Genomic DNA, 121,896 nt, shown 5'->3' with positions numbered 1-121,896 from the left:
ACCAAATGCCATATATATTCATAATTAGTACCCTTTAAACCCAAATGTTTCAAGCTGCATAAATGTCACAATAAGAGAAAACAATTTTCTATTGTCCAATGCTAATTTTATGGAACTTAGAAACATCTCTTCAAGCATATGCAAAAGCATTGAATAATATTAAATATCAACACATTATGGAATTATCCCAAAATTCCATGCCTGACATGCAATAAAAACTTACATTTCTGCATGCAAAGCTTTGTGTTTTCCACAATAACTCATAACAAAAGTCAGCATTGTAGTTGAAAGTCAAAATTTTCAAAAATTTACCATATACATATCTATATACAATGTCCAGTCTTATGATAAAAAGATGTTATAACATCAGACCGCAAATTTTCATGTCATTTCTTAAGGAAGATATTAAATGGACGGACACTCAGATACATTAACATCGCCTCCCCCCGCCTGCCCCCCCCCCCCCCACAAAAAAAACAAAAAAAAAACTATGCCCAATGACGATGAAACAATTTACAAGTGCCAAGAGGCAATTACATACATGTACATTTTTATTTTGGGCTCAGAGTAATGGTACACAATCATAAAAGGTCTATAATTCACAAATAAGACACAAAAAGTTGACACCTGTTTCTTCTAAGTGACCTCCACCATTCCAACAATTCCAACCCCACACCACAAACCTATTGTTCTTATCAGAAACATAACAAAATACGCAGGCAGTTACCAGAAAGAATACCATGATGATATCCGTGCTAGTAGGCATTATGATACCCCAATTGGTAGGCGTTATCATATCCCATTTTGTAGGCGTTATCATATATATATATATATATCAGTTGGTAGGGGCTATGATATCCCAGGCTTCCTGTCGATAGCCCTGCTTCTATCCTTACTTTCTCTGGTAATTAAGAACGCCATAAACGCCAGATGCGAACGACAATTTAACAATTTATACTGCCACCATTTTAATTACATTGAAATACTTTGTTCTATGCTCAATAGTCAATCATTCTATCACATCAGTAATGCGGCACCTCATAATCTTCAGCGAAGCAAAAAAAAATAACTCCTGTATGGTTTTCTTTGGTCAAAAACACTATCGTATAATCTATAAACTTCAGTGAAAAGGAAAATAAAAACTTCTTCTCTCCCCACAATTTTTTTTCTTCGAAAAAGAAGTCTCAGAAACAATCAACTTTGTGTAGCCTTATCTATGATATCGTGATGAAGTGATCTGCTCGACCCCATGAAGGTGGAATGGCCTTATGTGTATAAAGATTGAGTTAACAGTGAGTTTGAGATATTTCACTTGTGTACAATACAAGAAACATTTTGAAGATACAATAAACAAAATAGTGCAATGCATGCATGGAATAAAGCAAAAGAAACGGTAAAGGTGCCCTACAGTCTGTACTCAAAACCATCACCCACACCTTATCATTCATGGAAGATCTCAGAACAAATAACAAATACAGGTATCTAATAATGTTCAAAATATTCTTTAGCAGCTGTAAGCACTTTTAAATATTGTGATCAGAGAGAAGGGAATTCCACAGAAATGTTCAAACTCAGAATTAATTCTGTCTACTGTATTTCTTCAACATTTTTGCACGTATGCAAGATTTAAGCATTTGATTATTCTGAGTAAGCTGATAAAATTATACTTTCTGTAGCCCTGAAATTGATTAACCCAACCAATGTAATTTTGTATCCAAAATCACATCAAAAGAATGCATAAATTGTAAAAAGGTTGAGGAATAAGGGTAAATCTTGTGCGCTAAGCAGCTCTTATTGGGATAGACACACTATCCTAGAATGTTTTCACCATGCTAGTATAGTTCCAAAAATAACTTAAAAGAACAACAATGGCAGGCAACTAATAATGTTAAAAAATACTCCTAAGCAGCTGTAAGCAATTTTAACTATTATTATCACAGAGAAAGGATTTCCACAGATATTTTTATACTCAAAATGAATTTTGTCTGTCTCTTATAAAGGTGTTAAGCAGTTGTTGGTATAGACACAGGTTTTCCCTACACTAGTGTAGTTCCAAAAAATAATGAATGCCATACTGAGGTATGGTAATGTGCATATAGCATGTAACTCAATAATATCCTGGTCAAGAAATGGTCAAATGGAAACGATGCATAACATGAGAAACCCCAATCCAAGCGATTCCCCTAGGTGATCATACCTACATGTACCTTGACTCCTCAACCTTTTGCATGTGAAAGAGCAACTTTCAGTGCAATTTTTGCAGATTTACAATTTGATTTTTTAGACAAAACTACAATGTTTGGATTTCAAGGTTTTACAAAAAGTATAATTTTAAAACTCAATAGTACAATTACAGCAACTAACAACAATCAAAACCATGGCTTAATGATCAAAACACAATCAAACAAGTATCATGCACATGCACTTTCATTACACATAGATAATGTAAGAATATATAACCTGGAAAGCCAATCATAAAGCATGCTTGGCGGTCACATGGAGCTCTGTATGTCGCTGATTATATAGGACCTACACATACACTTCACATGTCCAGGATGCTGACAGTTGTAGCACATCCGAAACTTGGTGTTGGTACATGTAAATGTAACTTGGAAAAACAAACAAAAAACATCCTTGGAAGTCACATGCAGCTCTGTATGTTGCTGATCATGCACGACAGAAAATATACACTTCATATGTCCGGGATGCTGATAATTATAGCAAATCCGTAACTGAATTCCACTTCCTCTAGATCAATGAGTTTTGGAAGAGCTGATGTTGACAGTCCATAGTTTAGGCAGTGGGTATATTCAGATCATATAAAACATCCAGTATAAAATCACTGACTGAGGTTGTGAATCTGGTTTTTATAGTGTTTTATGAAACCAATAATTATAGAAAATGGTTTTTATAGTGTTTAATGAAACTATAAAGAAGGTAAATAATTAGAGACAATTGTCAGACAACAACTGAATGGTGTGGTCACGATATACATGTATGGTATACAATTTTAACTATGCAAATATTACGAACATCCCAGAGTTTTGTTCAAATAGGTGTTATTCATGTTTTTCTGTTCATAAATTAATGGCTGTTGATGACTGACGTTCGTATTACTGATCAAGATGTTCGTTCACGACTGACTGACTGACTTGATGTTTAGCTGACAGATCGCAAATCAGTTTTCCCAACAAACATCTATACCCTCACTACCTCAAGCATTTTCTCCCAAAAACTGTCACTTTCAGCTATTAGAGACATAAAGACCTCAAAAAAGACACACAAGGGAAATTCCTGTGAGCAGAGGAGGTTTTATTATCCACAGAGTAGTCTCCCTTCCACTCTGGTGTCTAGCAAACTGGCCAAGAAGGAAGAATGTCCTGTCTAAAATCTGAAAATACCCTAATTCTTCTAATTTTGGGGAGAAATATTAGTAGTGTTGAAAGTAGAATATTATACTTCCTTACCACCCTTTTGGAAAAGTAAAGACATGAGTATGTTTATTAGATGATCTAACCATGTGAGAAAAAAGAAATTCAATATTTAATAATTACATGTATATTGGCCAAAATGAGCAGATCAGGTATCCCAAAAATTAAAAGAAATAGGGTAGTCAGCTTACTTCAAGATTCTTATTAACGACGACCTTGACCTAGAAAAGAGTGCATCAGGCACGTTTCATTCTGAGTCTACGAACACAAAGTTTATAGCACCATCAGAAGTAATGAAGATACTCCCTAAAATTCCAATACAATTTTAAAGAGAAACAATATTGCAACAAAAATTACAACATTTCGCTATTCCAAAAGTTTCCTGCCGGCAAATTCTCACTTCAAAGTGTAAAACATATGTATGTTACTTTTTGTACATACAGGAACTTCAACAATACCACTCTCTCAGTATTAGAGCACATCCTCCGGAAGGAATGTATCCCCAACAGTGTACATGTACACTCACTGTCAATAAGGATGCAGTGTCCTTGTCATTATAACCTCTAAAATGAACCACGTGCTGCATAACAAGCATCCTTGTCCCAAACTGCACAATCTCAGTTAAGGGTATATCATCCTTGCCACTGTACCCCTCCATCAGCAGAATCTGCGCAATACACCTTTTTTTGCGTGAACGTGTCATATGCATAACTTGTCCCTTGAACGGCCCATTCAAACCTCTTGCGGCCTACGTCATGACATCTCTCAAGTGTGAAAGCTGCCATTATCTGTACACTTTGAACACAGTGGAGATCCAGTGGACTGAGTCTATCACCGCTTGAGGGCAGTCAAGCAGTATCTACAGTCATAAGACTACACTGTTTATGCCCCGCTCAAATCATCTGAAGCCATGTATTAATAGCTGGCTGCACTTGTTGGTGTTTCATAGAGTACACATACCACAGAATGAATTAGATTCCTGTTAGCTAACTGTCACTGTCAAATTCCAGGCAAATGACTACTTGCCAGCAAGCTACCATCAATTCATTCCAGTGAAATGAATACATTCCAACAAGACTGTTACATACATGTAGTGCAATCAGATACTGAACTGAATTCATGTTACTATTTGTACATGTACATGGTTTCCAAAGTAAACTGAATACATGCCAACAAGAACAGGTGCACTGTTACATAATACTAACACTGAACTCAATCCATGTTACTACTGGTACATGTACATGGTGTTCACAGTAAAATGAATCCATGCCAGTCAGCTGCCATTATTCTGTTCTGGTTAAATGAATCCATGCTGATAATATGGCTGCTTTCATTACATGGTGTCCATGCTTAACTAAACCCATGCCTTTATGTTAAGTTGCCACCAGGTCAACAGATCAAATTACCTGAATCCACGTCCTCAAGCTGCCAATGTTCTGGCAGAATGAACTTAATCCATGCTAGCACGTTGCCATTATTCAATTAGATTGAACTGAATCCAAACCCTTAAGCTGCCACTGTTAAGGTAGAATTCACTGAATCCATGCCGACATGCTATTATCCCATGTTTTAGGGGTTTCTTCAGAACCATAGCCATAGTCATGGAGTAGAACCAGGATTTAGACTGTGTATCATGAAATCATACTACTATCCAGAATGTCTTGTGCGTTTTTCAGGGAGGTTATAAGAAGTTCCAGCTGTCTCTCAACTTCTGACCAATCTTTCACAGTCTGACCTCGTAAAAGAGGCCATGAGATTCCAGGGAACACAATATGTCCATTCAAATTCTCAGGATGTGGTGAAATAAGGCTGTGTCTGAAAAGGAATCAAAAGCCTTCCGAACTTCAACAAGGAAATAATGTGTCTTAACAGTATCACTTACCTCAATGCCCAATTCTTTCAGAGATAAAAACAGCATTTACATACTTTCAGAAGAGTCACTATTTGTTTATTTCTCTCTTTGTCATATACTTCAACTTCTTGCTCGTTTTGGTTGATCCAAAAACACTGTATTAGATTTCTACACCCCACATCAGACAAATGTATGCAGCTTAGTATTTGTAATAAAGCTGAAGCTGGACATTAGGTACATGTATAAATTTCTAGACCTTTCAAACTAACAGCATAAATGGCCAATTGAATAGAATCTGCAATAATTGGCTAGAGCTGGCTTTGAACTTGCACTACTTTTGGATGTCAAGCCAGATTAATTCCTATTAATTCTATTGTGAACTCTCACCTGTACTGAGGGGCCCCTGGTAATCCACGGTTGGTTAAGAATGCCCGTGACACTCTCAACAGCTGGTCATTTATTGTCCGAATATCAGACTCTCTAAAAAAGCAAAAAAAAAAAAAGGGCATCAAATATTTACAACATCGTTACATAAGATGACAGTGGGAAAGGCAGGAATAAAACCCCTGGGAGTTGTTTCATCCCTGTTAAAATTCTAATAAAATTTGTTTTAACGAAACTGAGACAATGGTGAACAGAATTCATGTTACAATCCACGTCACAATGGATTAATTTGATTGATCTGATTGGTGTCTTTTATGTCACCCTCTAGAACATTTCACTTCTGTAATGGTAGTCAGGTTTATGTGTGGAGAAAGCTGAGCAGCACTCTGAGGGAAGCATTGCACTAGGCTATTCTTTTATGCCACAGCTCTTGGTACGGACATTTATATTTATTTATTTATCCGATTGAAATATTATGCCGTACTCAAGAATATTTCACTTATATGACCATGGTTAGCATTATGGTCAGAAGAAACCGTACTCTGGAAATGCATGACCATCTGCAGGTTGGTGCCAGACCTTTACATGTACGACCAGAGAGGACGCAAGCATGAGCTGGATTTGCTTACATTGATTACATTGATGATACTTACCTAGCTTTGGTAACATTAATGGCCGACACAACTGCGGTGAAATTCTCTGCTGAATTCTTAAAATCATTAATGGCATAGCGCAATGGCACTACAAACAGGAAAAACAGACATTTACTTTGTTGTCTTATATATAAGAAAAGCAACAAATATGGCCATTGTTGCATTTCTGGGCCAGGGTAATTTTATTTATACTTTATTTATATAAACATGACACAGGTTAGTTGCAAATCTTTCTACATGTATTTGATCTGAAGCTTGAAGTCCAACTTCATTCAACTTATTCCTGTAACTTATTGAAATCTTAGCATTCTTCAACCACTTACAATGTATGTATGTATGTATGTATGTATGTATGTACAGTCTGTATGCTTGGGTTTTTGTTTTTCTGTCATATTCAGTGTGTGTATATTGTATATCCGTTTTATTTTCTTACACCTTTTATCAGCTTCACCACTGTGATCTCAGTCACCTTGGAGTTCGTGTTTTCTGCACTAAACTCACTAGGCGCGGCCGTGTTGTGAAGTGAGCAAGGAGAGTGACGCATGCCCTGTGAGATGTATGTGCGACTTCCTGATAGCTCTCACCTAAGCTGAGCTCCACATTTTCCATGTCACTGCTGTAGGCTTGCAGGTAATCCCACCCCTCCTCCAGCAAATCCTCTAATCTGGACACACGCAGAGGCAAGATGGCAGAGTCAGCCAGCCTCATCGTCACCTCGGCAATGACCTTTGACATGGTTGCATGGAGACGTAGGTCAGGGTCGATATAGCGCAGTAGGTAATCGTAGGTGTCGTCTAGGGTTCCATAGGCTGGGTAATTAGGTAAAGTATCAAAGGCCTACAAACACAAAAACCAGGATCAGTGAGGTTGAACATACAATCTTCATGGCATTGATTTGTCAGAAACAAACCATTCCACAGTTGTTTGCATGGGTTTGTTTACTTTGTTTATTGTCTATGACAAAAAATTGTGCTGTAATTTTAAACGTCATCTACATAAAGTTAAGACTTTCAGATGTCTGCTGACATGTATCTGACTTTGAATTGACAAAATCAAATGTTAAGTTTTATCCAGGCTTTCTCTTCAACCATCCACTCACTTAAGTCGCTATATTTCGAAACAACGCCGAAAATTGACTTTTCTCACTGGGTTACTACCCCTTGAAGTGTACACGACAGGAAATGTGAATTTTAAATGTCAGACACGGTACTGTGTTCTAATTATGCAGCCTACCATGTAACTTCAGTTCTGCTGAGCAGATCATTGGGAATTACAAATACTTTATAATACATTATCAATAGGAAGGAAGACCTTGTTTGTTTTACTAGACTTATAATTCACTTTCAATCTGTCATGCTGTTCACATGTGCGATCCAGGAGTGAATGCTGCACTGTGGGAATCCCTGTGCTGCCTCATTTGCTTGTTATCTCGCCACAGCTGGAGAGGTACTCAAATTCAAGGATTCGAACAGTACCTCTGTATTCACTAAAAAGAAGTTCTCTGTGAGGTACTCATATTTAGATTGGGTGAAGTAGTTAGGCATACTGTATCAAGTGAAAAGGCATAGTTAACTCAATGCCTTACTCACACATAGGTTGAATGTAGGAGGGTATACTGTATTCACTAAAATGCAGAGTTAACTCAATGCCTTTACTCAAATAAAGGCTGAATGCAGGAGGGTGCACTGTATTAACTGAACTAGAGCCCAAGGACTGTGAAATGGGTCTATTGCTCTTCTTCTATTTTCATTTTTCTTGCAAATTATGACCAATTGTCTTCTAGTACAATTCATTGGTCTTCTCCACCCACAAAGGGCCTGTCAGTTATTCTGTCTGTAATGGAGGACCCGGCCCCCACCTCATTATGACAGGACTTTAAAGAGAATGCCTCGCACCAGAACATCGTATTATGATATACTGCAAGATTGTAGACATTTTCCCCGAAATTTTTTTTTCAACTAAGTCATTAACATTTCTATTTGTTCAGTTAGTGTGAGCATGAAAATCTTCATCATTTGTACCACTGCCATATGTGGCAACAGATCAAGGCAACATATCATAATACAATACATGTTTTGGTCCCAACATTGTATAGTTGTATCTGAAAAGTACAAATATGACTAGGTCACATAAAATACATATACAATCTGTCAACTTTTTTTTCAGCCTTTTCAGGATTATATCCAAATGTTCATCACATATTGCAAACAACTACTAACAGCTCATTCCACAATTTAACACATAACTTCTTCAATGGACCATGAAAAATAATAAGTTTGTTGGCATTTACCCAATTAGGAAGATCAACTATGGGGTAGTAACCCAAGGTTTCAAGCATTGCTACAGAGAATTTTCGGAGGGAGTACAATACTCAATACTTTTCCAAGAGACGGAATACTGGGTAAGCCTACTGCAGTACACATTTTTTGAAAACACTTAACACTTCACTTGCCCAAATTATCTTTTTTTTTTAGCCCTTGCTACATCTTCTTCATGGGAAACACTAGAGAATGTCACAAATATAAATATCACAGTAGTCATTCTCCACGATTGTGGGTAGTGGTACAAGAGCCTTTGCTGTAACCTTCGAATTCTGAAAACTAACACGTCATGGAGAGCGTTGCGCACATAAACTACTTTGGAGATCTACTTTATCTTAGGCGGGACTGTTTGCTTTAAATCTTGCATGTACGTTACAGTTTTCAGGAATGTAGGTGTACACACAAATCGTCATGCGTATTCAGTATGCTCTGTTTCCATTTTAGAAGCATATTCTCTAATCTTTAAGCGCACTTATACCTGCATGCCCCTTATCTGTACCACTGGGATCAAGGTTAAATGGCATATTCGCCGTCTAATAGCTTCCACATTCTTTATTTTCACCATTTTGGTGACTAACAATGTGCTCGATTGCTGTAAGGTAGGCCTAAATATTATTAGTAGCTGTTAAATACATGAACCTAGGCTACCTTACATGGTGTAAATCTTTGCCCTGCATATGCCATCACAGGCAATCAAGGTACGCACTGGTATGTTGCATTTACTGTCACCATCCTCAAAAAAGCACAAGTGCATTCGATAACCTTTCATGACATGAAACTAAATGAATAACAAATAAAAGCAAAGAAATGAAAATTTTTATTCAATGCATAATCATAACAAATAAATCCATCATGAAGAAAACGTCACAAAAAAAGCTAATATTTGACCATAACACACAGTCTACATCGTTAAGCGCACTGACACGTACTTGGGTGAAACTACTTCCGGCAATTTCTTTACAATTTTTTATGCCACTATAATGGGCCTCCGGTGATTCTCACCAATAGACCCATAAATAAGGTAGACTTGAGTCAATGCTTTACTCGTGCTGAATGTAAGAGGGCAGATTATATTCACTAAAACGTTAACTCTATACCTTACTCACACAAGCTGAATCAATTCCACAAAGTACTTACATTAAGGTTGTAAGTGTAGACTGGTGAGAGGGAGGGAACACCCAGAAGGTAGAGGAAGGGGGCATAATCACTGTCTCCTCCCAATAAAGGCACACTGAAATAACAAGTTTAAACAACAATAAAGGCCTGGTCTAGGATATAAATCTTTTCAACCATATGAGACGTTCTAGAATTCTGTTGGTTTGACAAGAGAGTTGCATATGTCTGTTGAAGGCACTGTAAACAGAGCTGTATATAAACACCCTGATGTAGCTATTCACAACAAATTTTACAAGACAGGCCAATTATTTTTTCTTGTGGTTTTTATTATCAATCCTTGTTTGGGCAGAGGCTTCAAAATCCTCCTAGAGCATGCCTAAACAATATGATTTTGATGTGAATTTGGCTTTGAAATACATGAAGATGAGTAATACAAGAATGGCAGCAACTTTGTACAGGTAACAAAGAAGCCTGTAATAAAGGCGACATACTTTGGTTGTGGGTAGGCAGGGTCAGTGCCGGGCCTTGGGAAGTTTCCAGCCCACATGTCATACACACTCATCCCTGGGCCATGCTGAGGGTCAGCGCAGGGAACAGACTGGGCAGCCTGGAGGATCACATCAGCCAGCATGGGGCTGGACTCAGCATAGAAACTGTGGTTACCTGTGCAGACAATCAGGTAGTGTACAACCTTCACTAAAGACACAATCACTCATATAGACACATAAGACTGGACTTTATATAGACACCGTACATCCTTCATTAAATCATGTACAACAGCCCAGGCACTAGTACCTAAAACAATGAAATGTGTTTCTTCTTTGCAAATGTGATAAAAACATTAACAACAACACTTCTTATGTATTTCTCACCCACCTCTTATTAAGGAGTCCAGGTTGATATATGCGACAGCTCCTGCTTCCAACTGCTTGGCGTTTTCCTGAAAAGGGACATAACCATTTGATGCTAAACTATTTTCCAATGAAAACCATGAACATATTTGCATGAAATTACTGAGCTTATCTGAGAATAATTATTTGCAATTAAAGTTTTAAAAACAATGACACAGCACAATGATGGGTTGGTTTGATTGGCTGATTCATTAAAAGGTGCTAAATGGGTTGGTTTGATTGGTTGATTCATTAAGAGGTGCTAAATGGGTTGGTTTGATTGGTTGATTCATTAAGAGGTGTTAAATGGGTTGGTTTGATTGGTTGATTCATTTAAGAGGTGTTAAATGGGCTGGTCTGATTGGTTGATTCATTAAGAGTTGTTAAATGCCATGCTCGAAAATTTTTTACTTAATTTTCACTTATATGTCTACAGACTTTGAAGTGCCCAGAGTAAACCACTGTCTTTTGCCAGCAAACCTGACTTGACTTGAAGCCCGAGCCAAATCAGTGTGATAGAGACAGATTGTCTTTCTAAAATATGGCCAATATCTGGTGAATTACGGTCCTTTATGCAAGATCTAATATCTCCAAGCTTTCTACATTTGGTGTCTGGATAAAACGCACCACCTGATATATTTATTCACCACAGACCTATTATAAGTTTTATTTATTTATTTATTTCATTGGTGTTTTACGCCGTACTCAAGAATATTACTCGGAGAAACTTTCCAACATCTGACATAAAGATACATGACCATATTGGTGGAAGACAGGTGGTTCTCCAATAAATGTTAGACTGAGCAAACCCTTACTTGATGTAAAGGTTGCACACAATTCCAAAATTTGTTTAAAAAACACTATGGATAGAGTAAAAACTACAGACATGTTTTATCTGAGAGACATATCTTATTGATGTCCCATCAGACACATGACTGACAATCCAGTCAGATTCTTTCCATCACCTTTGTGCATCCCATAAATTATAAATATATTGTTGTGAACCATGCTGTTAGAATTGTGGGATATTATACAACAAGTATCACATTTTACCATTGCCCATTTGTAGGCCCCAATCTGTCCATATTTGGAAGCATCCCAGAATGCAAATATTATTGTCCTCCTTGGCCTCCATCCTGATTAACAGAAAAGCAGAACTCACACAATTGCAAATGGATCACTGTAATTCTTCCATCTTTTCCCAAGTTTGTCAGGTGTTTATTCAAGCATATTCTGAAGGCATTATTCTGCGTAGACTCATAAAATTACGCTTTTGATGAAGCCCTGGAATTGGCCAATCCGACCAATATACTTTTGTTTCCAACTTTAACATGAGTTGTCGTCACATGACTGAAAAATTGTTAAGTACAACGTTAAACCCCAAGCACTCACTTACTCACTCAAAATGTGCATAAATTGCATGGGAAGTTCCTCTTTCATATGCGAAAAGTTTGAGGAATTAGGGTGCTAAGTACTAACAGTCTTCAAGTAATTGTACAAGTATATTCCCATGCTGGTCTTCTCCTGCTTTCCCAGATTCTCATTTCTCAATGCAATTAAAACTAAAAACTTACAAACTAAAATAAGCGTGACATGAATATTACACATTTTCCACACACTCTTTAATATTACAAAAGTTGATATTCAAGATTTTTTTAAAGAAATTTGCGCACACTTATAAGTACAAAAAATACAGCCTCTGGAAACATCTGTGGTCTTATGCTATAGGCAGACACGTTCACAATACTTCCCTTCAAATGATCTTCACAGACATATTAAGTTTCCCAATCCCAAGAAATAGGTGACAGTTTTTGGTCTACTTAAGTTTTTCATGCCATAAGACATTCAGTCATTAAATGCCATTGAAATTTGAAGAAACGTGCACAATTCATGCTTGATTTTGTCCTCCAGCTCACCAGTTTTCGTCTTCTGGGCGAAGGTCTTAGCCAGTTCTATAAGAACAGCGTTACCCGAGCCGGCATCAATGGCTCCCCACGTCCAGGAGTCATGGTGCGCTCCTACGATCACATACTGGTCTGCAACAATGACACCAACACTCAAGTCATGCACTCAAGAGAAATTCAACAACACTACATACACATAATAAACAAACATGCCCTGTTAGTACTAAGTACCTAGCGTGCACTGTTCGGTAGGATTATTTTCTACAGAAATCAACCAGAAATCTTCAGAACTTTTATCTCTTTCCTGCTCCCATCAGTCACGTTTGTGTTTATCTAGTTGATTGAGGTTTTACGCTGTACTCAAGAATGTTTAACCCATAAAGCCTCTGTCTGCATTATGGTGGGAAGAAACCTGGTCATTTCCAGAGGAACACATTCCCACTCCTTGACGAGAGACAAAGCCAGCATGACCTGTATTTGAACTCACAACGAACGCATTGGTGAGAGGCTCCTGAGTCATTGGGATACACTAGCATGTTAACCACAAGGCCACGGACACCCAATTGAGTCTTTCAGGTGTAATTCTAGGCCTACTGTATCTTTCTCTCCCCTTTTCTTACATCACGATATTTAGTATTGTGAGAAAAGAAGCCAGTCCAAGTTGGCAGCATGGTAAGCAAATATATCTTACATACAGACACACTACCCTTACCTTTTTCATGTTGGCCACGAATGACTGCTATCAAGTTGTATATTGTACGTTTCACACTTTTGTTTGCAACCTCCAATTTCACCGTCCTAAAAGAAAACAAACATAAAATTACCATCCTAAATGGAGGTACTTTTTTTAGCAAAACTGAAAACTTCATGACTATTATTATTATTATTGGAATAGAGCAGAGTTCAGCATTGGGTCGTGACATTTCTTTTCACTTTGGAATGAATATTATAGTATGAACTTTGCAACGCTGACAATGTACTGATATTAAATTTCATTTTAAACAGACAATGGTGGTCAGGGTTGATTTATTTATTTATTTATTTGCCTGATGTTTCACGCTGTACTCAAGAATTGGTGGGAGGCTCCTAGGTCATTCTGCCACGCTGGCATGCAAACCCCCTCTGCCATCAGAAGAGGCCCCCTGGTCAGGGTTGAGGTAAAGGAAACTAACAAAACCCTGGTGAAAAAAAAACACCTCACAAAAAGCAGGACCTAAACGACCCACCAGTCCAGTCCTGGTGAGTGAGGTTCAGGTAAGTACCTACCAAAATTACCTCTCAACACCCAAGAAGTAACCTTTTTACATGCACCTCTCAACACCCCATAATTACAGCCCCCCATCCACCTACACACAGTGTAATGTGCGGTACCTGTTCTCTGCCTCTCCCCTAAAGCCTGGCCCAGATCTGTACTCCACAGGTAGACTCCCCTTCCACTTTTGCGACACTAGCTCTCCCCCAAGGTCTCTGCCGTAAAAAAAGCATCACCACTGTTAAATAGTGGACAGTCAGACAGGCAATTCGCACAGGCCAGTGGTAACATTCTTCAAATCAACTGTGACCCAGCAAATGGCCAGGAGAAGGATTATTTACACCTTTATAAACACTCCTTTCCCAACTCGTTATAATGATGTCACATTAAATATAATACAATAAAACCTAACGCATTATAAAATCGTAATTTCTGATAATAAAAATGGCACAACGTTCTACTTCAAAGTAGTGTCCCCTGAAGAGATTAAAAAATATGTCACCTCCATACTGGGAATAGAAATTTCCCTCTCTTGACTTGGTATCTGCTTCATAAGAAGAATGATGTTTTATGTTAATATGTGGAAATTATTTGAGGAAGTTAAGTCGACCTGTTCCCTGCATTATTAGGTCTTACTTCAGAAGTTCCTTGGCATCACTGTAGGATATTGGGTGGACAGGAATTTTGGCAAAGCTTGAATTCTTTTCAACGATCTCCAGTGACCCATCTGTAAATGGGGAAATAACAAAATATTACATAATAAATCTCCCACATACATGGGAAAATCAAGACAATCTTGGATTCAGGGCCATTAAGTTTGTGTGCAAGTATAATGCTATGCAGCAAGCCCAGTTATTGATGGAGGAAACCAGAGTCTGTGTTGTAAACTAGCACTTTTAGTGGGTACATGACAAACCTCCACATTTAAAGCTGCAGCCAAAGCAGCATGAGCTGGATTGAACATGTGTCCTCATCAGTCAAGGGCCTGAGATACTGAGTCCATGCTTTAATCGTCTGAGCAAGTGAGGGCCATCCAATGAACACAATCTAAGAATGTTGTAGTTAAACCGCAAAAACAATACTTGCTTTGGCAAGACATCATCATTAAACTTACCATTCACAGATGACAACTACTACTCAAGTTAAGAATTTTACCCTTGATGTATAACTGTTAGTGAAATATGGTATTTTATTACAAATATGACATAACTGACCAATGTATAGCTTCAGCAAATCCCACAGCTAATTAAATCAGTATTCAGTTTTCTGACCAAAATACAGGACTTACTCCATTTCAAAGTTTCAGAATTAAAATTTCAAACATTACAAAATAAACCTAAGATGATATAATGTGTGATAAAAACAAGTGTGGTGACTGACCCAGATACTGGTGATGTGTTGTGGAAGGGTCACCGCTCAGCTCAGGACGCACATGGCATGACTTGATGGCCCAGCTCGGCAACCACCAGGTACCAGGAGAGGCCGAAGCCTGCTTGTTGGCAAAGTCATAGGGATCAGAGTAGAGGATAACTCCCAGAGCTCCGCGGTCTTGGGCATGTTTCACCTGGGGCGCACCAAGATCAAACACATAATGTAAACAAACAAACAATGATCAACGGTAAAATAATGAAACAATGAAATGTGCACATGACTATGTATTATTTTCATGTTATCAGAATAAACTCATTCATTCAGAATTCCCGTTCAGGTAATTCATTTCAACCTCAAATATATTTATTACTTATTGTCATTTAATGCCATACCTAAGGGCTTTTTCACTAAACGGTGGCAGTCAGATTTATGGCAGAGGAAACCAATGGTCAGGGTAATCCGGTGACCTTTGATATGTTAGCAATAAACTTTCCTACATCTGACATACAGATATGCATAGTCGGGTGGGAGACAAGTGGTTGCCTTAAACTTACATGACAAAGACGCAAGTTATGTGTCTAAGTTCAGATCAAATCTAACATGAAGCTGCCTAGCAATCCTGGGACCAGGTACGAAAGCAAATATGCTTGTTCTGTGGACCAGCCTAACCCAGATAACAGCTACACAATACTGAATGTGCCAAGTCTCCCTTGGTCATTTAGTTACCTTGCTGCCTGGGTGAATCTTCCCATATCTCAAGATAACAATGCTATTGTTCACTAAGACACCTTTGGATTCCAGTAATCCGAAGTCTTCAACTGACCCGTAGTTCACATAGACCAGTTTACCCTGAAACAAGAACAGGTAAATGTCTGTAAATTGTGTGAAAATGACGAGAGGTGTCATTTTTACAGTATTCGCTAGACTGCATTATACATCTCCTATAGTCGGGTCTGGCAGCTCAGTGGCTTTATATTCGGCCTTCTTTTTCAGGTGTTCCATAGACTTTAAAAACTTTAATAATTCTTCAGAAAACATCAGAAAATTTCACTACTATTATCTTTTGAAAAATGCAGCATGCAATCTTTGATATATACTTTATTCATTATTTCCTGTCTGTTTACTTTATTCCTCTCTGGCCACAAGTGGGAAGGTCTACCAGCAATCTGCAGATGGTCATGGGTTTCCCCTGGGCTCTGCCTGGTTTCCTCCCACCATAATGTTGTTCGCCGTCGTATAAGTGAAATATTCTTGAGTATGGCTTAAAACACCAATCAAAGAAATAAAATAAAATCTTTTTACTTTAAGGTCTATGGTAACCATTAACACATAAACATCTCATTAAATATTCTATGAGGCAGCACTGCACACATGGTAACTCACCGTCACAGCTTTGGAGGCGGAATAGGCACTGAAGGCTAAATATTCTCTGTGGTCCGCAGTAATGTTGGAGTGTGAGTGAAAAACCTCTGTTCCATTCTCCTCCATCACTACGTAGTTTGGCGTTGCTGCAGCACTGTAATTTGGGACAATATCCATTTCATAGCAGCATGTACATTGCATATACATGTAGAAATAAATTACATACAAATAAAGGAAAGGCCAACAATTAAGACTAATTGTGTAACAATGTTTACAATCACCTAACAAATGCATATCAAGAACAACAGAAATATGATCAAATATCAAATGTTCTAACACCCCAGGAGCAGCCACTGTGTTAGTGCGTTATTTTGCCAAAGAGTCAGAACTCTATGTAAATCATACATATACAGATTTGGTTCATATACTGAAAACAGGAAATGGCTAACTTGAGCTAAAAGATTAAATTGGAGCAGTAGACTGATCAAAGTGATCACAGCCATACCAACAAGTGTTACAATACACAGATAGCGAATGCAGAGTGATGGGATATCAGGGATTGTCAGTTCTACAGAAGTGATGTCCAAGTTGAATATACACTTGTCGAGATCAAACTCTTTTGTCATCAAAAATGAAAAAAAGTGCTACTGTATCATGTGACTTGTGAAAAATCTTTATAGGGAACATTTGTTGACATTATTTACTTATCACCAGTCTCAGCATATTATGCAGGCACAAGTGAGTTTCCTTCAAGAACTTACCAAATGCACAAACACTCAGCTCCTTGATTTTTTTCATAGTTCCTCTACTTTAAATGACTTTTAGTAAAACTTTTTTCAGATGCCCATGTTATAGTATATGTAATTGTAAATAGCCGAGTAGCATTTATGCCAGGTCACATGGTACGTTGGTACTTTTTTACCTTAAACAATGAAAGAGTCCGAACAACTAACATGACTGATGAACTATATCTCCAGACGTCAATGACACACAAATTTCCAACCATAGAGCTAGCTCAGTGTGTACCCTAAAAAGTGGTTGGCAAGGTATCACTATAAGGAACACAAAGAACAGTGCACAGCCCAGCAATCTGGCCATGTTTATGATTCATGTAACTGTGTGGAGACCCCTCATTCTCACAGAACCTACCACCATTAAAACTGCGGGAGCATAAGTTTACCATAGGGAAATATTCAAGGCCTGCTGTCACTGTACTAAACCCACATGTCAGACAGAGACCTGATAAATCCACAGCTTCATCTCTCCACAAAGTCATTTAAGATTCTCACCAAGGCACAAACGGCCTCAGTCCTGACAAATCAATCTGCTACACTTCATAGAAAGACGTTTAATACCAAAGCACACAAACATAGTACTAGATGTACATGTGTGTAGTTGAATGCTCCGTCTGTACATGGGAAGGTCTGCAAGCAGCCCTGTTTCCTCCCACCATAATGCTGACTGCCATCTTATAAGTGAAATATTCCTAAGCATGGCTTAAAACACCAACGAAATAAATAAATAAATAAATGAATGTAGCTGTATGCTACTAAATGCACTAAAATTCTTGACATTTTTCAAATTTACATTACTTCAAGTCGGAATGAAGACAAATAAAACTATTTCACAAAGAAAAGAAGACAATAACTTTAGTTGTAATGACATCTTGTTGAAATGAAGGCTTGCTGTTTTGTCTGTCAAAATTAAGAATAAACTAGGGATAATTGTTCTGTATTTAATAATCTCTAGTTGGCATTAACATTTTTTTTTTAGGAAACGATAGATGAGTTCTTCATAATTCATCATCTATATATTGTAAAGGACCCTAAAATTTTACCCTAAAATAGTGCATTTTTAGAGGAAAATAAATGTCATAAAACATCACTTTTGTTGCTGAAAGTTCAATTTTCCCATTCATATATAACTTTACTTTCAAAACAAACCTTGAAACACCTTTTTAAGATCAACTCTCAAAATCAGGAAAAATGAATTACTATGTCATGGACAAGATTTTAGGACATTTACAGTGATTATTTTTGGAAAAACGAAACCAGCATGATACAGCAATATCAAATACAAGCAGCCCCACCATTTCATAGCAGTCTTACCAACCTTCTTCCCATCACATTTAAACATCATGTAATGTAGATTACCTCAAAAATGATCAAATAAAAATCAAGCAATCTGCACAGGCATGATAGGGAACTTCAGTCACTGTCAAATAGGGTACATGTACACTGCATACTTGGGGTTTTACATCATACTTATCAATTTTTCAGTCATATGACACGGTGGAATCACTGTCAAATGTATGTATTTTACATCCCAGCGTACTTACAAGTCTGCATACTCTAGCATGACTTCATAGCTTTTCATCCTGACTGAGTCAAAATTGAACATTTCCAGCCAGCGTTTAGTGGCCACTAACTCTTCGTTTGTCAGAGGCATACCAGCAAGGTTTATACTCGAGGGAAAAGCTCTGGAAAAAAGAATAGGAAACAAGAGGTAATTCAAGGAGAGACACATTACTATAAAGTGTGGTCTCTACTGTTTTAGCTCAAAAGATAGATGGTTAACAGCAAGTTTTTTTCTCACTTTCAAGGTTGTTTATGGACAGCGATGGATAACACTCCTCACCTCTCGCTCATGTTTGAAGGCAATCTGCTGAAGCATTCTCCAAATTATTCTCAGTATTTGTGCAACTAAATGACAAAATCATAGACCAACAGAGAGTGCTAATCCCAAAGCCCCTCTGATTTCAGCTAATTTCTACCCATTAACGGGAGACATATTTAGTAATGCGCTAAAAATACATTAATATGCTTCCCCAGTGTAAAACTCAAACTCTCATCTATAATTTATCATGTTATTTCATAAACCCATGGCCAAATCTCATTCATAAAATGGTTATGATGAAACGTATTAAGTACAGAAAATGTTAAATTCCAATGGACTCTTGGCAGACAGAATGTAAATCTGTGGCAATGTCTGTATGACAGATCCAGTACGCAGACAGACGGCAGCAAATGCTGAAGTACGCGTTAACAACCCATGCTAACGTTGTTCCAATATGCCATTTTTCTGGTCAACTATATTCGGACTTCTTAACATGCCAACAATAAGTAGGTCTTAATAACAGCAGTACTCACTTTAATGACTGGTTATAGTTTGGTATATGTTCTAACTTCTTTTTTATCATCTCTGTTAAAGTTTTGTTGTAATCCTGAAACGACAAAAAAAAAAACAAAAAATGTTCAATACGATAACAATGGAAAACAGGTAACAATGTCCACTATGTGCTTTTACATGATAAAATTCAGCTTCCATGCTATTAATAGTGATCAAATATACATGTATAACTTGTCCAACAGTATGCATATCACCCTTGTGAGTGAGTGAGTGCTTGGGGTTTAACATCGTACTCAACAATTTTTCAGTCATATGACGATGAAGGAATCCTTAGGGTGTATGTAATGTGCCTCCTTGTTGCAGGACGGATTTCCACCGCTCTTTTATCTAGTGCTGCTTCATTGACACGACTTACCAAAGGCAAGTAAGCCGCCCCGCCAGAGCCATTATACTGATACGGGTCAACCATTCGTTGCACTATCCCCTTCATGCTGAACGCCAAGCGAGGAAGTTACAACTTCCTCTTTTACAGTCTTAGGTGTGACTAAACCCAGGATTGATCATGGATCTACCACTCCCGAAGCAGACGCACACCCTTATGATATACTGTATATGTAACTATTTGTCTGATTGATTGTTTACTAGTTTACACAAGTTTGCAAGTCGAGAACAATTGGAAAACACTGTTAATGAAGTTACAAGTGATAAAGTGGAATCAGTAATTACTTCATGTATCTTTAGTGTCTGATTAAAAAAGATTGGGGCCACCAACCAGATGTGTCTGTAGCATTTGTTACTGGCTGAGAACACCTATTGATTACATCTATACCCACACGTCTTACCTGTATTGATGGTGCTACTGGTGCCAATGCTGGACAGTAAGATTCCTGTTTTGTCAGAGGCTGAATGTTACGCCCAATGACGTAACCAATAAAAATACCAACAAAAACTATGACGATACAAACAAGTATTTTTAATGCACATCCTTTTTTCCCTGTTTGACATTCTTCAATACATCCACAAGGCCCGAGTCCATGTCCATCAAGATTACGATAGTCAATGTCAATGTTATCTGTCTCCGCTTCCCAGCGCGACACAGGGCGCCCAGCAATGTACCCTTTGATCGGCATTCTGAAACACAGAATAAGGGTAAGAGGTAATTAGCCAGGCAACATACCCATAGATCAGTCTTCATTAATGATAAATCCCCACTCAAGAAGAAGGGTGTAAATTACTTAATAAATATAAGCGAGTTCCAGTCCAGCTCATGCTGGCTTCCTCTACGACCGTAAGTGGGAGGGTCTGCCAGCAACCTGCGGATGGTCGTGGGTTTCCCCCAGGCTCTGCCCGGTTTCCTCCCACCATAATGCTGGCTGTTGCCGTAAAAGTGAAATATTTTTAAGTACGGTGTAAGACACTAATCAAATAAATAAATAAATAAATATATGTATGCTGAATGCTACAAGGATTATGAAAAAAAAACTGCTTCTCTATAGTGAGCAATGAGTTTGGAAAGTATTCTCAAATATAAAACCAAATTAATGTACAACTCCCAAATGTACAAACATGTCAGCTTATTTATAAAGTGGTATTTTTTTATAGAGTAGTATTGGACCATTCAGGTTCAGAATACAGTACTAATACTGCAATTACGTATAAACATCAATCAAAGAAATACACTGTATATGCATGTTGCAACAAATTTCAGACAAATGTGTACTTTCAGTTCAACTAGTGAACACCTACAATGTATCAAACAGACAGATCATTAATGAATCGTTTACTTCAAGGATACAAGAAAAAATACTAAAAAAATGAGTACGGTTTTAAGGAAAGTGAAGATGTAGCCACAAAAATAATAACCTTTTTTTGCATTTTTGAGGCGTATATTTTATCTCTCTTAAAAACCCCTCTATTTTATGCATATTTTCTATCAGAAATGATGTCATGGACGAACATATTTGGGATGCAAAGACCAGCTTTGCACCTCCAATTCAGCTTATTCCCCGTCACAACAGCAGGCTAATTAAATTCCAGACTAACCACTGAGATTTAGGGTATCTGTTGTTTGGAGCCATACTTATGCACTGACAAGAAAGTTGACATGCTTTTTTGTAGATTTATACACTGGCCCACACCATACACTCATATGCATTAAGAAAAAAAAAACAAGCATTGCACATATCCTTAACATTTATAGATAAATGATAAAGGAGAGCTTCTTCAATAGAGTACATGGACCTCAGCAATACTACCTCTCATTACATGTATTTATTTGATCCACGTTTTACATCACACTCAAGAATATTTCACTTATACCACAGCAGCCAGCATAAGGGTGGGAGGGAAAAGGACACTGCCCAGGGTCTCCGACTAAAGATAGCTACACATGTACTACTTTATTCCTTCTTAACTTTGGGACACTTGATCTGTTCATTTTAGCCTACATATATGTAATTGTTGCAGGAATACTGAGTTTCTTTTTTCTCAGATGGTTAGACCGTTTAATGAACAACTTACTCATATCATTACTTTTCCAAAAGGGTGATAAAGGAATGTAATATTCTACTTTCAACACCACTACTATCTGCCCCACACATTAGAAGAATTAGGGTACGTGTACATCTGCCTGGTATACTTGTGTACATGTGTATATCTATGAGAGATCAATGGGTTAATTAGGTGCCTAATTACATGTACATTGCCATAGAAATCCCAGATAACCTGTGGGGCAGGCTGGTAAACAGAGTCTGTGAGGACAGGAATAAACGGACAATATCTTAGCAATGGTAATATCCAGGTACAATCATCATAGCTACAGTATAATCACTCACTGTAATTCAACCTTTACGCACGTTTGAAAGGTGTTTACTCAAGCATATTCTAAAGGCATTATTCTGTGCAGACTGATAAATTTATACTTTTTTGAAGCCCTGAAACTGGACAATCTAACCATTCAGTTTCACCTTGAAGATCCAATTATAAGTATGTATAAATTGCACCGAAAGTTGCTCTTTCATATGCAAAAACGTTGTGGAATTAGAGTAGTATCCGCTGCATTTGCTACAGCCTTTTATAAGCAGACATACATGTAAAAAGTTTTTGAAAAGCTACATGTACATGTTTTAGCATATGTATCAATGGTTTTATCTTTGGAATGGATTAGATCCATAACACAGAATGCTTGGACAAACTGTTCTCCATAAAGAACAGGCATGATCAAAAAGATTCCCCTGAATAAAAATGAAAATAGAATGAAGCTCAAAAGCTTTTCATTGCAGCTAACCATAGAAATCCTTTCTGCCTTTAAACAAAGATATACAAAACCATGTAATCTATGGTTCCTTCTAGAAGTACTTGTATATTTCAAATTATTTATTTGATTGGTGTTTTACGCCATACTCAAGAATATTTCACTTATACAATGGCGGCCAGCATTATGGTGGGAGTAAACCCACGACCGTCCGCAGGTTGCTGCCAGACCTTCCCACTTACAGACTTGTATATTTCAAGCTGGTTCATAAGACACTTCACAGACAGTACGCTATCACTGATGCAGAAAAAAAAGGTGTATGCAAGCTACCATGATTTGAACTTCTTTCTGTATAGCATGTCAGAGTAGCCCATTTACCACAACTAAAAACATTAAAGGGTATCCCATTTAACACACCTAAAAACATTAAAGAGTATCCCATTTAACACACCCAAAAAACATTAAAGGGTATCCCATTTAACACACCTAAAAACATTAAAGAGTATCCCATTTAACACACCTAAGAACATTAAAGAGTATCCCATTTAACACACCTAAAAAACATTAAAGGGTATCCCATTTAACACACCTAAAAACATTAAAGAGTATCCCATTTAACACACCCAAAAAACATTAAAGGGTATCCCATTTAACACACCTAAAAACATTAAAGAGTATCCCATTTAACACACCTAAGAACATTAAAGAGTATCCCATTTAACACACCCAAAAAACATTAAAGAGTATCCCATTTAATACACCTTACATAGCGACAAGATGTTACTGATGTGGTCAGTCTTAACATGACAAATATAACACCTCTTAGGGCAAGGTGTTGACCAATGAGACATAGTCCACGTGGACCACAGGGACTCCTTTGCATGTCTTAAATGAATGAAGATCACAGGAACTAATATCACGTCTCAGACGTCGTCTCGGATGTCCTCTTGCACACAGATATCGTAGGCTAAGTTGACAGTACAGTAGCTAACATGGTAATGTATGTTTTATACATGTGTTGCCATGGTAGTTACAATCAAGCCTACAATTGCGTTACGCAAGCAGTATGAGGGGATTTTAAAGGTTGGTACACATATAATAAGGACTAACTTAACAATGTCTTACATATGGAACTAGGTGACCATTATGACACTTTATTGACCACTACTCTTTATTCTTTTTTTATTTTCTGCTGTCAAGGAGAGGCAGAGGAGAGTAGAATAGGGAGAGAGCAGCTTCAACTAATACTGTCCTCCATACATGGGGACAACCAGTTATCTATGATGTTCCTAGAGAAGTCAGTTGCAATCCTTGAATACACACTGAGGGCTGGCATCATTGAGTATGTGAACACAGAACTGAGATGCTAGGTCCAAAGTGCCCTCCATGTCAACTGATCCTAGTCCCCCTTGGTGCACTAGGGTTGGTGGTGGTAGGGCCAGGAGGGTGACTGGAGAAAACCTAATACTTGCAGTCATTTGCCCGGCTTGTTTACAAGGCAATAAGCATTGATATAGATACTTCTGGGGCAATTACTGGTCAGTCACTAGATAAACCATCGAAACGGAGTGTGGAAAAGGACACCCTGTGGGTTTGGTTTTCTTGACTGCGGACCTTCCGAGGTCAAATAATTAACAGCATGAGGATACTTGTTCATCCTAGTCTGTCATAAAAATCAATACACCCAAAGACCCAAAAGCGTCCAACTTTTGGAAGAATTAAGTTGCGCCGATTGCTAATTACTGAGCCAAGGCCACCACAAAGCGTAGACATCAGGCCTAGCATGTTCCCTCGTTGCCCTAGAGACCTCATTTTGATTGGTGCCCCAACCCCACCATACTGAGCACTCCAGCAGCAAACGGTACTGAATTCTCCCATTGAGTGTCCATGCTGTTGCCCAGAAGCTATGCTTCATCTAATACAGAGATGATAAAATAAACCCTGGGAAAATCGATGACATTAGGAATTTGATGGAATAGCTGTAAGGTTCGTGAATTTTTTTTTTTTGCTGTTTCTCATTCCAGTATATTTAATAGTGCTTTCAGAATGGTTAATCCTGTTGGGGACGAGGGGAGAAATTATCTTACCATTTTTACGCTGGCTGCATCAGAACATGATTGATGGGGAGAATAAAAAACACTGGATTTTTCCAAGGGTTATGAAGGGTATAAAAATTTTCATACAACTTTTAATACATGTAGAGGTTTACAAAATATACGTACAAAGTCAATTTACATGTGTGTCTGTATATCTTTTCAAAAGTTATCCTTGATGAGGAAAAAAATTCCATGAATGTGACTGTACTTGGACGACATGAACAGGTAGAACATTGTACAAAATTTTTTTTTTTTCTTCTTTGTTTTTTTTGTCTGTCCTGATTCGGATACTATAAGGGAAATATGGCATAAATGTACAGTGTACATGGGTCTTTAACAGATAGAGGACCGTCCTGTCAAAGGCCATCCTCCTTTTGAGAGAACAGTATTTCATTTTGTTAGTCATGGTCCTGCATGTAGCTTTTTTGTCATGATTGAGCACGTGTATATTTCAAGACTGATTTATTTATTTAATTAATAGGTGTTTTACACCGTCTCAAGAATATTTCACTCATGTGTCGGCGGCCAGCATTATGACTGGATCGAAGGGGAAACCCACGTCAATCAGGACATTACCTGCAGGTCCTCCCACGCATGGCCAGAAAGAAAGCCAGCATGTGCTGGACTTGAACTCACAATGACCACATTGTATACAGTAGTTGGTAAAAAGTGGAACATGTCCAACCTACTGAATTTGCATGTAAAGCTGTGGACGAGCCAGCAAGAGCCGCATTTAGTTCAGCCAGAGCAGTTCAGTGACAAGACAACGCCAACCTCCATCACTTTAATACAAAACAAGCTGTAGTAACAACCCATCAGCACAACTAAATCTAAAGGTGTGAACAAGCACACGGGTTAAGTTGAATGCTGCTAATCAAATGGAATATACATAGCAGTTGCATCACAAGGGCAAATCTCAATGAAGGGGGTGTGTCATCACTAACAAATACCATTTGGTTTCAAATCCTAATTAAAGCTGCATGAATGCATCTTGAGACACATGGGGCAAATTCGAATTTGATTCTGACTTTTAACATACATACAGAGACTTGTATTAATGTACGTCAGAAATTCCCGTAAAATATATATTGGCTGATATTATGTTGCCATGGTAATTGTACACTCAAAGCTACAGAAACTGCACATTACACCGTTCTTTGCACAGCAAGCCACAGGATCACAAAGCTGTCTAAGTCTTTAGATTTACGTTGTTGTCTTAACTTGTAGTATTATTCCTGAACTTAGATTTGATCGTAAACTCTAATTTAACTTCTTGTTATGAAGGTCTAAGACAATTTTTAGTTGAATTTTAAGTACTGAAATAGAAATCCTTACAGTGACTCACCATTTTAGTGCAGTAAAATGTTTCAAACCTAAGACTAAGTCTGATTTAGTTTAGTCATGATGACGGCTTCATGATCATGAAACCAGAACTTGAAACTACCGACATGATTCATTATGATAGATGGCTATTTGTTAAGAAGATATACAAGCATGTCGGGATCCTCTACAGCCATAGATATCAATGTTAAAGACCAACACCTGAACTGATGGAATACTTCCCCCTAGGCTGGCGGTGAGTGTACATTTAATCTGGTCTAAAGAATAGGTGATATATTTTGTCCGGCCTTCGGCTGGCGTAAGACAATATAACAGGTTGATTGATGCAGGTCTATAATGGCAAGGTTTCACTAATGCTCTGCAATAGACACTGTGATTCCTTGGAGAGCTTCTAAATTATCAGAGGAAATGACAATTGTGAGTACAAATGTCACTGAGGCTTCGGAGAATGACTGATTTTAGGGCTTTGTAACACTGGCATGTAGGTGGTATTTCAGACACGCAACGATGGCAGACGTGGAAATCACAATCATAAAAATCCAACGCCTTCTCTAAGAAAATACATGTATATGACAGATCCTCACAATCAGGCATTATAAACGATCAACGCTGCCATGGCTTTATGCAACGGAATGGAGAATTGTCTTCATTTTCTAAAGGACATATCAAAATGAACAAAGCCAAAATGGTTTTCTTCACATATATTTTACTGTGTCAAAATCAGCCTCCTTATTCTGCTACCACAAAAAGAATTAAACGTTTAAAGCGTACACACATTTTATTATCTTTAATACATGCACATTAAAACATGTTAATTCACAAAATCTGTGAATAACTGAAATCCTAAAAGAGCCACTGTCATAGTACGCTACACATTTTTAAGCCATGTACCATGATGGAAACATTTTAAAGTCATCAAATCAATTTGGGAGGGGGGGGGGAGGCGTCTTATTAAATTGGGTTTGGGCCGTCAGAATAAGATTTGCAGCTACTTGTATGATAAAAGTCAACAACAAAAAAAAAGAATGCTTCTGTCCAAAATGGATGTAAACCCAAGCAACTGAACTTGATCTGTAACGTGTTATGGTGCATTTTACGATGTCCACAAAACTGTTTTGTGACAGAATGATGGACATACAAACAGGTGCATCTACTAAAACAAGTTTCATTTTTACTACGCAAAACCATTTTGGAATATAGCTCAGAAGAGAAAAAAGGAGTATGGAAATGCGTACACACAGACGAACATACAGTACAGACAGATTACGTGAAACATGACAAAAAGAAGACTACAAGTATTAACATACATTTATTTACTCATTTATTTCATTGGTGTTTTTCTCCGTACTCAAGAACATTCACTTATACAACAGCAACTGGAATTATGGTGGGAGGAAACCAGACAGAGGCTGGGGGAAACCCACAACCTTCCGCAGGTCGTTGCCAGACCTTTCCAAGTATGTCCAGAGGGGAAGACAACTGGACTTTACCTGAGAGTGACCACACTGGTGAGAGGCGCGGACGTGTGTTAACCACCTCGGTCCCTACTGTACATGTACATGACAGGTGAATAAATGAACAATACAGATATACACATGTGAGTTAGGACAAACATACATGTACATGTACAATGTACAGGCAGACTGTGTGAAACATGGCATGTGTTATGTACAGGCCAGACATCCACACCTGGCTAACATCCACACCTGGCTGACATCCACACCTGGCTAACATCCACCTATCTACATGATGATCATCACAAGAACTGGCTGAACTTCAAGACCCATAATTTGATCCACATCAGCTGACCAGACTGTAAAAGGCAGGGGCAGGAAGCGTCCAGACAGAATTATGCCTTTTCCAGGGACAGCCAATCACTTGGTCATAAAACAAGCATCGATTAAGTCCTGTAGACAGAGGTAAGTCAATTATGGCAGGGACGCGAGTCCAAATTAGGGCCGTCTAACATGAAGATATTCCCCTCACTTGAAATTTCCCAGCACAAAGTCTTCCTTTGACAATCTGGCTAAATCTAAACTATCAGCCGTGGACAGATGAGTTCACCGACCGGATAACAATGCTAATCAGATCATTTGCCATTTCTACTGGCCAATTTCACCTTGATCGCGTTTATCATTCATCCCTCAGCAAAGGCAAGTACCATCTTCACCTTAATAATTCACATGTCGGTCTGTCTTTACCCGGACAGAGTAGAAGAGTACACCACACTACACCAGACATAACCAGCTTGACAAATGACCATTCCTGATTACAGGTGATGCACAGGATTTTAAAGCCTGTGTCTGTACTCCTGGAAAATCCTCCTTTGACTGACCACCATGTTCTCACTCTCCCCCAGCACACACAGAACAAAATTTAAAAGAAAAGACAATAAATAATTTAACCTTAGGTATTTTGGAAGAGTTATGAAAACAGACCTAGAATTGGTAACCTTATAAATTAACTTTTAGCAATTCTTACAACAGCCTGACGAGCAGCGCCATGTTAGAGCAACTGGAAAGACCATGTTGTGCCACTCGTACCCCACACACATTAAAACAGGGTTGGGGGTGACAACAGCAGAAACGGTGCATTTTCTTCTTTTTCAATACGTGCGATTTTTCTTACTTTCACCCGCGACATCTTAGTCTTTCAACATGACAAATTCCAGATTTACTTTTACAATACAAACACCCTAAATTCAGGACGATTTCCTTTTCTGCCACATTAAATCGGATGAAACTATTACAGACAATATGCTCCCAAATACCTCTTGGACAACAACCACTAGCATTCGTTCTAATTTTTTTTTCTCTGGAAAATGATGAACAGCTTATGGGTATATTTTTTTCTGTCAAGTTCCAAATGAGGTCAAACCTAACGACCTACCCTACCCCTCACCCCACTACACGCAGTTAGACATTTAAGACGGGCTTAAGTGCCAAAGGCTATGCGAGTCATCAACGTTATTTCCAGCACCAGAACTAGAACACAAGCCAAATGTTCTCTCTCCATTACATGACTGGGAGAATGTGCAAAAAATCTTTTTCCTGCTACCTTTTACGCATACAAATAGAGCAGAATATAAATGGAATGTTAATGGTTACTGATACAAACGTATAAATATTGATACTGACATGGCTGCAACTTTAACAAATCCCCATAGACAAAGATACACTGTATAATTTATACCAACTACAAACTAGCATTAAGATAATAATACAGAGAAAAATATGGCACATGGGTTGAAATGAAGTCGCCAACACACAATTACTGAAACCCAAAAGAAATAAATCACTTCCTGATCCTCTGGAAATTGACGCTGGATTCCATAAAAAAATGAAAAGCAAATTACCAGAGATAATGTCTGGCTAGTTCACACTGTGCCTGTGTCAACTTTGGCCATCACCGATTTCTCTTCCTCCATCAAGTTGCTTTGTGCCTCGTCCATTTAACAATTTCCTACGAAACATCGCCTGGGTTACATGTGCTGTTTTTTTGTTAACAAAACCCAACAGTTGGGATCAATTGCTGCTGAGTTTTACGTGCTGACTTGTGTATTAATGAGGAAATTATTCTTGATATGGATTGCCTAGATTAAGTTCAGGATGATCTGACTTCCAAATGGGAAATATTTCTACCCATAATCCTTTCCTGACGCCACCAAAACTCTGAACAAAACAGCTGCCAAATGGCGAGAAGACCTTGCGTTTTAACGCCAAGCTCACTTGCAAATAAAGAACATGATCTGGCCATTATGTGAGCCACCTGCGGCAGGGATAGGACCACAGTTCTGAGAATATCCGCTGCCAGCGAGCTGACTTTTTCCGCTCAGAAGAGCAACGGGCCAGCTTCACGCAAATCACTTTACAGTCTGTCTACGTAACCAGAGGGCTATATCTCATGGAGTCCTGAACCCTATCATCTCTTTTGTCTTCCTTCATTGACTAGTGACGAACTAGCCGCCAAACACAATGGGTCCTTGGCAGTTTTTTTTCTCTGCGCAATATATACATGCCAGAGAACCTGTCAATTATTTGTGGACAAGATGATTTCTGGCTTAGCCAGCGGCTACAGAGGGTTCTGGGCAGTCAGGAAGTGATGTCCTAGCTATAACAATGGTCCATACTTTTCAATGATGACCCTTCGGCAAATTTATCAATGTCTTGATCTATCTATCTTGATCTAATAAATCACACTACAAATGACGTTGATAAACAGGAGCAAAAACTCTGATAATGCATCATGATATATCATGAGTGAAATGCCATACTTGAAATTTGCCTGCGATGGCAATCTGATCGTAATATGTAAAAGTTAAAAGTTCGCAAAATACTGGACCACTAATATGTGTACCAATAAACACGGGTAAACTGAGAATTACACAAAAAGTGTCAAATGTTAAACAAACCGTACTATAAAGTGCCAATAAAGACTACAATTTGCTCAGTCCATCCATCACTGCAATGTTTACCGATTTACATACATTAATAATATACGTATGACTTCAATGGCGACCAAAGTTGGACCTTTAACATGAAATAGACACAATCAATATCTATCAAATCTTCAGATTTTACAAGATTCAGCTCGTGTGTTGGCGACATGCTCATATACATAATGATTGACAATGACCAGGCCAATATACTGTTATATTAAAAAAAAAACAAAAAAACACAAAAACATTAACAAATGTTAAAAATAATTTCGCTTCCAACATCTATGTCGACTATTTTGGGAAATGAACCCATTTTTATCCATGCCTCAACACTTGGACACAATACTCAAATACTTCATGAAAACTTTGATGGTGGCAATACTGAGACAAACACAATATACATGTAAACATGACTGGTATCAAACATTTTCATAATTCTGCCGACACACAATGTAGTCAAACATGTGTACATATCTGAACAGGAATCTTTTAAGAAAGTACACACGGCTTAAACAGGAATTCAGAACATCATGCAGTTCTCTTTATAACTTCAGATTCCATCCGATTCCCCTCTCACAAAATAATGTTTAAACTGACTGAAATAAAATGTTCTTATAATTCCAAACTACCTCAGATCCTACATCATTAAAGTTACATTTACATTATTAATATGGAATCCACAAAATCTGTTTCCTTTTACACGCTTTAAACCTTTCAACTAAACCAACAACTCTGTGGTACCAGTTTTGGCTTTAATTCTGGTTGATTTCCAAAAAGCAGATCTACCGCAATCCATTTACATGCAGATTCTGTTAAAACATGACAAAAATGAACGCCTGGTACAGAAACCAACGCAATATAGATTTATACCTGTAAAGAAGCCAAGACTGCTCAGAACAAGCCAGTGCATTTATGTCACCCAGTTCAGGATTACAGAACTAACCTTTCCATGAATAAAGAGATGCCAGAGCAGTCTTAATACTTGCTGCAATATGTTGGCCAGCAAATGTTACAAGTCAGTCCGTTTTCCTGGTTGCTTGGCAATTAAACAACCTTGCTGACCCTGAAACAGCAAACATCCGTAGCCGTGTCCCTTCGGACCACAGTGACGATGAGTGCGGCAGCTCTGTCGTGATGCACTGCGACAGCTTCGTCCAGCTCCTCCTGCTGGATTGCCATCACGGCTGCATTGACGGCTGATTAATTCATCCGCCAAACGCCTCACATGCTGTTTGTCCTTCCAATTCATCAGAGGCAGGGTAAAGTGTATATGAATTTGCGTGGAAGGAGAACTTCACGCAGCTATCCCATAAATCATCCAGTAAGATCTGCCAGCTTGGCAATAGGCATGCACACGAGCCAAAAAAATTCAAAAAAAGATCACATTTTAGTCTATTGTAATTGTTGTTTTTGATCTGTAGATAAATAGCCCAATAATACACGATTCATCTTATTTTCTATCGATAGCTTTCCAGAAGATTTAATAGTAACAATAACATGGAATTTAATAACAAGCAAGAGCTACATGTACCATGTTGGTGTTTGAGGCAGTCAAAGAAATACTTGGCACATCCAACTGAAGAAGTGTGAATTTATTAATTAATTTGATTGGTGTTTTAAGCCTACTCAAGTATAGTTGACTAATAGGACGCGGCTAGCATTATGGTAGGAAACCAAGTGGGGTTTGGCCGGAATCCATGACCATTTGCAGACTGCTGGCAGAGCTTCTCATGTATGACCACAGTACACAGAGTATACATGTACACATATGTATGTATGTACATGTATGTGTGTATGTGTATGTGTGTATGTTTATGTATGTATGTGTGTATGTTTATGTATGTATGTATGTATGTATGTCCATGTGTATCTTACATTTGGTTTTCTCCACAATTGTAATCCAATCAACTTCACCTTCACTCGGCGTATTCTAACTGCTGGGATTTCAAGGAAAGGCACCAAAGAGTATTTGAAAAAAAAAAAGTGTTGTATTACATATGCAAAACGGGCAACGAAGAGGTGACAGAGGACTGCGCTAGACAGGGCCAAATTTCTACTCTATTCTACTCTGAATGAAAAATTTAGACAACACTTCAGGTAAGAATGCTTCTTTATGTTAGATATTTACGTGGTTTTGACTTGGGGATAGAGCTCAATGCAACAATTGGGTGATTTTCTTGGTTGTTAAAGTTAATTTTTCATCCCCAATAACCTGTAACTCGGCCAAACACCTATGTGTACATGTACCACTTGATATCCTCCAATACACTTCCTCGCCAAGACAATTATAAAGCATATGCCAGTTGAATGGAAGATCTGGCTCAGAATGGGGTAGAAGGCAAAGTTATACAGGCTATAAAGCTGGAGAGCTTTTAACACCCAGCAGCTGAGCAATCCTGGACTCCTGAGAGCCATTCTGTAGCCATGGCCAATTGATTTTTATCTCGTTCCCTCCAAAAAGTAACACCGCAAGCAGGCTTGAACAGATCTTCTTTTAAGTGGGACAAGAATGATGCTCTAGTTTATACCCTATTTTAGGTGGGTGAGGGTGTAAAAATTAAGGCAGATGTAATTGTTCAGCTGTTTACGACATCTCATCAGACCCATGCAAACCCGTAACGGTGGGATGGCACGTTCTCCTGGTGCAGGAGACAGACTGACTATACCAGAGCACAATTTGACTCAGATGCTGGTCTGCACCTTATTACCACTTCAATCCTCTAAATCTTTACCATTTTTAATACCACAGAGACACTAGTAAATGGACACTCCACTTCGTTGCCATGGTAAAATAGTAAGAGATGTAATTCGTTTATTCTCACCTCCACTCAATTTCAACCTCCTTGAGCTAAACGATTTTGGTCGGGTCGGCTTTTAACGTTTCTTCACCGTGTCATGTCCTTAGGGAATTGGAGATACAGAGTAGTGTATGTCTTGCCAAGACTAGTTACATGTAACCCCACAGGTACCTGCATGCTATACCACACAATTGCAGCCACAGTAATTCTTCTGTTTTATTCCTGCTTGTATAAAAATCCATGGATATTGTTAAGGCTTGGATACCAAGTTTGCTTACTGCATATATGCTCTGTGTTCTAAGAGTTTATTCTTGAAAGACACCATGGTAACATTACAAACTGGAACCCATGGGGTTTTGCGGTGTCTGGATTACAAGTACATACCAGTTACATTGACATTACTCACCAACCTGCTCTGAAAGAGATAAAGCCAGGACCAGATATACGTATTTGCAGAGCATCACAGGCCATTATACCCATTCCTTACTCAAAATTTCCTGATTAGTTGTAGTAATAATACCTGATATTTCTTCATTTGAAACAAAGCTGGGTTAGGCTTTTTCTCAGCTTTCAACTGCCTTTTTAAAAGGTATTACCCTAGAGAAAAGTCCAAATTTTTCTATACATTACAATAAAAGTTAACTTTCCCAATTAATTTCTTACTTTTTTGGCCAAATTTGTCCAAAAAGTTAGAAAAATCATGTGAAAAAAACCAAAACACCCAAAATCAAGCAGTTACAAGCAATATCAAAAGACATGACGGTAAATTTCACTTCTTTCACAGTTCTTTGCATTAATATAAGTGAACTGAAGAGATATAAATGGAATAAAATTTAAGAACTTTCACAGCTTTCAAGCTCAAATCCTGAATGCATTAATATTTTAACTGAAAGCTTGGAAATACTGAACTCCTAAGGCCTGAATACATATTTATACCTGGAAGACACACCTGAGACCTGACTACATGTTCATGTCTGATTGATCGTCCATGCCTGTTATCACAGAAATACAGGAAATACACACGCACATAATTCCCATGTGTCACAAAAGGTTTATGACCAAGGCTAAATTATACAATCTCTTTGACAACAAAACTGAATCAAAAGTACCTTTGATCTCCACAAAAGACTCATCATATTTCAGAAATGGAAGATAAAATGAATTTCAGCCTTGTCCTTTTCTCAGGAAATTGAATCAATCCGTTAAATGGTTGACAACAGATGTGCACTGCACGTTGGTATACTTTAGGGAACTTGGAGAATGCCATCAGCCAAGATGTTTTCTACCTCACTTTGGTGACTTTTTTTTTCTTTTTTTGGGGGGGGGGGGGGAGGGGGTATTTTTCGACAAGTCTTTTTTATAAGCACTGTGGGTTTTTTCTTAGACTGATCAAGAAAATTCATGCAAAAATGAATTTATAACAATTTTATGATTGCAGGGAGACAGCTGTCTCAACTAATTTTTTAAAAGAAAAAACAAACTACAAAAACCCAGCATGTCTGGCAAAGGAATGCTCCACTTTTCCTCTGGACCTTAGCTACAGCGTGATCTGAGAGTCAGATTACATCATGAATCTGCTGTATTGAAACTATTTTTGCGTATTTCCCACCCAAGCAATATTTCCTGCCTTCATTTTTTTTTCTTTATTTCAAATTACAAGCCTGATTTATCTTCACACTATGGTTGAGGGAATACACTGAGTACACTTGTAACACTTGTCAGAGAGCTTCAGTACACAAAGCATTAAGTTGTGAGAGGCGCATGAATGTTTCTACTCATCAAGTTGCGATTAATAGTGAATGCAACCTCATGAAAAAAAAAAAAATAGTTCAATATTTCCACGGTTAATACAATCTCTCACAAAAATAAAATATCCTTTCTGAGTCAAAACATGTCAGGGATCATTTCTGGTATCAAAAATTTGCAATTTCGACCAGCTAAAGGAATGTCACGGCACTTGGTTTCACACACCATCTCCTTCCAGCTCACAATACAATGCCATTTACCCAATTCTAACGCCAATGGCCAGACTCGAGCTCAACAAAAAAGTATCCCATAATGACATGCAATCAGATTCCGTCAATAATGTGCCAGAATGTCTCGAAAAAAGCAGTGAAATATGACACTGTTGCCACGGAAACATGGTCTAAATGCACGGAGTCATCCACTTTCCAGAGGTTAGGGAAATGCAGCACACTGTGTGGTAAGTGTGACATGAATATGTACTGTCTTATTTTGAAATTCCCACCTGTACCCGTGGAAAACGAAAGGTTGACAAATGTGCCACTCAGCATGAACTAGACTAGCTTGTAAACATGTGGATATGGCTACTGGAATTGCATGTGCCACTCAGCATGAACTAGACTAGCTTGTAAACATGTGGATATGGCTACTGGAATTGCATGTGCCACTCAGCATGAACTAGACTAGCTTGTAAACATGTGGATATGGCTACTGGAATTGCATGTGCCACTCAGCATGAACTAGACTAGCTTGTAAACATGTGGATATGGCTACTGGAATTGCATGTGCCACTCAGCATGAACTAGACTAGCTTGTAAACATGTGGATATGGCTACTGGAATTGCATGTGCCACTCAGCATGAACTAGACTAGCTTGTAAACATGTGGATATGGCTACTGGAATTGCATGTGCCACTCAGCATGAACTAGACTAGCTTGTAAACATGTGGATATGGCTATTGGAATTGTATGTGCCACTCAGCATGAACTAGACTAGCTTGTAAACATGTGAATATGGCTATTGGAACAAAAAGCCATCATGCCTTACAATAATGCGTGGGTTTAAATATGGGCAAGCACTTGGACAAATCAACGAAGTAAAACAAATGACATGTTGGTGGTGCTGCTGCCTTATAGAACATGCACCTTATCTGCACGTGACTGGGAGTTTGAACAACCCAAAACTTTAGCACTACAAGGGTCCAAATAGTTGATGCAGATACCAAATTGTTCTGTGTCAAAGTGGACACAAAGCTACCTGTTCTGTGTGAATGTTTACACAAAACTGCTTGTTCTGTGTCTATTAATGTGGACACGACATGAGTGAACTCAAATGTTAACATATATTTGTCATACAATGCACTTGATTAAATTAAATACACAACATTAAAGGTTTTAACACAAGCCGTTCCTGTATGCACACTTCTCACCTAAACATATATCTTTCTGCTTCAAACGTTATTATGTCACACAAATCTGAATTGCCTTGTTATGGAAAAGGGTATAAGAAACAACATTCAGGATTACTTCATAGAAACTTCACTATCCACTATCCTCTTTTCACGGTCTGCAGATAGACAACCATACACAGCATGTTCCTTTTCCCATGGAAGCCCTACAGACTGAAGCCTTAAACCATGGTAATAAAGTTCTCAGTCCAAATTACAATTTACTGGTACAGGTTTATTCATCAGTACAAACATATTAATGCACCTACATGCACTTGAGTGCAATAATATATATAAAAGAAGTTTTTGGGTTATGCAGACACACTTTCCTCAGTTTGTTATCAGCATGACTGATACAGGACCACATATATGGAAATGAAACTTGACTCTGATTGCAGGATAAAAACTGTACATGATTGTACACGTACATAATTACAAATGAGATCTTGTTCACAATTCAATCACTACAGATGATGTTGGGCTGCTGTCACTACACATTTTGGCTGGCTACGATTATGTATCTTCTCAAAAACAATTAATTAGATTCAAGTTTCAAACCTTTTATTGTTTGATCATCTTCAAATATTGGAAACATGTATTTACAATACATTTACCTCCTATCACATTTATTTCTTTTATTTATTTATTTCATTTTTTTTTTTTTTTTTTTTGTTGCTGTACTCAAGAATATTTTACTTATACAATGGCGGCCAGCATTATGGTGGGAGAAAACCGGACAGAGCCTGGGGAAAATCCACACCCATCCGCAGGTTGCTGGCAGACCTTCCCACATAAGGCTGGAGAAGAAGCCAGAATGAGCTGGACTTGAACTCACAGCGACCGCACTGGTGAGAGGCTCCTGGGTCATTACGATGTGCTAGTGCACTTACCAAATGAGTCACGGCAGACCCTCCTATCACACTGTTCTACATTTAGATGTGCTAGTGCACTTACCAAATGAGTCACGGCAGACCCTCCTATCACACTGTTCTACATTTAGATGTGCTAGTGCACTTACCAAATGAGTCACGGCAGACCCTCCTATCACACTGTTCTACATTTAGATGTGCTAGTGCACTTACCAAATGAGTCACGGCAGACCCTCCTATCACACTGTTCTACATTTAGAACACATGCATTTCTTCTGGCATAGTTGCCAGCAGATACTTGAGCACGCCTGACTGTAAACCATGAATTCAGTGAAATTCCCCATAGAATGTAATATTGTACCTGAGGTTTGGTTGAATTAAAATGACTACAAGGCAACCTTGGCAAATCCATACCAACATGACTGAGTGACATGTGCAGCTGTAAGCTGCAGGAGCGATCCAGCTAAACATGAGCACTACAACGTCCCAGTACCAGTACAAGAAACTTTACTCTAACAGTATTTCAACTGAAGTTCAGATTTATTCAAGTGACACATTTTGCCTGATTATGATTGATTCATCGAGATTACTCTGATTAACTCTTTACCTGAGAGAAGTTTGGGCCTTCATGTGCTTCCGAAAATGTCAAACTTTCAAAAATGAAATACAGCAGTTTCACACAGTACACATTTGATTTTTCAGATCATCAGACTGCCTATGAAATATACTAAAATACCAAAATGTATACAACAACATAGCGCACAAATATTAACAAATGGGTCAAAGGTCAAATCTTACCTTGCAATTCTTTAATTCTGTACAGGGAAGTGAATGGACACAGAAGAATGGCAGGACATCAGCGATGCTGGTTCTGTGAAAACAATTGAAAAACTGAAAACACATCGTTCTATATAAACACCATAAATTTATCACATACAGGCAAAAACGTTCACCGCTTAACCTGGGGAAAAAGTCATGCAAAGAACCCAGACAAAAGTAGGCAGCATGAAGAGAGACAAACCACAAAGAGACAACCAAATTTCAAAATGTACATGTAGCCAATGCTACAGAAAATCTAATCTAAATATCAACCTTTAGACAGATTAACGGGATTCGAATGGTAAAAGTAAATATTGGTGTATTTTAACCTTCGACAGTGTATTCCTAATTTAACTACAGATATGCACATAACCTACTAGAATAAAATCCCTGCTAACCTCAAGATTGACTTTCTGGGCCCACTTGTTCAACAGTGTATTAGCAGTTTATAAGACTGTTTATACTAGACCATGATCCACCAGATGGCAGGTATATGTAATGTGCAGGTACCCTAATTCATAACTCTTTTTGCATGTGAAAGGGCAAATTTCAGGGCACTTTATATATATTTTTAATTTGATTTTTTACACAAACTACACTGCTTGAATTGGCAAATTCCAAAGCTTCACAAAAAGTATAAATTTATCAGTCTACCCAGAAAAATGCCTTCAGGATATACTTGAACAAACACCTTGCAAAAATTAGAGAAAGTTGAAGAATTACAGTACAAGTAGCCAGTACAGGGTTTCTCACCACAAGCTTGGCAGACCACTGACAGATGGCAACTCAATAATTCAGTCCAAGCAGACAGCCTGTTATTACAGACATCATTACAAGATAGCCAGTCAGTGCACTCCACTTCCTAGCAGTTACTCCAGGGCAAAGACTTGGTTATGTATACTGCATAAATTGTATTAATTCCTAGCAATTACATAAGCACTGCATATGGAAATCAATATGAACATAACTTGGTGTTGAGAACAAAGCATGGACTCAGTCACTAGGCCATACATGTACATATACCTTACATATGAATGCATAATAAATCATGGCAGTACGGGTGTACTTGTATACAGGCTTGAGAAAGATGTACATGTGTGACCTGAAGTTAATAGAAGACCTGACATGTGACCCCAAGAAGACCTTGATCGGAAATGCATATCAAACTGACAATGACGAAGAGCATTTTTTTTTTTTTTTTTTTTTTTTGGATTGGTGTTTTATGCCGTACTCAAGAATATTTCACTTATACGACGGCGGCCAGCATTATGGTGGGTGGAAACCGGGCAGAGCCCGGGGGAAACCCACGACCATCCGCACGTTGCTGACAGACCTTCCACGTACGGCCGGAGAGGAAGCCAGCATGAGCTGGACTTGAACTCACAGCGACCGCATTAGTGAGAGACTCCTGGGTCATTACGCTGCCCTGGCGCTTTAACCGACTGAGCCACGGAGGCCCCGACGAAGAGTAATCAAAAGGGCATGAAATATTTATGTCCTATTTAACTGGTGTTAATTCCACCATATACACACGATGAGAATTAAGTGGGTGACATAATCAGATTCCCAAGAAACTACCACACCTTAACACATACCTATACACAAATACTATGCAAACCACACGTTAATATGAGTTTTTTTATTTATTTACAATAACACCAGGGACATCCATGGCCAAGTCGTTAGCCTGCTACTGCAGTACAATGATTCGGGAACCTGTCACCAACAGAGTCACTGTGTGTTTAGGTTTAGTTCATGCTGGATTCCTCTCAGGTCAAACATGGGAAAGTCTGACAGCAACCTGCGGATGGTCGTGGGTTTTTCACAGGCTCTACCACTTTCCTCTCACTATAACGCTAGCCACTCTTGTATATGTGGAAAGATTCTTAAGTACAGCATCATACAGCCATAAAATAATATAAAAAAAACCATAAATAACCACCGCTTGTTATAATACTAATAGTATCTAAATGACAGTGAACATACTTGGCACTTGTATGTTTAAACTATGACTCTGAAAGCACCTGTGGAATGTATGAGCATGTAAAAATAAGAAAACAAGGGAACAGCATTGGCCTTAATGTAGCTATAACCACATGATCAATGCCTACCAGTACCTACCTTCTAATGGCTCACGCCGTCATAAACCACTGCATGCGACAGACTGTTTTGGTGATACTCAGGTCAGGTGATACATGATATTGTATGATAATCATTTCTCTGATTCCTCCAGTATGAATAAGGTCAGGTGCTGAAATATCATGGCAGCTAGTACACCTTGATGGGAAGACCTGGATGCATGATTACTTAATGGCTATTACAGGATGCCACAGAGCCCCTCTGGTCAGTGTACAGAAATGCCATCAAGCCGTGGGTAAAGGTCACCAGTAGTGCCCGCTGGTCCTGTCAGTCTGATGACCAATCAGACACATGAACATCCATCTCACAAACACCATCAGCTTGACAGGTACAATGTATTACTTTTCACTTGTTGTCCTGAAATACATTTACAACCTTTTACTCAGCTGAAGATTTGGAGGCAAATTTTGTGTTAACCTATACATCAAGCCCTGCTGATATTTACCGTTCAATTAGAGCAATAGGTGCTCGCATCTGCCGCGCTTGTAGACAGCTGTGGCTTGCTCTGAGCACAGACGTAACAGGCTGACCTCTCACGGGAAATAACAGCTCCATGTATTACACAGACCACTATGCCCTACTCCCTTCACCACACCACAGCGATAGCCACTGTTTACATGACAGTAACACGTCTAAATTTTCCCAGCGGCTCTCGCTGGCACCCTTTACATAGCTAGCCCCTTCCACTAATCTAATCTGCAGGAATTGCCCCTTCAGCAGGAGGGGGGAAAAAATGCTACAGGCTGCCTATAATTTGTAGTCATTAACCTTAAATGTAGTGGACAGTAACTGAGAGGGACGCAGAACAAATCTATTGTCAATCAATCCTGTGATCGTAACGTGGCAGAGTGGCGAAGTGTGTTAAGTAAGGCAAGTACACATACAGTGCTTACACCACAGCGATCACTGAAGAGGGCACCTGCCAATCTGGGCATCAAAGGGCACCGAACTCCCATTGCCATAGCATGTGCCCTTCTCCAAACTTTGTTTCCTTACTACTTTCATTAACCCAAAGCCAATTCCATTCCATCCTAAAATCCAAGGCTTTAGCCTTGGATCTGCCTCTGCTCAAAACATATCAGGGCAATTTATTGATTGCTAGCATACTAGGAAAAAATATGCTCATATATTGGCATAAAGCAATCTGTAGATTAAATTTTCACAGATAAAATGCAAATTTCCGCGTCCAAATGGCCCCAATGTTCCTTTGGGATAATGCTGACCAGGCAATATTATGCGTACATGTCAATGTCCCCTAGGGTCAACAATTTTCAAAACACATTTATCATCTTAATTGCCAAGGGTGTTCTTTCACTGAGTGTCCTTTGCTGATACTAAACCTTGTATCACTGTGCTAAACTAGTGAAATACATGTATTCACTTATGTTTCTTTTCTTAAGTGTATATGTAGTATTTCAGTTTTGAGATTTTCATAATCCTCTGCTTCCCAACATTGTTGAATAATTCAAACACAATGTCAAATAAGATTCCAGATCATTAATATTTGAAACTCTACACAACGAGAAACACTCCTTTTAGCCAAATATGAAAAGGACAGCAATAACTGAACTATGGCTTGGTTACTCTTCAATGGATTTTAATACAAGCAATACGTTGATAAGAACAACAGGTGCTTCACACCACATCAAAAATATCATCAACAATATCATCACTGGGACATAGAAAACAAGACACCTGTGACACATCTTTGCTTGGTGAACGTTTAGTCATGTCAAATGTTGGGGATGGTTCATTTCAGAAAAGATAAATAATCACTTCATAAGTCCTTAAAAATGGTATGCAGTAAAAGTGCACTTTTTGGAAATTTACAAATCTTGTTTTTAAATTAGAAGACATTTTTTCATCATAAAAGCAAATTAACAGTGCTGTACAAAGGATTCCAGTAAGCAGACAGCTAGGGTGTGATAACACATCACTAGCGAACAGACAGCCTGTTATTACAGGCACTGAAGAGAATTTTACATTCAAAAACGAAGAATCAGAACTCTAAATGCATTTGTTCAGATCCTTAATACAGCTCTAAAATTCTTTGTGAAAATGGCATTTTAAAAATGCTAAATTATTCTTTTTTTCAGCTGATACAACAAGATACCATCAGGTGTATATCTGGAATTTCTTTGCAAGACTAAGTGACCATGAAATTCTGTACATTTATGATACCTGAAAATAAACGACACATGCAATATGCTAAAAAACACACACACAAAAAAAACAACAGCGCTCCAACAAGTAACAAAGAAAATGGCAGTTAAAGGTTAGAATACAACTACACATTTAAATGTTGTTGCTGAGGCAAAGTCTGCTAACATTTGCTGCAGAAATATGGCACATGAAGTCACTTCCGGACGGGTCAGAAAGGCTACTGAGAAGCCATGGCACCAGGAGCTGGATTCAATGCACAAAACAGACATAATACCACACAGCTAAAGTAATACATTGCATCACGAAAAATGGGTGCCAGTCTGGCTGCTATGGGTTTACTAAATCAACATCCACACTGTATTTTCCCCTGAAACTTTGCTTGGGTATTAACAAAGGGGCAATCCTATAATCTAAAGTCAACCCAATATCAGGCATCAGTTCACAGCCCACCTCAACTGTTGCATTGATTCTGCATGTGCCTCTACACATAAATGTAGTAGTACAAAGAAAAGGATGGGATGTTGCGTGTGTGTGTGAGGAGGATGGGGTAAGGAAATAATTTAATTTATTTATTTGATTGGTGTTTAACGCAATACCCAAGAACGTTTCGCACATCCAACACACTGAGTTTTATGGTTGTAGGATCGAAAGAGGAGTATCTAGAATGAATCATTTTAAGTCTTTGGCAAGTATCTGACAAATTTTCTCCCAGAGTATAAAAATTTTCACCTGTATTTCATCTCAAATGAACTTCCTGCAGAACCACCTACAGCCTATATGATACAACGTAAATGTACTATATTAAAACTTCGATCAAAATAAAACCAAATGTAAATTTTCTGTATACTGTCTTAGTTCTGGTGGTTTGTGTTGAACGTCTTTTGGGAATTGGCCTTGCGATTATTTACCTGGGACATCCAGTTTGGTATGTAAATGTTTGTTGGACACATACATCTTTACACCACTTACCTACATATGCACAGTAGTACAAGAGTAGTGTCTCCATAGCTGTGTGTCAATGTACTATAAGATGACCCATTTAAAGGAAAGAAAACTGAAAACAATGACACAATAGGCTGAAAACTTTTTTTCTATCTGATAGTGCTTGTTGCATAACTTTGCGATTTTTTCTTGCCATACATGTAAAGCCTAAAAAGGCAAAAGCTGGCATAAATCCCTGAGTCCATCGCGTCCTCCATCTTTAACACCTCGCAATTTATGCTAGAGGTGTGTTGCCAAACAGCCAATGAGAGTCGTTAAAACTGTTGGCTTGTTCATGTAAACCCAGAACCTACGTCCAACATTCCAGTTTCCTGATCGAAAAATGAACTGTACTGTTCGCTACCTTCTGGGAAGAAGAGTTCTACCTGAAATGTACGAACTGCACATCGGCGGTTTCCGACGGCAATTCTCCTCCTAACACAGAAGACTTCAGGACTAGTTCTTAGGCAAAATGAAGTCGCCCACAGCGGATTTTGGCACTGACTTTCATTTATAATTTATCAACTTGAGGTACATATTAGAATTGTTTTTATGGCATGCACCTGCGAGGAAATGCATACTCTTTTCAATGGCATCTGTTTGATATTTAAAGTTTCTTCTCCTTTAACATAAATCTTACAGTGAGAGTCATGTGTTCAAACATTTACAGTTGTGTACATACATACACATGTACACTATGGTGACACTGGAAGAACGGGACTAGCCATAACTGATCTTCCAAAGCCCAATGGGGTGTAAATAAAGGTATTACAGGCTCGATCGAGACCAGTTAATGCAAGCGTTTGATAGGTCTGCAAAGCCTAGTTAGATCTGTAATTGAATGGTTGATAGCCATTTCCTTCAGCTTGACGACCGTTTTACTGGCAGAGCAGTTCACAGCAATACACCCGCAGGCATTATGTCTGAATTTGAAGCATTTGTGTGCCCGGTAAACAAAAACGCAACAACTGTTCCTTCTCATTTCAAATGTTCCGGTTCTAAATAATGAAGACCAACATGGAACAAAACTCAATATTACACCCACATTAACATCACGTTCTTCAAAAAACAAATTATATACAGTTCTGAACTTCTTTGAAGATAGTTAATGAACAAGTAAATTTCTAGCAGAAAATTAGTTTGATGTCATATCCATGTTTATGAAAATCAATAACCTGGTAAATACTTCCTTCAAATGGGATTTTCACGTTCTCTTAAAAGCATAAAATAAAGACATAAGCTGAACTGTACTAAAATATGAACATGTTAATCCGTCTAACCTTTACTGGCCTGGTACAAAATGGAAAGTTTCCGAACAAGAACTGCCTTGAAGATGGATTGACAATATTAGCTGCAACTCAAAGTGACAGGTTGCCTAATTCACTTGGAATTAGGCAAGTTTACGCCCACTTAATTTTTCTGCCCGAGTCGAGGAAACAGCCAAACAAAATAGGATTACAGCTCTGAGTGTCAGCCTTACTGAGATCACAATGGCAAATTAAATTGCCACCTGTTTTCGCGTTAAAGGTCCTCCAATCAGAGCACTTGCATGTCTTGCACAACGAGGTAATCGCGTTACCCTTCTCAATTACTTGTCAAGGAGGCGAAACCATAATTAGTTTTCTCAAACCAGATGCATCATTCCAATCAAACTGCTCAGCATTTTTATTCTATACGTGATAACCATCTTAGGCATTACAGGTAAAAACAGAAAATGAGTCTTCTGTTTTTTGTTTTTCTAAAGCCAACATTTACACGAACAAAGAAAAAAAAAAGGTGCTTGATCTGGAGTTCGACCTAGGGAAATCTTCAATATCTGAAAGCCATCTCTTCATTTAGGACCTGCCTTCTGAGTCTAGGAATCCCTCTCAAGGTCTCCCACCAGTAACCTTGTATATGGATGTAACTTTCATACTGACATAGATGTGTATTAAATACGAGGTTTTACATCGTACTTAACAATTTTTATATGTCGACATGACAAGGAGTCATTAGGTACATAGATCTAGGAGTCCACTTTACACTGTGAAAGCAGAAATATAAAACAGGAGTGAATATTTCTTAATGATTATAGACATATATATGTTTGCTACTGACATACAAATTTGTAGTTTCGGAAGTACTATTAAAAAACAATAGCATTAATTTTCTCTCGGCATCCTGTACAAAAAAAACTAGAATTCATGGAACTGAACATAGAATTTTAGAGAATCCAGACTTTTGGTCAACACTTATGGGCATCACCCAATCCTATATCAAATGTATCCAGTTGTTGACTGTCTACATCAAAATCCACTACATGGTACATGTAGTCACCTTTCAACACATTATACTCTCCATTATACTGTATGTCTTATAACCACAGGCAGTATAGAGTCCCCAATTGTAATTTCCCACTAACACATTTATCAGGATAATGGAGCTTTCAAACATCTTTATCGGCTAGCCTGACCACCCATTTGCCTGCCTACTCACCTGATCTGATAACTTAATACGGCCCATTCTTCAAGTAAGACGATTCTGAATTAGAAGCTTTTCCACACCAGCCCCCTCTATTTCTACATGTATATTCTGTAGGACGGATCGGAAACTAGAGACCACGTGATCTGCTTAGTAACAAATGGAGCGGGTGAATAAAACATGGTCCTCCTGTTATTGCATAGGAAAATGCCTACTTCTGAATCGATGTCAGCCATCTTGAATCTGCTGGATTTGTATAATTTTCAGCTTTCCAGATAGTCTGAGTCTTTCTGCAAAGGTTTCGTGAAGTTATTTTGCACAACTAGGCCTTACTGGTCGCTAGCGAAGTGGCAAAAAGTTACCTTTTCCTCAATGCTTTAACAGTGGGCGGCCACTGTTTCTGGCACAAAAGGGTGGTCACGTGACCTTTAACTTCCAACCTGTTTTACAGAATGTACATGTCCAATGTCTACATCTGATGCTTGAGGACCAAGGTAGCTAGCATGCCAGTGCGGCACAATGATCCAAGAGCATCTCACCAATGCGGTTCAATACTGTGTAAGTCCAGTTCTTGCTAGCTTCCTCTCCGGCTGTATGAAGGAAGGTCTACCAGCAACCTGTGAATGGTCATGGGTTTCCACTGAGCCCTGCCCAGTTTCCTCTCAGCATTGCGCTGGCCATCGTCGTATAAGTGAAATATTCCTCAGAATGGCATAAAACCCAATCAAACAGATAAAAAACTGGATAGATTGATACATCTGGAACATGTATATTGCACATACATGTACATAGACATGTTGGGATATCATACAGTAATACGTACATGAACCCGATTGTTGCCCTACTGTTTTATGTCATCATGCTGTTCATTTTCACCAATTTAAGCCACATGAGCTTAAATTTATAGCCAGTTTGATAAGTGCACTACTAAACTGGACAATCCAGAAAGTCTACTTTCCTAGCAAAAACATGACATACAATGTACCTTGAGATGCCTTCATCAAACATTTCTTTCTTTATTTATTTATTTATTTGATTGGTGTTTTATGCCGCACACAAGAATATTTCACTTATTGCATGGCGGCCAGCATTATGGCTGGAGGAAACCAGGCAGAGCCCAGAGGAAACCCATGACCAACCGCAGGTTGCTGTCAGACATTCCCATGTACGGCCAGAGTGGAAGTCATCATGAGTTTGACTTGAACTCAAAGCGATCACATTGGTGGGAGGCTCTTGGGTCATTGCGCCGTGCCGGTGTGCTCACCCCCTCAGCCACTGAGGCCCCCTCACCACAAAATAAGACATGCTCAGGGCCTCACCTACCTATGATCCACCTGGGGCTATTTGGGGGCTAATTTCCCAAAATACAGACTTTTCATGTATGCACTTTTTATTGTTTGTACAGTTGGTAAATAAATAGGAGAAATGAAGGTGTGATTTTAATTAACTTCAATATGCAATTTGGCCTTACGTCGGAAGGTCTGTCAGAAACCTGCAGATAGTCATGGGTTTCCCCTAGGCTCTGCCTGGTTTTCTCCCCCTAAATTTCTGGTTGCTGTCATATATTAAGCGAAATATATTTGAATACTGCACTGAGCACCAATAAATAAATAAATATGCATGCTATAATTTGTGAGCCCACAGGCCCATTCCCAAAATCTGCAGATTATGCTCTGATGGTTAACCTTGTTGACACATTATGGGATAGGCAGCGTCCTAGGGCTAAGTGCACATCACTGTATAAATCCATGAGCTACACAATCATAGCAGGAAAGCAGTGCCTAAGTAAATACAGTCTTCTCTACAAAAAGGGATGACTCAGTTCAGAAAACTTTAGGGCTTTCTGCCTGTATGCCTTTACGCTGTACATATCGTATTCAAAGAAAGGTAGAGAACACTCTATAAATGAACCACAGCTGTCAAAAACTGGATTTAATTTGATAATTAAACAGCTTATGAATAACACTAGGACTTCTTGAAAAGGAAACAACACACAAACAAGTATTGAGCTGTAATATTTCAAAGGTATAGAAACTGACAAGGTCGCATGCAAAGAGAACTTGAAGCAACAGGAGACAACCGAATCCATCTGGCAGCAGAAAACATTTTCAACTTCCAGCAACAGTTTGTGATTGAAAGCCTGTGTAGACTGAGTAAAACTATTGCCCAATCAGATGCTCCCACTTGCTTCCGATCAGCAAAAACCCACTTGTTCCCAGTAGAAAGGTCGATCTACACCTGGCTTAAGGCATACAGCTGTACATGGATAATTGTGTACACACTTGACAAACTGTACAGAAAAAATGTAGGCCCATCCCACTCATGGTATAAACGATACTTTCAGTTTTACTGCTGTTTATTACGCTAAACATACATATATTGTACATGAACAATTTTGGCCTTAAACACTCAGAGCTGCACTAATGTATATCACTATTTTACAAATGTGTATCAAGGTATATCTACTGTACATGTAAATGAACAATCCATGCTTAACATTCTAAACTTAATGAAAACATTCACTGAATCGGATTACCTCTTTGTGACATGTCAATAAAGTATAAAATTTTCTTTGACACTGCAGTGTTCTACCTTGTGAGCATCTCATTCATATGGATAGACTGACAATAGATATGATGCCAACAGCTCAGAATTCAATGCCCTGATATGGATAGTGCAACAATTAAAATGTATGTCATATGATCACAAATTAATAGTACCTTAAATAGAGAATTCTTAAATCTCTGGTATCCTGATAGTGTTATGAATTATTTTACGCCTGAATTGACCCTCATTGCCTAGGGATCTACATGTACATGAATAATTTTAAAATTATGTGAACTTCATGCATATTCCTGTGTACTACTGCATGCAAAGTGTTCTGTGACTTGTATACACAGCATATGCATTACTAAACCCTCCCCCCCGGTTGGTTATTTCGATAATGTTTCAATTTTCATGCACTGCTAATACCCAGTTTTCACTAGACGAAACAAATGCCATATCATGTAAGCTTAGAATGTTCCTTTTAGTTTTCACTATGTTCATTTTCACTATTCACAGTGCTGTTTTGTGTGCACTTGATCAAAGAGCAGTGTTTAGAGAAAATTGCAGCTGAAAAAATCCATTGTAGTTGCAGTTATTGTCTCCTGGGCTTTAGACAGCTAGCTAACAACCTCCCATTCTGAGCACTAGCCAGTGTGTAATTGCCAGTTCCATTTTCTGCCCACATGTTAATAATATCATTTACGGTACAAATCAATGACAAATAAACAAAAATAACACAATAAAGCATGGAATATAAAAAACATTTTCCACTGTCAGCTCAATGTAGATTCTGCTTGTTGTTATTGGAAAAAATTCAGCTGGATCCTGTTCTTTAAGGACAAGACAGCACCTGTCTTTAAAGATATTTCAACTGAAAGCAGGATACCTAGGCTTTCTGGAAGTATTGTATATTATTATTTTAATGAAATTTCACTGAATAACACGTAAACAAAATGACAATACTGCAAAACTGGCTGGCGTGAGTCGAAGCAGTCATCTTGAGAATTTTATCCAATCAAACACGTTTGTATCAGATTGCACTGCCTAAGCTGTGACATGACCTTTACCCATTCACTCCATGAGGTGACGTAGATGTATGGTAACATGAAACTTCTGCATGAAATCATTTACAATGATTTAGTTATGTGTAGGTGAAACGCCATTCACTACCTGTAGTGTTGAAGGTCTGCATCATTTACAGACCACAACAGACGTAAAATCAGTTGATTTACATCCCTTGTAATATTCAACGTATCACAAATTATGTCACACAGTAGCATATCGTCACATGCCAAACTGCAAACATCTCCCCAAAATACATTTTCTGTCATTCATTTTAGTGTTTAGTCAGTTTATTTCTTAATAACAAATATCCAGGTCAGTGCAAAATTCATTAGGGATGCCGAAGGTTTATGGGAATAAGAAGACGGCATCTCACCGGACAATGCTTAAAATTAATAAAAAATCTTATGACATAATTTTTTTAACATTTATTACAACTGAAGAATACAAATTTTGCTCCGACTTTCTCACATACAAGGGATATCTTTTTTTTTAGTTCTGTTTCTGTTTTCTTTTATAAAATACAGTAAAAATAATGAAACACATGTTCGAGCCGAGGTGCTTTCTCTGATGTCCACAATAACTAGATCAGCACTGTTTTCATCATAGAAGGCACCGCTACGAAACTGAAGCATAAAATACAATGACAGTTGAATGTTATATTTTATTTCTTATCATCTGTTATCTTGACACATAAATATGTGATGACATCGTATGCCCAATTTCTTTTTATGAATTTGACAAAACTCCTTTTTGAATTATTGTTATTGTTACACATTAGAAGACTGATTTACTAACAGACAGATTGATCACTAATTAGTGTTTAAGAATATTTCACTCACACAATAGGTCTCTTTCGCATTTTCGCATGCAATACACGCCGTGGTTGCATGATTATTACATTAAATGCCTGTTTCATTGAAATTCTACAACAGAAATCTTATCTAAATTCGCAGTAACTTATAGTTAAAACAATGGGAAAACTGAAAATGTCAAGTAGAAAGTGTTACTTTGCAATGTTGCCATTTTACTGTTGCAGGACAGTGACGTCATTTCATTGACGTCAGATATTCCCTTCTCTCTCTCGCCATGATGACGTCACATTAAAACCTGCATGACCTTACAATATAAACTGATACATTGTAATGCTGTAGATATTACGCTACAATTCATGTTTGACATAACAATGACTTAAGGTCCTGTTCCCCACTAGTGCCACGAGGTGGAAGTAAAAAATATGCCGCCTCCCCATTTGACAACGGCTGCTCTGTTGTGGCGAATGTAGTGGCGTGCATCCTGAACTGCGAATGTGACTTACTGCGGTCAGTGTCATGAATGATGGGAATAGGAGTGCCCAATTTTATAAAACAAAAGCCTTTCCCATGCATGTGACACATACATTTTCACCAAAAGAGCAAACAACCTATAAATGTCTACCTGTTTGTCCATTTGTGGAAGAAAACTTACATGGTGTCCCAAACAAACTTCAGGTAATCACCCAAATCAAAGCCTAATATTGCTACTGAAAAATGAGAAAAGTATGTGCCACAATTTACAGACAAGCATCTCCACTGTGCGTCGAACACTCCCTCCCACCTAACATCATAGTCACCAATCCAACATTAAAGAATAATCTGACATGTCGAATATGTCTTAATCTGATTTTCCAGTTGAAACAAAACAATAATATCTTACGACCTAACCATCATCTGACAATGATTCAACTTGCAGTTTTACTCTCAACTGTATAAAAAAAATATTTAAAAAACAAGCACTGCGCTGTTATACTTCTGGTGTCAGACGCACATAACCTACGGTACATGCTGTGCTGAAATAGCTGCAACATGTGTACCGGGTACTTAATTAATAGCATGACCTTACCTCAGTTGTCTGCAATATATCCTGAACAAGATAACCCTTCATAATCTGGCAGGCAAACTTTGTGCCAAAACTGCAACTGTTAGCGCAACTTTACCCTGATCTATCATTACACACGATACTGACAGATCTGTCGTACCCTTGTCTGCCTTCGTCTGCTTTAATCTACACACTGAATTTTCAGTGTTCCCAACATGTGCTGTCTGGCACATTTGGAGAAACAAACTTACCTCTTAACAGCAACACAATGGGAAACAGTCGGCTTTCAAATTTACACCAACGCTTCTTATCTCAAACTGGGCTCACTCTGACGGAAATATGATTCGACAAGTGAAAAAATACTTGCGCTGACCGTGAAAATCGAATCTGCCTGCCTCTGTTCCCACATTGACGACTCTCCACGAGCCGACTCTACCACGTAGACAATCGTGGAGAATGAACAGTCACGTGATAACAACTTCCGCTCGTTCAACAACATGCGGGAGCCAATTTTCCCCCGGTAAGAAATCAGTATTTCCACAGATTTTCAAGTCACCAGACGTACTTCCCTGATCGGAGCTTGTTCACTATTTCATAGACCACCATTGTGTGGACTTACCCTTCTATTTGTTTCCTTTTCAGGACTTTGTCCGTCTAGTATGTTCAGAGCCGTTCCCGAAGGAATAAAAATGGCCGACTTCGGACCAGACTCCGGCGGGAGAATGAAAGTAAAGACCGATTTTACGTCATCCTGCTGTATTTGCATACATATGAAGTAGTGAAGTAACTGGAAATTTTAAAGTTGCGGTTGCTGTAACGTGTTAGAGGATCGTCAATTCATTGAAGAGCCAGCTTTTGGCAGTTGTAAACACTACATGTAGGTTGATGCTTTTGGCTAGTCAGTGAGCCTTCCCACTATTCATTCAGAAATGCTGTTCCCTCAATGAGTTGACGTCATTCTGCCTCATGTCAGCATCCTGAGCTTAAAATCTCCCGCAGATTGTTCGGCTGTCTAACATAGTATAATTTCCAGTTATTATCAGCCATAGTCCGAGTACGCTGACTTTTGGTTGAGAAATATTCGGATATGCCATATTCATGATTGCTCAACCACCATCAGAGCTGGCGACAGTATGGCCTGCAGAAATTTTAGGCGTGAAGCCATACTTTATTGGATTTTCATTGCAAGATTTCGTGTGGCAGTTGGAAGGAGATATGTTACCATGTGGATCTGACCAGCTAGAGATAGGTGAAGTGGTAATTTGGGCCAATACCTGTTTCAGACCTTTGAGACAAACTTGCTTGACCCTGATTATCGTTGAGCAACCATGAATATGACGTATTTGAATATTTCTCAACCAACAGTCAGTCTACTTGAACTGTGTCATTCGTAGTTCTCAAAATATCATCCAAAGTTGTTCATTTTCCTCAAAGAGCTATACCATGTTATCTTTCATCTCATGAATGATTTTCCCGGATGTGCAAATTTGCTTAGGAGCCAATTGGCCCCTAGTCTGAAACTGTCTAGCGGCCATAATTTTTTTTTTCAGACAATTTGCGGTTGAATTGTATAAACAGTGAGGATGGTTACAATAGTTCACTACACAGCAGACAATATAGATGGCAATAATTTGAACTTCATATTTGTTTGCATAGTAGAATATATTCTTACACTAAAATGACACACTATGTGTGTTATTTTACTTCACACAGAAGGATGGGATTCAGTACAAGGTACTCCACCACTTAAAGTCTATCAGGCGATGCTTTAGGGGAGGGAAAATTGTGCAGATATTTGAATTGTTCACTGAAAAGAGTGAATATTTTGTGAAGCCATTCTCGATCATGAGACTTGGCAACAAATCGGTTTTGTCTTGACAGGTGATTGACAACCTGCTGAATTCAGTTTTCAAAGCTCCAGTAAACAACAAATACCAAAAGGCAATTCTGTCACCACCCTGCTAGTTTTTGTTTTTATTGTAATGAATATGAAGGAAAATGAAGTCAATTTTCAACGCAATAAGAAAGTTGAAAGCCACGTGCCAAAACTGTCTTTGACACTCTTCTGTTTCGGAGGCTCATATGGTATTAGTTAAGCAGGATTGATTGGTACCACATGGATTCTTCTGCTCACAAAATGTCACTTGTGATGTCCGGGATTCAAATGCGCATGTCATATCAGCATGTCTTTTACTACAGAGTATCAGAGAAATTTGACAAAGGTGAATGTTTATGTACGGTTCATGCTGGGCTGCGTAGCTGTTGTAACTTTAAGTCCACACTTGGTCAAGTTTTATACCCTTGCTTGAATTTCATGAAAATATCAATATTTCGTCCAAGTAGCTCCATTTTATTTATCACCTCCTGCTTCTTGCGAGGAACACTTGTTCGAAACTGTGAATTTAACCTTGACAGTCATATGCATGATTGTCAAGAACAAAATATCTAGCACATGGAACGTTCACTGAATGGTGATGATCCACTGCAATTGGGGATGTTAATATTCGTGGCTTTGTAATATTGCTACGTAAGTATCCGGTAGAAATTGATTTTAGTCTTTAGGCATCGTCTTTTTACAGTTCGGGCAATATATACAGACTATATATATATATATATATATATATATATATATATATATATATATAGCCTTCAATTACACTAGGCCTCAATTGCTCAATTGCTGGAACAGGCTGATCCTTATATACACTGTACGTTATTCATAAGACATCAGTTAACGGTTATGAGATTTCATGAATAAGCCCAACCTGCATTTCCAGGGTCTCAGGCGTTCATGCAGATATCGGTGAGAAAGGTGAGGGTTCTGGCAAACTACTGCAGCTAAAAGGCGTGATTTTACGTTAGGTGCCAACAACACTCGAGTTGACAGACGAAAATGTAATCAATCTAGCAACTGCCATAAAATAATGTCTGTTATCTATATTAGTGAGCGATAGTCCTCACCTGTCTCGCCAATACCTGCATGAAGTCGCGAAGCCCCTGAAACGCCGATCAGGCTTCTAGCATTAGTATTGTGTTGGTCGCTTCAAATTGTAGGTTGGGCCATCATTAAAAATATCTTTATTGGTTGTAACTTAACCGACTCTCGAAAGAAGGGCCTCTCAGTAAAGTTCATGTATTTAGTGCGTTGTTTTTTTTTTGCCTGCGGTAATTTCTTAAAAATCCCTATTCTTTTCATTAGCTAGAATGATAAAAGAAAAGAAAAATCTCTGCTGACTGACTATTTTTATCTGAAATGGTGGGGTTACCCTACTTACCCCAACAAAGCATGTTTTAATGATGGCCTTTATCTGATGTATAACATGATAATAACCTCTTTTCAGTCTGGAACTTCATAAAAGCTCCTGGCAATCTTTGATTTTAAAATTTAATTTTTGTTTGTTTGTTTTTTGTGTGTGTGTGTTTGATTCTTTCACATAAGGTCAGTATACAGAAAAGTGGTTGTGTGTTTTACATTTGTAGGGATTGACTATTATCAAGCCTATTGTGTTTGGAAACATAGCTCGGTACTTTGGCAAGAAACGTGAGGAAGATGGTCACACCCACCAGTGGACAGTTTATGTCAAGCCCTTCAGAAACGAGGTAACTCTACTGTACTCTTTCGTTTTAATATGGAATTCCATGCGGCACATGGCTCAATGGTAAGGTCCTCAATTCCCAACCACTGGCATACATGTTTGTTTGCCTATGACAAGGGCCCTGAGCAATCGTTGCATGTCAGATCTTAATGGCAAAAAGCATTTGTAAGTCTGTAAGTCTGTAAATCAGTGCTGAAACAGTGAGTCAAAATGGGGGCCTTTGTGGGTCAGTCGGTTAGCGCGCTAGCGCAGCGTATTTACCCAGAAGCCTCTCACCAATGCGGTCGCTGTGAGTTCAAGACCAGCTCATGCTGTCTTCCTCTCCAGCCGTATGTGGGAAGGTCTGAGAGCAACCTGCGGATGGTCATGGGTTCCCCCGGGCTCTGCCCGGTTCCACCCACCATAATGCTGACCGCCGTCGTATAAGTGAAATATTCTTGAGTACGGCGTAAGACACCAGTCAAAAAAAAAAAAACAAAAATTGAGTCAAAATGAGCCTTTTGTTTGTCGAAGTCACACTACTTATAAGTTACATTAAACTAGTCAGTGGAATCTGTATGTCATGTGGCATAATTTTTTAAGTTAATTTCCAAAGACCAATGGGTTACACTGTCACTACGTTTTTTTTACGTTCTGCTCATTAAACTCACTTCTACAGTTTGGGAAAAGTTATTTTTTTATCAATATAGTGATAAACATCGATCATGCAGGATACTAGACCTGTCTTTCAACAAACTGTCTGAATTTTCCTGCTTAATCTAACATAATGTACATCCATAATTGAACTAACATCATTTTGTTTGGATTTCTGCAGGACATGTCCGCTTATGTCAAGAAAGTGAACTTCAAACTTCATGAAAGTTATGCCAACCCAAATCGAGGTTTGTTCTAGTTTTCTAGTGGTTTGAAGATGTAAACTTACAAAAGAATGAGTAGATTACAGCTGGTTTGTGTCTTAATGTTGTTCATCCTGGAATCCCTCTTGTCAAACAACATTTAAGCAGAAGAAAATTTAAATATCAATCAAGTACCAATGAAAAGAGTATGTATTTCCTCACAGGTGCATGCCATAAAAAAAAATTCTAAAATGTACCTCAAGCTGATAAATTATAAATAAAGTCAAAATCCGCTGTGGGCGACTCCATTTTGCAGAACTAGTCCTGAAGTCTTCTGTGTTATGAGGAGAATTGCCGTCGGAAACTGCAGAAGTGCAGTTCGTACATTTCCAGTAGAAATTTTCTTCCCGGAAGGTAACGATCGGGAAGCCGGAATGTTGGTTCCAAGTTTACACGAACAAGCCGGCAGTTTTAACGACTCTCATTGGCTGAGAGTATAAACGCCTCCAGCATAAATTACAGAGTGTTGAAGATGGAGGACCCCATGGAGCTGGCGATTTATGCCAGCTTTGCCGTTTTCAGGCTTTACGTGTATGGCGAGGAAAAATCGCAAAATTAAACAGCAGGCACCACTGGAGGGGGGAAAAAATGTGCTCTTTTCAGCCTATAGTGTCATGTTTTTAAGTTTTCTTCTCCTTTAATGTTGTTTATCCCGGAATCTCTCTTGTCAAACAACATTAATGCATCAATATCCAACAACATTAATATCCATCCTCATATCCATGAATGTAATCATCTGATCTGACAACTTGAGCAGGTGTGTCACACCCTTGCAAATGACATGGACAGTGATTTGTACATCTAAATTCACTCTCCCTAAACTTTTACTTTTGTTAAATGTGTCTAACTAGCGCACCCAGACTTAGGAGTCTCAGGGGCGTTATTTTTGGGAGTATGATGGATTGACTAAAATTAGAAGGCGTGCATAATTATTAATTTGTGGGTTTTCTTCAGGTGTCGAAGTGCATGTTTCTAATAGTATGAAAATTTAACCTGTACATTATTTGTGCTTATTACTTCTGCAATATTGGGATATTCGGCAGAAGTCCGAATTGAGACGTATTACATCATTTCATTGATACTGGACAGTGGGTAAACCTTTTGTGAGAGCAAAATCTGCCGGTACCCCATTCATGTCTGTATAAAGGCAACAGTTTGATATGATAAAGAAATTTTGTAAAATAAAGAGGCCAGCAGGTCTCTTCCTTGCTCCATCACTAGACTTGTTTGCTAGTATACAAACAGGGGGACAGCCTTTGTCAGATGTGTATAATGGTCCAGATTGGACTGGCTGCACATTTATACATGTAGGTAGCTGGTACAGTCATATTGTTTGTATCACTACCTTTGCAAATGTCTAGGCTAAAACCCAGCGCATACGGACAACATTTGTTCTTGAAAACAAGATTTCTTGATCCAAACATCAAAAATCCACGAAATTTATTTGTGCACGGGTAACCACAATAATAATTCCTGAATCTGGAACACTTGATACAGAGATTCAGTTTGTTTAACTTTGGGCAACAAAAAGTCCAGAAACAAATGAGCCAGGCACAAGATTTTGCTCATTGGTGGGCAATCTGGATCTTATGAGATTGTTGTCATCTACATCAACCAATCAGTGTCTATGGAAATGTCATGTGAGTACATACAAAATGGAAGCTGTGACACAACTTTTTGGGGTCACATGACCTTGAACGTTTCATGTGACCATCTTTCACCGCTGTAATCTTCAAAAATGGACCACAAATGTTGCTTCGTCTTGACAGTTGTTGTTCGCCCTCCCTATGAAGTTACAGAAACAGGATGGGGAGAATTCGAGATTATCATCAAAATCTACTTTAATGATCCAAATGAAAGACCAGTGAGTAAATTAAATTTGAATGCCACTTTTTCTAACTTCATTAATTACATGCAGCTTTCAATAAAATTCATGTAGACTTCCTGAAGTGGGAAAATAAGATTTGAGCCATAATCTGATGTTTTAATATGGCAGAGCTGATTTCTCTATGCTCCATCTATTTTATAAAACTTTGCTAAAGACGTATCACGTATTTTTGTGTGTACTGGAGTTAATCCTGGCAGCCATGTTAAATTTGACTATTTGACATGATCTCTTTGCAGGTGACGCTGTATCATCTGCTGAAGCTGTTCCAGAGTGAGACTGACATAATGCTGGGGAAAAAATCCCTGGTATCAGAGGTGTATGAAGAATTGGTGAGTTTTATCTTGCTTCTTATCAATGACGTGTGATGTTTTTGAGTGTTAACGAAGAGTGCTGTGTATATATCAGATAAGATTTTAACCTTTTCATTTGGTTGATGAGGGGTGAGAAGGAGGGAGTTATGCATTGTCATGGTTTTTGAGTCCGATGTATTCTCTACAGAGGTTAATACAGCCTAATTAATGTGCATTTGTAATGGGATAGGTCTAAGTGCATGTGTGTTTAGCATTTAAGAGTTGTGTTGAATATATGTAACCAAGTGGAATAGTGCACAGCGTATTAAAAAACATTCTCTGTCAATCACAAAACAGACAGTTGATATTTGTACATGGTATAACACCAGTTTTCAAATACTTAGTGATCTAGTCTGGTATAAATAGATTGAAATTAGATAACTTGTTTGCAGTTTAGAAACACGAACATGAAGTGCTCTAAAATGGTAGCATGTTGTCTTCTGCCAGTAAGAGTTCTTGCCCTTGATCCACCCAGATTTTCCAGGACCCAACAGCCATGATTCACCAGCTATTGTCCAATCCACGACCTTTGACCTTGGGAGCTCACAAACATGACACAGACTGTAAGTACTGTTTATATGGAAGTCAGATTTACAGCCCTTGACGCTGAATTATCAGCTGACCTGTACAAAGTAGTTTATGTCTTAACCTGAGCGTTGGCATCCAACAACGGGGAAAGCTACGTTAAACAAATGTTAGGGGTGGTATCTCAAAAAGTACAGCATGTATTGACCTGAAGTTTTACATGCGTATAAAGCACAATGACACAAGAGGATGTTCCATCACTGATGCTCTCTTTGCAATTTAATTACTTTAAGTTACCAAATTCACGATTTCAGTACGTTGTATATTGAGCTGAAGTTTTGCATTCATGTGTCTCCAACAGGTGAGTTCTGTGATAACCTTGTTACCAAATTACCAAAGTTGTGCATTAAAAGTGAGAAATGTCTTATATATAGAAGTTAATAGTAAAGTACTACTGAAAATCTAGTTAGATAACCTGTGGATACCAGTGGTGTGGACTAATACAAAATGATACCTGAAACCAGACTGTACCAACATGAACTCTTGGTTTAGATCCTATGTTTTGTCTACAAACCTGGAAATCATGTTCACTTTGGATGAGGATTCAACAAGTGCCCATTGTTTTAGTTCGGACATTTGTATTTTAAAAAATCTCGTTTCTCCTGCTCATGTATAATGATATGTACACTCACTTTTATTGCAGTTGAAGAAAAGCGTGAAAAAACCCTGAACTCCATTTTGTCTGCAAAAAGTAAGATACGATATGAGATCTCAGAACTGAATGAGCGACTGAAGCAGTGTAAGGAAAATATTAACCAGCTGAAGATAGACATTGCAACCATGGAGAAGGAGGGTGGGCAAGAGAACTCATGACCAATCAAAACAGTTGTTGTTTTCTGATTATGATGTCAAAGGGATTGTGATTGGTCAGAAAGATGACCATTGGCAGCTGATTAGTGACAAGGTGTTGCCTTCATTGTTTGACAGCGTGGTTTGCCAGGAATGACTGAATCCTCCATAAAATAATATAACTCCCTGTTGAATACCAGAAACATGGTACTGCTTTAAAAGTGTTTAAGATCCATAAGGAAATGGAGTTAGGGGGACACTTATTGGTCATCCCGCCCCACAGCTGTGTGGTCAAATTTTACCCACAAAGTATCAATGACAGAGTTACTTGGTGCAGGATGATGTAAAGAGGGCCCTCTATTAAACTGTGCGCTGTGGTTTCGGCAGAGTTTACAGACATTTCTGTATATCCAGGATTTGCAATGAACATCAACATAAAATGTTTGATGTCTCAAACTAGACAGCAAAACGGCATCAGTACCTCTCAAACTCATGGAGAATGGTAGTAGTTTAACAGATAGCTTGTATCTGTTGTCATTTTAAATTGTCATAAAGTGATGCTTTATTCCTGATGGTTTTATTTGAACAATTTAACCATGTTTGGTACTTTTACCCAATTTGTAGAAATACAATGTCAAGCTCTATAGGGCAGGAGAACCTCTGTTTTATAACAATTAATGTAAGACATTACGCTAATTAAATGGTTGATTGCATTAGATTATGATTCTCATATCATATCAAACTGTTTATACTTTTTTTTTCTTCATGCTGAAAAAATTGATTTTCATGTATTAAATTATATCTGCTTTTACGTACATTGTCTTTCTTTTTTGATAATTTGACTGGGATTTTTAAATGTCCTATTCAATTTCACTGCGTAATGTGTGACAGTGGCCGTGTTTTTGAGATGAAAACACTTACTTCGTCAGCTCGCCTGATGAAGTGAGGAGAGGTATTGAGAGATTGGAATCCGATGCTGTCGGTGTCCAGTTTGGTTAAAGTTTTTGGCCAATCATAGGGTGGCAGTGGTCATCCATAGTACAGGGCTAGCCAATCATCAGTGGCAGTTTGCATATCAAAGACCAAGGAAGTCTTTTTAACTCATAGCTCAACAGTTTGTTCAGCTGTTCACAGGGTTGCAGTAGCTTTCCATATTACATGGATTGCCAGATGCAGTTCACGATTTGAATATCAAAGACCTCTGTGGTTAAGTTGTGGATTGTGGACTGATGCTCCCCACAGTTTCTTTTTCGAGCTAAATGATTTACAAACTCGAGAACATATGAAGTCACTGCTCTGCAATCCTTACGCATACGATAAACAGTGATAGTTGTGGCAGTAAAGTAATTTTGGCCTTTCTTATTGATTTAATGGCAAGATCTTAGCACTATATAATTAGAGCATAATGTCTGTGTATGACAGTGTCTGTCATTTCTACTTTGGTTTAGAGGTCAACATTTGGATGGATCATATCACTTGAAAATGATGCAGTTTTACAAATCAGACGAGCTACCAGAATTCTCTGAATGCCTTGCTATTTTGTATTACACAATCATAATGCTTCAGAGAGGCAAAATACGAAGGTTTCAGTTTGTGTCAAAAGTAAATCCACCTGACTCGCTTCCTGGGGTCAAGCCTCAGAACATTACCATGATTAAGTTAAATGGCATTAAATGATTCCAGTGATTTGAACAACTCTGTTGACCACTTTGCCAGGGAGTCCTGGTGTACAATGGAAATGACCCCTGCAGACACATCAAAAGAAATAACATTGTTATTTTTAATAGCGTTCGGAGTCCGGCTCATCTATGGTCCTACTTGGGAAGGTCTGGCAACAACCTGCAGATAGTTGTTGGTTTCCCCAAGCCAGTTTCCTCTCACCATAATGGTGTCTACTGTCGCACGAGTGAAATATTCTTGAGAACAGCATAAAACAGCAAACAAACAACCAAATAAAATTAAGAGTAGTGTCCAGTGAAATGGGATAGGTTAAGTATTGGTCAGAATTTTGAACTGGGTGGGGTCTCAGCACAAGCATGGCCAAAATATTAATGAAAGCAGCATTAAATGAGGAGATTACCAACCGTTGACGTTCTATCTGCAAAATGTGATGTGTATCAGAAGTATCTGTAGTGTGTCTCGCGTTTTCAATGGCTTGCACTGTTTGACGGTCAAGTTAATTTCACAGACTTTTTACTCTGGCTGCGTGCCAATGGTGATGGGATTCATCAAGTATTGAGCCCTTAGTCGGTGACATTTTACGTAGTAAGCTGTTACTTTGTAGGTAGATTGCATACTTATATAGTGACCTGTCAAAGTTACTAAATTTTTAGCTCACCTGTACAAAGTATTCACGGTGATGTATTGTGAGAGGGATCAGTTGCCATCGGTGGTGGTGTTGATTATGGGATTGCAGAGGCCACCCATGGTAAGCAGGTAGCCAATCAGGCACCACCTACAATGCAAACATACACAGAACCTGTATATAATAGCAGAGTGACATCAAAAACAGTTAAGAATCGGTGGCTGTCACATTACGAAAGAAATACAACCTATTTTCTCATTACTTCTGGCAGTTCGCCAACTAAAGGTGTTTCAGTTAACTGCTTTGCTATGAAGAATTGACTGGCAGTCCTGGAGGGTGTATGTATACAAAGTAAGAGTATAAATTCTAATGTCATGTGATAAACGGCTTTTGTAGAATGATGACCCATAAAAAATCCACTGACAAACAACAGACAAGTTGTGCTTTATTGTGTTAAGAATACTGATTCCTTGTCAGGGCCACTGTCCATTATCTTACACACCCAGTGTACAACTGAATGGACTCCAACCGGCTAAAAGCTCTCATGCTGTTGCACTGAAACTTCATGTAACACCGTCACTAAAAGATCAATCATGTGATATACTATTTTCAACTCTTCGAATAAATGTGGCACAAAAGAGCATTCATTGACGCTAATTGTAATGTAACGGGTCTTAACGGTTATTTGTTCGAAATGACACTGCAGGATTCTTGAAAAATAATAGTTGTTACATTACTACAAACACGTTTGTGTAAGAGAAACAACTCGGAACAGTACATTCTGGAAAAAAAATCAACACGTCACTCGGCGCCTTGTCAACTCTTTATTTTAAGATGCAGTTGTTGCTCGTTTCATATCTGCATAACATACAAAGTCACTGCTCTGCAATTCTTGCACATACAATAAACAGTCATAGTTGTGGTAGAATAATAATAATAATTAATGGCCTTTCTTGTTGATTTAATGGCAAGATCTTGACACTATCTAATTAGAGAGTAATATCTGTGTACGACAGCGTCAATCATTCTACTTTATTTAGGTTCAGAGGTCAATATTTGAAGGTATCACATGACTTGAATATCATGCAGTTTTTCTAACTGTTCAATCAGGTGAGCTACCGGTGTTCTACGAATACCTTGTTTCTTTTGGGAGAGATTACCTGTTGTAGAGTAATCATCTTCTGGAAAAATTTTATTTTTTGATCTGTGTTACATAGAAAATAGTTTTAAAATAGCAGTCCCAGAAAAATAATATAATGACTATGTGATATTAGATAGAGCAAGATTTTACGTCTTAGCAAATCTACAGTTTATTTTAAGAGACATTTTAAAAACCATAACAGTTTTTCCGTCAAAAGATTAGAATATATTGGTACGCAGGTATGGTATGGCTGCACTTGAATGCATGTCTTCTCCAGTGTTCTGTTTGCACATCCAACTCCTCAATCCAGGTAAAACCAATAGGTTAATCAATGATCGTTTGAGACTGACAGGTGACTATAACATCTCTTCCTCTTCAGTAAGAGACAATATTGACTTGGTATACATGTACCTCAGGCTCAAGTCCACAAAACAGCTGCGATGTTTGTACAGATATGTCTGCAAATACAATTTTGCAGTTACACCTTGTACACAACTACTGGAGTTTATTCATCCTTATATATCACTGTTTTGGGGCTGTCAGCATGCAGCCAAGATTATCTTATCAACATTTTTAACACAAAAAAAACACCTGGTAAATCCGTATTACATAAACTAGTAGTCTCCAAACTGAATGTTACAGGATACTGCAGTAATTAACATACATCATCACCGGTAATTAGGACATGTCAATTGAAGGTCCCTTTTTTGTGTGTTTTTTGATGTTTCCATTCTTTGGTGCAGGCAATTTAAGAACTGGCTTATTGCAAGCCCTTGACCAAAGATGTTGTGTCAAGTAATCATGTCCACGCATCAAAAAGGGTTCTTCTTTCAGATTCTGTATCAAAGGTGATAATCTTTGTAGAAGGTCTAAAGTCATGTGAACAGACTAGGGTAAAAAAAAAGCAGAACTCAAAACTTCAATTCTTTATTGAAAAATTTTATTGCGACTTTTGGCAAGCAATTAACAAAATACGTTCTGTCCTCGCATACAATGAACAAGACACAAAACAAACCCCCAACACAATCACTTATGCCACATTCAATATTAACACCATGCGTCCAGTTTCACGTTCACATACGGGCTAACCTTGGGGGGCGATAATACAAAAATCACATTCCAGTAACAATAAAATCACCACATGCTTGACAACTCATAACTGTAAATACAGATTTATTTTGGACATCTGGATTAAATAGGATGGTATAATTTATACAGTATGTTCCATTGATACCTGGTAGACTATCAATGATCTGTTTATATAGGTAATGGAGGTATGTATGTGTACAGTGTATGTATTGGAGAGCATATCCAAATGAATTGTGTCGTACGGAATGAATGATTATGGCGTTATAACAAAAACATCGGCACTATTTCAGCCACATCATGGCTCATGATGTTGTATATATGCATTTACGGTACATGTTGAATAGATCATACAACTCCTGTCAAATGTGACAATCTTAAATTCATCACATTTTTGCAAACAGCATTTTAGCTCAAGGTGTCAAAATTATCATAATCTAATAATGTACAAAAGAAACACGGTAGGGGTGTAATGAATAACATGACATTACAAAAATTACACTCATAGGGGTAAAATGTGAAGACAGAAATTAAACGCCTGTTCACTTGTCATGAAATAACTGAGCTTAAATGTGATCTTGGATTTAAATCTTCCAGCAATGGGGAACTTGTAAAAACTCTTTCCCGCCTTTGTATCAAGGTGGTCCAAAGCTAGAAACTCATTTGTCCTTTCCCTTATTATGTCACAATTATCAGTGTGTACACATGTGCTCATAAAACATATATGAAGTACACACGCACTGCAATGTCACAGAAGAAAACGATGCCTTTTACTCTTCATTTGGACTATTTGGGTATATACCTTGGCTTCAAGTCTGTCATTGTATTATGCAATACAAAAGTAACAGCGAGTAACAGTTATATTATATGTAAGCTACATGTCCATTTAATTATGCATTTGTTATTTTAAAACATATTGCAAAAAAAGCTAATCGAAATATTTATAGAAATTAATCAAAAATGTGTTCTTCATATCAGTTTATTGTCAGAAAAAAATAAGAAAATAGATCATCGAAAAAATGAGTTATTCTTATAAACAATTACTATATACAAAATATATTTTGGGTTTATAGGCATTTACTGAAGAATATTTCCTTTTCACAGCAAAAGCCATGTTAATTGATGTAACAAAGCCAGCAGAATCTGAAAACATCAATATCTTTGTCAACAAAGTAAACAATGGGTATGCTAAACGGCAGAAATTTTATTTTCTTATTAACTTATCCTACAACATGCATACAAGTAACGTTCTTTCTGGTTGATATGGTTGTCATGTAAGATACTGTTCAATTTTCAACATGTGACTCAATATCCTTGTAGAAACTGTGTCCTGTGTTGTCATCATGCCCTGTCAGTTCTGATCTGGGTTGTATGACAAACATTAAAACCATACCGGTACAAGATTGGTGAACTCTGTGTCACTTAAGACAGCTGACTTGAAACACAAATTTTGAAATAAAAATTGTCATGAGATAACGGCCACTATTATTCAGAGCAAATAATAGTGAATAAAAACTTCAGGTCAGGCCTTCACATGCGTTAAATTTGCCCTTCCATTACATACACGTACATTCATTTTCAATTCAACCATACTACACATAAGAAACACATATATTTTCATTTTACTTCTAATACTCCTGATTTCATGATAATCTGCTCAATTATATAAACCACTGCCTGACTGAAAAATATCAAAGCTAAATTTGACAGCAAGGCAACCAAACAGCTCTGCTGTACGAGACACATGAATGTATAACATCAGCTCAGTACATACTTATTTAATTATTTGACTGGTGTTTTACGCTGTATGCAAGAATATTTCACTGATACGACTACTTCCTGCATCAATACATGCCATACTCCTTACATTTACCTTAACAATTAACATTAGGTGTAAATATTGTAATTTACAGTCGGTGAACAAACAAATCATAACAAATGGGATTTCATTCATGATGTTCAAAGTAGAGGTAAAGTAAATGACCTCTGAAATATGTCTTGAGGTTTCAGTTGTGCGCCAGCGCCACCTGGTGTACAAAATCGGCATCAGTCATTTCCCTTCACATAAAAAAAGTTGAATATATTCTAATCATGAGCATATTCACATCAAACTGTACATGTGCATTTAAACTCAGGCAATACACTTATTTACAAAGAATAATGATAAAAGTTGTCAAAATTAACAATTCCTCCCGAGAACAAGTAACTTTGTGCAAATAAAAGCTCTTGGGACTCATGGGAGATACTTACAGCTACTGATTGGAAAAAGAGGCACACAGACAAGGAGTCCAAGGTAACAAAACTGTCCCAGTAACTACATTCTCTAAAGGATGTGGGCATGTATAAAGCAGTATACCCGTATGTGGTTATACATGTTCTACGGGTCAGAATATGAATGATGGCACATCCAGTTATCCCCTCCTTCGTAACAGCCCTGCAGTGGTTAGATACTGAGACATCAATTGTCTGATGGTTTGTTACAAATATCAATGGAGAGGAAAAATACTCAAATGAGGTAATATATGGAACAAAACTATAAAATGTCTTTAAAAAATGTAATAATTCTTAATTACAGTACTATCATTTAACTAATTTTCTTGAACTTGCTTTTTGTACACAAGGGTACATAATATCATTAACTAATTTTTTCAACATATACTTAACAATAGAACGGCAAAAGACTAATGCACTCTACAAACTTCAATGTACATTTCATAACATACAATATGTGGAAAACATATCCATCTTTGGCGGAAGTGTATAAAAATAAAGCAGAGTTTAAGAACAGCTTTATGTTGAAAAACACTTTGATTTATAAATTCAGCAGCTTGATCTTTTCAAAAGCCATGTTAGCTTGATCTTTTCAAAAGCCATATTAGCTTGATCTTTTCAAAAGCCATATTAGCTCGATATTTTTAAAAGCCATATTAGCTTGATCTTTTCAAAAGCCATATTAGCTTATTTACAGTACTATTTCTCAAAGATAAAATCATTCAAGCAATTACTGTAATTAACATAAAGCTTCTTCCTTGACTTTAAGGGATACAGAATCGATTCTGATTGGCTGGTGTAAGAGATAGGCATATTCAGGCTATGCTAGCCTTAGCTGAATTTTAGATATGGTACATTTACCCTAATTCTTCTAAAAATTTGGGACAGATACTGGTAGTGTTCAAAGCAGAATATTATATTTCTTTACCAGCCTTTTGGAAAAGTGAAGATGTGAGTATATTGTTCATTAGATGATCTAGCCATGTGAGAAAAAAGAAACACAATGTTCCTGCTAGAATTACATATATATTGGCTAAAATGAGCAGACCAGGTGTCCCAAATTTTAGAAGAAATAGGGTAATCAAGTGTGACCAAGGCTGGAGAATTTAACCCAGGATATCCCTTTAAGTTACTCATTTTGCCTGATTCTGAGAGCCCTTGATCTTAAAAAGGCATTTTGAGATTTGTTTGGAAGGTATCTAGAATCATACTAGTTGGAAAATGTTTTTTTCAGCACCAAAAGTAATATTTTCTGACCTCTACAGACCTGGCAAAAACATTCTTTTTCGGGGTGAACTTTTAGGGCTAACTGGGTCCCAGTATTTGAGTCAGGCTTAAGATCGGCTGTAACCAGAGAGACAGCATTTAGTCATAACACAACTAACCCGATTGGCTCAATAACTCCTTTGCTGTGGATTTGCTGATACAGCCAAACACTGCACATGAATTCTGCCAAAATATTCTTTGGCTGGCCTGCTTTTGGCAACCATGTCAGGCTTGCTGCTATTCTGGGGCATTTGTTACACTTTTTCCTAGCCAGTTTTGTAGGCTAGATATTCCTATATATAACTTTGTTGAACCTTTTTTTTTTTTTTGTTTTAAAAATTGTCCATTTCATTGGTTAAGCTGTCATTGTGTAATGATCTGGCCAATCAAACACAAGATTGTGCAATTTAAATTTGAAATTACTAAGCATATGGGATTACTCTTTCTGAGAACTTCCAACATGGGTATACAACATGACCGTGGAAATACAAGTTTGGGTCTCCATCTGAACAAGGGCAACAAAGTTGTTCCTATTGTGGAATTATTCCAGCCCACATGAAGAATGTTTTTACACTGCTGATCACAAGCTATTGTTATTCTGGGTTGATGATGTCACAAGCAATCTCTGTATGAAAGTTGCCCCTCCAGCCCACTTGAAGGATACTCTTAGCTATTATTATTCTGGCATGATGATCTCAAAAACAAACTCTGTAGGAAAGCTGCCCCTCGAGCCTCGTGAAAAATGCTCTTACACTGCTGATCACAAGCTACTGTTATTCTAGTGTGATGATGTCACAAGCAAACTGTATGAAAGCTGTTCATCCAGTCCACATGAAAAATGCTCTTACATTGCTGATCACAAGTTACTGTTATTCTAGTGTGATGATGTCACAAGTAAACTGTATGAAAGTTGTTCATCCAGTCCACATGAAAAATGCGCTTACATTGCTGATCACAAGTTACTGTTATTCTAGTGTGATGATGTCACAAGTAAACTGTATGAAAGCTACTCATCCAGTCCACATGAAAAATGCGCTTACATTGCTGATCACAAGTTACTGTTATTCTAGTGTGATGATGTCACAAGTAAACTGTATGAAAGCTACTCATCCAGTCCACATGAAAAATGCTCTTACATTGCTGATCATAAGCTAATGTTATTCTGGTGTGATGATGTCACAAGTAAACTGTATGAAAGCTGTTCATCCAGCCCACATGAAAAATGCTCTTACATTGCTGATCACAAGTTACTGTTATTCTGGTGTGATGATGTCACAAGCAAACTGTATGAAAGCTACTCATCCAGTCCACATGAAAAATGCTCTTACATTGCTGATCACAAGTTACTGTTATTCTAGTGTGATGATGTCACAAGCAAACTGTATGAAAGCTACTCATCCAGTCCACATGAAAAATGCTCTTACATTGCTGATCATAAGCTAATGTTATTCTGGTGTGATGATGTCACAAGTAAACTGTATGAAAGCTACTCATCCAGTCCACATGAAAAATGCTCTTACATTGCTGATCATAAGCTAATGTTATTCTGGTGTGATGATGTCACAAGTAAACTGTATGAAAGCTACTCATCCAGTCCACATGAAAAATGCTCTTACATTGCTGATCACAAGTTACTGTTATTCTAGTGTGATGATGTCACAAGTAAACTGTATGAAAGCTACTCATCCAGTCCACATGAAAAATGCTCTTACATTGCTGATCATAAGCTAATGTTATTCTGGTGTGATGATGTCACAAGTAAACTGTATGAAAGCTGTTCATCCAGCCCACATGAAAAATGCTCTTACATTGCTGATCATAAGCTAATGTTATTCTGGTGTGATGATGTCACAAGTAAACTGTATGAAAGCTACTCATCCAGTCCACATGAAAAATGCTCTTACATTGCTGATCACAAGTTACTGTTATTCTAGTGTGATGATGTCACAAGTAAACTGTATGAAAGCTACTCATCCAGTCCACATGAAAAATGCTCTTACATTGCTGATCATAAGCTAATGTTATTCTGGTGTGATGATGTCACAAGCAAACTGTATGAAAGCTACTCATCCAGTCCACATGAAAAATGCGCTTACATTGCTGATCACAAGTTACTGTTATTCTAGTGTGATGATGTCACAAGTAAACTGTATGAAAGCTGTTCATCCAGTCCACATGAAAAATGCGCTTACATTGCTGATCACAAGCTAATGTTATTCTGGTGTGATGATGTCACAAGTAAACTGTATGAAAGCTGTTCATCCAGCCCACATGAAAAATGCGCTTACATTGCTGATCACAAGCTAATGTTATTCTGGTGTGATGATGTCACAAGTAAACTGTATGAAAGCTACTCATCCAGTCCACATGAAAAATGCGCTTACATCGCTGATGTCACCAGCAATCTCTGATTGACAGCTGTTCATCCAGCCCACATGAAAAATGCTCTTGCATTGCTGATGTCACCAGCAATCTCTGACTGACAGCTGTTCATCCAGCCCACATGAAAAATGCTCTTGCATTGCTGATGTCACCAGCAATCTCTGCACAAAAGCTGGTCCTCCAGCCCACCTTGATTGCTCCGACGTGAACACTGCTAACAAGCTATTGTTATTGTGGGAGGGAATGGCATCACAAACTCTCTGTAATGCTGCTAAGGCCCAGTGTTCAGACCAGCTGAGTGACAGGTGTTGAACTTCTACTGGTCTGTGTGTGTGACATACCATGTTTCTCTAAATGCCTCGCCTGCGACATGGCTTCCTTTAATGCTGACACAACCTATTAAAAAAACACGAAAAATATCCTGTAAATCACGATTAACACTTTTCTGTTACACGACCAAGGAGAACTAAATACCTAAAAGAAAGAAATAAATGTAATATACACTGCATAGTTAATACACCCTATATATTTGCCCACATGTTGTATTATGACATCACCGTCTCTTGAATCAATGATTATGGCTTAATGTCACAATGGCTACCTTCTTTTACATGAACTCTTTCCTACGATGTCATGTAATGTTAACACAAGATGCTATGCTCCATCTGATCAAGTTAATTTCAAAAATCCTTTAGATTAGAACTACCGGCAGCTATATATAAACCTATAAAAGAGAGAATGACTTTCAAGATAATCTTAATAGTGAAAACAACTCATATGTTTCAGAAACAAACCGCATTCCAGAAAAACAAATTGTGCAAACCAGTGTTTATGTCAGAAACATAAATCATGTACTTCAAGGCCGCTTTGTTAGCACTTGAACCCGGTATTAACTTTAGTTTGTGCAAAAGAACAAAGGCTGGTATTAAAATGAAAACCTGGCTTAAATTTTAATAAACTTTTTGATACAGCTGGTTCTAGAAACACAAAATGTGCACGTGCAGAACCAAATCCTGTACTGATAAGTAATGGATCTGTTGGATTATGCCAAAGCTAACCTGCTTGAAGGTGGGCCTCCTGAGTGGATCCCCTTCCCACAACTCCTTCATCAGATCTTTGTACTTGGAAGGAATACTGATGTCTTGGGGAATTACAGGTCTACCTCCAGCCTTGACGATCTCCATGATCTGTAACCAAGCCATTCGTTAAAAAAGAAGCAGTTCATAAATTAGGCCATACCAATTTCATTTCATGTCTTACAGCCAAGTCGATCCTAACAAATCCAAAAATGCAACAAAAACAATACTAAAAATATGCCATTTTATTTCGTCCGTTCTAAATGTTTTTACGATTTTCCTGTTTTTCAATGTTTTCCAGTCGTGTAAAATCTCCTTCAGCATGAAAAATTTCCACGGTGGTCTAGATTTTATACAAATTACCATGGTAATCTAGATTTCATTTAAATTTCCACGGTAGTCTAGATTTTTTTAGGTTTTTAGATTTTTTAAAATTACATGATTTCCAGGTTTTATTTTTATACCCTCCTCTGACACTGAACAGTGATTTTCGTAAAACAATTAAAATTGGATTAACCATGTCTAATAACAGATGTTTTCGCTATTTTTCACAGTGGTTTATTGCTGTACTACAGAATACATATGTTCGGAAGAAACTGGGCATAAGTAGCTGACAAACCTTGACCCAAAGCATCTAAGGAAATAGCGAGAGCTACAGCATTAAAACAAGCAATCTCACTGGTCAAGATCAGATCTGCATTGTAGCAAGACACTTAACTGAATAAACCACCAAAGTCACAAGGTTCAGCTGGGAACTCGACACCTTGACAGCTATCTATTTACAGATCGGCAAAGTATTTAGATGGAACTGATACCTGAACATCAAATGTCTGAACGATTGATTAACTGCATGGTGTTTAACATACATGCAGTTCTCGAGAATATTTTACCTCTACATGATAATCAGGGGAAATCAAATTGCCCAATGCAAACTATTATCATTTGGCAAATAAACAGAAGTAATCTATCCTTATGGCACAATGCATAGCCATAGTGAGCTCAGTTTATGTCCAGCAAATTGTTTAGCAGATGGTCAGTGGTACAGCAATGTCATTATAAAAGAAAGGCCAAGACCAGAGTTTTATGAGAGTTTTATGATTACAGTCAGGCTATGGCTGCTTGGAGATGATATTTTTCCTGTATCGCAGCAAATGACGTCATAACTGTGCAGTAACCTGGTGTGAACCCATGAGTTAATTGATGTCTGGTCAAAATTTAAAGAAAAAGCCTTTAAAAATCGAAGTAGGCATCACCAAATACACCACTTAAAACTATGCATAAATGTACTCTCATTTATTTTTTTGTTGATTTTTTTCAAAAATAGTTCAAGGCGCTCAAACAGTTGACTTTTAAGGTGGGCTTTATGGACCATACTATCAGAAGTTAGGAACTCTGACGTCACAGAAAGTTTATCCCACTCTAATCATGACACTGAATGTTGGAATAAATCTTTTTACTTATGAGTAAAAGATTACTGAAATAATATTCCCAAAATTCCTTCTGTCTGGCGAACATCACGAAGCCAGATGATGTGATGTCATTGTTCCTCAATACCGTCAGTGTGGTTCATAAAGCCTACCATAGTGTTCAAATATTTCCATGACTTTCCACACTCTTAAAAAAATCTGAAAAAATAAATGAAAGTTTTTTTACGCATAGTTTTCAGTTGCCTGTGTGCTGAATCTTACTTTTTTACTTATAACCTAAGAAAATCAAGAAGCTGTTTAAAGTCTGGTTAAAATTTGAACACACAACCAATGCGAACACACAAGCTGATCACTGTCTAGTTGAAGTTTCACTGCTGCTAGGGTTTTAATATCAGTCGTCTTGACTGCAGGTAAATTATTTAAGAGCGACTGAGTTATTCAGGTTCAATGTCGTACTTAAAAATTTTTCAGCCATACGACAACGAAGGAGTCCTTAGAATCTATGTAAGTATAAGGTGTCTCCTTGTTGCAGGGTGGATTTCCACTTCTCTAGAGCTGCTTCAATGAGACAACTTACCAAAGGCAAGTAAGGCGCCCTGCCCAAGTCATTATACTGATACGGGTTAACCAGTCACTGCACTATCCCCTTAATGCTGAACGCCAAGCCAGGAAGCTACAGCTGCCTCTTTTTAAGGTCATAGGTGTGACCCGACCCAGGATTGACTCTGGATCTACCGCCCCCGAAGCAGACGCTCCACCAACTGAGCTATCGGGGCCGTTAATTATTTTAAAAAGATGTCACCTTGTAGGAAGCAGTTACTATAGTGAACATATTTATGATGTGCCAAACTGTAATGCCCTGCAGAGGACACCAGGCATGAAGTTGACATAAACTATGCCCTCTTGCCTAAAGGTATACAGCTGCCTAGGACTTAACCATGTACAAACACTGAAGTCAATTTGATTTCCCCAATTTTAGCACTCTGCAAATTTACACATATAAATGTACATGTTGAGACCTTGCCACTCTTACCTCCAGCTCAGCCTGGATTTCGCAGAATGGATTCTCGCCCTTTAACATTTCCCACAAGATCATTCCAAAGGAGTAGACGTCACAGCTGGTCGTAAAGGTCGTCTGGTTTTTCTCTGAATCGGTCTGGTGGAGAATTTCGGGGGCCGTCCATCGTATAGAGGCGGGGCATGCGCTTAGTTCCTTCTGACCTGCAGAACATATGATCAGTGGAGAATCCACGATACCTGCTTTTGCCATCGACACCACTAACCTCAGTAAATCTGCACTTAATGTAACGTGCATTTAGCTTCCATTTCAACCAGTACTGTAGATATTACATGGCCATGGTAATTACGTGAATGTATCGCTACATGCACTTGTGAAATGGGCCCCAGTTCCCAAAGGTCATCGCCTTGGTGCCAACAAGCACCCCATGATCATTGTGTTGTTTCATGTAGCTTTACATGAAGTTTGCTCAAGACAACTTGCCTTCCAGTAATATTACAAAAGTTACACATGAAAGTTTGCCAGTATATCTTGACAAATGTTAATGTGTACCGGTATCCTGTTTCCCTACACCAATTATTTATACTGGTCACCATCGTAGAATAAGTGAAAATTTTACAGTGTGGCATTAGTTTAAAAAAAAACACAAAAACATCCAAGGTGTTTTTCAGGTAGGCAAGGTGTAGTGTTTTTTGGGGTACCTTGGGCACCTGATTTCCTCCATACATAAAGATGACTGTTGGAGATAAAATATTCTTGAGCTCGCATGGTGCAAATAATACCAATCTATTAAATAAACTAGAATTCAGAGGAAAAAAACTGATCCAGTAAGCCACACCCAAAGTTTAACTGGGGTAGACTCAGACTCGACACTGTCCATTACAGCATGCTGTGTAAATAGTACAAGACTAAAAGGGACAGCTCTGCATATAAGTGAATGTTTGTCATAGCATTGGATTTGGTTCAACCTGTACATGACTATGTTTGCAGTGTTTTAGGTATGTCTGGCTTTTAATGCTCCGGTCCACCCTCATCAGGAGTCCACAACAACGATAAAGTTAGCATATGCTATCAGTTGGATTCACGCAGGATTTCACGTAGGTTCTTGCCTCTATGGTAGCTGATTAGAGGACACAGAGGAAATATTTCCTTAGAGTATTTATTTCCCTCAGGAAATATCTGAGAGATATTCATTTAGAGACACCGTTTATCAGTTTGCTTTGTGCTGAATAGTTCACATACAACCTGATATACTTTGGCTTTCGTGATATTCAGGTCAATCGTTCCGATTTCCTGGCAGTGAATACCATCATAGAGCTGCCTATTTGCCTCCTTAATGTAATCAGAGACATTCTGTATTACAGTGGTATTGTTCTTATCAGCTTTCGTAATGATAATAACACGGTCGAGCGTGCATAGTTTATTAAGAGACTTCTTTGCTCCCTTCGAAAGGTTGTTCACGCCACTGAATGCACGGCTCACATTGGATATGAGTAATTTGGTTACATCCAGATAGTTCTCCACGGAGTCATTAGCAAGAGGCTGGGCAATTGGATATTTGCGTTTAAGAGGAGTGTCCCTTTGCTTAATATCTCTCTTAGCACTGTGTAAGTGGAACCTAGTTCTCATGTGTTTTTCGAAAGTCCTAAAATCTGACATAAGATCTAGAGGACCAATTTATTGAGTTGGGACAAAGTTAAGACCTTTAGATAGGAAAAGAATATTGTCCTCCATAAGAGATACAAGAGAGAGGTTTCTGATAAACTGCTTAGCAGTGTCCAACGCTTTCACTTTTATTTTAATTTTCTCTGTCGTAGTACGTTCTGTACATTTTGCCTTGTGGCGTTTAGCCTTAGAAGAGAATCTTCTTGAAGGCATTTCATACTGAGCTAGTGCGCTTCAGTGGCACAGATTAACTCGAGCAACTTCGAGTGAGGGGTATGCTTATGCTGAGATAAGTAGTAGACAGTAATAAGCTTAACAGGCGAGGCTTGAGTACAACTGGGAGGGCGAGTCATTGAATATATGAGGGCAGAGCGCGGACCTCAACGAGAACAGCAGCTCATTTCGCAGAGAAAGACAAAACTATGAGCGGATTTGTGTTTCTTCATGCACGGTCTTTCTGGAATAGCCTGGTCATTACCAGGCTAAACATACATTAGCTAGCATGAGACATAAGCTCAAGGAAATCCACATAGAGTGTACACCAGCAAAGGTGGGTGGATAACGTAAATTCTGAGGAGATCATTGGCAAACCCGCAATTTCACGGGGAGCTGCCTGAAAAGAAATTGAAAAAGTTTGAGGCGTCTGTAAAGTGTTTCCAGAGAAATGACTTATGAAATTACATTCATATTACCAAAGGCTTTCAAGTTTGCTGACCAGATGCCGGTACCACTATATCCTCACACCCGGCTGTGTATGTACACGTACCCTATGATGTTCCAGATAAGCTTTTTTTAAATCTTTTAATGTTTAGACCATAATGCCACAAAACATTTTATAACAAGGGAATCACATTGCAAATAGGAGAGTTGAGAGTTGGAACTTTTCTGTGGTCAAAGGTAAAAACAGTTCTATTGTGTCATGTCACTTGTGAAAAATGCTAGGCAAACTTTGTTGCCATTAACTTATTGATCACTTGTGTCAATGTTTTCCAATGGCACAAATGACACCTATTTCCTTTCTGAACTTTTCAAATTGACAAATGTTCATATTCTCAGTTTTCTATTATTTGTCTCCTCTGAATTACTTTTTATGACATTTTTTTCAGATGCCCATGTCATAGTGAATATGATAAAAAAAATGTTGCCTAACATTTTTGACTGGTCACATGACACAGTTGGACTATACCTTTATCAATAAAATAGTTCAAACTCGAAACTCCCCTATTCAATAAACACTGAACTTTGCAAGTGACCATGCACTGTGCTTGGTGAGTCCAACACACAGTAAAAGAGAGGGGATCCACAAGTTCTCTGTCCAAGACCAGGATTGAACTCCCAACTGAGTAAGTGAGTGAGTGAGTGCTTTGGGTTTAATGTCGTTCTTAACAATTTTTCATATGACGACGAAGGAAGCCTTAGAGTGCATGTACTGTTCCTCCATGTTGCATGACGGATTTCCACCACTCTCTGATCTAGTGCTGCTTCACTGAGACAGCTCACCGAAGGCAAGTAAGACACCCTGCCCTAGCCATTATATTGATACAGGTCAACCAGTCGTTGCACTCTCCCCTTCATGCTGAACACCAGAACTCACAATAGATATGCTATAGCATCTGAAAGACAACAAACTTAAATGTGATATTCATAAATAAATTTTCACATGACACATGCATGTACTAGATATAGACTTACAGAAACATTTGGCTCTTTGGCACTCTTCTCGTACTGGTTGTAAAATGGCTGTCACTCCGAAATCAACAACCTTAAAGTCAAAAAAAAAAAAAATGAAGTGGGTAATAATAAACAGCAATAATATGTATTTCGTCATGGCTTGTTTGAAAATAATTCACCATCATTAAGGAGAAATAATTTGACAAAAATAACATTAGAAGTACATGTACCATTTTTCCTGAAGAGGAATGATTTGTTCCAAACCTTGACCTTTGGATCCAGGTTTAATATTTTATATTACAATATAATATTTATATGTTTAATATTTAAAATTTTTTGTACCTTGATGAGTGTGCTGGATTATGCTGGTGAAAAGTACAACTTGACAAAAATAAAATTTTCCAGCAGTTAAGATGTATACTTACAATGACGATCTCTTCTGGTGTGATCATCAAGTTAGCACAGCGCAAATCTCGGTGGAGTATTGGGTTGGGTTTGACAGAATGTAGGAAGGTCATTCCGTCTGCAGCCTGGATACACTGGAGTCACAACAGCAACAACAACAAACATCACAACAAACTCTTTCCACTTGTTTTCCCCAAAATACAACTTTTACATTCCATTTCAAGCCTTCCCTTACAAGTACCAATTGCCATCAGTTCTTTCTGAATGCAGAAAGCTTCACATTCATTGACATTAACATCACCCACTCATATAAGGCAAGTAAAATCGGTTAGCTTTGATGAACACCACTGCATACAGAATGCATTAAAGAAATGCTAAAACAATTTATGTTTTGAATGAAGCCCTACTGTCTGGCAAAGACCGTGAATACTATTCCATGTTTTTGGTCACAATATATTTATTTATTAATTTATAAAGGTTTTTGTAACACTTACCGGTGATGGTGGCCAGCATTATGGTGGGAGGAAACTGGGTAGAGCCCAGCAGAAACCTACAACCATCCGCAGGTTGCTGCAAGACCTTCCCATGTACAACCGGAGAAGAAGCCAGAATGAGATGGACTAACAATGACTGGGTGAGAGGCTCTTGGGTCATGCTGTGTTAGCTATGCTAACTACCAGGCCAGAGTCACAATATCAACATTTAGTTGAAAGGGAAAACTTAAACTAAACCTACATGTATATCGCCATTCCAATCTTCTATTTTACTTACCATTCTGATCTTCTGTGACCATGATACATAGTCTTCAGCCAGTATGTACTCTTTGACAGACCTTCCATTGATCATCTCATTGACTATGTATGGAAATTTGGCCTCAAAGCACATTCCAATCATGGCAGCTATGTTTTTATGACGGGCTTTGCTGAAAGACAACAGGAACTGGTCAAAAAAAAGCTCAAGGACATAAAGAGCTTGCAATACGAGTCTCAAAAAGAGAGGAATAAAAGCTTCAGAATGTGCCCCTTTTTTGCTCTAAACGCAAAAACACTTCCACAAACACGGGCACTGTAAGTGACATCACAATAAACAAAATTAACATAATTACAGGTATGTGAAATTTATTTTGACAAAAAAATCTGAGAGTTCGGAAGATGTGTAATGTGGACATTTTCTTAAAATCAACACAACCTAACACTATATTATTCTAATAAATGCGACATCCTTTTCTCCAATCTTCCAATCTTACCAAACACCCAAAACAGAGGTAGAGTAAATCCTCCATACATCTAATGCCAGGAGATTCTCACCCAATCCCAACTGATCCTGGAGGATCCTATCCTACATCACACCCAATCCTGAGGTCTAGTGAGATCTTCTACATCTAATGCCAGGAGGTCCTCACCCAATCCCACCTGATCCTGGAGGATCCTATCCTACATCACACCCAATCCTGAGGTCTAGTGAGATCTTCTATATCTAATGCCAGGAGGTCCTCACCCAATCCCAACTGATCCTGGAGGATCCTATCCTACATCACAACCAATCCTGAGGTCTAGTGAGATCTTCTACATCTAATGCCAGGAGGTCCTCACCCAATCCCAACTGATCCTGGAGGATCCTATCCTACATCACACCCAATCCTGAGGTCTAGTGAGATCTTCTACATCTAATGCCAGGAGGTCCTCACCCAATCCCAACTGATCCTGGAGGATCCTATTCTGCTTCACACACAACTTTGAGGTATAGTGCTATCCTCTACATCTAATGCCAGGAGGTTCTCACCCAATTCTAGCTGATCCTGGAGGATCCCATCCTACCTCACACACAACCCTGAGGTATAGTGATATCCTCTACATCTAATGCCAAAAGGTTCTTACTCGATCCCAACTGATCCTGGAGAATCCTATCCTACCTCACACACAGGCCTCAGGTATAATGATCTCCTCTACATCTACTGCTAGGAGGTTCTCACCCAATTCTAACTGATCCTGGAGTATCCAATCCTACCTCACAATGAGGTATAGTGAGATACTCCACATCTACTGCTAGGAATAAATCAAACTGATCAATTCTCACCTGAGTATGGACACCTCTGTCTTGATCTTCTTAACAATGTCTGAGTTGTTCTGGCTGAGCTGAATGCCATGAGTGATACATTTGATGGCCACTGATCTGTCCTTCCACCGTCCTTTGTAGGTATCACCAAACACATTACCACCGAGTCTACAACGTAAATAAAATACCAGACAACTGCATTTTTGTAACTATATGTTGACTCAAATTGAAAGCACATTCCAATGAAAAATTAAATGTGATCATCATCAGAAAAGCATCTTCTTCTGGATTTTGAAAGGTGAAAAATTTGATAAACACTATTTTCAAGAGATGGCACCACTTTTCACAAGCAGACCCCTGAACCCACACTTAATCTGATACCATGTACTTAGCCCTCCCAGAGCTGCATCCACCATGGAAATGGTTCTGCTGATCCTGTGCTTTCATGAGATCCACCCTACCTCTGTTTGACTTCCAGATGACCAATTGGAATTTCACACTCCTCCAAGACAGGTAGAAACTGTGGCTTATCTTCATGTGGCTCGTAATCGCGGTAAGCTTTCCTCGACATTGAAAGAAGGTCCCCTTTGTTAGCACCTGCCCAGGTGGCATGGAGACCTTTAAATACAGAACACCAATTACATGGACTTATTGCTGACAGGAACAAAAGAGATTCAGTTCCAATTTTTTACGGCTTCTACTCATAGTTAAGACTTCCAGACTATTAGTTACAAATATTTGACCTTCAGTGGACAATTGAATGTTCAGTTCTATCTGGGGTTTCCCTTCGACTCACCTGCTCGCTCAAGTCGCCAGAGGAACATGGTTGAGTATTGACTTTTTTCGACTGACTTGGCATTCAGTGAGCTTCGAATGTCACACACGGTATTCTGTCGTCATTATGCAGCCTACCATGTCACATGCTCTGTCATCGACATGTAACTTCACATGCTGTACAGATGACTGGGAATTGGTCAACAGAAAGCTAGATCGTATTTCAACCTATCATAGTGTTTTGCTAGAACATGTGCGATCCACACACGAACGTTGCATTGTGGGAATAACTGTGCTGCCTCATTTGCATTTTATCTCATAGGGCAGACAGTTCACATCATTGACACATTTCCTCAAATGACAGACTTCCCCTTGTAATACTCAGTTTTCGAGTTACGTCATTACGACAACAGAGTGACGTCCTATTGCAAAATGACGTCGCCACTTTACGGCATGGTAGGGCTAACTGCCTATCTTATAACATGGCACCGATCGTGTTCTACGGTAACGAATCAGTGTACAAATTTTAAACTTCCAAGAGAAGAACATTTTAATTGTAACGGTGTTTGAATTTTTGTGTTAAGTCTTAAGACACTTGATAAATAAGGCCCGAGCACTATGCGTACGGCAGCATGGATGATTGATTGACTTAATTAACGCCATATCTTGGCAATTGTACAGTAGATATGAGTCACTCAAAGCACACAAATCACATAATGTATGACCCACCAGACTCATGCTGGTGAGGAATATTGATCATCGAAATGATATTTTACCGCTTCAAAATTCATACACCTGTGTGTAGCATTCGCTGCAAGCTTTACACAATAAGTGAGCAAACTTCACAGGTAAATATATCAATGTTTTACCTGTGGTTTCAAACTCAGTCTAACAACATGTATTCACAACGCAAACATCTTCCATCCTAATAAAGCGTCAACAACCTTAAGGTGCAATCCGGTCACTGGCCCTTCCGTATCTCTTTTTACTCTGTACTGTCATCTATTAAATCTCATCTTCTCTGCATTCTGTGATCTTATCAGTATAACAATGTTTGTCTGCTTGGAGGCTTAAGATAGCTTTCATCAGAGGAGCTAAAGACAAAATTCTGTGTTTATCAGGCTGTGTGTCTACTCTCATGGCGATATATATGGAAAAGAGTACACAGATTAGCACCGGCGATTAGAGTCTTATGGTGAACAATAACCACGGGCACAGGATTAGCCCTGAGGTATGTCTAGATGTGAACAATGACTGCAGATGATAACATTGACAACAGACGATAACAATGATCAGCTTAACAACTGACCCTGCCACTTTCAATAAGGGAACACAGGAACATAACAGGAAATGTTGGAATTTTAACACAAAAAATCTTATTTATGTTCTACCAGTTGAATCATGATACCGTTTGTCACCTGAAGTTTGGTATGCAAAAATACACTTTCAGATGACCTTTTTGATGCCATCATTTAAGTTTTTCTGACAAGAAATTAATCTTAGGCTGTGTTTGTGTCGTGGCGATCCAAAAAACATGACCAAGATCCTCAAAAACTTTCAGGTTTTTGGTTCTACACATTCATCTTTTTAAGCAAAGATGGTCATACCATCACACACTGACCCAGCAAATGTTCAATGTAAAAGATTGAAATTATTTGGAATTGCCATCAATATATGTTATCTTACCTGGAAGCTTATTGTATGATCGCAAAGCACTCCGCTTGCTGTAACATAATCCACCAATGAAAACAGCCAGGATCAAGAGCCCAATGTTAATACCAAACACAATGAGAAGTGACCGAGCATTACTGCTGACTGGAAAAGATTTCTCCTTGGCCGCATTGTCTTCAGCCATCCCCTGGACAATCTTGTACGTACCTGTAATGACAAACAGGACCAGTAGTATTTATTTAGTTATTTATTTGATTAGTGTTTTATGCCGTAGTCAAGAACATTTCACTTATAAGATGGTAGCCAGCAATACGGTTGGAGGAAACCAGGCAAAACAGATCACCAGAACTTGGTTTCTCACATGCCATCAACTAGGGCATCAGTAATAAGATATCAGTACCTGGTCACCATAGTAACATACATAACTTGCAGACAAAAGATAAATCCCGACAGTTTAGAATGACCCAGCCACACAACTTAAAATTGTCCGAATATAAAATACACCTGATAAAAACATGTTGTAAAGAACTTGTTCAAATCAATGGTAAAATATTTATAATTTCTGTCTGAATATAATATGTTCATTGAAATAACTTTTCACCTTTGAGAATCAAAAAAATACTTTTTCACAGCAAATAGTTAAGTGTGTACCACTATACATGAGAGTGGCATGAAATTCTGTTTGATCTCCTGAATGGGTTCCAAGACTTCTGGCACATCAATTATCAGTAACTAAACTACATACAAGGTAGTCCAAGTACTACTGGATGGGGAACATTTGGATACACCATTGGATTACTATTGCAAAATTGTGTGTGAAGATTGGAAAGGGAGATGCTACGATGTGGATTTGAACAGCTTGAGGTAAGCGAAGCACTGTTTTAGGGTGTCACCAGCTCATCACTACTTAATTAACGAACGTTGGCGTTAATGAATATGGTGTACCCAAATATTCCTCAACCCATTTCATTTGGCTGTATCTGAAAGGCAAAAAGTAAACTTACTCTTGCCATGGTTTTCTGTAACATCTGGAGGAGACAGTTTTCCTTCACATGCACCTGGACACGCACAAACATGTGCAAGTTCTGCATACTGCGGAAAAGGAGGAACGACAACAAATATTTATTTATTTGATTGGTGTTTTATGCTGTTCACAAGAAAAGTTCACTTATACAATGACATCAAGCATTATGGTGGGTGGAAGCCAGGCAGAGCCCCGGGGGAAGCCTATGACAATCTGCAGCTTGCTGACAGGAACAACATTACGTCATCATCACCTACATAAACACTGCGTCTAAATCCTCCAATACTGCATTTCACTGATAAGATTATCACGGCTTGGCCAGAAATGCAACTGCAATCAGACACAAGGACTTATGCTGACCTACAACAATCTGATCCAACATCAGGTATGTACATCTGAGGTGTTTTATATCATGAAATCGCTTCACACTAAACGGTGGTAGAATAATCCCTAAAAATAATGTGAAAACATTTGCAGATTACCAAAAGACAAACTTACATGTAATTGCACAAATGTCCAGTATTGTTTAATTATTATATATGTCCAAAATGCCAATCAACTACAGGCCTCTACTGCTAGGATATATCTCTCTTAATATCCTCTCTTGCAACAGTAATTGTCTGCTAGGGTTATCACTCTCTTAATGAGAATTGTGAAAGGTCAATGCCGACTATAACAGCATATCCTTGTATTCTTGCAGGCAATTACAGTGGCAGAATCAGAAAAACACGAAAGCATGACCTTGTTCACAAAGTGTAAGGGCAGTTTCCCTATAGACATTTCTGACTTAAGTCAAAATTTATAATGTAACAATGCTTAGTTTTTGTTAACTGAATTTGAAGTTTTGACACATTTATCTTAAGACAACATAGATGAGGTGGTCAAATTTCAATATACAGGGCTCCAAAATAAACTGCAAATTCATATTTCAATTTTTCAGTTCAAGTCAAAACTGACTTTGTGGGATCGGCCCCCGGAAGGTTAATAACAGACAATGGGCGTATCATGGTTTTATATGTGCATGTATGTCAGAAATGTGAGAAAGACATCTGTAGTACACATGTGCAAAGATTCTAACACAACATTGTGTTTCAAAGTCAACATGTTCATAAATAGATTTTGTCAGTTGAAACTACATCCTACACACATATTTTGGTATCCTCAGAAATTAATAATAATAATAATATTAAACATAATATATTCTGTATCCCCAGAAAATAATAGTAATAATGAACATAATATGTTTGTAAAGATGATAACATATACTGAGCTGAGGCTCTGAGCTCGACGCCTGACCAAAATGGTTGTGCACAAAGCATACGTACGATATCTCCGCGTATCTTGTCAGCCGTGATCCGGAACTCTGCATCTTCTGGTTTTATACGGAAGAGATCACAAACCAGGGTGATGTGGGTCTTCACATGGCTTAGCGATCTGTCAAAATCAACCAATCAATCAGAATCCAAGCAGACTTCTCCGTTCGTATGTCTCCTGTCTGAATTTAATTCAATATTTTGATTTAACCTGACCATAGACAATAATCCTCAAGAAAGTAGCATCAACAATTTTTATTAAGAATATAAACCCAATGGAATATTAAGCACAAAAATGGATTCCAAAGAGGGACAGCCTTCAATCTGCTTTTCAATATTTTCAAAACTGCTGTAATTGACATAAAGTTTAGCATCATCAAGTGACAACATTTTGCTTGGTTCTGATTGATTCATATAGATTTATAGGGCCACTCAGACTTAATTAAGAAAAATTAAGAAAAACTTTTGGAGTTAGCATCAAACGTAATAATTTTAAGGCCTTTCTTTCTTTACTAAAGTGCATTTTTTTAACATGTACATACCCAATTTTCGTTGAAACACATTATATTTTATAATAACGTACAAACAATGATTATGTAAACATTACTCTGCAATTTCTGCACAAATAAAAATAAATCTTCATGAAAATACATGAAAGACACTCAAATGCAGAAATGGGTATTCTTTAGAATCCCACAACAAATAAGATTCAAAAAGAACATGTCTACATGTATATTAATACAGCATGTGATGTTGCTTACCTGATGCCTCTAAATGTCAGTTCCACAGAAGTGGAGTTTTTCACCACATTTCTCCGAGCTGTGAACTCCGCTGATGACTGGGACCCAATTCTATAGTAAAAGTACCGCTCATCCACCTTGATGAATTTGCACATCTGTTGATAGAGGAGAGAAAGTACTGTCCAAATAAGACAATGAACATATGGCCAGGACTGGTGGAATTCTTATCAGCATGAATTCTAGTATTCATGGCAGATATCTAAACGGAGGAGGTCAAAGCCAAATCCTGAATGAGGGCTTAAACTATAGTGGGTTTGAACCTGGACTAAAACACTGCCCTTCAATCACCCCTTTACCTAACACAAACCTTCTAACTTAAAGCTGAACTAGAAAGAGCAGGATTTGAACCTGTGAACTTATTAACTGGGAGACAGTAAGAAATTTAAAGAGATCAACTATTTAGAGCTCTAAGCCAGTCAAAGGGCCTTTGTCGTGAAATAATTAAGTTTTGTTTGTGGAACATATTTTGTGAGCATTAAACATATTAAAGATTGACATATACATCAAACAAAGAGAAACTGTGTTGGTACACAGGAAAATAAAACCAGTGATCTACTGAATTATTTGGACCATCTGACGAGGAGAACGTATACTTGTAGATACATACCGAAACATGGATGCACATGTCCCCAAACATATTAGATCCTCCATACGGGTCCCTGGGCTCATTGTAGGCCATACAGGGGTTGAAGCTGTAGTTATAGGACTTGTAGACCACACTGAATCTGAAGCAGATGCATTTACATTGTAATTCACTGATTTGTTTTATCATGGTTTAATGTGTTCAAATGAAACAGATCTTAAAATTTAATTTTTGTGCGGGGCCTCCGTGGCTCAGTTGGTTAGCGCGCTAGCGCAGCGTAATGACCCAGGAGCCTCTCACCAATACAGTCGCTGTGAGTTCAAGTCCAGCTCATGCTGGCTTCCTCTCCGGCTGTAAGTGGGAAGGTCTATGGTCGTGGGTTTCCCCCAGGGCTGTGCCCGGTTTCCACCCACCATAATGTTGGCCGCCGTCGTATAAGTGAAATATTCTTGAGTACGGCATAAAACATCAATCAAATAAATCAAATAAAATAATTTTTGTGTGTGTGTGTGTGGTGGGGGTGGATGTGGGGGGTGGGGGCAGTGGGGGTGGTGTAAGCAGGTGGGAGAATAGCAGTTTTTTTTTCTTCTCTTTTTACCCTTATAAGGTTTCATGTTTTAACATTATAACTGTATTTTGTATGTAGATCTACATTGCATTACTACACCACCGTACATATATGATACCACACCAAGAGGGTACAGCACTGCTACAGCTTATTACACGCTCTGCGACAATCCACCATGACACAAAAATCTGTCCTCGGCAGATTGTGACAAAGCAATAAATTTATTTCCAAATGTCTTGAGTTATTGCTCAATTGCTAGATCTTATTTATTATCATGTTTTACTGTCCACTGATTTTATCCAAAGTCAAATCTGATAAATATCCCCAACCACGTATCCAGATTGCGACACCGGCACGCTAAAGCTATTTACACAGATTTGATGTATTTATTACTTAATCAATTAGGGTTTATCTCCATACTCAAGAGTTCTTCACATATGACGGCAGTTAGATTTCTGGCTACACTGTACATGTACATGTAGATACATGGCAAACCTCCTGACATACAGGTACCATAGTCACCAGTGGGAGCCGATTCATGTACATTCAACCTACATATCACTGGTCAAGGACTGACCAAGGGCAAGAGTGATGCAGGTTTCTGAGCACATTTAAAAAATGAGTACATTTCTGTGCACTTTTTGCACTGGAAGTTATGTCCGTGCCCAGGCACCACTCAGAGACATGTTCAGAGACACCACTCTGTAACATTACTCAGAGACATGTTCAGAGACACCACTCAGTAACATTACTCAGAGACATGTTCAGAGACACCACTCTGTAACATTACTCAGAGACACCACTCTGTAACATTGCTCGGAGACATTACTCAGAGACGTGTTCAGAGACACCGCTCTATAACATTACTCAGAGACATTTTCAGAGACACCACTCTGTAACATTACTCAGAGATGTGTTCAGAGACACCGCTCTGTAACATTACTCAGAGACATATTCAGATACAACACTCAGAGACATGCAGAGACATTGCTAACCCTGATCAGCAACCCCCACCACAGGTATCAGCCCACAGGATCCCCTACATTACCCCAACCCATGCCAGAAACTCACAAAACCACAACTAGAAATTAATTGTCAATTTTACTTTCTAGAAGTTTACGAGTACATGTATGTGCCGCCTCAAAGACTTTATGTCTTTACCCCACCTCCATACATTACATCTTTAACACAGCACATCTTGATGCACTATTAGCCACACAAAATAAAGTCTTGCCAAATATCCTCCCCCACCCTCCATGACCATGATGACAAACAGCTGGTGCACCCACAAGTCTCAATGGATCAGTTATCACTGGATGAACATCAGACAACCAGCACGTTCCCCCTAGATAACATGGCAGTCCACACTGCGAACGCTAGGACCCTCTGTCCAATACAGTCACCACCAGGTGTATGCCCCCGTAACCTTATGACCAGGCATTGTTCTAACTACTGGGAGATGTACACCCGTACTGAACAAATCGCTAAAGGACTCTTTAGGACATCTTTATCTGATATATTTACACAGTATGAACCTAGGTACCTAGTGCTATTGCTCCTATTGTAAAATATATGGATTACGTATCACTTCAATGTTGTTTGTTCTATCTTCTATTGTGATTGTTGTTCCTGCATGACGTTGGGTGCATGCCTCACTTTGTGTGTAAAGTATACAAACGTTTGCTGCGCTGTTTGTTGTCAGTTCTGTTAATACCACTCGCTCTCGAGCTGCATGCCTAAAGTCAAACAATGATTTATACATGGGCAATTAGTTTATGGCAAGAGTCGTACTGTTTTAGCTAGGTGGCTCAGATGACAAGGGATTGGTATTACATGTATCGGAAACATTGTGTAATTTGTTTTAATCTCTAGAAGGTAAGATTGGCCGCACCGGGAACATTCAAAAATTCTGTCACGGCGGACGGGATAGATATAAGTCACATTGTGAAAGAGTCTGGGGAGAGAGCTGGACTGCTGTCTATCCTCGGCGAGGGCTTGCATGTACCTTGAGTGTTCCCGGTGCAAACCAACTGCCAGCTATCAATAAAGGAGCTATTGGTGGAAATATCAGCGTCTGTTCATTCTTCTCACTGTCGCGAGTGACAGGGATAAACCCTGGCTAATAACGCCGGGGTCGAACCTGTACACGAGTTCTGTAGATGTAACAACCTGTTCTCAGTTGGAGCCACAACGCCAACAAGACCAGCGCACAAGACCAGTGCAAAAGATAGAAAGTTTCCACTATGTTTTGCCTCTTTCATCCCTCTTTAATTGATTTGAGTGAGTGAGTGAGTTAGGGTTTAACGTCATGCTCAAAAATTTTTCAGTCATATGACGACACGAGGGAATCCTTAAGGTGTATGTAATGTGCCTCCTTGTTGCAAGACGGATTTCCACCACTCTTTTCACATTCGGTCTGGAATCTAATGCTGGAATCTAGTGCTGCTACCGAAGGTAAGTAAGCTGCCCTACCTGAGCCATTATACCGATAGGGGTCAACCAGTCCTTGCACTATCCCCTTCATGCTGAACGCCTAGCGAGTAAGTTACAACTTCCTCTTCTAAAGTCTTAGGTGTGACTCGACCCAGGATTGATCCTGGATCTACCGAAGAGGACGTAATTGATTTGACAATGACTATTAAAGCAGGTTAGCTTCATAGGGGCCTGGTTTTATAAAACGGCATTCCAGACCGAATGTGATGAGAAAATGGGCACAGTCCAATGCATGAATGGAACCAGACATTCCCCATCAACTACCAAGGCTAGATGGTACCCATTAAACCAACACAGACTGTTGTTGCATTACATGTATATCCCTTATCAAAAATTTTTATATTAAAGTAGAAATCCATAGACAGCAAAAATCAAAAGAGAACAAACTGAAGGCTTTTAAATCAACCAACAAATACTTTTAAGGGTCCGGCGTAAAACGTGTACATGAAACAGGAAGTGCAACTTGCTTTCATCAAACCTTATTAACACTTCAGGAATCATATGCTCATGAATTTGTACACGAGAATTTATACACACTGTAAAACAAGATTATATCTACATCTCTCAGTAGGAATAGTATTGAATTCTCGGACTAATATCTCATCCAGAATGAACAACAAACACGGACAAAACACATTTATATATATATACTTTGATTTGTTCAGTTAAATAAGTATGGCTGGGCAGAACGTCCCCTATAGTTGAGAGAGTCTGAAATCAAATAACGATATTTTCAAAATATCTCCAAAAAATTGTGATGAAATGTAAAATGGAGAACGGTTACACTTCTTACAACATTTTATAATATTTCTGAACAACCCCCAAAGTTAGGATAATAAATTACATCACAACTTGCCCTCTTACACTGCTGAATAAATTTACCCAATACTATTACATGCATGTACAGATGTAGGTATGGTGGACACCTTACATGTGAGTAAATCTGATTAAAATGCTACCAACAAATTAAGTGTAGGCCTACAATTTATGTATTTCTTAAGCAGAACTATGTACTATATGCACTATTAGACAGACAGAGACTTCACCTGATGGATCTGGAGTAACCTAATTCAACCTTTTAGCACCTGAAGAGAAAAAGGGCAATTTATGCATGTGATTTTGGAAACAAACTACATATTTTTGGATTGGCCAAACTCAAGCTTTCACAAAAAGTATAACTTTTATTAGACTACACTGAGCAATGCCCTCAGAATTTGCTTGAACAAACACCTTGTAAAGATGAGAAAAATTTGAAGAATTACAGTACATGTAGCCAGTACAAGGTTTCTCCCCACAAGCATGCCAAAAAGGTGGATGAAATTACAGTAGGTGGGGTAGGTGAGGCAGGGGAGGGGAGAGTGGGCTGCTGTTGTGTTAAAATCAGAAACTAAACCTCTCCAGTACGATAACCTACACCAGGTGTACTAGGTGATCAGAGGAGACAAGCTGTTAAGGCAGTTCCCTGTACAAGGACCCCTGAATTTCACCTAAAGTTTGCCATGTAAAAATGCACTTTCAGAAGCACATAAAGATTGTGCTTCTGATGTCAAAACCCAAGTTCTCCTGATAAGAAATCAATAAAACTTCATCCAAAAAACAGTATTTAAGTGACACTAAATATACACGAATCTATCAGAATCAAGCAAAAAGTTAAAAAAAAGAAAAAAAACTTTTGGTGAAATACAGTAATACATTATTAATACCTTAATTATTTAAGTGGCATGTATCTGGCAACGGACAGGTATGGAATTTTTGTCAGTACAGGTAAATCTTTGACTTTGCGCACTTTACCTGCACTATATTCCTGTAGGCACATTTTTGCCATGTCTATATTTCCCACATATGATATATTACACGTACACTTCAATAAGCAAAACTATTGTGAAGTTATAAACACTGGTGACAAACTTATGATCACAATTCCATGCCTATCATAAAATAAAATAGCTGCAACTAAGCCTATGATTATGACAGGCTTAACTGATTACAACAACTCCGTGCCAGTGCTTCAGCAATGATCACTACATGTAGCTATGACGACACGAGGGAATCTTTAAGGTGTATGTAATTAACTGTTATCTCTACCACTGTGTTGGCCAACTGGTGTGAGGAAAGTGTCCATGAATATATATAGGGCACACTTTATAAGTGCATGGGTAGAAAGCATGTATAATCAGCCATCCGTGCACAGAAAAAAGTACCTGCTCACAACAAGTAAAATGAATAATGCAGTTTACACTCATGACACAGGACTCCATCACTTATTCCTGTCGCATGAAACTGAGTCAACCCCCTTCTCCCTAGCTGTGCACCTTGTTTATATAGTCAAATGAGATTAGAACACTTTGGAGGTCTAACACGGTCTTCACACACACTCTTGTTAACAATGGATTAACACACATTAGTTAATCAGTATCCCCCTACATGATGCTTGGGAGTTTGGGTGTATCATCGTACAGTTCAGTTTGAGAGGTACTGGTCCAAAACAGGTAATGACATTTATTTCTTATCAAACCTACATGTATGCATCAGTTATATATAAATATATATATATATACATATGCATGTATGTTACATGTATCTAATACATTTTTAATATGGCACCTTGACCCAGGAGTCTCTCATCAATGCAGTCGTTGTGAGTTCAAGTCCACCTCATGCTGGCTTCCTCTCCGGCCATAAGTGGGAAGGTCTGCCAGCAACCTGCGGATGGTCAAGGGTTTCCCCCGGGCAATGCCCAGTTTGCTCCCACCATAATGCCGGCCGCAATCGTATAAGTGAAATATTCTTGAGTATGGCATAAAAACACCGATCAAATAAATCAAAATATAGCACCTTGTTGAAAAAAAAAAAATTGGAAAGTCTTCAAGATAATCCACAAATGCTGATTACAATGTACGACATGGTGTACCTTTATACTTCTAGCAATCCTCTGCTACTTACTCTCAAACACGGACAATAATTGTTAGAGAGTCTAAAACGTGTCATGTACATGTACTTACCCTCGAGCTAACAATACTTTGGTGATACAGGAAGGATCAGACAAGCGGCCAGGAGAGCGGGTGGTGGGAGTGAGATTTCCATATTTGTTGCTATATGGGCTTTCTTCTGTGTAGGAATATTGTTACTTCTCGTATAATACAATAAGCAGAACTCCTTAAAAATGTTTCATTCTATAACTACTTAATGTGAAAAAGGAAGATGATCTTAGCTTTGGCCATAGCAACCACACTGCTAACGGAGACACAAGATTTGAAATTGACATTTTGCAAAGTTCAGATGCTGTCCGAGTGGATACATTAGCCCTATTTGTGTTAACTGCAACATTATCAAGTCTTTTTATTCCTGCATAACATATGGATATACATTCAAAGAATTTAAGAACACAGTAAATCTGTTTTTGACACCTACAACTTTGACACTTCATGGACAGGGCAGGCAACTGGACCAAATTCTAGGTTTGTGAATGTAATGGTTTAAAGCTGTTAATGTGGACGCTCAGACGGGAAAATGTCTCACTGGTCTCAGAGCTAGCATACATGTAGCTGATGACACGTACAGAATGCTTTATTGTCACTTTTAATGCTTTATTCGTCACGTTTCAGGTAGACCCTTGTGCACAAATACAGTAGCATGAAGCATCATGTTATTAGTCTGCACTATGTACACTCGATCGCCTGAAAATGTGATTGTCTGGGTTCTGTATAGAGAGCTCTTGATTGGCTAAAACTGATTCAAAACATGTATATGTAGTCTAGGTACTCATGCAATGTATGCATGCCTTTCACTAAATTGGTACTGTTAGCCACCCAGAATTTTTGACATCTCACAGAACAACAGCAGAACTTGCACAAAACATATATATCCCCCACGAAAACCCTTTGTACACACAGGCAAAGGAACATATTAGTCCCAGACGGAACGACTGATACTTGCAAAAGTACACGTTACATAAGCCTGTGTAACAAAAATCTTTATGTCACAAAAGATTCAGCTAATTAACCTGGATATCATGTACATGTTATGCATTGAGTATGAAATGCCCAAGGTGAAATTCACCTTTACAATGCAATACAAGTACATCCAGGTGGCCAAATTGTATTATTCTTGTCTGTTGTGTACGCTGATCTTTTAACTTATCCCGGAAACTCTGAAGCCTGTGAATTTTACCTGTCAAGATCATTTGCACACAGACTGAAAGTGAGCACGCATTGTAGGCTACACGGTCCAATGAAAATCCCAAATACCCGGGTCAGACAGTTTCACATCAACATTTTAGTTACACAACAGTCTGCAAGGAGCAATATTTATAGTACGCATGTCCTTCAAACATGAAAACATACTGAAATACAATTTAATCTAATTTAATGTGAAATACAATCATTTAATAGTATATCTGCGGAAAGAAGAAATGGTCATTGTTGAATCTTTCAGAAGTGCCACTCATGCTGCCAATGTGAATATTATTTGTGTGATTAGATTTAAATTATTTTGACACATCTTCTCTACACTCACTTAAAAACAGCTACCGGAGAGACAACAGTATAGTGGCAACTTTGTATATTGAAAAAATGTCACGATCAGCCACTGGAAAATGTGTCCTTGCTGAGCTTCAGTTGATTATCCGGAGATCAGATTCTGAGGCATGCCCAATGGTTTATTATCACGAAACCATAAACAGGATTATCCACCCTCCTGTGCTCGTGCACAAATATATATCATCTACAGGGACCCTTCATCTGCAAGGAAAAAATGATCACACCTGCCACACAGAATGTTATGTAACCTAACTGTCACGTCATAAAAACAAACATCAAAAAACAACGTTATTAACCTGGATAACACTGTGACAGCATGAACTGCCCACGGCTGCATGAACATATATATATTTATATATTTGCATGTATAACCTGAATTTTGTCAAGATTTTGTTTGGCCCACAGATTTGAAGCACTAGAGCAGGCAAAATGGTACGAACCTTTAAAAAAACATTTCCATTAAATGCTGGCTAAATCTATAGCTTCACAGACAAGCAGAACAGTCAGTCTGCATGATTTATTTATTTATTTTATTTGACTGGTGTTTTTATGCCGTACTCAAGAATATTTCACTTATACGACAGCAGCCAGCATTATGGTGGGTGGAAACGGGGCACATCCTGGGGGAAACGCACGACCATCCGCAGGTTGCTGCCAGACCTTCCCACTTACGGCCGGAGCAGTCTGCATGAGATATTGTTAGTATTTACAGTTTTGCAGTTATGCCAAAGCATGTCATGTGACTAGAGTACTGTATGGGGGCAAAACAAAACAAATCTATTACACCCAGTTGAGCAACATTTACCGCTACGCCTTGAATAAGACTTTACCACATAAAAAAAAATGGAAAATTATAGCTCTTATGTAAGAAATTCTTTCTGGAAAAGTAATCAGAATGTCCCTAGCTTTCAAATATGATATTTGTGATATGATACCTGTTGGACGGTAATTTTAACTTTAAGGATCGGCAAAACTAAGCATTTTGCTCTTTCAGATCCTGAAAGTTTGCCCAAAACAGTGCATTTTAGAAGCAAATAAAGGGTGCAAAACATTACTAATGGTGTTGAAACTATCATTTTTCCAGAAGAATATAATCACACTTTTTTAACAAACTTCAAAGCATCTTTCCTGGATCAATAGAACTCAAGATAAACAGTGCCCTATATAAAAAGGTCATGGATGGACTTTTGTTTCAAATTCAGCTAGTTCACTGATAAGATGTACAGTTGATCTACATTTATGTAATGTCTCAGACTGACAAATTAAGCCAATGATTCTTCTTCATCGATCCTGTCTCCAAACACAAGAATATCAATAACCATGGAGAAAAACTTAATCAGTCGGTTTTTAGGTGACTGAAACCTTACAACACTGCTGAACAACCTCAGATCTTGAGGGGATGTTGAGAATGAGATGACCAAGTCATACTAAGGCTAAGACAAGTTTATAACCACCTGAAGGACATTTCGGGCTTGTAATATTTCCATAAGGCAACAAGCAAAATTACTTTCGTGGTGTGTTACATAACTGTCTGGCACAAATATGAACTAAAGGGTTTTTCATAGGTGAAATGTACTTACTAGATTAAAATGCATAAATTTTGAGTGACAAACTTACTTCAAAGGTGGTGTTGATCATAGATGTACACTGTACATGAATCTTAAGAGCTTAATATTTTGATCTGAATGTTGTTATTATGGACTAACTTTTCAACTGATCTGATGATTGTGAAACTTAGCACTTAACGATTTTCCAGCCAAATGACAAGGAGTCATTAGGTGAATGTATATGCATACTTTGTCTTCTTGTGGTACATGCCGCCAAAGTGCTGCCGCCACAGAAGTACCATGCCAAACTTTCCACACTTGACATGACACTCCAGTCATATTATATACAACAGGCAAACCATGTCCTGTTTCTTTGCTCTAACCTTTCAACGCTGAGCCCCACATGAGATAGCAACAACCAACATCGTGAAATTCTTGGTATGACCCAGCCCAGGTTTGATCCCAGGCCTCCCGACTTCAAGGCGGGCGTTCTAATTTGTGGCATTTGTGTTAAGCCGTACAAGTAGTCACATATTTTTATCTGGAGAACCTACACGTATATGAACTCCAGGTATATGTTTAAAGAAGCGTGACTTTAGTAATTTACACATCTTCTTAGCTGGCAAATTGCACAAGTAAGTAATAACAAGTAAATCTACGAGACAGTTGAGGTATTAGGACATACCACACCACAGGCAACAAAGGAATGTGTTAAAGACTGAGGGAGAGACAGCTAGGGTACCTGGGAGATACTTCAACCTGTTCCCATTCACTGATCTAATGTTACTTTTGCACATTTCAAGCTTTCTGTTAATTTTTTTCTGCTTCCTGTTTGTAATGATGTGTGTATGTATGGCCTATGAATGGCTACCCTTGAGATCTGATTAAAGCCTTGCGAACATACCAGTATACTATGGTATGTGGATTGAGTAAGACGACTGTTGATGATGGTGTTGGGAAGGATTATGTTGGAAGGAAATAGGGAATGTTTCTGATGATGTAGGGAAGGTGAGCTGGATGAAATATAAAAGGGAGAGAATGGCTAGGATAAAATAGGAGTTTAAAACAGGGAATGAGTAAGATGTAAAGAAGAAAAATTGGTAACAAGTAGGATGAAACGGGAGTGGGAGGGTGACAATGAGCTTGGTGAAATTGGAGTGGGAGTGTGACAATGAGCAGGATGAAATGGGAGTGGGAGGGTGACAATGAGCAGGATGAAATGGAAGTGAGAGAGTGACAATGAGCAATATGAAATGGGAGTGGGAGGTGGCAATCAGCAGGATGAAATGGAAGTGGGAGGGTGACAGACAACGAGCAGAAAGAAATGGGAGTGGGAGGAGGGCAATGAGCCTGGTCAAATTGAAGTGGGAGGGTGGCAATGAGCAGTATGAAATAGGAGTGGGAGGGGGGCAATGAGCCTGGTGAAATTAGAGTGGGAGGGTGGCAATGAGCAGAATGAAATGGGAGTGGGAAGGTGGCAATGAGCAGAATGAAATGGGAGTGGGAGGGTGAAAATGAGTAGGGTGAAAATGAGTAGGGTGAAAATGGAAAAGGAGGGTGACAATGAGCAGGATGAAATGGAAGTGGGAGGGTGACAACAAGCAGAATGAAATGGGAGTGGGAGGGTGGCAATGAGCCTGGTGAAATTGAAGTGGGAGGGTAGCAATGAGCAGTATGAAATAGGAGTGGGAGGGGGGCAATGAGCCTGGTGAAATGGGGGTGGGAGGGTGAAAATGAGTAGGGTGAAACTGGAAAGGGAGGATGGCAATGAGCAGGATGAAATGGAAGTGGGAGGGTGACAACGAGCAGGATGAAATGGAAGCGGGAGGGTGACAATGAGCAGGATGAAATGGAAGTGGGAGGGTGACAATGAGCAGGATGAAATGGGAGTGGGAGGGTGAAAATGAGTAGGGTGAAACTGGAAAGGGAGGGTGGCAATGAGCAGGATGAAATGGAAGTGGGAGGGTGACAACAAGCAGAATGAAATGGGAGTGGGAGGGTGGCAATGAACAGGATGAAATGGGAGCAGGAGGGTGAAAATGAGTAGGGTGAAATTGGAAAGGGAGGGTGGCAATGAGCAGGGTAAAATGGGAGTGGGAGGGTGGACTTGAGTAAGATGAAATGTGAGTGGGAGGGTGGAATTAAATAAGATGAAAAGGGAGTGAATGAGTCACAATGAGCATGGTTAAATGGAAGCAGAAGGGTGGAATCAAGTAAAATGATTGTGGAGGCAGGGTGTGATTGAATACAATGAAATGGGGACAGTGGGTGGTAATGAGCGGAACGAAATAGAGAGGGCAGAAATGAGTAGGATCAAGGTAAGATTTAGTAGGGTATACTATATAAAGGACAGACAGAGAGACTTTGTAGATTGTCAGGGAAAAAGGCAATTAAACTTCACAATGACTTTTCCAAGAAATCCCAACTGTCAGCTTGGATTTGGACTAACAAAGAACTGAGCACCAGGTTAGCTGAAAATAACATCAGCTGACGATGGGCTCAAATTTTAGTCCTGGACAAAGATTCAACCTCTTCCACACATTGCCATTGTTAATTTACACACATCTATGTTGAGGAACGCTAATGGTTGGGCAATCACGAACAAAAGAGAACAGTATCTCTACTAAGCTTAGTGAGCTAGGTAATACTAAACCCTCCACCTTCCCTCCGCACTTTTGCACAAAACAAAATTACTTCATTGCTATCCACAAGACTGGAAATATGCAGCATCGCAGGGTAAAACTGCCATGTAAATAACATTATTTATGAGAACGAAAAAAAGCTGAGAGATTTGCCATTACGTCTTGCACTAACTCAAAAATTATTTCCGGACTTGTATCTCACATGTTTTTATACAGCTTGATTTCAGAACTGCCATTAAACTGGCTTTAAATGCCAGCTACTTTACAAAAAGGTTAGTTTTGTAAGTTCACAGGGAATGGTGTTCTCAATTTATGCTTATAATACCCTGTTTTGAAAGACTTGTGTTAAGTTGCGTTTGTGACAGTGCTTCCAAGGCCTGTCAAGTCATTGATAACTCTGCTTATAATATCTGAATGATTCTCGCACCTTCTGTATGATTCTCGCACCTTCTGTATGATTCTCACACCTTCTGTATGATTCTCACACCTTCTGTATGATTCTCGCACCTTCTGTATGATTCTCGCACCTTCTGTATGATTCTCACACCTTCTGTATGATTCTCACACCTTCTGTATGATTCTCTTACCTTCTGTAGGATCAGAACAGTGCCTGATTATAATTTGATCATCTGCACTATTTGATCAAAACATCCTTAAATTTATTGCTGCTCAAACAATTACTTGATAATCATTTGGTCAAGTCAAAAACACAGAAGTTGGGGGATATAACAAATAATTTGCATATTGAAGCTTCTATCTGATATCTGATGTGACATAAAAGATAGATCCATGTCAAGAATCATACCTAATCGATTCATTCAATGATGATGACTGCAATATGTATAGCTGTACTTTTTTATATGTCTATATTTTTCCCACTGCGAACAAGTACGCCTGGAGCTTGGTCCATATCTTTACATTGTTGTCCCAGTTTGTCGAAGCGATGTCAAGTCTGTACATGTGCCTCTCTAACAGCCTTTCACTACTGGTACAGAGTTATCTCAAGGGGCACCATAATCTCAATGAGCTATAAATTTTACCTTTCAGAACATGAAATTTATAGTTCTGAACTGTCACCTGTCAGTATGCTTTCTCCATGTTAACCCAATGTACCTTTCCTTCTGTTGATCTAATTTCGTCACATATATTTCTTAATGTACCGTTATATCTGCAGGGGATACATGCATATCTATGCACTCAGTCTTAGTTTCATAATATACTGTAAATTTATTGTACAGACCACCAATAAATTCTGGCCACCCTCAGCTGACATTTAAGTTCTGTACAAACTTTTCTTAAAAGTCAGCAGATAAGAAATGAAACTTTGATCCAAAAAAATTTACCTTCGCAGACATTTTGTAAACTCGGGAGCAGGCATTTTTTTCTAATTTGAAACCTGATTTTAAGTAGCCTACCGATTCTGTACTACATGATTTCACTTTGGAAAAAAAAAATGAATGTGTAATGAAAGAATTGTAAAAGTTTGATTTTCTTCAGTGTCACTTGATCATGAAAATCATGATTTGCATTTTATATGTAATAATTTAAAATGCTTCCTTTTTAAACCCCAAACTGTAAAATAGAAACCAAGAGTATGCAAAGCCTGACTGTGTTTGCCTCAAAATACATTGAGGCTGCCACTAGTGCTTCTTAAAGTTCAGCCAAATCCTGGTTGCGTGAGAACTGGAAGTCCTGTCCTTGTTAAATTTTATCAACTTATCACAGAAACTAAAGCTCAATGAATGCATAGGCTATGCTATCACGTAACTGTGTTATTAAACAAGATCACACCTGTCACTCAGTGCATGGTACAGAGCCCTGACAGATGTATGGACAGACAGGACGGTGTATATTCTGGCCATCTACTGAAATATTACCTCAGCACACTGGTGAAGGGATAATACACAACTGGCATTTTTGGCCCATTCCTGAAACTCCCTGAAAGTTTATTAACTTTCGAGACCTATTACTCCAATTCGAGATCTGTTGAGCAAATATTTGCAACACTACCAAATTTATGAGTATTTCAGCCAGAATTAATTGTTCAGCAACAAAATAACTACAAGAGATCAACCTTGGCATTTTATATTTATTTATTCTTTCTGTAGTTACTACTGAACAGAGTAGCCATATGTTATGTTACACCAGTACTTTAACACAGCCTCACAGTTCATGCAGGCATATTTAGTATGATAATCACTTACTACAAGTACATGCAGTTGTTTGTGCTGTTCTAGCCCAGATACCTTATCCACAGGGGCCATCTCAAAATTACCAAGTTACATGAAGCATCTCTTCCATTAATATGTATGTATGAAGTCTTTAGATTTCGGGAATATATTCAGAGATTTAAACAACTCCCACAATGACTGTTCCATGACAATTAACCTCACATGGGTTAATTAAATCCCAAAACTCACTTTTATCTTTGCTTGTGATATACTTGTATTTTTTTCTTTTTTTCTTTTTGTGGGGGGGGGGGGGGGGGGGAGGGGAGGGGATTACCTTAATGAGGTAATGATGAAAAAACATTTTGATTAATTTTTTAGAAATAGCAAAACTTAGACATTTGGCCAACCCAACATTATTTGAAAAACAAGGATATGTTGGTGGGGGAGGGGGGGGGAAGGGGGGTGCTTATGAAAGTAATAGAGATATCAAAGAAAAATATAAAAAAAATTCCATCAATATCCCAATAAAATCATTAAATTTAAAGCAGGGTGCTTTCTTGGAGTGTTAGTCGAGTTTAATACGCCGAACAAACAAATTTTTAACGACGAACTCAAAGGTACATGTATCTATATATATATATCTACAGGATGATTTATAAAACAGCTGCAAAGCATGGACAAGATTTTCTGGAACAATTTATTTACTTGATGGTGTTTGGAAACCTTTCCTTGGTGTTCAAAGAAAACCAGAAACTCTTCCATATTACGTAAATGTCCAGAATTAAGACAGTTAGTCGAAGAATTTCCAACGAAGTGAAGCTTACACCCGCGTTGCTATGGAAACAATCTAAACACTCGGGTGATTTTTCATGGAAGACACCTCACGATTGAGACAGACTGTCAGACTTAATCTTAGTAAAAGAGTACGATTACCACAAAACATTATCATTTATCACTACTTGATTACTTTCGTTGCCTGGCTAGTAAAAAACTGGCAGATGTGACTACAATATGTAGCAGTATCCATTGCACCTGTGCAGGTGCAACTTCTGAGTAGTTTTCTTTTTTGAATTCTTTTTTTTCAGAAAGAATTTAATAAACAAAACACAAACAATAAGAACTGGGGTTTGAGCACATTACCCCGCTGGTCAAGGTCCTGATAATTGTCTGTAGCAAGTCAGTACCATAGCCATCTGAACAAGCCAGTTACATGGTATTTGATATTTACATGCATGTCTTCCACCAATAGGGCGAGCATGTCTGTGTGTCACATCAGAGAAACTTAATTCCTCAGTTTCCCCCAGGCATTACAGCTTCATCCGCTCATAAAACTGACTGTCACCATATTATAAGCGAAAAATTTTGAGCATGGCATTGAACAACAATCAAATAAACAAATCAAACAAACAAATGACCATATCAAATAAACTAATAACACAATTCTTTCAGTTTATACAATTAGTTAACTGAATGGCATTATAGTTTTATGTGAATACAGTTTGAACTTTTCACTGATGTTTTACATTTTCAGTAACATTTTCGGTAAGATTCTGCAGAACCACTGCACATAGCTAAGTACTTGACATAATTATTACCATAGAGCTGCAGATTACATTATGTAGTCCAACCGCAGCCACTTCAACACAAAAAGATTTTATCTAAAAGTAATTAGGATTTCTTGCCGATATATTTATTGGTGTTTGATTGGTATCTCATATGTCACAATTTTTCCCTCGCACAATATCATTAAGTTTGATTGGTGGAGTTAATCGAACATATCTCTCTTATACACATGAGAATGTTTGTCAGTATCTTGTCAAATTATGAAGGTTTACCCCAGGCGCTTCACCCATAAAAATCCTCCACCCATAAAAATAATCACCACAATCTAGTGTAGGTGAAATATTATTGAGTGTGCCACTAAGCAAAACTCAATCAAAGCTGAAGACCAACGCTGGATTGTTACATTTACAATTTCAGACGATCTTAAAGGATACTTGACAAGGAATTCTAAACCAAAGATCATGTTTCCTTGTCAAATGAAGAAAATTACCCAGTATGCGCCGGAATCTTCACTGAAGGTATTTTTATACCTGTTAATTACCCCTCCATATTATCCATATTTTCCGTCAACGTTCAGAATTTTTCGGAAATTAGGTCATCGTTGATCTTGCACGGAACTCGGTGACCCCCCCCCTCCCGAGGTGCCCTGAGCCCAGTAAACCATGTTGCTACAATGTGGGTAAGGTGACACGTACACAGATATTCATGCCTTAGCGCTCATATTCACTTTGTTCCCCACAGAGTTCTTTTTAAACACGGATCACCGTTGACCTCACTGCTGCAAGCTACTTAATTTCTGGACTGACCACTAGTAAACTGCACACTGAAACCATTTTTATCCCCTCAAAATTGAAATTTGAAATATTTGTTTGCACATTAAGAAATAAAACCAGAGCGTTTCAGGTATCCTTCAAGACATAAACTACATAATCAATGCTTCAGGCATAGTTCTACGTCTCCTGCCGACACCACCACTAACCTGCCAACCAGAATGTCTTATACAGATTCTTGCCATCAGAACATGTGTTTCTATAACAGGAATGTATGGTATTAAAATCAATTAAGATACTGCATTGATCATCATCAAGAAATGATCTGGTCTGTGGAAGCAACTCATACAGATATCCCCTAGCCATCAGGGATACGCATAAGAATAAACTACATCTGCCAAGGCAAGTCTTGTGTGGACACTGACAATTGCTATGGCCTCAATTTGCTTTATTTATCTACAAATGCATGTATTATTATTTTTACCATGTTTCACAAATACTGATCAACTTATTACTTTTACCATGTTTCACAAATACTGATCAACTATGATCATGGTCAAAAAATCTATAAGTCCGGGTAAAGGACGATTCCTGTTTCTTAACTCACACAGGTGAGTGGCAGTGAGTATGCTAATGGCAAAATGACTTGATGATTATATAATCTGAGTCTGCACAAACAATTCTTTTTGAACAGGTTTAAATTAATTCATCTCATTCTGTAGTAACGGTCCCACCACATGCATCAATTTTTGAATAGACTGTTAACATGCATGTACATGCACCAACATTTTTAAAAAACGAATAGTAGCACACAGTATAAGGACATCTGGACAACAATCACTGTGTTCACATTCTAATTCCCTGTGTATTCTCTGTGTTCTGAGCGCCAAAGTATCCAGCCATTATATATTAGTTTTCGTTATCATTCTTTTAGTTAATGTCTACTTTAGTACTGTTTGCAACACTTTCCATTTCAATGTAGGCCGGTAAAAAAAAATGTTCATGACTCTGGTATTACCAAACTATGCATCCTGTGGAAAACCATAAAAGATGCTAAAGTATGATCAGCTAATTGTGGATCATGGAGATGCTTAAGTGTAATCAGCTAAGTGTGAATCATGTTGAAGATGCTGAAGTGTAATCAGCTGAGTGTGGATCATGTTGAAGATGCTGAAGAATGATCAGCTAAGTGTGGATCATGTTAAAGATGCTGAAGTGTAATCAGCTAAGTGTGGATCATGTTAAAGATGCTGAAATGTAATCAGCTGAGTGTGGATCATGTTAAAGATGCTGAAGTGTAATCAGCTAAGTGTGGATCATGTTAAAGATGCTGAAATGTAATCAGCTGAGTGTGGATGAAGCTTGGGAGAGGATGCTGAAATGTCCATAATTACCAATATTTCTCTTCATCATTTCACTTAATTTTCTTGGATTGGGAATAGAGGAAATGTAAACATGATTTTTCATATAAACTTTTAACACACAGTTCTTGTTGTCCGGTAGAACAATTCCCATGAAGTCATGCATAGTTACCATGTACACATTAATGAGGCAGTATGTATGAATTTAATGAAGTTAGTTTAACTAAAAACATAAATATCAAGGAAATGCTATGATAAAATTTCCCATCATTTTTCGCACCTTTTTTTCTTTTATAAACCACATTTATAATATATTTATTTATTTTAATAAGTAGATTATTTCTTTACAGAATCTTCATTTTCCCAATAATTAATGCAAGAGCCAGTACAGTTACACGATGTATGACCATTAGGTATTAATAATAATGGTACACATTCATATTCCTCAAGTTAGCTGGAAATAGTTTGTTTCAAGGTCAATTCAGTGAATATATTTATAGCTCTATACCTATATTCATTTCTCATGCAAAGGTTTGTCAACAACTTGGGTTTCCCCTGGGCTCTGCCAGATTTCATCTTGAATATGGGGTAAAACACCAATCAAATAAATAAATAAATAAATAAATATTCATTTTTAAACACAGAACTCAAGCAGTCTGTAGGAGTTAAATGGCAAAAATCAGATGTGAAGTCAATCACTTGTCTTAATATGGTTAAAAAGTTCAAATCAGATTACACTGTTTCAAATGAATTTCACTCTGTTGAAAAGTGTTCTTAAGAAGTAAGCTGAATTATTTTCAAATGTATAAGGGGTCTTTCATCAGCCATGAACTTCATGATAAAGTGTGTTCATTTCCTTCATTTAAAACCGTGGAGAGTGAGTGAGTGAGTGAGTAAGTGCTTGGGGTTTAACGTCGTACTTAACAATTTTTCATTCATACGACGACGAAGGAATCCTTTGAGTGCATGTAATGTGCCTCCTTGTTGCAGGACGGACCACCGCTCTTTTATCTAGTGCTGCTTCACTGAGATGCCTTACTGAAGGCAAGTAAGCCGCCCCGCCTGAGCCATTATAATGATACGGGTCAACCAGTCGTTCCACTATCCCTTTCATGCTGAACGCCAAGCTTTTAAGGTCTTAGGAGTGACTCGATCCAGGACTGACCCTGGATCTACTGTCCCGAAGTAAACGCTCTACCAACTGTGAGGGCCAGTAAAAAAAACGAGGAGAAAAAAATTAAAATTTCATTCAGCTTCAAATCTTTCAATGGAGTCCAAAACTGCATGTTTTCTGAAATGACCTTGACCAGATTTTAATGATTTGTTTTCTTTTTCCCCAGCGGCCAGGATATGTACGTGCACCTGCTCCACCCAGCTCAAGTGAATTTTGAAGATGACCAGTCATGCAAAACAGTTGTGAAAACATGGCCTACAAACTCATCTCCAACACTGACTATAAAAGAGAGCAGCTAAAAAAGGCAGATTATATTGTAAACACTCATGAATGAAAAAGTGCAGGCTGATCATTTTGTTCATTGACTGACAAAAGCAAATCTCTACATTTTTTTGCCCTACACTGACCCTTGTAACATGATACTGCGTCTATCTTCAGCTAGTTAACCAAACTTAACAATCATATAACTCTTTGCTAGGCACATCTTAAATTATATACACACACCATAAAAACTCCAATGAAAATGACTGAGTAAATAATGTAGGGAAAGATTGCAATGTTCACAAGTTAAAGCCAGCAGACAAGGTATGCGGTACGTATTTCACCTAACATTTAGCATTCGTCCAGTCACACATTTCGCTTGAATCTGATTGAATTGTCCATTTTGTTTTGGTGAAGGGTGACTCTTTTCTATCAGGAAAACTTTATCATTTTTTCATATCAGGGCTTTACATGTTTCTGCATATGCGTTTTTACATACCAAACCTTAGGTAAAATACACTATACACACACATCACGACATACATGTATATAGACTTTGCTACACATATAAATAACCATCTGTATATCTTTTATCCAATTATCTATTTATAACATAGAAAGGCTGGAGAATCTGGGTACTTCAGGGCTACAAGCTATAATAGCCTGTATCACTGAGGTCACAGTTTCAAATCTTGATCATGCTTGTGTATCCAACTTTTTGCCCCAAAAAGCCTCTCAGAATCTAGCTAACATCACCAATATGGATGAAACCCATAACCCTGGAAATACCTAGAATGAAATGCAAATAATAATATCTCAAAATACAGTAATGTCATAATGTAAAAATTTAATGTAAACCTCACAGTAATATCAACACACGTCAATTAAGGTATGAATTGGATGTTTCATTGAGATTTGGCAGGAAAACTATGCCAAAGCCAACCAAAACATGTTACAGAATCATAACTGTGAAAACTATGTAAAAAGTTTTAAGTGGGTGAAGTCTGAAATTTCCATATCCAGCTTAGTAACATACATAACCTTATCTTCAAGCTTATCTTTTGACACAAAAAGAAATCGTTTTCTACAATGGATTTAGATCCATGATCTTATCTTCCTGGTAGTCTGGCCTCAGAAATTTATGGGTCAATACTTCAAACATACACATTGCAAATACATGTATATATACATTATATTATACATAATACATTAGCATTCTTTGTAGCTAATTCTGAGTGCAATATAGCATTGATATATAATCTACATGTATATAAATGTCAACAATGTATGGCATATCAGCTGCATGTATATAAATGTCAACAATGTGTGGCATATCAGCTGCATGCATATAAATGTCAACAATGTATGGCATATCAGCTACATGTACATAAATGTCAACAATGTATGATATATCAGCTGCATGTATATGTCAACAATGTATGCCATATTGGATACATGTATATAAATGTCAACAATGTATGGTATATCAGCTGCAGGTATATAAATGTCAACAATGAATGCCATATTAGGTACATGTATTTTAATGTCAACAATGCATGGTATATCAGCTGCATGTATGTAAATGTCAACAATGTATGGCATATCAGCTGCATGTACATAAATGTCAACAATGTATGGTATATCAGCTGCATGTATGTAAATGTCAACAATGTATGGTATATCAGCTGCATGTATGTAAATGTCAACAATGTATGGCATATCAGCTGCATGTATGTAAATGTCAACAATGTATGGCATATCAGCTGCATGTACATAAATGTCAACAATGTATGGTATATCAGCTGCATGTATGTAAATGTCAACAATGTATGGTATATCAGCTGCATGTATGTAAATGTCAACAATGTATGGTATATCAGCTGTATGTATGTAAATGTCAACAATGTATGGCATATCAGCTGCATGTATGTAAATGTCAACAATGTATGGCATATCAGCTGGATATATATAAATGTCAACAATGTACGACATATTAGGTACATGTATATAGATGTAGACAAAGTTTAATATGTCAAATATGTGTATGAAAAGAATGTTTCACATATCAACTACATGTATGTAAATGTTTGAATATCTTTGCATCTTTTCAATCATATGCTACAAAGCCTTAACCAAAGATCTACCATTTGTCTGCTATAGTCAAGGTTAAAACAGTCTCAAACTGAAAATATTAATATAAGTGTTCTCCAAAATTACTAGAAGAAAACGCCATTTTGGAATATTTATGTCTTTATCTGAATGGTGCTTTATGCCGTACTCAAGAATATTGCACTTGTACGGGGGCGAGAACATGATGGTGGGAGGAAACCTTGCAGAACCTGGAGAAAACCCACGACCATCTGCATGTTGCTGGCATTTTTTCTCAAATACGCTTGGTCAATGTATCAAGCAGATTTACATTTCTAAGTGCTCTATTACATCCTTGAATAGACCATATATCACTCTCTGTCCTATGTTTAGGGCATTTGATTACGAAAATAAGTCAGAGAGCTGATACAATGTATTGTTTCATATATATGCCATTGTGCATTTTATTCTTCAGTCTGGGAGGAAAATAAAACTTACTTTATATAGGTACATGATCAAGGCTGTGACAAATATCTAAGTGTTTAAACTGAATGCAGAAAGATCAAGAAGACGTCTATTAAATTTATTTACTTATTTTATTGGTGTTTTACGACATGCTCGAGAATGTTTCACTTATATGACAGCGTTCAGCATTATGATGGGTGGAAACCGAGCAGAGCCCGGGGAAAACCCGCGTCTGTCCACAGGTTGCTGATGTACGGCCAGAGAGGAAGCCAGCATGAGATGGACTTGAACTCACAGCAAACGCACTGGTGGGAGGCTCCTGGGTCAGATGTCTACTAAAACCTAAATACAATGTATCATATCTGCTGTAAAGTAGCTAGCTCAAGTGCACACATCACTAAGACTGGTTACGAGCTAATGAAATCCCAGTTAAAGCTGGGGAAAATATAAAAATGACAAATTTCCGATAAAAGAATGTGAAAAGTAATTCCTAAATGTGGTCTTCAATATTTTTTCCGATTTTACCTTAAGGAGAAAAAGACACTTTAAATTAATTTTGTATGGTGGGACCACCTTTCGGTATTTATGGTATTTGTTTAATAATGTCATAAATGAGGATGTAACACAGGTTTAATAAATATTTTTGCACTAAAATTTGTTCTTTCTAGCTAACAAATGTTTTAAACCTCAATTTGGATCATATTATATTTTTAATATGTTCATAAATATTATCATAATTTACGTTAAATGCATATGTTTCGATATAAACAACAAATTTACATTCAAATAAATTTATTAGACAAACATCACATCCTTATTTACAACATTATTATGCAAAACCAAAAGGTATTAAATACCAAAAAGTTGGTCTCAAATACCCATCATACAACAGTATTTTCAAATACCCTTTTCTCTTAACAAAAAAAAAATCCAAAAAAATATTAAAGATCATGTTTGCAAATAAGTTTTGACACTCTTTCATCTGATTTTGGCGCCATTTTTATGTTTTCTTCTCCTTTAACAAAATATACAAATAAAGTCATATTCTACCCTGTAACAATAATAAGCTTATCTATATATCATTACTGGTTGTTTACATGTACATACATGATGATTCAACCTTTGTCAACTAAACAGTGTTTGCTCAGTAAATCTCAATAATCTGAACTTGGCTACGATGAAGTCTGCATGTTAAGATCCCTTCAATGCCTAACTCCATACATACAAAATGGATACATGTTGGATATTGCACAATGAAGGCCTAATATCGTAAATATTTTTTGAATGAGAGTTGAAAATGATAACCCACAAGACACGAAGCCTCGAGTAGGCTATCATTTCCATGTTTCACTGAAAAACTATTTATGACTTTCAACCTTTACTGTGCAATATTCTATTTATTATTTATATATTGACAATATCAAGATTTTGTGTACTTGAATAAGTTTAAGCAATGCTTTTAGCTGTAGTCCTTCACAGACTTGTGTATATAGCTTTATCTTACGCGTAACGTCTTGTTTAACGTCATGTCTTATTGCGTGAAGTAAGAAATGTTACAGGTGACTGAACTTGTATTATGACGTTTATTATTACAGTTAAGCTCGAATTGAAACGTTATAAACCAAAATATTTCTTTGTGACCTCATGGCGCCTGGGTGTGTAAAAAACAAGTGATATCTAACTTAGCCAGTGAGATATCACTTTTATAAGTGAAGGAAATCCTGACGTTTCACCTATATATAAATAATAAAAAGAGGTATACCACTGCTGTGTGACTGCATGACTCTACAACTTCCAACAGAAACCATAAGTAGTGCTAGAAAATGGACTTTGTAGAAATCTGAATTTGAGCAAGCACAAACTGATTTGGAAAGTGATAATGCAAATTCCCAAAAAGTGCTAATTTGTTAAATGCAAGAATGACCAAAACAATTTTTATCCCAATGAACTTGATCCTCTACCTTGCAAGTTTTGTCAGTGTCAAGAACAAAACAGGTTTACAGCGGATGGGAGGGCTATGTCACCTAGTGAAAACATAAATGTGTCAGACTATATATAATATAAGTATAGTAAGTAACCGAACTGGACTGTTCTCAGGAAATTTCATTGATTATGGCACAGCCTGAGCTCAGCACATGTAAAGAGTCCTCCTAAATACCTATAGAGTTCAAATTCACTGCTCAGGAACATTTTGCGGTCTGAGTTTTGCAGAATAACATATTATATTGACCATAAAGGTCATAGGTCATCGTGAATCTATAGCATCATGGACGGATTGCACGCTCACCAGGGATACAAATATATTGCAGGTGATCTTTTTCACAACACTTTGTTGCCCTGTATCCAAGCTTAACAGACCTTGCATTTTTTGTCATCACAAGCCTATAGCTATCCCATTGTAGTAGTATATGGGTGTTTGACGCACAACCTCTAATCCGCCGATAAAACACACAAATAAACAGCAAAGTAAAAGAAATCTGACCGAAGTTTAAAATTTGTACCCACATGCAACAATGTACAATTACCTTTCACCATTTACAATGATTTAGCCCAATGAATTAGACGTATATAAATATATCAATGGCATAAGTCTAATTCATCAGGCTAACAAGGATGCAAGATGTTACTGAATTTGATATGCCTCGAGCAGTTCAATATTTAATTATCAACTTAAAAACACTGACATTTGGGGGGGGGTTGTTTTTTTCTATTAGATTTTAAGCTTGGATTGATGTTACGTGGTTGAGCGCAGTCATTTAGTTGAGGAACCACCTTTTCAGAACAAATATCTGAGAAGAGTTCCATTGACTAATAAAAGGTCAAACCTAGACCGGCGCATCTTCCTCAGCCAAGTGATATAGATAGTATACTTTACTACTGATGTATCATACCATATGGCTCCAGAAGATGAAGCAGGATCTGGGATCATAACAATTGTTATATTAGTACCAGCCCTCACCTAGTTCAACCATGTACTATATTAGTCTAGGGCAAAACTAGTTTTTACAACTGCCAGCATTTTTTCCAGCATGAGTTTTACCTGTGAACCACCTATACCCTATATAGATAGTACACATGCACTATATAGCCTATGTTTAGTATTACAGTACCGTTATGCTGGCTACTGCTCCATGTACATGGGATGGACCAGTACAGCAAGGCCAGGAACTTGAGGATGCTGGTCTCTCCAAATTGTGAACAGCCACCTATGTGGTAATGGGATACTTCAGCTAGGTATACCGAATCCGCAAAAACTTCAGTCTACCATGCAGACAAAATATTGGCCCAAATGGGGTCAAAAGAAAATAATACAGTGAAAGAGTTACATCACGGCCGGTAGGGGTACCTGTATGACATGTGGCGGGGGTGGACATTTTTTATAGGCCTAATTGTGTGGTCAATGCAAATTAGGCCAACATACATACATAAATGTTGGCATATGTATGTGTGTGTATATATATATATATATATATATATATATATATATATATATATATATATATATACTACATACAAATTGAGCGGCATCATTTGAACTGATGTGCACAGATGCAATTCCACGAAAACAGTGCAGTACATTGTAGCCTAGTAAAAGTCAACACTTTCTGGCAGACTCACCTCGGAATACCGTCTGTTCTCTGCAAACTGGACATGTCGATAATTTTGCCGTCCACTTCGGCAGAGCACGCGCTCAGCCGCTTGACAGGCAGGTCGATGATGTTGGAAGACCCTGCCGATGCAGCTGAAAATCTAACGCCCAAAAGCATTAAATACATTGACAGCGTTACTGTCACTCTAACAGATACCTGTCCCATCTTTTGCGTTGTTTTGCGATTGTTGAATTTCGGTTGTAAGACGTAGAAAGAATGTGAACAAGTTCACATTGTGTGACACAGTTTCGACAGCTGATCTGCTGTACTGCGTTATGAACTCACAGCGACGTCTACACATACAGTACCATAATATTCGTATTTGGGGGCCGTCCTAAAATAACACCGTTACACACAGGCGTTGAGACTTGCTCAAGGTCTCCGTTTTATTTATAGCTCATATTCATCGTCTCCATTCATGCGTATTATGTTAAACCGCCTAAATTATCAATCGGATCTAATTGTGACATCGTTGCTCAGTGGTTGCACCAACAGTTAAATCAACACGAAGACGTTCTTCATTCTTATTATACAACGTGTACTTTACAGACATACCAATATACCTGTTTTCTTTACCATAATTAATTGTTGAACTCACCACATGTGCGTGTTTTCACAAAAAAAGAATCATGACAAAAATTAAACAGAGTTATGATACTTGTCAGAGCAGTAACATGTATACATTCATTCAACAGTGTTGAGCACCTCCGGTCGCCTCCATCTACTGTGTGTTTTAACACCTTTTTTGTTTTACAATGTATTGTACGGCTTATGCAAGCCAAGCTGAAAAAAATATATATGTAACCCTCTGGAGGTGAGCACATCAGAAATTAACCTAATAGTTTAAAGTTTTAATAAGGGAACTGTATATTTTTCTTTAGAGGGGCGGGGGTGGAGTGAGGAGGGAGTGGGATTGGTGTTGAAATGTCAACCTTTCTATCCAAACAAAACTGATGATTTTGTTTAGATGCTCTTATTATGAGTTGCTATTTAAAGTAGTGCTGTAGAATCTCGTATCGTGTATCCACGAGATTCAAGTCAGCTTGTTAAAGTTAGCTGAAAGAGTGGCATGTAAGAAGACGACGAACATACAGGTCTACAAGCTCTTGTGTTTTCAGTTGGAGAGGTCGTTGTAGGAGAACTTGTTTGTACCTGATATTAACTCAATATCCCCGGTTTAAACTTGATAAGTACATGTAGTCCAGATTATTGACACGATACCACCAATAGCCAAAGGGACATAAAAAAAAAATACAAGTGAAAAAAGTTACATATGATAGCCAAAAAAATCCTTGTAGGTCAGCTCGTCTTCTGTTTATCGGCTTAATTTTCTGTTTAATTTGCCAAATGCTTTGTCTTTATCACGGATTTATAACAGGAGGAGCACTTTGTTTTGAAGATGAAACTTTTGTGGTATCATACTTTGACACGAGAAGATGATGTGCATTGTAAATTAAGGCTACAGCTAGTGCTTGTTTGATTATTCTTCGCATTACATACGTTTAAAAGATAAACACCATCTGTACTATCCATAAAGATAGTTTTTTTTTATTTTTTACGCAATCATTATTACTATTTTCTTTTCGATTTAAGATCGAAATAGTTTTTATCATAAATTTACAACAGGTGGCGCACGTTTTCAAAACGAAACTTTCTTAGTTTTGGTTTGACTGGTACCTTTATTTCTACACAAAAACATAGTGTTGTAGAAAACGTACGAGTCGAGCATGTGGCCCCCGTCTATCAGACGGTCATGCTGCAATATTTGGAGGTGTATTCGGTGCATAAAAATGGACATACACATGGCTGAAGGGAATAGTAGGTGTGAGATCGTAGATAAGTCGCCAGAGAAAACGTTAAAAGACACAAAAAGGGCTTTGAAAAAGACACCGGTTGAGGAGTGCACTAGAGAGGTTAGTGAAAACTGACTGTTTACACGATCGAAGTGCAGCCGACACCACTCATGGAGTTACGGGGAGTATGCTTGATTGTTTTGTATGTGAGGTTTATTCCGTTACACGGAAACCTGAATGTTCTGCGGTGTTTATGTTCAATTCCTGGAAATGTCCACATGTTGAGGTCATACCGATAAATGAGCTCTGCTGTGCATTTCACTTTACAGATATCATGTCACGGAAATTGCACACCGTATGATGCTGTGTTTGTTAAACCTGTCAAATGCTAGTCCACTTCATGTAGACTCAGTGCGCAACAGTGCGGCACAGTGTCACACAGTGTAAAACAGCGTAATGATGAATGTGACAATTTCCCTAATCAAAATAAACCAATAGTACACTTTACTCTCTTTATTAATTGGATTGCAGTTGCGTGATGTACTGAAGATTAATGCACAAGCTGCCCCACACTTAATCCAACAGCATTAATTCACTACCCCTGTATTTAATATTTCTGACATTCATTCTTTCAGTAGACTAACAAGGTAAATGTCAGAATGTTCAATATAAATAAGGAGGGAGATCATTTAGCTGGCTGGATTACCTCTCACTCTACCTTATTTGTGTCGTAAGAATCATAAGAAACATGAGCCATGTGTTTCTCACCAGTATCAGTATTTTGGTAAAATGCTGTAGGGGGCAGAATAAGTTTTATTTTTCATCATATTATTTTAACTATCTCTAACAATAATATTGTGGCAAGAAAATTCCTAAGCTTGCACTGTGCTTTTGTTGAAGTTTTGGTGTGTGGGTGGTATAATCACCATCTGCATGTCCAGTGCGTGAATGTAAATGCTGGGTTTACAGTAAAGTGCAGACTTGAACACTATAGCTAAATGACCATATTGGAGCAAGTTTCTTAGATGGCCGATGAATTAGATCGTTCAAACATTCCACAAATGTACGGGTATCCTGAAATGAAAATTTTTGCCCAAAACGTTTATCACTTATTCCTTACCCCAAATTCAGAATTTTTCACATCTTTATACAGTGTCCTCTTTTAGTACAGTAAATACATGAAATGTACTTGTTATAATGGTCAGAATGCAGTATTTTGGTAATTCTTCCATGTTATCTATAACAGAGACTGATACATATGTAAAAGTGTTCTAAAATGTATACACGTCGCATGCTGTAGTGCAATTGTGAATGACTTCATTCTTGCCATTCAGAAAATTTTCACATAATTCAGGTTTTGAAGATATTGGTAGTCCTGCTATTTTGGTATTCTAATAAATTAATAAAAAGAAGTGTACCTCCTGTTGTGAGTAGAATGTAATAATATGACAAAATTCCTTCATACATGTATTATCATTACAGGAACTGATTGCCAGAGTTACACAGCTGGAGGCACATGTCTTGCAGCTGAAAAATATCATTGCCAAAAGTGAGGAGAAACCAGCAAGTGGAACAAAAAAGCAGAGGCCATTTGATTTCTCAAGGTATTAGCAGATATATTTCTTATATATGCTGTGGTGTCAGTGGAATAAATAAATACTCCAGCCTCATATCCACTGACTCTAACAGTACATCTTTAAATTTAGCAGCTGTTTGACAACTATTGCTTAATGTAGAGTAACTAGCCATATGCTTTGTGAAAAACTCCTTCTGATCCCAGTGTTATCAACCGAATTGCAAAGTGAAGGGATGCAAAGGAATGCTGCGAACAAGCCAGTAGAACAATGTAGGCAACTACGTTTGATCATATTTACTATAACATGAGCTTCCGAAGAAAGTTTCACAAAAAGAGATTTAGAGTAGATGATTGATGGAGAATAATTGAGGATCTGAGTGTTTGTAAATATGAGAAATTCCTAAATGAAACAAATGTTATTTGTGCCTCTGGAACATGACGAGACTAGTGATCAATATTACCTAACTCCCCTATTGTATAAAAAGGTGTGCCCCATGCTGTCATGCCATATAATCCTTAGCATGCTTCCATGCTTTACCAGCATAAATAGCTCTCAGTCAAAATCAGTCAAAAGCCCTTTGTGTCTGTCCATTATGAGGACTGGCAGGTAACTGTGATTTCCTCAGCCCCGTTTCCTCTACCAATGTTTTTTTTTTTGTTTTTGTCTCTCTTTTCTTTATTGATTTAATGCTGTACTCAAGAGCATTTTATATGCAACAACACAGTGTCCAAGTTAAAAGCACTGGGCTTTTTTTTTTATTACATGAGTTGCAACATATATACACAGTCCATGGACATGTAACATTCATACATCATGTACCTTAAGACATACAAACATATTTATAAGGACATAACAAGAACACGTATATGTACATAAATACCTACATATATAAACAGAAGACATAGCACTGGCTGTTGTGGTTTGTTTGTTATAATGAATTTCTCCATATTGATATTATGTAAAATTTAATAAAAATACTAATTTGTTAAATTGACCTCTACTGGCAGACCATTTTTTATCAAATAGTTTAACACTGTCATTCATAGTTACTAATGTTTTTTCCATAATATATTGTTTTTGCAGTAAGTGAACCACTGGCCATTAGCAAGTGCAAGTAAATGTTGAGACAATTTTTTCCACAGTTTTTCACTTGTAGAGTAAGCTCTGACTGTATGCCTTATTGGTGTCAGAGAGGCAAATGATTTCCACTGACCTTCATGTAAGATCTCATGTGCAGTGAACGTGTCAACCGCTGATTTGTCAACTGCTGATTTGCCCCTGAATGCACTAAATGTAAATTGCTACTATTTGTGCATTTACATGAACAGTTAGAATGAAGCCCTGATTGAGGTAAATTGACAATAGGCAATATTTCACCGGTTATGTTTGACCATTTGCCAGCTATCACTCTGTCGTCACTACTCTGGTTTTACTCTCTGTGCTGTACAGCTTTAATTATATAGCGTAGGTAAAACACTTGCATGGTCATTGTATATCACAAATGAAACAAATAAGCCTGATGTTCTTGATTTATGCTCTTTTGGATATAAGCTATGTACAGGTCAATTTTTTCTCTATGCTAAGTGTGTCACATTGTCTTCAGATTTGGGGAAAGAAATTTTAAATTTGTCTTTCAGATACAACTTCCGCCATATTGCTCTGAAGATTTTGTACTTAGGCTGGGATTACAATGGCTTCACTGTGCAGGAGGACACAGACAAAACAATAGAAGCTGCTCTGTTTGATGCTCTGATCAAATCAAAATTGATAGAAAAGAGGTAAGGGAGATAACTATGTATGTGTAACTTTCCAGTATTCACGAGTATGTATTACACACTGGAGATGTGGTAAGGGAGATAATTCTTAATAGTAACTTTCCAGTATTTACCAGAAAGCATTACATACTGGAGAAGAAGTAAGGGTGATAACTCTTCATATGTAACTGTCCAGAATTTACCAGCATACTTCATATGCTGAAGTCTTCACTTTTTAATTGATTTTCCAAGTGATTTTCCAACTTGATGGCTGAACATTTTAGAAAGCTTGAACAATTTGGTAAGACACCTGTTAAATAAATATACACCTTTGTAAAGTGAAGAGCGCACTTGTTTGTAATGTTAACCACAAAGATTGCTAATATCAGTTGCTATTTGTATATATGTAGAAACAAAATAACAGTTGAGCTTGCATTCCAGAGAGACTTCAAACTACCACAGATGTGGAAGAACAGACAAAGGTGTTAGTGCCTTTAGTCAGGTAAGAGTCATGACAATGTGTGAATGCAGAGGGACAGGCAAATTGTCTTGTCCCTACATCATACGTGATTGCCATTAGCTGATTAGACAGGTTGACATACATTTGTTTAATACACTAATTTTTGTGTCTGCCTTGGGTGTGAAAAAAATGGCTCATAATAATCCTTATGAGTCCTAAAACCATATACCAGAATCTGATCATTGCCTCCCACACTTCCTCACCTTTCTTCACCACACCGTGGCCTCCCTCCCCACCTCACCCACCCACCCATTGTAATATCTGAAAATTGTAACAGCTGAAAACAAGGTCAACAGACCAGATCATCTTCTATTTTACTTACTGCTACTTTATACTCACTATTTTACTGGGGTAAAGCCTGCTCCTAAAAAGGGTCAGTAAACACTCAGTTGACTTTGTCTTTGTCTGTCTGTTTGTATTTTCATTTGTCTGCAATTCTGTTGGAGTTATATCTCAACATTTTTAAATGTAAGGTGATCTCAATTGATGTCAGAAGTAACTTGTCTGAAGGTCTTGGGATGAAAGCGAGAGGAAATGAACAAATCACTCCAAAACAAGGTAAATATTCATATATTAGATTAGAATTGTCATGTACGATTCATAGAGAAATGCAGATTTTGAAAACTGAAATTTAAAGTTTAATAGGTCACAGTTCACTCTATCCTCATATCTATCAAAAAACAATGCTAACTTTGTATTCGTCTCTGATGGTAAAAATAATATTTACTGGCAGCAAGAGATAAAACTTACGTCACTGATTATGTGAATGTTTCTACCAAATTAGTCAGATTTAGCACTACAAACTGAAAGTAGTGGAAACTGATGCATGAAAATCATGTTTATTTCTTTCAATTTAAATGTAAAACACTGTAAAAGTATATCACATGTTACTTTTAGAGATTTAGCACTACAAACTGAAAGTAGTGGAAACTGATGCATGAAAATCATGTTTATTTCTTTCAATTTAAATGTAAAACACTGTAAAAGTATATCACATGTTACTTTTAGAGATTTAGCACTACAAACTGAAAGTAGTGGAGACTTATACGTGAAAATCAAGTTTATTTCTTTAAAATTTAAATGTAAAACACTGTTAAAATATATCACATGTTACTTTTATATCACCATCTTGTTAAAGTGTTTTGCACAAGTTTTTCTTTAAAGACCAAAATGGTTTCGATTGACAGGTGAGAAGAGAGAGGAGTTACCATATGCCTCTTTGCTGAACAAGCTGTTACCCAGGGAGATCAGAGTGCTGGCCTGGGCACCTGTCCATGAAGACTTCAGCGCCAGGTACACATAGAGTATAACTATACTGGAACTAGGTGTACACTGTAAACACTGAAACTACTATACACACTAAATGTACACATTGATTGAAACTACATGTACACTGTAAACACTAAAACTATGATACATTGTACCCACTGATACTAGATATACATTGTGCACACTGAAACACTAAAACTGTATGTACACTGTACACACTGAGACTATGCTGAAAATACATGTACACAGTACTCACTGAAACCATTCAAAGACTATACACACTAAAACTGTATGTGCAATGTACACACTGAAACACTGAAATTATATGTGCACTGTACAATCTAACACTGTCTGTATGAGAAAGATTACTCAAAAACTTTATGTCCTCCAACTAGCGTTTTTTGCACAACTAACATGCAAAATTTCTGACAGCTTGTGGATATAAAATCATGTCGGACGAGAAAAAGGTTTGCCCCTTGCTTAGTTATCACGTCTAAATCATCATTTGGTTTATATTGAATATATGAGCAAATTTTCTAACTTTTGTTAGGTTCAGCTGCAAACAGAGGACCTACAAGTATTTCTTTCCACATGGAGATTTGAATCTTGAGGTAATGTGCCTCTCTGATTTGAATATTATGTTGTTAAGTATATATGAATGTGTATGATTTTTGATCCGTTCTTCTGTATTTTACAGTTTATTCGTAAACAAACATATGTAGAGTGTAAAAAATAAGGTAAAATATTCTCAATTTCTGGGATTTATCCTGTAATGTAGCATGATATAACCTGGTTACCCTGTGCACTTTAACTCTTACTTAGAATAGGCATTAACAAATTATAATAAACTCAGACATGAAAACAAAAAACCATAATGTTGGCTGCCCACGTATAAGTGATATTTTCTAGAGTACAGCTTAAAACACCAATCAAGTAAATGAATAAGTAAATAAAACACAAAGATTTCCATCCTACATTTAAACCAAAACCCAGTGAATATTCTTTTCTAAAATGCCTTGTGATGTTGGTGATACCTGTTTCATTTGTAAGCTACATGTTTGTTTTACTTTCGTGGAATTCGGTGAAGTAACAAACTTTTTTTTTTATGGTGATGTCTCTTGTCTGTGCCATTTACAGTTGATGCAGATATCCGGGAAAAAGTTGGAAGGTGTCCATGATTTCCGTAACTTCTGTAAGATGGACGTAAGCCATGGGGTTGTTACCTTCCGTAGAGAGATTTTATTGGTAGATGTAAAGGAGTGTGATGAGAGGTAATATAAAATATTTGATGAAGCTTGCATCAACGCTGATCCTATTTCACTGAGGAATATACTTCAGTAGAATGTGAAAAACAAATCAAATAAATAAATCAATAAATATTTCACTGAGAGAAATATTTTTTTTGCCAGGCAAAGTTTGGCACTGGGGATGCTAGTGTCGTGTTGTCATCTATAAAGTGAGCATGTTATGGCCAAGTGGTTAAGACACTTGCCTTTTGATCATTATGCCCTGGTCACTCATTGGCTCAATTCCAGCCTTAGGCACAATATTTTCAGCATTTCCTGTTTCTGTTGTTATTTTGGGCTTTCAGAAATCCTCTTGCCTTGTACCAATATGATTTAATACAATGTAAAACCCCAAGCATACATACCTACATAGTCTGCAATGGCTTCCCCACTGAGTTATTCGGGACACTCCAGTTTCCATTTGGCTGTCACCATATTAGTGAGACCTTCTTGTATACAGTACTAATTAGCAACAAAGAGAAAGAAAAAAAATCGAAAGAGTGGCTGGGGTAATTCACTGATCTTTGGCAAGGTGCTGGGGAACTTTCTCCATGTTTGATTTACTGTAATTCCTCATTCTTTTCGCATGTTTGGAAGATGTTTATTCAAGCATACTGTGAGGGCATTACTCTGTGTACAATGATGAAATAGTACTTTCTATGAAGCCCTGAAACTGACCAAAATCAAAAATCAAATTAACAATGTCAGTCAAACTAAAAACAACCGAAAGTTGTTCTTTCATATGTGAAAAGTTTGAGGAATTTAGAGTACAGATATGCACACCATATTGCTGCCCTTCAATAAATTATAAACTACTCCACCTATATCAGCGTCATTTACCACTTTCTGTGCACCAAGGCTCAACAAAAGTGAGAGCAGGGAGGATTTACACATTTTGTGTCCATAATTGAATTTTACGACTCCCTCATGTTTGCTAGAGATTGAAAAGAGAAGCGTCATAATCACACGGCCATGGCCTGCTTCCTCCTCATCATCTAAGCTAAATTTTAAATCAAGCAAAATTATAAAAAAAATCAAGTACAAACAGAACGGAAACTGAAAATGCTATTAAGTAGATGTATTTAAAATAAATGTAAACTTAGAGAAACCCAGTATCTAGTGTCATGTTACAAGCCAGGGAGTAATGTTCATGCAGTTTTGACAGCAGATTTATTCCAGATCAAGCTTATTCCTGGCTTTCACAACGTTTTGATGCCATTTCATTCACAATTCACAGCTGAATGATCATTTATTGGTTAAATGAGATGTATCAGGTTTGATTTTACATTTATGCTGTGACAAATTTATGATGAAATTTATCAGACCTCCAAAACTTTTTGTATTTATAGCTTAAAGGCAAAGAAAACACTCAAATAAAGTGTTTTTCAGATGAAAGACCATTAAACACTGTCTAGGAAAATAGTTTCATTTGTTTTTTACAATTTTTCTAACCGACTAAAGCGAATTGCAAACATAAGATTTTATGTTGCTTGGTTGGGACCCGGAGTGTATCAGTGATGTCACAGTAATATTTTCGGCTTGAAATAACTTATTTCAAGGCCCATTTGTTGAATGCATTCTTATCTCTAAATGAAGATGCATTTTAAGTGGTGAAATATAGCAATCTGTCTGTCAGGTGGCAAAATGCTGACGTGACATCGCTGGTCCTAATATGGTCAGAAAAGGCCTCAGTAGAATCCTTAATTTTATATACATTTTGCTAGGTGGAAAAATATTGTAAAAAAATAAATCAAATTATTTTCCTCTACCATATTTGATGGCCTCTCATCTGGCATGTTTTCATGCTAATGTGATCTTTGACATTCTTGTCCAAATACTTTTAAGAGTGAATCTTAAGGGAGATAACTCAGTGTTGTCGGCAATTATTTTTATGGTCATTATTTAAAGTATGTATATTTGATTCGTTCATTACAGTGTTATCTGTAATATTTCACATATGTGACAAGTCAGGTTTGTGGAAAGCTGTATATTTAAGATGAACTTTTAAAGTAGTGTTGACTGAGGCTAATGATCATAAATAATTATTGTGTTATTGTAGAGACATTCCAGCGTACAGGATGTGTGAACTGACTGTGGTGGGGAATGCATTCCTGTGGCACCAAATCCGCTGTATCGTGTCCGTCCTGTTCTTGGTGGCTAAGGGCGTGGAGCCACCCGAGGTGAGGAAGTTACCAACATGAAGACCGACTTTAAAACAAAAGGGTCACATATTTTTATTAAAGGAGAAGAAAGTTTAAATATCAATCAAACACCATTGAAAAGAGTATGCATTTCCTTGCAGGTGCATACCATAAAAAAATTCCAATATGTAGCTCAAGTTGATAAATTATAAATAAAGTCCGCGCCAACATCTGCTGTGGGTGACTATTTCGCCTAAGAACTAGTCCTGAAGTCTTCTGTGTTAAGAGGAGAATTGCCGTTGGAAACCGCTGAAGTGCAGTTCGTACATTTCCGGTAGAACTTTTCTTCCCAGAAGGTAGCGCACAGTACAGTTCGTTTTCTGCTTGACAATCAGGAAACCGGAATGTTGGACGTAAGTTCCAAGTTTAAACGAACAAGCTGGCAGTTTTAATGACTCCCATTGGCTGGGAGGCAAAACACCCCCAACATAAATTTCAGGGTGTAAAAGATGGAGGAAGCGATGGACTCAGCGATTTATGCCAGCTTTG

At 38.0% G+C, this 121,896-nt stretch overlaps 4 protein-coding genes across 5 annotated transcripts in view; 2 read left to right on the top strand and 2 right to left on the bottom strand.

Moving 5' to 3' along the window:
- Positions 1-1,097: 1,097 nt before the first annotated feature.
- Positions 1,098-52,079, bottom strand: LOC135475351 (putative N-acetylated-alpha-linked acidic dipeptidase). Its single transcript, XM_064755211.1, has 21 exons — positions 51,931-52,079; positions 40,592-40,966; positions 38,450-38,522; positions 20,508-20,796; positions 19,686-19,759; positions 18,875-19,015; positions 16,558-16,690; positions 15,901-16,023; positions 15,184-15,367; positions 14,440-14,530; positions 13,923-14,018; positions 13,264-13,349; positions 12,564-12,683; positions 11,701-11,783; positions 10,634-10,697; positions 10,249-10,420; positions 9,779-9,872; positions 6,905-7,157; positions 6,321-6,408; positions 5,671-5,763; positions 1,098-5,246 (listed from the first exon to the last, which is right to left on the bottom strand). The coding sequence occupies exons 4-21, from the start codon at positions 20,793-20,795 to the stop codon at positions 5,063-5,065; spliced, it is 2,367 nt and encodes a 788-aa protein (XP_064611281.1). The 5' UTR covers position 20,796; positions 38,450-38,522; positions 40,592-40,966; positions 51,931-52,079; the 3' UTR covers positions 1,098-5,062.
- A 78-nt stretch (positions 52,080-52,157) lies between these two features.
- LOC135475317 (YEATS domain-containing protein 4-like) lies at positions 52,158-60,543 on the top strand. Its single transcript, XM_064755166.1, has 8 exons — positions 52,158-52,199; positions 52,322-52,407; positions 55,160-55,279; positions 56,090-56,156; positions 57,941-58,035; positions 58,296-58,388; positions 58,885-58,972; positions 59,638-60,543. Exons 2-8 carry the CDS (start codon positions 52,339-52,341, stop codon positions 59,805-59,807), a joined length of 702 nt encoding a protein of 233 aa, XP_064611236.1. The 5' UTR covers positions 52,158-52,199; positions 52,322-52,338; the 3' UTR covers positions 59,808-60,543.
- Positions 60,544-69,466: 8,923 nt separating this feature from the next.
- Positions 69,467-111,239, bottom strand: LOC135475493 (uncharacterized). 2 transcript variants are annotated; one of them, XM_064755418.1, is made up of 14 exons: positions 110,976-111,239; positions 85,741-85,858; positions 85,095-85,228; positions 84,346-84,454; positions 83,001-83,088; positions 82,012-82,203; positions 80,013-80,169; positions 79,573-79,719; positions 78,268-78,418; positions 77,517-77,630; positions 77,113-77,182; positions 73,771-73,958; positions 71,293-71,421; positions 69,467-70,630 (listed from the first exon to the last, which is right to left on the bottom strand). In XM_064755418.1, exons 1-14 carry the CDS (start codon positions 111,170-111,172, stop codon positions 70,520-70,522), a joined length of 1,905 nt encoding a protein of 634 aa, XP_064611488.1. In that variant the 5' UTR covers positions 111,173-111,239; the 3' UTR covers positions 69,467-70,519. The 2 variants fall into 2 exon arrangements, with proteins under 2 accessions (XP_064611488.1, XP_064611491.1); XM_064755421.1 differs by lacking the exon at positions 110,976-111,239 and adding an exon at positions 110,468-110,665.
- A 1,549-nt stretch (positions 111,240-112,788) lies between these two features.
- Positions 112,789-121,896, top strand: part of LOC135475501 (tRNA pseudouridine(38/39) synthase-like) — a 15,274-nt gene continuing 6,166 nt past the window's right edge. Inside the window, exons 1-9 of the mRNA XM_064755428.1 lie at positions 112,789-112,920; positions 114,283-114,404; positions 116,015-116,155; positions 116,573-116,633; positions 117,125-117,209; positions 117,839-117,944; positions 118,471-118,531; positions 119,058-119,191; positions 121,266-121,386. Of these exons, the coding sequence (XP_064611498.1) occupies positions 112,798-112,920; positions 114,283-114,404; positions 116,015-116,155; positions 116,573-116,633; positions 117,125-117,209; positions 117,839-117,944; positions 118,471-118,531; positions 119,058-119,191; positions 121,266-121,386 (954 nt within the window). The 5' untranslated portion in view covers positions 112,789-112,797. The remainder of the gene's footprint in view (positions 112,921-114,282; positions 114,405-116,014; positions 116,156-116,572; positions 116,634-117,124; positions 117,210-117,838; positions 117,945-118,470; positions 118,532-119,057; positions 119,192-121,265; positions 121,387-121,896) is intronic.

Source organism: Liolophura sinensis, chromosome 9, assembly GCF_032854445.1.
Source record: "Liolophura sinensis isolate JHLJ2023 chromosome 9, CUHK_Ljap_v2, whole genome shotgun sequence".
Lineage (NCBI taxonomy): Eukaryota > Metazoa > Mollusca > Polyplacophora > Chitonida > Chitonidae > Liolophura > Liolophura sinensis.
This window is presented reverse-complemented; position numbering and strand designations above follow the sequence as displayed.

What these genes read in the sequence shown, in the direction of transcription:
- LOC135475351 (XM_064755211.1), bottom strand. Translation starts at nt 20,795, where the DNA reads ATGCCGATCAAAGGGTACATTGCTGGGCGCCCTGTGTCGCGCTGGGAA. An exon ending in AACTATAACCAGTCATTAAA is followed by an intron (nt 19,016 to 19,685) that starts GTGAGTACTGCT and finishes TCTTTTTTCCAG; the next exon opens with AGCTTTTCCCTCGAGTATAA. An exon ending in CGCCCAGAAGACGAAAACTG is followed by an intron (nt 11,784 to 12,563) that starts GTGAGCTGGAGG and finishes TCTGTTAATCAG; the next exon opens with GATGGAGGCCAAGGAGGACA.
- LOC135475317 (XM_064755166.1), top strand. Translation starts at nt 52,339, where the DNA reads ATGTTCAGAGCCGTTCCCGAAGGAATAAAAATGGCCGACTTCGGACCA. An exon ending in ATGATCCAAATGAAAGACCA is followed by an intron (nt 58,036 to 58,295) that starts GTGAGTAAATTA and finishes ATCTCTTTGCAG; the next exon opens with GTGACGCTGTATCATCTGCT. An exon ending in TCACAAACATGACACAGACT is followed by an intron (nt 58,973 to 59,637) that starts GTAAGTACTGTT and finishes CTTTTATTGCAG; the next exon opens with TTGAAGAAAAGCGTGAAAAA.
- LOC135475493 (XM_064755418.1), bottom strand. Translation starts at nt 111,172, where the DNA reads ATGGGACAGGTATCTGTTAGAGTGACAGTAACGCTGTCAATGTATTTA. An exon ending in CATCTGGAAGTCAAACAGAG is followed by an intron (nt 79,720 to 80,012) that starts GTAGGGTGGATC and finishes TTTACGTTGTAG; the next exon opens with ACTCGGTGGTAATGTGTTTG. An exon ending in CACCAGAAGAGATCGTCATT is followed by an intron (nt 77,183 to 77,516) that starts GTAAGTATACAT and finishes TTTGACTTTAAG; the next exon opens with GTTGTTGATTTCGGAGTGAC.